General features: G+C 39.3%; 1 non-coding gene across 1 annotated transcript; it reads left to right on the forward strand.

Moving 5' to 3' along the window:
• Positions 1-30159: 30159 nt before the first annotated feature.
• LOC130978244 (small nucleolar RNA R71) lies at positions 30160-30263 on the forward strand. Its single transcript, XR_009085898.1, has one exon. It is a non-coding gene; the product is annotated as a small nucleolar RNA R71 (small nucleolar RNA).
• The last annotated feature ends 113916 nt before the right edge of the window (positions 30264-144179 follow it).

The raw sequence follows: 144179 nt of genomic DNA on the forward strand, positions 1-144179 counted from the left end.
CTAGGGTAAGATGGTGCAAGCAAGCATTGAAAGTATCACCAAACACAGAGAAGTCATCCATGAAGACTTCAATAAATTTTTCTACCATATCTGAGAAGATTGATAGCATGCATCTCTGAAAGGTAGTTGCGGCATTACATAACCCGAATGGCATTTTTCTATATGCAAAGACTCCAAAGGGGCAAGTGAAGGAAGTCTTCTTTTGATCTATGGGGTCAACTACTATTTGATTGTAGCCGGAATATCCATCCAGGAAGCAGTAATAGGCATGGCCAGCCAACCTCTCAAGCATTTGGTCTATGAAGGGGAGAGGGAAGTGATCCTTCCTTGTGGCATCATTCAACCTTCTATAATCGATGCACATCCTCCATCCTGTCACATTTCGTGTGGGAATGAGATCATTCTTCTCATTAACAATGACAGTCATCCCACCTTTTTTTGGCACTACCTGCACTGGGCTAACCCATGAGCTGTCAGAAATTGGATAGATGATTCCAGCATTCCATAACTTCATTACTTCTTTCTGAATAACTCCTTTTATTGTGGGGTTTAGCCTTCTCTGAGGTTGTACTACTGGCCTAGAATTTTCCTCCAAAAGTATCTTGTGCATGCATATTGCTGGGCTTATGCCTTTCAAGTCATCAATGGTCCATCCCAGTGCATCCTTGTGAGCTTTCAATACAACAAGGAGTTTTTCTTCTTCTTCTTCACTCAAGGTAGAAATTATGATCACTGGGAAGCGCTCCTCTCCACCAAAGAATTCATATTTAAGATGTGAAGGAAGAGGCTTCAATTCTTATATTGGCTTCTCTTCTGTCTTACCTTCAGAGGAAATTTCAGGCACTTATTCCTCTAAGATATCTTGAGCTGTTTCTATTTTTTTTTCCATGTTCTTCTTGATCGTTGGTTTCAAACACTTCTTCCACCAGATCTTCTATCATTTCCACTTTCAAATGCTTTTCTTTCTCAGGGGGATATTGTATGGCTTTGAAAACATTGATGATCTTTTTGTTCATCATGCACCCTGAGGATCATTTCACCATTCTCTACATCAATAATAGCTCTTGCTGTGGCTATGAAAGGTCACCCCAAGATAATTGAGTTGTGTCCCTCTTCTTCCATGTCTAGAATGACAAAGGTAGCATGGAATATAAATTCTCCAATCTTCACCAATAAGTTTTCCACAACTCCATTAGGTATCTTGAATGATCTATCAACCATTTGAAGTGACATTCTGGTGGGTTTGACTTCCTCTATCACAAGCTTTTTCATTAGTGAGAGAGGCATCAAATTGATGTCGGCACCTAAGTCGCAGAGAGCTTTTTCCAAGGTCATATTGCCAATGGTCCATGATATGATGAAGCTCCCAAGATCTTTGAGCTTTGGTGGGAGACCTTATTGAATCACTACACTGTATTCTTGTGTCAAGATACGGTCTCTTTTTTATTCCAGCTTCTCTTCCTGTTAATGAGATCTTTGAGAAATTTTGGATATATACTAAGGCATCTGCTCCAATGCTTCAGCAAGTGGGATATTGATTTCCAGCTTCTTGAAAACCTCTAGAAACTTAGGAAATTGTTGGTATTTGAGCTCCCTTTGTAATCTTTAAGGAAATGGCAGAGGAGGAATGAAAGTTTTCACCTCCTCCTTCTTTTCTTGTGGATGCTCTTCCATAACTTATTTTCCCTTCTTTGAAGCTTGTGGCTCTTTCTCCTTTTTCTTGGATTCCTCTTGGTCCTTCTTGTCCTCTTCTGCTTGCTTCTTGTTGCCAATGTCATTCTCCAATGTCCTTCCACTCCTGAGTTGAATTGCTTTACACTCTTCCTTGGGGTTGGGAATGGTGTCACTCAGTAATGCATTGGTTGGTCTTTCAGCCATTGTTTACTTGGACAATTGCCTAATTTGCCTCTCCAGGTTCCTCACTGAAGCTTCATGGTTCTTGTTGGCTAATTCTTGGTGCTTGATCATTTTCTCCATCATCATCTCCAAATTGGAGATCCTTTGAGATTCTTGGGGTGGTTGTGGTTGAGTGTGGGATGTTGAGGGTGGATAAAAGTTGTTTTGGTTAGCTGAGGGGTTGTTGGGTGGATAGAAATTGGATGCAGGGTGGTTATCTTGTGGTTTTCTGTATGGATTTTGGTTAGTGTTTTGAAATGTTTGATGGTTTGTGTTTCTGGAGTTATTTTGGTTTGAGTTTCTCTACCAAGATTGCTGGTTTTGGTTATCTCCCCATCTTAAATTGGTGTGCTTCCTCCAAGATGAGTTGTAGGTGTCTCCATAGAAATCATTTGATCTAGCTCCTTGATTGTGCATGTATTGCATTTGTTCAGGCTGATGCTCCTCATAGCTATCTTCTTGTTGCCCCCACACCACTAGTGGTTGATTTGTGGTGCTCACTGCTGCAAGTTATAGCTCATCCATCCTTTTTGACATCATTTCAATTTGTTGTTGGAGTTGTTGGTGTATAATCTTGTTTTGAGCCAAGATTGTGTCAACTCCTTCAAGCTCAAATACTCCTCTCTTTGGAGCTGCTTACCTTTGAGAAAAGTAGAAGTACTCATTGTTGGCCACCATGTCTATTAGATCATGTGCCTCTTGAGCAGTCCTCATCATTTGTAGAGATCCTCCTGAAGACTAGTCCAATGCTTTCCTTGAACATAAAGACAGGCCCTCATAGAAAATTTACAGCTCAACCCATTCACTGAACATTCCCTCTGGACATCTCCTAATCAAAGCTTTATACCTCTCTCAAGCTTCATATAATGACTCCCTTCTAGCTTTTTGAAGGTTTGCACATCAGTTTTCAATTTGATAACTCTTTGGGGGGTAGAATTTGGCTAGGAATTTACTGACTAGATCGTCCTAATTGGTGATGCTCTCTTTTGAAAATGTCTCTAACCAGTGGGTGGCTTTGTCTCTTAGTGAAAATGGGAATAATAAAAGCTTATAGATGTCAGGGTGGTCTCCATTAGTTTTAATAGTGTCAAAAAGTCCTTAAAAACACAGAGAGATGTTGGTTTGGGTCTTCAGGAACACTTCCTCCATATTGACAATTATTTTGGACCAGGGTAATCAATTGAGGCTTGAGTTCGAAGTTATTAGCATGAACATTGGGGGTTAAGATACTGCTACCACAATACCTTGGGTTGGGGATGGTATAGGAGGCTAAAATTCTTCTCTAATGTTGGCCATTTTTGTTGATCACATCCTCAGGTGGATTAGGGATGTTACCCTCTATTTCTTGATCTTCTTCTTCTGATTTTTCTTGATCTTCTTCTGATGTTACCCTCTTGCTTCTCCTCTCAACCTCAAGAATATTCTATCTGGCTCAGAATCAAATGAAGTAGATTCACCTCGTCTTCCTCCTGGCATACAAATAAAATAACACAAAACACAAACAGAGCACTCTGTTGCTCGAGTGGGGATATGGTTAGAAAAAATGAAATCTCAAACAGTTAGTGTGCTTAGTAAAAACAAAAGAAAATGCTTAATCTAGATTATCACCTTACTTAATCATTGTCAATCTAAATCAAACCCCGGCAACACCGCTAAAAACTTTATAGGAGAAAATTAGATTCCCACACAAACTCACGGGCAAGAATACCGGGTCGCATCAAGTAGTAATAACTCACGAGAGTAAGGTTGATCCCACGAGGATTGATGGATCAAGCAACTTTAGTGAGGTGATTACTTTAGTCAAGCTAACAGTGGTGAATTGAGTGAAATTGAACTGATAGAAGGTAAATTGCAGGAAATGTAAAGAGCAGAATGTAAATTATAACAAATGTAAAGGATTGGGTGCTGGGAAATTAAAGGAAACAGAAATAACAGAGAACAAGATTCATCAAGAATTGGAGATATCATAATCCACAATGAATCAAATAGATCTCAACTTCTTTCTTAATCATATGAATAGATCTATGGCTGATTAAAATTGATTGGATCCCAATTTCTTGGCAATCCAGTCTCTCTAATCACAATCAATCTTGCCAATTCCTTGATCAAATTGTCATGAGAAGAGGTTAAGTGCATGTCTCTCATCCATAAGCCATACTAACTCTCAAGATCCCAATTCCTCCCGAATAGTGTTGATTAAGAGAGTAGTGAAGGATAGAGCTTTAGTTCTACTGAAGGTGATTCCCCTTCCGAAGGTCACACCCACATTCAATTGAGTTAAACCCCCACGTACTGCATGCGTGCGCGTCGATATGATCTTCAGCTTAATCCATGCTTGCTCGTGCCATGCGTGCGTACGCGTCATTTGTAGCGTCCATTGATTGAACACTACTTTCACGCCATGAAAGCTCTTCACGGGTGCGCGTGATAAACCCCGTTTTTAGGGTTTATCTTGTGTTGAATTTAGAGTATTTTTCTAACCTTTTCTCACATTTAGCCAATGAATTAGCATAGTTTTGTGATCTCTCCCGTATTTGTGCTTGAATGTAAAAACATGCTTTTTAAGCCTTAATTTGGTAATTTTAATTCATCCTTGATTCCATAAGATGCCTTGATGTGTTTGCTAGTAATCTCAGGTTAAAATACGCTAGGCATGGATCAAAGGAGCAAGGAAGGAAGCATGCAAGTGAAGAGAAGCATAAAAAGCCAAAGAATTGATCTTCGCCAAGGACGCGCACGCGCACAAGACGCTCGCGCGCACATTGCCAAATCGGCCAGGGACGCGTACGCATACTGTGAGCATCTGCACCGAAGGCCGCACGTGAGTTTTAAACAGAAAACATGCCCACCAATTTCTGAGAAGCTGTGGGGGCCAGTTATAACCAATTTTGGCGCTAAAGTGCTTTAAAGGACCAAGGATTGAAGGATGAGGCATCATATTCCATCACTTTTGTATTCTAGCTTAGTTTTAGTTCATTCATTCACATTAGGATTAGTTTAGAGATAGTTTATAGAGAGAAGCTCTCACTTCTCTCTAGAATTAGGATTAGGTTTAGGTTAATCTCTCCCCTTAGATCTAGGTTTAATTCATGCTTTGGTTTACTTTTCCTTTATCAATTCTTACTCCTCTCTTCGCCCTCTCTCTAATTTTGTACTTTAATTGTTGTAATTCTTCACTTTTTGTGGATATATTGTTGTTCTTTTGTTTTCTTTCAATAATGTAATTTGAGGTCATTCATGATAATTGTGATTTCCTTGATTGTTGTTGTTAATTCTTTGCATTCAATTGTTGTTAGAATTCATTCTTGTTATGATTTACTATACTTTTCTTTTGTACCTTCCAAGTGTTTGATGAAATGCTTGGGAGGATGTTAGAGTAGAATTTTATGTTCTTGGCTTGGGAAGGTAACTTAGGATTCTTTAAGTTACTAATATCCAAGTGATTGATAGTTGATAGCCATTGACTCTAGCCTTCATTAATTCTATTAGTGGAAACTAAGATTTATGGACTTGGATTGATATAACTCACTTGACTTTCCTTTGCTACTTGTTGGAGGATGACTTAGTGAGGTTGATCCTTGCAACTATCATAATTGTGGCTAGTGATAATGATAGAGGTCCTTGATCATCAACCTTTGCCAAGACCATTTTGTTAATAAAATTGTGTTTCCATTTACTTTTCATGTTTCTCATTCAAAACCCAAAAATAAACAAGTCCATAACCAATAACAAGAACACTACCCTGCAAGTCCTTTCAGAGATGACATGAGGTTTAAATACTTCGGTTTATAGATTTTAGGGGTTTGTACCTGTGACAAACAAATTTTTGTATGAAAATATTATTGTTGGTTTAGAGACTATACTTTACAACGAGATTTCATTAGTAAAATTCTAAACCGTTAAAAATCTAATCATCAGCGCGTCCTGTGCGCATACACGTGGATGGTAAAATGTCACTTTTACGTTCCAGCGTCATGTACGCGTTCGCGCCAACCACTACTTTTGTCACATCGACGCGTGCGCGTCATGCACGCGTGCGCGTCAGTGATCGATTTCAAATCCCAACTCTGAAAGTATCGCAGGCGTTCATTCAAAGTGAACGTTGCATTCTTGGCTTGTGAATGCTAATCCCTCACCCACGGGTACGCGCCATGTGTGCGTACACGTGGATTGCCAACATTGTCATCCTGCGCGGAAATGCCTTATACGCGTGCGCGCCACTTGTGAACGCAGCATTCTTCAAATGAACGTAGCATTCTCCTGCACTTTGTTTCTTCCTCTCATTTTTTCACCTGTCATAAACCAAACATGCCATCATAGTCTCACCAAAAATCACAAAGTTTGGCATCAATCATAATAATCAAGTAAATTGTGCATAAATCTCATGATTTTGTATAAAGTTAACAATGTTTGGTTGAGTCAAGATAATCATGAAATTCCACTCCAATCACTTACTAATTATGCAAGAAACTGCATAAAACCTAATAAATGCAAGTAAAAATGCTAGTAAAACTAGCATAAGATGACTTGTCATCAGATCACAGCTGTAATTTCAAGTTCAGGTTGATATTCAAGCATAAATAATACAGAGTGCATAAACAAATTCATCTTAGTCCTCATCTATAACTAACATAAAACTGCACAAGTATAAATAACTATGCATAATGGGAAGAAAATTCAAAACCTATGCTGATCAAACACATAGATTGAATCAAAAATCCATTCAAGCATTACATCAAGCATGTTTTGTGCATCAGTGAAAAATAGCATTCACAGTCCAACCATATCATCGTTCAGAGTTCATAAGCAGCATTCAGAGTTCAGAGAAATCCAAAACAGACAACTAACAATCAACATTCAGTCTAGAAAACAGGAAATCAACTAACCTAAGACCCCTTAATCACTAGGCAAAATAAAAAATAGAATTAAAAAGTAAGTACAATAAAGCAGTAGGAAATGGAACAGGGGCAGAGAATAGGGAAAGAAGTGGAACCTGTAATGCAGAGGGAAAATGAAAGAGACGGAGAGGCGGAGTGGTTATCGCACGGCCGTGGCGGCATAGAAGCTCGTCGCCGCTGGTGGCTAGTCGATGGAGTGGAGGCGCGACTGGGGTTGGCTAGTGCGGGCAGGTGTATCGTAGAGATAGAGCAGAAATGGTGGAAGAAGGAGAAGAAAGAGAATAGAGAGAGAATGGGAAGAGAGAGAAGGGGAGACGGCGGTGTGGTCGCTAGCGGTGCAGCGTCGATGGACATGGTGGTTGTTGGTGATAGGGTTTAATGGCTGGGGTTGGGTTCAGAGAAGGAGGAAAAGAAGAAAGGGTTACTGACTGGGGAAACTGAAGCACGAGTCCCCTTTTCAAATTAACGTTCGAAAAGTGACTCGTGCGTACGCACAAAGTTGTATGCAGACGCACAGAAGAGAAAATCGTGGGTGTGTGAGCGCACAACAGCGTGCGGGCACTGCGAATAGAAGGGTTATCCGTTGTGTGCGCGCAAAGTGGGAAAAAGGGGTTGCATTAACACGCACAAGTGGTGTGTGCGCTGCGACCAGAAGGGTTGCCACAAGTGGTGCGTGCGCTCAGTGCTATGCACACGCAGAGATGGCATTTTTTTGTTTTTTTAGAACAGGGTGAAGTGTGCATACGTAAGCAAGGTGTGCGGACGCACAGAGCTAAAAGAAGGCAGTGTTCACACGCACAAGCTGTGCGCGTGCTGCGAACAGAGGAAGTGTTTAGGGTTGTGCGTGCGCACCTTGCTGTGCGGATGCACATGAAATGAAAAATAGGAGAACTGTGCAGGTGCACAAGGCTGTATGTGCGTATGCACAGGTCTCTGTTTCTGCAACAAAAATTATGCCTCTAAGGCATCAAACTTGATATCCAAAACAGGTATTCAAGCCACAAAACACTATAAAACACCAAAAACACATTATTCCACTAAAATTACCTAACAAACATCAACATAAAAATAACCAACCAAGCAAAACAACCAATTATTCATGAAACAAAAGCTAAAGGAGAGAAAGTTAGACAGATATTACCATGGTGGGGTGTCTCTGATAAACCACTATTTCATGGTTTATCTTGAAAAGACCTCATGATGTTTGCATTGGTACATTAAATACTTTTCATTGGTTAGATGAAGAACAAAGTTTAGAAAGTATGACTAGAGAAGAGTAGAGTGATTAACCCTAGACCTCAATTGAGTGGTTTTTATCAACTCTTTACCCACTTATTCATACTATTTGCATGGTTTTACTTTTTTCTTCCGGATTTTGTGCTATGATTGAAAATATGCTTCTTTGGGCTTTAAATTTGCTATGTTTAATCCTCTCTTATTACCATTCGATGCCTTGATATGTGCGTTAACTGATTTCAGGGATTACAGGGCATGAATGGCTTAGAGGATGGAAAGAAAGCATGCAAAAGTGGAAGGAATACAAGAAATTAAAGGAATTGCTGAGCTGTCCAACCTGACCTCTTCGCACTCAAACGGTCATAACTTGAGCTACAAAGGTCCAAATGATGCGGTTCCAGTTGCGTTAAAAAGCTAATATCCGGAGTTTCGAAATGATATATAATTCTCTATAGTGGCCGTACAGAAAAATGATGCACACACATGAATCACGCGGACACATCAATCTGCAGAAAAATTAGCAACTGCACGTGGCGAAATTCGCCCCCAACAATTTCTGGGCTAATTCTGACCCTATTTTTGGGCTATAAAACACAGATTAGAGGCTATAAAGTGGGAGAATATATCCATTCATACATACAACATTCATTATTCACAATTTTAATTTTAGATGTAGTTTTTCTAGAGAGAGAGGCTCTCTCCTCTCTCTTAGGTTTTAAGATTAGGATTTTCTCTTCTTCTCAATTCCAGGTTCAATGTTCTTTTAATTTAGTTTCTCTTTTATTTGTTTATGAACTCCATGTTAGATTTGATTTCTTTATTTAATGCAATTTAAGGTATTTCATATTTATGATTTTAATTTAGCTTTTTACATTCTTAGCTTGTGTTGAGTAATTGGAGACTCTTGAGTTAACAAACTCCATGTTGATTGAAAATTGGAATTCTTTGCAGATTGATTTGAATTCCCCTAACTCTAGTCTTTTCTTAGGAATTGACTAGGACTTGAGGAATCAAATTGATTTATCCACTAAACATAACTTCATAGTTAGAGGTTGACCAAGTGGGAGCAAAAGCCAATTCTCATCACAATTGATAAGGATAACTAAGATAGGATGTCCAGTTCTTATACCTTGCCAAGAGATTTTCTAATTAATAAATTATTTTTCTCATCATTTAAATTACTTGTTCCTTATTTCAAAATCCCAAAAATATACCGTTTTCCAATAACCAATAATAAATCATACTTCCCTGCAATTCCTTGAGATACGACCCGAGGATTAAATACTTCGGTTATAAATTTTATTGGATTTTGTTACTTGTGACAAGCAAACTTTTCTATGAAAGGATTCTCTGTTGGTTTAGAAAATATACTTACAACGTGATTATTTTTGTGAAATTCTTTACCGATAGAAATCCGTTCGTCAAAATGGCGCCGTTGCCGGGGAATTGAATCGTGTGCCTTATTATTGGTTATTGTAAATATTTTTCTTGTTTGTTTTCTTTGCTTTGATCTAAAAATTCTGAGTTTGGTGTCATTTTATTGTTTTTCTCTTTCCTCATTAATTTCAAAAATATCTTTTCTCTTTATTTTAATTGCTTTTTCGAAAATTACAAAAAAAATTCAGATTTTTATTTTAAAATTTTTATCTTATCTTATCTTAGTTTTAAAATTTCAAAATTAAAATCTTTTTCAAAAATCATATCTTTTTCAAAATCTTATCTTATTTCAAAATCAAATTTCAAATTTAAATATTTAAAATTCCAAAATTCAAAATTCAATTTTCAAAATTTAAATTGAAAATTTTAAAAATCAAACCTTTTCAAAATTTAAACCTTTTTCAAATCTTTATCTTATATTGTGGTCAGTGTTTCTAGTTTTAGGAGTTTGTTTTCATTAATTTTTATTAGTTTTAGTTTTTAGTTGCTATTATGAATTCTCAACCCTGTGGTTTCAAGTTTTGTTCCAATGTTGTTATAAGGAATGGAAACTATAATGAAAATAGGGATCAAGGTTGGAAGAATCAAAGATGGGAAGAGCCACAAGAATTTGATAAACCCTCTTGGCAACAACCCACTCCAATGCGCTATAGCCAACAACCACTCTATGATGCATACCAAGAAAATAGTTATGGTAGACCCTTTCGTGACAACCCACCTCCACCAAATTACTATGGTGAAGAGTCATTCCGAGGTGCATACCAAGATGATAGATACGGTGGACCCCCTTATAGTTACCAACAAGCCCCATCCTATGCTTATGAACCACCTCCACAACATATCTTTGGACCACCAAACTCACAAGCCCCTTACCACCAAACACCCCATATGACCCTGACCCACATCCATCACACCAACCACCACATGAACCACACCCAGAACCACCACCTCAATATACACCATGTCTATATCCATCGACCCGAGAATCACAGGAGCATCTCAAAGAAACGGTGGAAAATTTTCATGCAACCCTTCACCAACTGGAGTAAGCAATCAATCAATTACCTTCCCGACGTTCAGACACACAAGGAACCCCAATGGCTTCATGTGGAGAATCTACTGAAGAACACAGCATGAAGGAGAAGCTAGAAACTCAGGTGGACAGTGAGCAGCATGACTTTATATTGGAACAATTAGAGGAAGCCGTAATCGTTGAAGAGGAAGAAGTGGTCGAGGACTTAGGAGATGCAGAACATCCATGGGAACCTCAAGTCATAGAACCCCCGTCTAAGGAGTTTGAATTTGATGTTGAGGAGGGTGTACAACCTCCAAGGCATATCATGGTTGAAGACTTTGAAGGGGATGATCAAGAGATGGATTCAATCATTGATGAATTCTTATCTACAATTGAATCTTCTCCCATTGGACTTGACATGGAGATTAAAAAAGAAGAAGCACAACCTCCCATGCCCTTGGTGAACAATGAAGAAGAGATCGAATTGGAAGAAAGCTACCAAGAAGAAGAGGTTGATATTGAAGAAGCTTGCAAAGAGGTTGAAGTTGTCAAAGAGGAGTCCAAAAGAATGGAGCTGGAGATCACCTTGCCAAGGTTATTGGAGACCTCTCCCCCAAAGCCATCACCATCCATCCCTTCATTCAAGTGGGTAAATCTCTCATCTCTAAGCTTAATTAGCCCACTTGAATATGCTTTGCTTGAGACGGATGGGCAACTTAGAGCTCTTTGTGGCTATAAGAGCAAGCGGGAGATGGTTAGTGGTAAGAGTTATCATGTAAGGTTCAATATGGTTGCATGCTCCAAATTGAAGTTTAAGGTTTAGTGTAAAGCTCAATTAAATGGGTTTAGGAAGTTGTTTGGATGCCTTAGTGAGAATTCGGATTTCCTGCCACCCGGATGGAATCATGATGATCAATAAGAAGATGGGTACAAAAGCAAGGTTTGGGAATTCAGTCCAGCAATCAACACTCTTAGGGCCTTATCACTTGCTTCAACTTGCTTGAAGGCTCTTTACGCCTAATTTGGGATCCCGGAGCCTACTGGAATTACAAACTCTGGTGGGGATTCCTGGATGAGTTCAAGCACAAGCCTCCATGAAAAGGAGCTCGCCAAATGTCCAACTTAAGGACTTTAACTAAAAGTACTAGTTGGGAGACAACCCACCATGGTATGATCATTCTTTTTCAGTCTTAATTTTATTTTGTTTTGTTTTATTCTTAGTTTTATTTTATTCTATTTTTCTTAGTGTTCATTCATAATGTCTGCATCAGTATCTGCATTTTGCATTCTGCATACTGCAAATAAATAAATAAATAAATAAATGGCAGAAAGTTACGTGGGAGTCATGCAGAAAGTGTGCCAATCGCACAAGCATCACCACGCGCACGCGTGACGCGCACGCGTGACCTTGGAAAATCGACGTAAAGAGGTGTCAGGCTGAAAGTTGTGATGGCCTGGTGCGGGAACCATCCCTAAGGCACAAATTCACCCACGTGTACGCGTCCCTGACGCGTGCGCGCCATTTTCAAAATACTGACCACTCCACGAACGCGTCAATGACGCGCATGCGTCACATGTTATTTTGGCACACACTCCAAGACAAACAGAGAATTGTGCGAGTGCCATGTTGCCCTCACGCTAGTAGCACAAACACGGTCAGGCGTACGCGTGACCGATGCTTACGCGTCACCTTCCCAATTACGCGATTCACACGTACGCGTGGAGCACGCGTGCGCGTCGACAGAGCTTCATCACCAGATCCACGCCACCCACTTTTCTTATCTTTTCTTTTCTAATCCTAATTTCTTTCTTCCTTTCATCTTCATTGTTACTTCTCATCATTATTCTCTTTCATTCTATTTTTCTTTATTACATTTGCATACTTTCATTTATTGCATTTTCATCCTGTGCATGTTTTATTTTCTTTTCTAAATTTATTATTTTACCATTGGTGTTCTGATGAGGGGACATTTTATACGATTTTTGGGGGTAATTTCATGTAGATTTTAGTATATTTTAGCTAGCTTTTAGTAGATTTTTATTAGTTTGTAGGCAAAATCGTATTTTTGGACTTTACTATGAGTTTGTGTGTTTTTCTGTGATTTCAGGTTTTTTCTGGCTAAAATTGAGGGAGCTAAGCAAAAATCTGATTCAGGCAGAAAAAGGACTGCTGATGCTATTGGATTCTGACCTCCCTGCACTCGGAATGGATTTTTTGGAGCTACAGAAGTTCAATTGACAAGAACTTAATTGGGTTGGAAAGTAGACATCCAGGGCTTTCCAGCAATATATAATAGTTCATACTTTACACGAAGATAAATGATGTAAATTGGCGTTTAACGCCAGTTCCATGTTGCATTCTGGCGTTGAACGCCAGAAATAGGTTGCAAGTTGGAGTTAAATGCCAGAAACAGGTTACAACCTGACGTTTAACTCCAGAAATAGCCCAGGCACGTGAGAAGCTTATGTCTCAGCCCCAGCACACACCAAGTGGGCCCCAGAAGTGGATTTATGCACTATCCATCTTAGTTTACAAATTTTCTGTAAACCTAGTTTACTAGTTTAGTATTTAAAAAACTTTTAGAGACATATTTTTTATCTTATGACATTTTAGATCTGAACTTTATACTTTTTGACGGCATGAGTCTCTAAAATCCATTGTTGGGGGTGAGGAGCTCTGCAGCGTCTCGATGAATTAATGCAATTATTTCTGTTTTCCCTTCAAACATGCTTGTTTCTATCTAAGATGTTCATTCGCACTTCAATATGAAGAAGGTGATGATCCGTGACACTCATCACCATTCTCAACCCATGGATGTGTGCCTGACAACCACCTCTGTTCTACATTAGACTAAATGAGTATCTCTTAGATTCCTTAATCAGAATCTTTGTGGTATAAGCTAGAATCCATTGGCAGCATCCTTGAGAATCCGGAAGGTCTAAACCTTGTCTGTGGTATTCTGAGTAGGATTCAGGGATTGGATGACTGCGACGAGCTTCAAACTTGCGAGTGTTGGGCGTAGTGACAGACGCAAAAGGATCAATGGATCCTATTCCGACATGATTGAGAACCGACAGATGATTAGCTGTGCTGTGACAGAGCATTTGGACCATTTTCACTGAGAGGATGGGAAGTAGCCATTGACAACGATGACGCCCTACATACAGCTTGCCATGGAAGGAGCCTTGCATGTATGAAAGTGAGAAAGCATTATGTTGCAGGAACTCAGAAGATAAAGCATCTCCAAAACTACAACATATTCTCCAACATATTATTTAATCCATGCTCTCTTATTTATTTGCAAGTCAATTGATAACTATAATTGGTATCCTGACTACGATTAATAAGATAACCATAGCTTGCTTCAAGCCAACAATCTCCGTGGGATTCGACCCTTACTCACGTAAGGTATTACTCGGACGACCCAGTGCACTTGCTGGTTAGTTGTGCGGATTGCAAAAAATGTGATTGCAATTTTGTGCACCAAGTTTTTGGCACCGTTGCCGGGGATGATTTGAGTTTGAACAACTGACGGTGAATCTTGTTGCTTAGATTAGGAAAAATTAGTCTTTTTGGTTTAGAGTCACTAGAATTGCATCTTTTATTATCCCTTTAAAAAAATTTGTTTTTCAAAAATATTATTTTTCTTTATTAATTTTTAGTTTTTCTGTGAGTTTACTGTCCTGTTTTAAGTTTGGTGTCAACTGCATGTTTTTAAAAATTTATGCATTTTTCAAAAATTCATGCATGTGTTCTTCATGATCTTCAAATTGTTCTTGTCAATTTTTATTGTTTGATCTTTGGTTTGTCTTGTTTTGTGTCTTTTCTTGTTTTTCTTGTGCTTTTTCAAATTTTTAGTTTTCAAAAAATTTTTATTTATCACGTTAAATTTATAGCTTAGTTCGCTAGAGCATTGGTTTATGTTCTTGGGTGGTCCATCAATGATCTTAAGGGCATTAGCCCAGCCAGATGCATGCACAAGATCCTATTGGAGGGTAACGCTAAGCCAGTGGTTCAACCATAGAGGCGGCTATATCCAGCCATGAAGGAGATGGTGCAGAAAGAGGTCACTAAATTACTAGAGACTGGGATTTATTTATCCTATTTCTGATAGCCCCTGGGTAAGCCCTGTCCAAGTCATCCCTAAGAAGGGTGGCATGACAGTGGTTCATAATGAAAAAAATGAACTGGTTCCTACAAGAACAATTATAGGGTGGCGTATGTGTATTGATTATAGAAGGCTCAATACAGCTACCAAAAAGGATCATTTTCCTTTACCATTCATAGACCAGATGCTAGAAAGACTAGCAGGTCATGAATACTACTGCTTCCTGGATGGATATTCATGTTATAATCAAATTGCATTAGATCCCCAGGATCAAGAGAAAATAGCATTCACATATCCATCCGGAGTATTTGCATACAGAAGGATACCATTTTGGTCTGTGCAATGCACCTGCAACCTTTCAAAGGTGCATGCTATCTATTTTCTCTGATATGGTGGAAAATTTCTGGAAGTCTTCATGGATGACTTTTCAGTATTTGGAGACTCATTCATCTCCTGTCTTGACCATCTAGAACTTGTTCTAAAGAGGTGCCACGAGACTAACCTGGTTTTAAACAGGAAAAAATGTCACTTTATGGTGACTGAAGGAATTGTCCTTGGGCACAAAATTTTGAACAAGGGAATAGAGGTGGATCAAGCTAAGGTAGAGTTAATTGAAAAATTACCACCACCTGCCAATGTTAAGGCAATCAGAAGCTTTCTGGGGCATGCAGGATTCTATAGGAGGTTTATAAAAGGTTTTTCAAAAATCCCCAAATCTCTGAGTAATCTGCTAGCTGCTGACACGCCATTTATCTTTGATAAGGAGTGTCTCCAGGCATTTGAGACTCTGAAAGCTAAGCTGGTCACAGCACCAGTCATCTCTGCACCAAACTGGACATTACCATTTGAACTGATGTGTGATGCCAGTGACCATGCCATTGGTGCAGTGTTGGGACAAAGGCATGACAAGCTTCTGCACGTCATTTACTATGCCAGCCGTGTTTTAAATGACGCACAGAAGAACTACACAACCACAGAAAAAGAGTTACTTGCAGTGGTCTACGCCATTGACAATTTCAGATCTTATTTAGTAGGGTCAAAAGTGATTGTGTACACTGACCATGCTGCTCTTAAATATCTACTCACAAAGCAGGATTCGAAACCCAGACTCATCAGATGGGTGTTGCTTCTGCAAGAGTTTGATATAGAAATAAGAGACAGAAAAGGGACAGAGAACTAAGTGGCAGATCACCTGTCTCGAATAGAACCAGTAGAAGGGACGTCCATCCCTCTTACTGAGATCTCTGAAACCTTGCCGGATGAGCAACTTTTTGCCATTCAGGAAGCGCCATGGTTTGCAGACATTGCAAACTACAAGGCTGTGAGATTCAAACCCAAAGAGTATAGTAGGCAACAATCAAAGAAATTGATCACAGATGCAAAGTACTATCTTTGGGATGAACCATATCTCTTCAAGAGATGTGCAAACGGAGTAATCTGTAGATGTGTGCCTAAAGAAGAAGCATAGAAGATCCTATGGCATTGCCATGGATCACAGTATGGAGGATATTTTGGAAGTGAGTGAACAGCCACAAGAGTCCTCCAAAGTGGCTTCTACTGGCCTACTCTCTATAAAGACTCCCCAGTGTTTGTACTTAATTGTGACAGTTGCCAAAGATCTGGCAATCTGCCTCACAGTTATGCCATGCCTCAACAAGGGATCTTGGCAATTGATTTGTTTGATGTATGGGGTATTGACTTCATGGGGCCTTTCCCACCATCATACTCAAACACTTATATTCTAGTGGCAGTGGATTATGTATCCAAATGGGTGGAAGCTATTGCAACACCCACTAACGATACTAAGACAGTGCTAAAATTCCTCCAAAAACACATCTTCAGCAGATTTGGTATTCCTAGAGTACTAATCAGTGATGGGGGCACTTATTTCTGCAATAAACAGCTTTACTCTGCTTTGGTTCGATATGGAGTTAGCTACAGGGTAGCTACTCCATATCATCCACAGACAAATGGGCAAGCTGAAGTCTCTAATAGAGAACTTAAAAGAATCCTGGAACGGACTGTGATTAACTGTAGAAGGGATTGGGCAAGAAGCTTGGATGATGCTTTGTGGGCATACAGAACAGCATTCAAGACTCCTATAGGAACTTCTCCATACCAACTTGTGTATGGAAAAGCCTGTCACTTGCCAGTGGAACTGGAACATAAGGCCTATTGGGCAACCAGATTCCAAAACCTTGATGCCAAGTTAGCTGGAGAAAAACGATTGCTCCAGTTAAATGAGCTAGAGTAATTCAGACTCAACGCTTTCGAAAATGCAAAAATTTACAAAGAGAAAGCAAAAAGATGGCATGATAAGAAGTTGTCATCCAGAGTCTTTAAGCCAGGGCAGAAAGTTTTGCTGTTTAATTCTAGGTTCAGATTATTCTCCGGGAAATTAAAATCCCGGTGGAGAGGTCCATATGTGATTACAAGTGTGTCATCATATGGATACGTGGAGCTTTAGGATAATGATTCTAAAAACAGTTCATTGTTAATGGACAGAGAGTCACACATTATCTTGAAAGCAATTTTGAGCAAGAATGCTCAAAATTGAGACTTGATTAAAGCTCAGTAATAGTCCAGCTAAAGACAATAAAGAAGCGCTTGTTGGGAGGCAACCCAGCCATTAACAAAGCTTAATTATTAATTAATTAATTTTTACAGGTTTATGTTAATTATCTTCAAAGGTAAAATAGCAATTGCCTGAGTTCACAGAGTTACAGAAGGATTCAGAGGATAAAACAGCAAAAAAAAAAGCTCACTGGTGCAAAAAAGCCAGTAAGAGCTGTTTTGGGCATTGAACGCCCAAAAGATGCATTTACTGGGCGTTCAACACCAGTAGAGATAGCCATCTGGGCGTTAAACGCCTGAAAGAAGCACCTTCTGGGTGTTGAACGCCAGATTTACAGTGTCTTGGGCATTCAGAAAAACGTCGAGTGACAAAGGAATTCCTGGCGTTTAACGCCAGCCAGAAGCAACAGCTGGGCGTTAAACGCCCAGGAGAAGCTACAAATGGGCGTTAAACGCCTAAAACATGCGCGTTTGGGCGTTTAACGCTAGGATTATGGGGAGGAGGGGAATTCATTTTCAACTCAAATTTCTTTCATTTTTCATGTTTTAATTCATGATTTCTTGCATAAACATGTTACAAATTCTCAACTTTCAACTTCAAAATGCAAAAAAATTCTTAATCCTAAAAATATTTCTTCATTCTTCTTCAATCTCTTTTCAAATCTTTTTCAAAACTCATCTATCTTTTTTAATTCTTGTAAAATCTTTTTAATTTTTTCTCAAATCTTTTTAAATTCTCATCGTATCTTTTGAATTTTGGAAATTTCCTCTCCTTCTATTCCTCTCCTTTCCTTTCTTTTGCTTGAGGACAAGCAAACCTCTAAGTTTGGTGTGTTTTTCCGTGATCACTGAGCTAAAACTCATCAAAATCATGGCACCTAAGGGAAAACAAACCACTTCAAGAGGCAAGAAAGAGAATATTCCAAAACCACTTTGGAATCAAGAGAAGTTCTTAACCAAAGAACATGTAGACCATTACCACAAAATAATGGGTCTGAGATCAGTGATCCCAGAAGTTAAATTCGATCTGAAAGAAGACAAATATCCGGGAGATACAGAAGCTGAAGTGCCAGAAGCTGTCTCTTGAAGGACCAAACACCCCACAGGTTGAAGGAGCACCCATCATCTTCCAAACTAAAGGTTGTTGAGTTCTAATCTTAGCCTTAACTCTGTGATAATTATTCTTATTAGGAATTTACCTTAGAAGTTATATATGAGTAGTAGTAATTAGTATATCTATTTTGATTTTATCTCCAATTAAGCTATAATTTATTTTACTCATTATCATCAAACATGAATAAAATAGTAGATTTTTAGAATAAAGAGGCAATGTTTTTTTTCCGAGTTCTTAATAAGGAAAATTCTAATTATTTATATGTGGTGGCAATACTTTTTGTCTTCTGAATGAAAGCTTGAACAGTGCATATTTTTGATATTGAATTTTATGAATGTTAAAATTGTTGGCTCCTGAAAGAATGATGAAAAAGAGAAATATTATTGCTGATCTGAAAAATCATAAAATTGATTCTTGAAGCAAGAAAAAGCAGTGAAAAAAAAAAGCAAAAGAGGTAGAAAAAGCCAATAGCCCTTTAAACCAAAAGGCAAGGGTGAAAAGTATCCAAGGCTTTGAGCATCAATGGATAGGAGGGCCCAAGGAAATAAATCCAGGCCTAAGCAGCTAAATCAAGTTGTCCCTAACCATGTGCTTGTGGCATATAGGTCTAAGTGAAAAGCTTGAGACTGAGTGGTTAAAGTCATAATCCAAAGTAAAAGAGTGTTCTTAAGAACTTTGGACACCTCTAATTGGGGACTCTAGCAAAGCTAAGTCACAATCTGAAAAGGTTCACCCAGTTATGTGTCTGTGGCATTTATGTATCCGGTGGTAATACTGGAAAACAAAGTGCTTAGGGCCACGGCCAAGACTCATAAAGTAACTGTATTCAAGAATCAACATACTAAACTAGGAGAATCAATAATACTATCTGAACTCTGAGTTCCTATGGATGCCAATCATTCTGAATTTCAAAGGATAAATTGAGATGCCAAACTGTTCACAAGCAAAAAGCTACTAGTCCCGCTCATCTAATTGGAAACTGAGCTTCACTTAAAACACTGAGATATTATTGCTTCTTAATTTCTTTTTATCCTATTTTATTTATCTAGTTGCTTGGGGACAAGCAAAAGTTTAAGTTTGGTGTTGTGATGAGCGGATATTTTATACGCTTTTTGGGGGTAATTTCATGTAGATTTAGTATGTTTTAGTTAGCTTTTAGTAGATTTCTATTAGTTTTTAGGCAAAAATTATATTTCTGGACTTTACTATGAGTTTGTGTCTTTTTCTATGATTTCATGTATTTTCTGGCTGAAATTGAGGGAGCTAAGCAAAAATCTGATTTAGGCTGAAAAAGGACTGATGTTGTTGGATTCTGACCTCCCTGCACTCGGAATAGATTTTTTGGAGCTAGAGAAGTCCCATTGGCGTGCTCTTAATTTGGTTGGAAAGTAGACATCCAGGGCTTTCCAGCAATACATAATACTCCATACTTTGCTTGAAGATAAACGACGTAAACTGGCGTTTAATGCCAGTTCCATGTTGCATTCTGGCGTTGAACGCCAGAAACAGGTTGCAAGTTGGAGTTAAACGCCAGAAATAGGTTACAACCTGACGTTTAACTCCAGAAACATCCCAGACATGTGAGAAGCTTAAGTCTTAGCCCCAGCGCACACCAAGTGGGCCCCAGAAGTGGATTTTTGCACTATCCATGTTAGCTTACCCATTTTCTATAAACCTAGTTTACTAGTTTAGTATTTAAACAACTTTTAGAGACTTATTTTATATCTCATGACATTTTAGATCTGAACTTTATACTTTTTGACGGCATGAGTCTCTAAACTCCATTGTTGGGGGTGAGGAGCTCTGCATCGTCTCGATGTATTAATGCAATTATTTCTGTTTTCCCTTCAAACATGCTTGTTTCTATCTAAGATGTTCTTTCACACTTCAATATGAAGAAGGTGATGATCTGTGACACTCATCACCATTCTCAACCCATGGACGTGTGTCTGACAATCACCTCTGTTCTACATTAGACTACATGAGTATCTCTTAGATTCCTTAATCAGATTCTTCGTGGTATAAGCTAGAATCCATTGGTAGCATCCTTGAGAATCTGGAAGGTCTAAACATTGTCTGTGGTATTCTGAGTATGATTCAGGGATTGGATGACTGTGATGAGCTTCAAACTCGCGAGTGTTGGGCGTAGTGACAGACGCAAAAGGATCAATGCATCCTATTCCGACATGATCGAGAACCGACAGATGATTAGCCATGCTGTGACAGAGCATTTGGACCATTTTCACTGAGAGGATGGAAGTAGCCATTGACAACAGTGATGCCCTACATACAGCTTGCCATGGAAGGAGCCTTGCATGTATAAAAGTGAGAAAGCATTATGTTGCAGGAACTTAGAAGACAAAGCATCTCCAAAACTCCAATATATTCTCCATTACTGCATAATAAGTATTATTTAATCCATGCTCTCTTGTTTATTTGCAAGTCAATTGATAACTATAATTGGTATCCTGACTAAGATTAATAAGATAGCCATAGCTTGCTTCAAGCCAACAATCTCCGTGGGATTCGACCCTTACTCACGTAAGGTATTACTTGGACGACCATGTGCACTTGCTGATTAGTTGTTCGGATTGCAAAAAGTGTGATTGCAATTTCGTGCACCATGTTCAAATGTTCTTATTCAACTATTGTTTCTTTTCCGGTATTATTTTGGTGCTTAGTGACTTGTTCTACACTATTAGGTAATATTACTTAAATCAATGCCAATCTTTTATGATACTTGTATTCCTTTTGCATTGATATGAACATATACTATCTTTCATGACCCACTCTCCCCCATTGTTGTAAATTTTTGCACTATTGATATGCCATTTGCTTCTACTATTTCCTCACTTGCATGTTGTAGCTACCATGTAGTTGAGAGCCTACTTATTATTTGGCATTAGCCCACTTAGATTTTATTTGTTTTTATATTTTTATTTGTGGGTTATTCTCCTTCCTTTTTCTCTTCTTTCAGGCTGGCCACCAAGGAAGGGAAATGGAAAACTTTTAATTGGGGCAAACAACAAGTCCATCTGCATAATTCACTAAAGAAAGAGCATCAGTTGGAGCCACCTATCCACTTGTACATCTTAGCATGCACCAAGGACGGTGCAATCTTTAAATGTGGGGAGGTCGATACCGACTTCTGTGGGTTTGTTATTTTATTCTCAACTCCAATATTTTATTTTATTTGTTAGTTCATTGTTGCATTTGTGATGCATGAAAACTTGTTTCTTAACAAATTTCTATTCGGCAAGTATACCGAATTGTCGTCAAGTAAAATTCACAATAGAGTGAGGTCGAATCCCACAAGGATTGATTGGTCAAGCAACTTTAGTTAGAAGAATATGCTAGTTGAGCTAAACAGAATTTAGATTGAGAACTTGCAGAAATTTAAATGACTGGAAAGTAAATAAGAAAAATTAAAGTGCAGAATCTTAAATGAGGATTTGGGGTAATGAGCATGAAAATAAATGGCAGAAAGTAAAGAGAGCGGGTAAGATCAGAAATGGGGTAATCATTGGGTTCAGGAGATGTTGCATTCTCCGGATCAAGTTCATTCTAATCTCTTCCTCAATCAATGCATTCATTGATCTCCTTGGCAATCTTAAATGATTGGATCCAAATTCCTTGACAATCCAATCTCTCTAAGTTTGAACAACTGCCCAATTCCTTGATTTAATTGCTCATGGGAAGAGATGAAGTGTGGTCACTGATTATACCACATGCATTTCCAAATCAAAGTGTTGGGAGGATTACATGTCACTATATCCGCCCAAACCCCAATTTGGTCCAACATGAGAAAGCATTTCTAGCATGATCTCCTCATCCCTTTTTCGAAGCCTTAAAGGAGATCCAATTATGGAGAGTTTCTTTTCCAAGACAACTAACCAATTGAATTAAGATCGAAAGCTTTCTAGTAAGATCAAGAGAAAAGAAAGAAGAAGAAGAATGAAAACTATAATTGATCCATGAAATTACAACAGAGCTCCCTAACCCAATGAAAGTGGTTTAGTTGTTCATAGCTCTAGAAATGAAAAATGGCAGAAAGGAAGAATCCATGCTAAAAGTGAAGAAAAGTAAATCTATAGAGAGTAGTTCCCAAAACTGCCAAGCTTCCCTATAGTTCAAAACTACTCCTATATATACTACTCCTCTTCATCTTCTAGTGAGTTCTTCAAGTTTTGGATGTGGGTTCTGGATCTTGAGTTGAAGCAGTTCTCAACTTTAGTGGGCCCAGGTTGCAGAGAAATATGAATTAGGCTTGGGTATTTAGTGAGATTAACGTTGAGTGCCATTGTGGGTTCGAGAACGTTAGTGGCATTCACTTTTTCCACTAACGTTCCACCCTTATGTACCCACGTTAACTCCAACGTTAGTGGTCTTAACGTGACCACTAACGTTGCCTTCTCAATTTTTGGCCAACGTTATTGGGACTCACTTTTTCCAATAACGTTGGCTTATACCCCTTCGCGAACGTTATTGGGAATCACTTTTCCCATTAACGTTGCTTAGTGCCTTTTGCTCCTACGTTAGAGTTCACGTTAGTGTAGCTAACGTGACTCTTAACGTGGGTGTGTCTCACCTTCGAGAGCGTTAGTGACACTCACCTTTATCACTAAGTTAACGTGGCTCTTAACGTAGTAGTGATGCCATCTTCCAACGTTAGTGACAAAAGTGAGTGTCACTAACGTTGGCTCTTTGATCTCAACTCCACGTTAACTTTCACGTTAAATCGCTAGTTGGTCCAACGTTAGTGACAAAAGTGAGTGTCACTAACGTTGGCTTTTGTTTTCCTCTTCCAGGTTAGAGTTCACATTAACTAAGTTTATGTGACTCTTAACGTGGATCATTGCCAAGTTCTCCAACGTTAGTGGTGTTCACTTTTACCACTAACGTTGGAGGAAAACGTTATTGGTGTTCACGTTTTCTCTTAACGTTAGAGTTCCCTTTTGCTTCTACGTTAACTACCACGTTAACTTAGTTAACGTGGCAAGTAACGTGAGCTATGGATGGCTTCGCAGGCGTTATTGGTGATCACTTTTCTCATTAACATTGTAAGCTTTTTACCATTCCACGTTAGTGTTCACATTAACTAGGTTAACGTGAATACTAACATAGTTCTTCCTTTGCTTCCTTTGCCCTGAAATCAAGCAATTAAAGTGCATCAAAGCTCTAGCCAAAGTCATGAGATTATGCATCATCAATTTATCATGAAATTCTAGCAAAATTCGGATGAAATCAAGCAACGTTCACACTAGTTGCTTGAATCAAGGTATGAGTGTATTTTCATCCAAAACTTGTCTTATTCACTAAGAAAATGCATGAAACTACCCTAAAATAGTAAAGAAAAGGTCAGTGAAACTGGCCTAGATGCCCTGGCATCACAACACCAAACTTAAAGCTTGCTTGTCCCTAAGCAAGTACTGAAGCATAAGAAGAATGAAATGAAAGAGCAAGAACATAAAATAGAAGTAGAATTCCTGGTTTATGGGGTTTCATGCATAGCAACTTAGGTTCCTCCCCTTTAGGTTTCAAGCCTTTATCAACTCCTTGGTCACTTTCTTGATTGCATCCTTTGAGACTTCTTTCTTATTGATCCTCCCTTCTTTTTTTTTCAAAGTTTATTTTTCTTTTTGCTAAGTGCTTTGTAAGAGGGCGACTCTTTATGATAAGCTTTCAGCCAACACTCCCAAACCAACTGGTTTAAGGTGCTAGGTGTTAAGACACCCCTAAGGACTTACTTCCTCAAGTCTCTTTCCCTCATACATACACACCACAAGCACATGGTTTGTTATTTTTCCTTTCTTGAGACCTTAGTGTCTAGCACCTCTTTGGGTTACTAAGTGTTCTATAGCAAAGGTTACTCTAGATAGTGGACTTTCAGCTGATAATTCCGGATTAGTTAATCCAAGTTACCAAGTGATAAGGCACCCCTAAGAGCTTATTCATCCAAGTATATCCCTTGTACATAAACACCACAAACACATGCCTCAATTTTGAAACCCCTGGTGCCTAGCATTGTTTCTTATTGTGTTTATTTATTTTTCACTTTTATTGCTCTTCCTCTTTTCTTATTGGGATCTTATTGTTTAGTTAGTCTCAAAGGGTGTGTCTCAAACATATGACTCAGGATAGATAGTTGCTTTCTTTCCTTATTTGGTGAACCAACTTAGCTTACTAATCATCCTACCACAAACATTCAGAATGTACTTCATAACATAACTCCACTCTTGTTCTTTTCATAACATTTTCTTTTTGATTAACTTAAAGAGACAAGCATACAAGTAAGAAAGATGAAAGTGAACACTCAAGACATTAAGCTAGCACATTTAACCTAAGCAATGAAATTTAAATGCAGAATTGAAAGTCCTAAACTACTCATGGAAGCATGTTCTATTTCATACATTAATTTCCTTATTTAAAGCTTTGAAAAAGGTAAACTAAGAAGGAACTTCACCACCTTTAATAATCATGTTCCTTTGTCTTGGGATCCTCCTTGACTGCTTGAATCTCCATTCCCCTTACGCTTTCCTATCAGCTTTTTCCAGAAACTAGCATCCTCCATCTTCTTCTTTAATGCTTCCTTTTGCTGTTTCACCTTTCCCTCTTCTTGCTCTGTTAAGTTCTTGCGAACTGCCTCATAACTTGGGATGTCAGGGTGCAGGTTATGCATATGCTCAGTTATATAGTTTAACCTTGCCTGAGTGTTGATGCTGAATTCTTTTCGATGCAGTTGCCTTCCTTCATTGAGCACACTGAATTCATTGAATGCTTTCATCTGAGCCATCTGGCGTTGATTGAGTTCGTGGAGGCGTTTATCTTGGCTTTCTTGCCTTTCAGACACTTGATTGATGGCTTGAGTCAGCTGAGAGTAGTGCTCTTGTTGTTGCTCCATTAGCTGTTTTTGCCATTCCCCTTGTTGATTCATCCAATTTGTTAGCATTTCCTCTTGATGATCCATTATCTGAGATTAAAACTGTAACTGTTTTTCTTATCCTTCCATGTGTATTCTTGATAAATCGTCAATGGCTCCTCGAATGTGACCCAAATTGATGTTGGTTGGGTCATGATACTCTTCTTGATGATGTTCTGTTGGTTGGGGTTCTTCTTGGAGAGGTGATAAACCCCATTTTGACGGTTTATCTTGTATTGATTTTAAGGGATTTTATCACCTTTTACCCACATTTATTCAATGAAATAGCATGGTTTTGTGATTGTCTCCTCATTTGACTTTCCTTTACTACTAGTTAGAGGATGATTTAATGAGATTAATCCTTGCCAATTCTCATATTGTGGTTAGTGATTAGGATAGAGATCCTTGACCACCAACCCTTGCCAAGACCCTTTTAGGCCTTAGTTTACTTTCTTGCCATTTATCTTTCATGCTTCATATCAAAACCCCAAAATAACTCACAACCAATAACAAGACACTTTATTGTAAATCCTAGGGAGAACGACCCGAGGTTTAAATACTTCGGTTTATAGATTTTAGGGGTTTGTACTTGTGACAAACAAATTTTTGCATGAAAGGATTATTGATTGGTTTAGAAACTATACTTGCAACGAGAATTCATTTGTGAAATTCTATACCGTCAAAAACCCAATCATCAAGAGGTTCCCTTCCTGATGTCCTCTTCCTTAGATGGGGTCTTTTCTGCTGTTGAGTTGGTGTCAGAAGCATTATGCGTTGAAGTGTAAGTGACCTCCCAAGACCTACCCATATTGGATTACTGTCCTGGAAGACTACCTTGGCTTTCGTGCATAATCTGAAAATGGTGCTGGGATACCAAAGTCTAGCACCTGAATCACTCTTCTCTACTGATTCTTGAATTCCCTCAGCTATGATTTTGTGCACATTGATGCCGCCAACCTTTATTAAGCAATGTACCATAGTGGCTCTAGCGATGTTGACCTCAGAATTATTTGCAGTTGGGAGGATGGATCGTCTCACGAGCTCAAACCATCCTTTGGCTTCCGGGGTGAGGTCCCCTCTTTTGATGAACAGGGGCCTCCCATCCGAATACCTTTCCCAGTCAGACCCCAAAAGACATATGTCGCCCATAATTTCTTCTACTTCATGATCTTTGGGGCCATTATTTATTCTTTCTTGATAGCCGAGCTCAACAAAACGTGGTGATTTCAGTTGGAGAACACTTGTTATGGCATCTGGGCTGAAATCGACCTCTGTTCCTCTTACGTAACTCTTGAAGGTGGGGTTTGGTGGACGAAATTGTGATCATCAACAATGGCTCCAAAGACTTGGTGTTCTTAAACATGAATTACACTTTGTCACAACTCCGCACAACTAACCAGCAAGTGTACTGGGTCGTCCAAGTAATACCTTACGTGAGTAAGGGTCGATCCCACAGAGATTGTTGGTATGAAGCAAGCTGTGGTCATCTTGTAAATCCCAGTCAGGCAGATTTAAATGGATTAAGAGATTATTGGTTTAAATAATGATAATAAAATAAATAGAAAATAAAGATAAAGTTACTCATATAATTCAATGGTGGGAATTTCAGATAGGTGTATGGAGGTGCTGTGTTCCTTCTGAATCTTTGCTTTTCTACTTCTTCCTTCCAGTTTTTTATCACTCCTTTCTATGGCAAGCTGTATGTAGGGCATCACCGTTGTCAATGGCTACATCTCATCCTCTCAGTGAAAATGGTCCAAATGCTCTGTCACAGCACGGCTAATCATCTGTTGGTTCTCAATCAGGTTGGAATAGAATCCCGTGATTCTTTTGCATCTGTCACTAACGCCCAGCCTTCAGGAGTTTGAAGCTCGTCACAGTCATTGAATCCCGAAATCCTACTCGGAATACCATAGACAAGGTTAGACTTTCCGGATTCCCATTAATGCCGCCATCAATTCTAGCTTATACCACGAAGATTCTGATTAAGGAATCCAAAAGATATGCGCCCGGTCTAAGGTAGAACGAAAGTGGTTATCAATCACGCGTTCATAGGTGAGAATAATGATGAGTGTCACGGATCATCACATTCATCATGTTGAAGTGCAACGAATATCTTAGAATAAGAATAAGTCGAATTAAATAGAAAATAGTAGTACTTGCATGATCCCTAATGATTTTGGTGCTCTTATCCTTAGTTGCTTCCAATAATTGTGTGGAGAAAAATGTATCTCCTGAGGTATCTCAGGGAATTTTTGATGAGGGAATTCCTCATGCTCTCTTGATGTGCATTCAAATGCTCTATTACTGAGCTATGGACCCTTGAGATGAATCTCTCCATCTCCCATGACTCAGAAGTGGAAGCAATTGTCTTCCCTTTTTCTTCTTCTTTTTTTTTTTTGAGGTTTCTCTGGCCTTAGGTGCCATCAATGGTTATGGAAAAGTAAAAAGCTATGCTTTTACCACACCAAACTTAGAATGTTACTCGCCCTCGAGCAAAAGAAGAAAGAATAGAAGAAGAAGAAGAAGATATGGAGGAAAAGGAGAGAGGTGTGTATTCGGCTATGTAGGGTTGGTTTGGGTGGGAAAGAGATGATGGGTGTGAGTGGTGAAAAGGTAATGGGGAAGAGAGATTGAGGTAATTGGTGAAGAAGAGAGGATGAATGTTGAAAAGAGGGGAGAATATGGTAGGTGGGGATCCTGTGGGGTCCACAGATCTTGAGATGATCCTGTGGTGTCCACAGATCCTGAGGTGTCAAGGATTTACATCCCTGCACCAATTAGGCATGAAAAATGCCTTTGCATGCAATTCTGGCGTTTAAACGCCGAGGTGATGCATGTTCTGGGCGTTCAACGCCCATGTGCAGCATGTTTCTGGCGTTGAACGCCAGTTCCATGCTTGTTTCTGGCGTTCAGCGCCAACTCTCCTCAGGGTGCATTCCTGGCATTTGAACGCCAGGATGTTGCTTGTTTCTGGCGTTCAGCGCTAAATCCATGCTCTGTTATGGCGTTGAACGCCAGCCAGATGCTCCTTACTGGCGTTTAAACGCCAGTAAGTCCTTCCTCCAGGGTGTATTTTTCTTCTGCTATTTTTTATTCTGTTTTTAATTTTAATATTTTTTTCGTGACTCCACATGATCATGAACCTAATAAAACATAAAAGAACAATGAAAATAAAATAAAATTAGATAAATAAAAATTGGGTTGCCTCCCAACTAGCGCTTCTTTAATGTCACTAGCTTGAGAATGGCTCTCATGGAGCCTCACAGATGTTTAGAGCATGATAAGGGCCTCCCAACACCAAACTTAGAGTTTGAATGTGGGGGATTCTCAACACCAAACTTAGAGTTTGGTTGTGGCCTCCCAACACCAAACTTAGAGTTTGATTGTGGGGGCTTTTTTTGACTCTGTATTGAGAGAAGCTTACTGTGCCTCTTTTCCATGTTTACAGAAGAACACCCTTGGATCTTAAATACAAGGTAGTCCCCATTCAATTGAAGGACTAGCTCTCCTCTGTCAACATCAATCACAGCTCCTGCTGTGGCTAGGAAAGGTCTTCCAAGGATGATGCATTCATCCTCCTCTTTCCTAGTGTCTAAGATTATGAAATCACCAGGGATGTAAAGGCCTTCAACCTTCCTAACACGTCTTCTACCAATCCATAAGCTTGTCTTACTGACTTGTCTGCCATTTGTAATGAGAATATGGCAGGCTGTACCTCAATGATCCCTAGTTTCTCCATTACAGAGAGTGGCATAATATTTATGCTTGACCCCAGGTCACATAGAGCCTTGTTAAAGGTCATGGTGCCTATGGTACAGGGTATTAGGAATTTGCTAAGATCTTGTTTCTTTTGAGGTAATGTTTGCTGAACCCATGTATCTAGTTCACTAATGAGCAAGGGAGGTTCACCTTCCCAAGTCTCATTACCAAACAACTTGGCGTTCAGCTTCATGATAGCTCCTAAATATTGAGCAACTTGCTCTCCAGTTACATCTTCATCCTCTTCAGAGGAAGAATAGTCTTCAGAGCTCATGAATGGCAAAAGGAGGTTTAATGGAATCTCTATGGTCTCTATATGAGTCTCAGATTCCTTTAGGTCCTCAATAGGAGACTGCTTCTTGCTCAGAGGATGTCCCAGGAGGTCTTCCTCACTAGGATTTTCGTCCTTTCCTCCTTCTCTGCATTCGGCCATATTGACTATATCAATGGCCTTGCACTCTCTCTTTGGATTCTCTTCTATATTGCTTGGGAGAGTACTAAGAGGAGTTTCAGTTAGTTTCTTACTCAGCTGACCCACTTGTGCCTCCAAATTTCTGATGGAGGACCTTGTTTGACTCATGAAACTTAAAGTGGCCTTAGACAGATCAGAGACTATATTTGTTAAATTAGAGGAGCTCTGCTCAGAATTCTCTATCTGTTGCTGAGAAGATGATGGAAAAGGCTTGCTATTGCTAAACCTGTTTCTTCCACCATTATTAAAGCCTTATTGAGGCTATTGTTGATCCCTCTATGAGAAATTTGGATGATTTCTCCATGATGAATTATAGGTGTTTCCATAAGGTTTACCCATGTAATTTACCTCTGCCATTGCAGGGTTCTCAGGATCATAAGCTTCTTCTTCAGAACATGCCTCTTTAGTACTGTTGGATGCATTTTGCCATCCATTCAGACTTTGAAAAATCATGTTGACTTGCTGAGTCAACACTTTGTTCTGAGCCAATATGGCATTCAGAGCATCAATTTCAAGAACTCCCTTCCTCTGAGGCGTCCCATTATTCACAGAATTCCTCTCAGAAGTGTACATGAATTGGTTATTTGCAACCATGTCAATAAGTTCTTGAGCTTCTGCAGACGTTTTCTTTAGGTGAATGGATCCACCTGCAGAATGGTCCAATGACCTTTTGGAAAACTCAGATAGACCATAATAGAATATATCTAATATGGTCCATTCTGAAAACATGTTAGAAGGACACTTTTTAGTCATCTGCTTGTATCTTTCCCAAGCTTCATAGAGGGATTCACCATCTTTTTGCTTGAAGGTCTGAACATCCACTCTAAGCTTGCTCAACTTTTGAGGAGGAAAGAATTTATCCAAGAAGGCCTTGACCAGCTTATCCCAGGAGTCCAGGCTATCTTTAGGTTGTGAGTCCAACCATGTTCTAGCTCTGTCTCTTACAGCAAAAGGGAAAAGTATGAGCCTGTAGACTTCAGGATCTACTCCATTTGTCTTGACAGTCTCACAAATCTATAAGAACTCAGTTAAAAATTGATAAGGATCTTCAGATGGAAGTCCATGAAACTTGCAGTTCTGTTGCATCAAAGCAACTAATTGAGGTTTCAGCTCAAAATTGTTTGCTCCAATGGCAGGAATTGATATGCTTCTTCCATCAAACTTGGACGTTGGTTTAGTGAAATCACCAAGCATCCTCCTTGCATTATTGTTGTTGGGTTCGGCTGCGATCTCCTTCTCTTGTTCGAAAATTTCAGAAAGGTTGCCTCTGGATTGTTGTAATTTAGCTTCTCTTAGTTTCCTCTTCAGAGTCCTTTCTGGTTCTGGATCAACTTCAACAAAGATGCCTTTTTCCTTATTCCTGCTCATATGAAAGAGAAGAGAAAAAGAAAAAGGAAGAGGAATCCTCTATATCTGGACAAAGAGGATCCCTATTATTAGTAGAAGAAGAAAGGAATAAGAGTGGAGAATCCAATCACAAGGGTGAGGATAGAGGCAGTGATTGAAGATGAAGAGAGGTGAAGAGAAGTGTTAGTAAATAAATAAATAAATAGAAGAAGAGAAGAGAGAGAGAATTCGAAAATAATTTTGAAAAAGTAGTTAATGATTTTCGAAAATTAAAGATGAGATAGAATTAAAATTAAAATTTTAAAACAATTAGTTAATTAATTAAAAAGAATTTTGAAAAAGAGGTGAGATATTTTCGAAAATTAGAGAGGGAGAAGTAGTTAGGTGGTTTTGAAAAAGATAAGAAACAAACAAAAAGTCAAATAGTTAGTTGAAAAAGATATTAATCAAATTTGAAAAGATAAGAAGATAAGAAGTTAGATAAGATATTTTGAAATAAAATTTTTGAAAAAGATAAAATTTTGAAAAAGATATGATAAAAATATAAGATAAGAAGATATGATAAAAAGATAGGATTGAAAAAGATTTAATTTTTAAAATTAAAATTAATTACTTAACTAACAAGAAACTAAAAGATAAGATTCTAGAATTTAAAGATTGAACCTTTCTTAACAAGAAAGTAACAAACTTCAAATTTTTGAATCAATCATATTAATTGTTAGCATAATTTTGAAAATTAAGATAAAATTAAGAAAAAGATTTTTTTGAAAAATATTTTTAAATTTTCAAAAATCATAAGATAAAAATGAAAAAGATTTGATTTTTGAAAAAGTTTTGAAAAGATAGGATTTTTAAAATTGAAAATTTGACTTGACTTGTAAGAAACAACTAATTTTAAAAATTTTTGACTAAGTCAACTCAAATTTTTGAAAATTATGAGAAAATTAAGGAAAAGATATTTTTTATTTTTGAATTTTTAATTATGAGAGAGAAAAACAAAAATATGACCCAAAACATAAAAATTCTGGATCAAAACACAAGATGTATGCAAGAACACTATGAATGTCAAGATGAACACCAAGAACACTTTGAAGATCATGATGAACATCAAGAACATATTTTTGAAAAATTTTTGATGCAAAGAAAACATGCAAGACACCAAACTTAGAATTCTTTAATGCATGGACACTATGAATGCAAAAATGCATATGAAAAACAACATACAAAACAAAACAAGAAAACATCAAGATCAAACAAGAAGACTTGTCAAGAACAACTTGAAGATCATGAAGAACACCATGAATGCATAAATTTTCGAAAAATGCAAGAAAAATGTTTTTAAAGCATGCCATTGACACCAAACTTAAAAATTGAGTCAAGACTCAAACAAGAAACACAAAATATTTTTGGTTTTTATGATTTTATGATTTTTTTTTGTATTTTTATTATTTTTTTCGAAAATTATATTTTTGAAAAACGAAAATAAAGAAAAAAAATTTTTGAAAGATTTTTTGAAAACTTTTTTGAAAGGAAAGTAAAAAGAAAATTACCTAATATGAGCAACAAGATGAACCGTCAGTTGTCCATACTCGAACAATCCCCAGCAACGGCGCCAAAAACTTGGTGTTGTTGCCGGATCAGAAAAACTTGGCGCTGTGGTTGCACGTAATTGTAATTCAAACAATCCCCGGCAACGGCGCCAAAAACTTGGTAGACGAAATTATGATCATCAACAGTGGCTCCAAAGACTTGGTGCTCTTAATCATGAATTACACTTTGTCACAACTCCGCACAACTAACCAGCAAGTGTACTGGGTCGTCCAAGTAATACCTTACGTGAGTAAGGGTCGATCCCACAGAGGTTGTTGGTATGAAGTAAGCTATGGTCATCTTGTAAATCCCAGTCAGGCGGATTTAAATGGATTAAGAGATTATTGGTTTAAATAATGATAAAAAAATAAATAGAAAATAAAGATAAAGTTACTTATGTAATTCAATGGTGGGAATTTCAGATAGGTGTATGGAGGTGCTGTGTTCCTTCTGAATCTTTGCTTTTCTACTTCTTCCTTCCAATTTTTTATCACTCCTTTCTATGGCAAGCTGTATGTAGGGCATCACCGTTGTCAATGGCTACATCCCATCCTCTCAGTGAAAATGGTCCAAATGCTCTGTCACAGCACGGTTAATCATCTGTCGATTCTCAATCAGGTTGGAATAGAATCCCGTGATTCTTTTGCGTCTGTCACTAACGCCCAACCTTCAGGAGTTTGAAGCTCGTCACTGTCATTCAATCCCGGAATCCTACTTGGAATACCACAGACAAGGTTAGACTTTCTGGATTCCCATGAATGCCGCCATCAATTCTAGCTTATACCACGAAGATTCTAATTAAGGAATCCAAGAGATATGCACCCGGTCTAAGGTACAATGGAAGTGGTTGTCAGTCACGCGTTCATAGGTGAGAATGATGATGAGTGTTACGGATCATCATATTCATCATGTTGAAGTGCAACGAATATCTTAGAATAAGAATAAGTCGAATTGAATAGAAAATAGTAGTACTTGCATTGAAACTTGAGGTACAGCAGAGCTCCACACCCTTAATCTATTGTGTGTAGAAACTCCACCGTTGAAAATACATAAGTGATGAAGGTTCAGGCATGGCTGAATGGCCAGCCCCCAAACGTGATCAATAGTCTCCTCAGATGAATAATAAAATAAAACTAAGACCAAAGATCCTTAATACACTAGTAAAAAGTTCTATTTATACTAAACTAGCTACTAGGGTTTACAGAAGTAAGTAATTGATGCATAAATCCACTTTCGGGGCCCACTTGGTGTGTGCTTGGGCTGAGCTTGATCTATCCACGAGCTAAGGCTTATCTTGGAGTTGAATGCCAAGTTGTAACGTGTTTTGGGCATTCAACTTTGGTTCGTTACGTGTTTCTGGCGTTTGACTCCAGAATGCAGCATGGAACTGGCGTTGAGCGCCAGTTTACGTCGTCTAATTACAAATAAAGTATGCACTATTAAATATTGCTGGAAAGCTCTAGATGTCTAATTTCCAACGCCGTTGAGAGCGTGCCATTTGGAGTTCTGTAGCTCCTAAAAATCCATTTTCAGTGCAGGGAGGTCAGATTCCAACAGCATCAGCAGTCCTTTGTTAGCCTTCTTATCAGAGTTTTGCTCAGGTCCCTCAATTTCAGCCAGAAAATACCTGAAATCATAGAAAAATACACAAACTCCTAGTAAAATCCAGAAATGTGAATTTATCATAAAAACTAATGAAAACATCCCTAAAAGTAACTAGATCATACTAAAAACTACCTAAAAGTAATGGCAAAAAGCATATAAATTATCCGCTCATCAGGGTTCATAGTCTTATCTTCTCTAAGCACATTTGCATAAAATTCCTTGATGAGGTTTGCATTAATTCTTGTCTCTGGATTGGTGAGCCTTTTCCAACCTCTTTGCTCAATCCTCTCCCGAATTTGTGGACATTCATCTTCGTTGAACTGGAATGTTGACTCAGGCAGTATCTTTTTGTCCTTTATTCGTTCAAACTCGAGCTCATGGAAGGCTGTTTTGAATCACCCGGTGTCAAAGGAAGGATGCTCCATGGGTTCCTTTCCTCTTCGTCTTTTGAAACTTGATGATGCCATGCAGGATAGTTGATATATTGGTCAATCTCAAGATGGCTAGGAAGGTATATATGAAGCCCTTGGTGGAGGATGATTTGTGTATGCCCGAAAGAAGGGAGTGGGAAGGGTGAGAATTTGAAGTGTGTACGGAGAGGTTGTGTGAATGGGTTTATATAGAAAGATGGCAATTGATTGAAGGGTGTGGATTGATGGTGTTGTTTGATAGTGGACGGTTGGGGTTTTAGGATTGAATGAGCACAAGGATCACCTCCTTTATGGGGGTCTTGGTTCGGTCTTCAAAATTTTCCACTCCCAATGTTGCATGGCAATACTTCCAAGGACATTCCCCACGAAGACAAGTGTGAAATTCCCTTGGTGTAGTGGCCAAATCTCCCTTCCTCAATTGTCCTATCAAGTACCATCAATGTCCTTTTTGATTCCCTATACACGAAGAAAAATTGCAAATGGTTAATTGAAATTTTTGGTGGGAAAATTTAAAGTGTGAGCTAGCTAACAAAAAATATATATATTTTTTTTTTAAATGACTAAATGTTTTCCATGAATGTAAATCAATCATCAACTCAACCCCCCTTTTGCATGCAACGTGGTACACCAAACTTGTTTGTGATCATATGATACAACAAGTTTGGGGGAAAGGAATTTTATCTCATAAAGTATGTTCAGGCCTACTTGGTGTGCCTTGAACACCAAATTTATTATGTACTATACGCTACATGTAAAGGAGTTTTATATTTGTTGTCAAAGTTGAATTAAAAATCCATGAAATCTGCCTTATTACTATTATTAGAAATTTAAGAGAGAGGGTATAGAACATGGGTTGCCTCCCATGGAGCGCTTCTTTAGCGTCATTAGCTTGACGTTTGGCCCTTGTCAAGGTGGCTGATACTGCTTGAAGTCTTCTCCTCTTACAGTGAACCTATGTCCATTGGCTTTGTTGATAAGTTCCATATGCTCTAAGGACAAGATTTTGTTGATAGTGTACACAGGAGGCAGCTGAGATGGAATAGTGGGGAGGTGAGGTGGTAGAGATAGAAAGTATGTAGAAATCACTTCATCACCTGGCGAGAAATTTTCTGTAGGAATTTTCTTATTTCTCCATCCCCTTGGAACTTTCTTCTTTGTATCTCTTGATGCTCGCTTGCTTTCTATAGATTCTTTCTCTAAGGGATCCTTGTTGTTGACTCTGCATGACTCTGGCGGTTCCGGTTCCCTTTGGATCACCCTTGAATGTGGTTCTTCCTGAATATGTGGCTTTCCAACCCATGGGATTTCCAGTTGTGTTGTTTGTGCTTCACTGCTTGTTTCTTGCATCAGTGCTTCATTCTGCTCTTCTCTTGATTCTTTGTTTTCTTGACTTGCTTCTTGTGGGAGGTTGAAAACATTGAAAGTAAGTTGCTCATCATGTATTCTCAGTACTAGCTCTCCTCGCTTTACATCTATGAGTGCTCTGGCTGTGGCTAGGAATGGTCTTCCCAGAATGATGGGATAAATAGGATTCTCATCCATTTCCAGAACAACGAAATCTGTCGGAAGATAGTAGCTCCCAACCTTCACCAGCACATTTTCAACCACTCCAATTTTTATTTTTTAGTTTTGTCAGCCAATCTGATAATTACATCAGTAGGAGTTAGTTCATTGATTTGGAGCTTCTTCATGAGGGAGAGAGGCATTAAGTTGATGCCTGCTCCCAAGTCACAAAGCCCTTTGTCAATCATTCTTTCTCCTATGGTACAAGGAATGTGGAAACTCCCTAGATCCTCCTTCTTTGTGGGTGGCCCTGGTTGAATGAGAGCACTGCAATCCCTGTTCATCTTTATTGTTTGTCCACCCTTCAATGGACTTTTTCTGGCTAGTAGCTCCTTTATATACTTGATGTAGAAAGGCATTTGCTGGAGGGCTTTAATGAATGGTATATTTACATCAAGAGATGCAAACATATCAAGGATGTAACATCCCTTCCAGCAAAATACCTTGCTTAAGTCAGGGTATTTCTACTAGAAAGAACGTTACGTGACCTTTTCTAATATTAACTACTTAATTAATGAGCCTTTGTATCGATTTCGCGTTTCATTTTTAAGAAAATGCCAGAAAATTTTGTTTTTATTAATTAAAGACATGTATCAAGGATAAACATTGCAAATAGTAATAACAATCACAGAGGTATTATTATTAGTAATTCTTATATATAGGAAGTCATATAAACCCAAATACAATACCTACCCCTCTGATAAAATAAAACTTCAAAGGAAAAGAGCGAGGGGACTCTATGAAAGCAATTAAAACCATAAAGGAAGACTACTAATTGCTTGCAGCTTCAAATTGCGTCTTCAAACCTGTGTCACTGAAAGGGTGGAAAATTTGGGGGTGAGAACCAAACCACATGTTCTCGGTAGAGGTCGAGAATGCCGTGAAAGTAAAGAATAAAACGCAAATAGTTAATTTCATTCAGAGACATCTAAAAGAAAATTAACCTTCTTTAAAAGTATTAGTTAATTATTCAAAATGCCAGACCCATATTTTCTTTATAAAACTCTTAAAAGTTTCCTAGACTGTATGAATGACTAATTTGTTCCAAGCATAGGTTCATTAAGTCTATGCTGAACCAGCTTAATCTTTCATAATTTACTAAACCTCAAACACAAACCAATCACGGCCTCAGGCCTAAGCAATTCAATCAACATCCAATTCACCACAATCCAGTCAATCAGTTACAACCACAAGTAATGAGGTTCAAACACAATCAAGAGCAATTACATCAAGTATAGCAATTAGCAGTTAAACAGAATTATTCACTTAGGCAAACCAATTACAATATACACACCCAAACAATGTCACATAGATGCATATGATGAATGTCTAGTCCTAGTGCAGGCCATGAGCTCATGTGTCGGTTAGCACCTGCATTCCCGACATTTATCCGGTCACGAGTTCACGATTTCCCGAATACGATTTTCCATTCAAATAAATGCGCATATAATTATTAGCTGCTCTATTGAGACAGCCTCTGCTTTCTACTCGCAGGAAATATACTCTTGGGAACGAAAAATTGTTGTAGGTATCCTAGTTTCCCTACAGAAGCTCTTGTGAACGGAAAATTGCTGTAGGTATCCTAGTTTCCCTACAGAAGCTCTTGGGTTGCTTTAAGCAGTGAATAAGCAAACAATATCTCTTGGGTTGCCTCAAGCAACAAAAAAGCAAATAATATCTCTTGGGTTGCTTCAAGCAACAGATAATCATACAATAAGTACTTTACTCTTTCCTTTTTCTTTCATAATTGCAAATACGCAAGCGGGACAAGACCCACGCCCTTGCCAACAATCTCATATGCCAGATAATCTTTTCTTAAAAGAATCATTGAAGTTATTATCATTAAATAAACCTTAAATATTGATTTTGATTAAGTCCTTATACTTTTATAAAAATTCGGACATAATCTCCTTTGAAAATAGGACTTAGCCACCCTTACGGGTCCCAACCAAACAATTTACCAAACTCTTTTCAACCTTTCCAATATCAATTCAATTCAGAAATAAGCAAATTCCAATATTGAATCAGCCATATAACGCTAAGGTTCATCTTTAATTTTATGAACTCATAACTCTCACTCAAGCATTCTCAACACCTTATCTTCTTTTCTGTTTTTAATATAGCAAGTGAACTCGGAATTGTGCAAACTTTATGTCCAGGCGTTCCTCTTGAGATAAGCTTTCTAACAAACCAAATATCATAATTTTCTGGTTTCTCTAGCCCTAGGAATAAAGGAAAAACCAAGACTGCTCTGCAGTGCGTAAAACCAGAAAAACAGCAGCAGCATGTGACATTCAAAATTCAATATAAAATCCAAGTTAAATCCAATGACTTTGAAAATTAATACAGTTCAACTTCACTCATCCAAGTTTCTTTTCCAATTGGTTTCAGGTCAATATCATTTTTAATGAAGAAGTTATATAACCTAGAAGTTGACTAATTTTCTGCAGAATTCTGTTTTAAAAGTTAATGAACTTATCTTCTTCCAAGTCCCATAACTTACTCATTAAAACATGGATAGCCCTGAAATTTAAGTCACATATGCTAAACATACTTAGTTTTCACTCCCAATTGGTTGCATCTCAATATCATTCCAGATTCAAAAATTATAAAGCCTCAAAGTTACTGACTTAGAAAACAAAGCCTGACTTTTATTGCATAATACATCTTTCTTTGAAAATCCAAATCTTTAAAACCACAACTCTAACAATTCTAAATTTTTATAAAATCAAAGTGTTAAACCCAAAGTTTCATTTAAAATTGGTTCCATTTCAAAATGCAAACTCGAGAATTTCTAATAGAGGAAACAAGTTGCTGCTGTGTTAAACGCTTAGCAGAAAAAACCAGATTTGACATCCATAATTCAAAAATTCACCATAAACCATAAACTTAGTGAAAAAGTCTCAAATTCAGCAGTCCAGTTCCCTATATTCCCAAGCTCAATCCGGACTTGGTCCCACGCAATTCCGATAATTGCAGAAATAGTTATAGTTTTTCAAAGTTTCCGGCTTCCTTTAAAAATAATGCAGAAAATCAAGTTTTACATTTTAACTTTGAAAAAATCATAACTAGTTCTATAATTAATTCAAACTTCTCAAAATTGAGTCTCAACAACAACTTTTATTATACTTTACTCAGCCTTTACTCTTATACCATTTCGATTATCGTTGAATAACTATTTCACTTCCAAAGTCACTTTTTAATTTCAAAAATCAGATTTTCAGCAATCTATTTAGTATTCAAAATCCAACCCTTCAAAACCCCTCAAACAATTCCAACTCAACCACCAACCAAGTTCATTAACATTACAATATACCAAATAACAACTCAATGGCAACAAATCCAACATAACCCATTAAAATTCAGGAATCCTCAACAATTAGTCATCAAACAATTCCCAATCCACATAATCAATCAATATCACTAATCAACAATTCCAAATCACAATTTCAGCCACAATTCAATATTCACATAGTCAATCAACTACTCACAGGTATTAAATCTATTTGCAGTTATTCAATAAACCTTGTAGGCATTCTTAAATTGAAATCGTTTTAAACCCCCTACCTCGATGTCGCAATCGCATACTTTAACGTAACAACTCCCTTCCCTTTTAGTTTCATGGCAACAGCAGTGACTCTCACGCAACTGGAACGGCAGAAGCAGTAACCAGAATAGCAGCATTGTTAATCATCACGGCAGTGATCGGGGTTGTAACCAAGCAAAGGATTCAAATTGGGTGGAAATTAAGAGCAATCACAGCCCTGGAAATTTCAAGACAGGGCACATACCAGAATCAACTCAAAACAAGTATAGCAGTGACAATAAAATGTGTTATTAGACAATGATCAAGGAAAAGATCAATCCAGAATTAAAGTAGCATCAGACTCACCAATAGCAACTCTAACAGATTCATAATAGCATCAACGCCGGTATTCCAAATAATAGCAGTAGAGAAACAGGTGCAGCAAAGGGGCATGAACGACGGGGTCGACTAGGATCCAGATTGACGATGGAGACAACAATACAAAACAGGAACATACACTATTGTATTCAGAATGAAAATATAGTAGAGAAATAAAATCGGGAAGTAGAGCACGAGCAAGAGTGTTACAGTTTCAAGAATGGAATTGGGAACGCAGGGGAAGCTGCTGTCGGGTATTTCAGTGGCGCCTCCCTTCAAGCTCAATGATGATTGAACTGTGACGGCGAGCTCCCTTCAACGGCAGCGCTAACGGCGGTGCGCGGCGTTGGCAGTGACGACTCCAACACGGTGACAAAGGCAGAGCTTCTTCTCGGTCAGCGGCTTGCAGCTCACAGTTTCCTCCCAACGTCGTTCTTCCTCTCCTCTTCGTGGTTCTGCTTCCGACGGTGGTGACACGTGTGACGGGCTCCACGGCTGCGCGGTGCAACCTCCTCCCTCTCCGTCGCGAGTTCGTCCCTCTCTCTTTCTCCTGACGCTCTTGATGACGACGGGCTCCAAGGTGGCAGCAGGAAACTCGAAGGCGTTCGTTCTCCACAGCGACAGCAGTGAGACGCCGGTGATGGCGGGATGGACGGTGGCTGGACGACAATGTGGTGTAGTCCCCTCTCTTCCTCTCAGCTCCCTCAAACGCTCTCCTATCCTCTGTGTGTGTGTGTGTCTGCGTTTTGGGAGAAAGGGGGTAAGGGGTTAGGGTTTGTGAATTGGGGAAATTAGTGTATCTGAATGAATTTTGGGATTTTGGGATTTAAGGTTAGAAATTAAGATTTTATAAAAGAATATGGATAGATATGAATAGATATTTTGATAAAATTGAAGAGTAGAGTAATTTTAAAATTAAATATACTCTATTAAAAATATATAAGAACATTATTTATCAACATATTGCTAAGTTCAATCAATTATTTCTAATTTTACATTATAAAATAAGCATATTAATCACATTTTTATTAAATATAGTTTAAACTCAATACTAATTATTCAAATTAAATGATATAACCTTTTATTATTTTTCTATCACCGAAACTTTAATTTCAATTTATAAAATATCTAATTATAATAAAATTACTTAAACTTTAAGTATTTATAAAAATTCATTTAATCATTCCTAATAAATAAATCTCCTAGAGCTCAAAGTAATAAAATAAACCATAATTTATTCATAATAGAAATTACTTAAATTAAATTATATAATACTTCCATCACTAAATTTTATTTCCAAAGCATATGAAATAACCAATTATAAAAATTACATAAGAATATTAATTAACTTAAACTCCAAATATTAATAAAACTAATTTAATTATTCTTAATTGACTAATTTATAAAATAAGATATCAAATTAATAAAATAAATCGTAATCCTTTCAGAATAAAAGTTACTTGAATTAAATTATACAATCCTTTCTAATTTTTCAATTACTAAAATTATACAAAATATTCTATTATAGAAAATTACTTAAGAATCTTATTTGATTTAAAACGAAATTATCTCTGAATCTATTTAATTATCTCTAATAAAATAATTTCTAAAATTATAAAGTTTAAACTCAATAAGGTAAAATCACAATTTATTTATATTTAGATTTTTCAAAAATGCAGGATGTTACAAAGGAACCTTGAATACATTCTCCCTGCTACACCACCTTTAAGCCTGTGGGGAAAAGGTGCATATGGGTTCAATACCTCCTTCTTCTTTAGCTCTTCCTTGGATGTAGGTTGAGTTGTATAGCTTCCTTCCTCCTGGCTTTCCTTTTGATTATTTTGGAGGTGTTCTACTCCATTCATACTCCCCTCATCACTTGTCGTTATCATTTTGCATTCTTCCCATCTCACTTTCTTTGTTTCTCCTATTGGATTCTTCTATGTATCACTAGGGAATCCATCAGTGGGTTTGGGAATTTTTTGAGATAGATGCCCTACTTGGGACTCCAATCTCTTGATGTTTTCTCATTGGTTCTTGATATTGGCTCGCACTTCTTCCTTAAACACTTTGTTGTCTTGGACTTCTCTGCATAAGTTTTCAAGTAGAGCCTCAATCTTTGAGAGCCTATCATCTGTTATTGACGATGGGTTGAGATTAGGTGGTTGAGAAGGGTGGTTAGATGGATGTTGGTAGGATCTCTGTGAGGTGTGTTGATGAGTTGCATTGTTATTGGAGTTGAGGTTGTGGCGTCTCTGATCTTGCCCTTGGTCTTGTTGGTTTCCCATCCAAAGTTGAGGTGATTTCTCCATCCAGAGTTGTAAGTTTTGGAGTATGGATCATGGACTTGTCTAGGTGAGTTTCCAACATAGTTGGCTTGCTCCGAGTCACCTTCTTCTCCTATGTTTACTCCTTCTTGAGCTGACGATGAGGTGATGGCTGCTACAACTTGGTTCTCCTCCACCTTTTTGGTAAGATCTGCTAGCTGCTTGGTGATCATCTTATTTTGAGCTAACAATGCATCCATGTGGTTCAGCTCCATTACTCCCCTGGTGTTACTTCTTTTGGAGGCATAGAAGTAGTCATTTTCAGCGACTGTTTCAATGACATCTATGGCTTCCTCAATGGTTTTCTTCTTGTTTAGAGAGCCTCCTGTTGAATGTTCCACAGCCTTCTTTGACTTATAGGAAAGACCTTCATAGAAGATGTGAAGTTGAACCCATTCATTGAACATCTCTGGTGGGCATCTTCTTGTTAGGTCTTTGAACCTCTCCCATGCTTTTAAAGAGTTTCACCATCTTGTTGCCTGAAAGTTTGCACCTCAACTCTCAGCCTGTTGATCCTTTGAGGAGGGTAAAATCTTGCCAAAAACTTATTCACCACCTCTTCCCAATTTGTTAAGCTCTCCTTTGGGAAGGATTCAAGCCATTTGGATGCCTTGTCCTTGAGTGAAAAAGGGAACAAGAGCAGCCTATAGACGTCCGGATGGACTCCATTGGACTTCACAGTGTCACAAATTCTCAGGAAGGTGGTTAGATATTGATTAGGGTCTTCCTTAGCACTTCCTCCAAATGAACAATTGTTCTGAACAAGAGTGATGAGCTGGGGTTTTAGTTCAAAATTATTGGCATGTATGGTGGGCTTCTGAATGCTACTTCCACAGTTTCCTGGATTAGGATTGATATAGGAGCCTAGAACTCTCCTTTCTTGCCTAGCACGGTTTGCATGGCCTTATCTAGCATGGTTGTGAGCTTCTTCTTCATGATTGTTCTCCAAATTCTCTTCCATGTTGGGTTCAAAATACTTTTCCTTTTCTTCCTCAGCACCAATAATTCTTTTTCCTCTTGCTTCCCTTCTTCGTCTCCAAAGGGTCCTTTCAGGTTTTGAATTGAAGGATGTTGAAACTCGTTCTCTTCTCCCTATCATACAATAGACAAATTGCACAATGGGAGATAAAATGAAGAAACTATTCTTGTTAGAGTAATTGTTAGTGTGAGTGATGCAATTATTCAAACAGTTAGTGGGTTAGTGAGCAGAATTGTAATCAACAAAGAAAGAAAGAACAAAAAATAAAGAGGGTGAAGGGGGTAAGGAAGAAATTAAAACAAACTAAAGAAAATTGACTGAATCAAATAAACAAAAAGAAAAATGCTCAATCTAGTGATCTTCAAACTTAATCATTGTTGATTCAAAATTAATACCCGGCAACGGCGCCATAAACTTGATGCATGAAAACTTGTCTCTCAACAAATTTCCCTTCGGCAAGTATACCGAATTGTCGTCAAGTAAAACTCACAATAGAGTGAGGTCGAATCCCATAAGGATTGATTGGTCAAGCAACTTTAGTTAGAAGAATATGCTAGTTGAGCTAAACAGAATTTAGATTGAGAACTTGCAAAAATTTAAATGACTGGAAAGTAAATAACAGAAATTAAAGTGCAGAATCTTAAATGGGGATTTGGGGTAATGAGCATGAAAATAAATGGCAGAAAGTAAAGAGAATGGGTAAGATCATAAATGGGGTAATCATTGGGTTCAGGAGATGTTGCATTCTCCGGATCAAGTTCATTCTCATCTCTTCCTCAATTAATGCATTCATTGATCTCCTTGGCAATCTTAAGTGATTGGATCCCAATTCCTTGGCAATCCAATCTCTCTAAGCTTGAACAATTGTCCAATTCCTTAATTTAATTGCTCATGGGAAGAGATGAAGTGTGGTCACTGATTATACCACATGCATTTCCAAATCAAAGTGTTGGGAGGATTACATGTCACTATATCCGCCCAAACCCCAATTTGGTCCAACATGAGAAAGCATTTCTAGCATGATCTCCTCATCCCTTTTCCAAGGCTCAAAGGAGATCCAATTATGGAGAGTTTCTTTTCCAAGACAACTAACCAATTGAATTAAGATCGAAAGCTTTCTTGTAAGATCAAGAGAAAAGAAAGAAGAAGAATAATGAAAACTATAATTGATCCATCAAATTACAACAGAGCTCCCTAACCCAATGAAAGGGGTTTAGTTGTTCATAGCTCTAGAAATGAAAACTGGCAGAAAAGAAGAATCCATGCTAAAAGTGCAGAAAAGTAAATCTATAGAGAGTAGTTCCCAAAAGTGCCAAGCTTCCCTATAGTTCAAAACTACTCCTATATATACTACTCCTCTTGATCTTCTAGTGAGTTCTTCAAGTCTTGGATGTGGGCTCTGGATCTTGAGTTGAAGCAGTTATCATCTTTAGTGGGCCCAGCTTGCAGAGAAATATGAATTAGGCTTGGGTATTTAGTGAGATTAACGTTGAGTGCCATTGTGGGTTCGAGAACGTTAGTGGCATTAACTTTTTCACTAACGTTCCACCCTTATGTACCCACGTTAACTCCAATGTTAGTGGTCTTAACGTGACCACTAACGTTGCCTTCTCAATTTTTGGCCAATGTTATTGGGACTCAATTTTCCCAATAACAGTGGCTTATACCCCTTCGCGAACGTTATTGGGAATCACTTTTCCCATTAACGTTGCTTTGTGCCTTTTGTTCCTACGTTAGAGTTCACGTTAGTGTAGCTAACGTGACTCTTAACGTGGGTGTGTCTCACCTTCGAGAGCGTTAGTGACACTCACCTTTGTCACTAACGCTCCAAATTCCCAAATTATCTATGTTAGAACACACGTTAACTAAGTTAACGTGGCTATTAACGTAAAAAACTTGATACGAAAAAAAAATGAGATTTCACGTACAACCGGCAAGTATACCGGGTCGCATCAAGCAATACAACTCACTAAGAGTGAGGTCGATCCCACGGAGATTGGTAGATTAAGCAACTTTAGTTAAATGGTAAGTTTAGTCAAGCAGACATGATTTTGATTTTATGAGCATTGTGACTTTTGAACATAATTGCAGGAATTTAAATGGCAAGGAATTCAAAGAACGGGAATATAGAAATAAAATAAAAGTAAATAACTGAAACTTAAAATGCAAGAAACTTAAATGACATCAAAGATAAATTGCAAGGAATTAAAGGTTGCAGAAATTTAAAGAGCATAAGAGCAAGAGCAAGAAATAAAGAGACAGAATGTAGATGACAAGAAAAGTAAATTGCAAGAATGTAAAAGAGAAATGGGGTGATGGGTGTTCAAACAACTAAGAGCAAAAGAAATAAGAATTAATGGTGGAGAGGATCATTAGGGATCAGAGATGCAAGTTTTCATGAATTGATGTTAGTCAAATCCTTCTAAATCATGGGTATAGATCCATGGCAAGTGGGTAGTTGAATCCCAATCTCTTGGTGATTCAATTTCTCTCAACATAACCAATTGCCACTCTCGTGATCTAGTTGTTCATGAGAAGAGATAAAGCTCAATTCTAATCCAGCCACACAACTCCCATAATCTCAACCAAGGAAAGTTACACATCTCACATACCAACCAAGGTGTATTGATTAAGGAAATCATGAAAGGATGAACTCTAAACTGAATTATGTGGCTCATTCCTCAAATTCACCACACAATTCACACAGATTAACCCCTCTCTCGATGGTGGTTGAATCTTTGAAGAACAAGAGTTCCTCTTTGGATTAACCACTTGAATTGAGGAGAAAAAGAGGAGTTCATCAATGCATTCAAACAAGCAGAGCTCTTCCCCCTAATGAAAGTGGGGTTTAGTGAATCATAGCTCCAATTTCAACAATAATTGCCATCAACAAAAACTAAACTAAGTGTAAAGAAAAGAAGAAGAAGAATAAGGAAATGCTTAAACTTAAAACTGAAGAAGAGAAGTTCCAAGAAAAACCCAAAATAGCTCTCCGGGTATCCTCCCGGAAGTGCTAGAGAGTTCTCCAAGTAAAAGTGCTAAAAGTATAAAATTCTAAGTGTCCAAAAAGTCCCTCTAAAGTACAAACTCAATCTCTATTTACATTAGTCCCAAAACTCCTTCAAAGATCTTTAATTGGGGTAGTAATATGGGCTTCCTCTTTGTTGAATTCTTGGCTCAATGGAAGAAGTGTTGCTAGACTTGGAAGGAGGAGTTCATTCATCATGCTTCTGGCCCAATGGCTTGGCGTTTTTTTTTTTTGCCAATAACGCTAGCCTTAATGCACGTTGGCAACGTGCATTATATTTTCCTGGGAGTGAACTTTCAGACTTGGGCGTTGCTAGCCCAAGTTGTTGCTAACAACTTGCTTTTCTCTTTCTTGACTCTACTCTCATGCTAAATGTAGCCCAGAATTTGAGTGTCAATCCTCTACTTCAATATGGACTATTATACATCATTGGAAAGCTCTTGATGTCTACTTTCCAATGCCACTAGAATCACCTCATTTGGACTTTCCTAGCTCAAGTTATGCTTCCTCAAAGAAGGTAAGGTCAAGCTGCCAAGTTGTTGCCAAAAACGCACCTATCCTCCCACGTTGGCAACGTGCCTAGCCTCCCAAGGCAGAGACATGAGGCTGGCGTTGTCACCAAACACGCCCCCTTGTTAGCACGTTGGCAACGTGCTCGTGCTCCCTCCAGGGCTAATCTCTAGCCTTCAATTTTGCTTGTCACGTTGCCTTAGAAAACGCCTTTAGAAGCTGGCGTTGGCAACGTGCTCGAGTGCTTCTTCATGTGAGCATCCTTGCCTAACTTTGCTTGCTGAGTTGCCCCCAAACACGCCTTTGGAAGCTGGCGTTGGCAACGTGCTCGAGCCTTCCTCAAGGCTCTATGCTTGTTGCTTGGCGTTGTCCTTGAATAACGCCTACGGTTCCTGGCGTTGGTGGTGGACGAAATTGTGATCCATGTTCTTTTGTACTTGTATGAAATCATTATTATGGCATCAGTTGTTTTCACAGTTTCGTTCAACTAACCAGCAAGTGTACTGGGTCGTCCAAGTAATAAACCTTACGTGAGTAAGGGTCGATCCCACAGAGATTGTTGGTATGAAGCAAGCTATGGTCACCTTGTAAATCTCAGTTAGGCAGATTAAACCAATTGATTATGGATTTTCTAAAATAGAAATAAGAAAATAGAAATAATAAAAGGGATAGAATACTTATGCAGATTCATTGGTGGGAATTTCAGATAAGCGAATGGAGATACTGTAAGGCTCAAGGACGCCTGCTCTCCTACTGCTTCAACTCAATCCTTCTTACTCCTTTCCATGGCAAGCTGTATGTAGGGCATCACCGTTGTCAGTGGCTACATCCCATCCTCTCAGTGAAAATGGTCCTCTGCGGCTGTCACTCGCATGGCTAATCATCTGTCGGTTCTCAATCAGGTTGGAATAGAATCCATTGATTCTTTTGCGCTTGTCATCGCGCCCAGCCTTCAGGAGTTTGAAGCTCGTCACAGTCATTCAATCCCAGAATCCTACTCGGAATACCATAGACAAGGTTTAGACTTTCCGGATCCTCATGAATGCCGCCATCTATCTAACTTATACCACGAAGATTCTGTTGGGGAATCTAAGAGATACACATTCAAGCTCTGTTGCATGTAGAACGGAAGTGGTTGTCAATCACGCGCGTTCGTAAGTGAGAATGATAATGAGGGTTATTTAATCATCACATTCATCATGTTCTTGGGTGCGAATGAATATATTGGAATAAGAATAAGATAGAACTGAATAAAAGAAAATAGAATTGCATTAATACTTGAGGTACAGCAGAGCTCCACACCCTTAATCTATGGTGTGCAGAAACTCCACCGTTGAAAATACATAAGTGAAAGGTTCAGGCATGGCCGAATGGCCAGCCCCCTAAAACGTGATCAATAGCCTCCATGGTCTAAGAACTATGCGTTCCAAGATGTCTAATACATTAGTTAAATGTTCTATTTATAATAAACTAGCTCCTAGGGTTTACATGAGTAAGTAATTGATGCATAAATCCACTTCCGGGGCCCAGTTGGTGTATGTTTGGGCTGAACTTGATCAATCCACGAGTTAAGGCTTCTCTTGGAGTTGAACTCTGAGTTATGACGTGTTTTGGGCGTTCAACTCCGGATCATGACGTTTTTCTGGCGTTTAACTCCAGACAGCAGCATGTACTTGGCGTTCAACGCCAAGTTACGTCGTCAATTTCCGAATAAAGTATAAACTATTATATATTGCTGGAAAGCCCTGGATGTCTACTTTCCAACGCCGTTGAGAGCGCGCCATTTGGAGTTCTGTAGCTCCAGAAAATCCATTTCGAGTGCAGGGAGGTCAGAATCCAACAGCATCAGCAGTCCTTTTGTCAGCCTTTTTCAGAGTTTTGCTCAAATCCCTCAATTTCAGTCAGAATTTACCTGAAATCACAGAAAAACACACAAACTCATAGTAAAGTCCAGAAATGTGAATTTAACATAAAAACTAAGGAAAACATCCCTAAAAGTAGCTTAAACTTACTAAAAACTACCTAAAAACAATGCCAAAAAGCGTATAAATTATCCGCTCATCAGTTGGCAACGTGGTTGGGATCCAAGACTTGGTGCCTAGCCAAGCATTCCTTCCTGGCGTTGCCTTAAAACACACCAATGAAATTGGCGTTGGCAACGTACTCCTATTTGTTGGCCCAGAATCTTGTCCCTGGCGTTGTTGATGAACACGCCAGTTCATTTCCAAGTTAGCAACGCTCTCGTGTGCCCATACTCCTAGCTTGCATGCGTTGCCAAGGAACACGCCCATGCTCATGCTCTCCCAGCTCAACAACGTGCTCGAGCTTTCCTATGGTGCCAAAGTTGCTTGCTACGTTGCCAAGGAACACGCCTTCATAACTTGGCGTTGGCAACGTGCACCTCCCTTTCCTGGGCCAAGTTTTCCATTCAGCGTTGTTTGCCTGCATTGTCCTCAAACACGCCCCTCATCTCTAGGCTGGCAACGTGCTCGAGGCTCTGAACTAGCTCCCCAAGATTGCTTGGCGTTGCCTTGAATAACGCCTACGGTTCCTGGCGTTGGCAACGTGCTTCACACCCTTCCTACCAAACCTTGCTTGTGTGGCGTTGCCTAGGGACACGCCTATGGTTCCTGGCATTGGCAACGTTGGCTTGAGTTGTTGTCAAACACGCCAATGAAGAGTGGCGTTGGCAACGTGCTCGATGGACGGAGATCCAAGACTTGGTGCCTAGCCAAGCTTTCCTCCCTGGCGTTGCCTCTAAACACTCCAATGAAGTAGCACGTTGGCAACGTGCTCAAGCTCCTCCCTGGCCCAAGTTCCTCTAGCTCAGCGTTGCCTTAAACAACGCCTATACTTCCCACGTTGGCAACGCCCAATTGTGCTCTCCAGGGCAGCCTTGGCGTTGCCTTCAACAACTCACCTTTTCTCCAAGTTGGCAACGCCAACAACTTCTCTTCTTCTTGCCCAGTTTGCTTCATTCTTGCTTCCCTGCTTTCTTGTTTCATCACCTATCATCAACAAGGGAAATAGCTTCAAAGTCTTACCAATTCATGCAATAAATTTCATGAGATTCATTCATACTCATTCACGTATGTATTCCTTAAATCATTTGCATGAATTTGGCTAAAATCAACATGTTCCTTGGTATTCTCATGCATGAAGACAAAACTCATAAAAAGACTTGTTTATTTAGAGAAAATGAATGAAACAAAGCTAAAACCAACTAAACTAACTAGCTAATATAGTAAATATGCAATTGCATCACAACACCAAACTTAAAGTGTTGCTTGTCCTCAAGCGAAATATAAAAGACTTTGTCACAAGAATCTAAGATGTAAGATTTGAATGTTTTACCAGAGAGTAATTTTTTTCATTGAGCATGTCATCCTCACTTGTGTAGTCATTAATTTATTGTAATTGAACATGGCTATTCAACTTTTTCAATTAAAATGCTTGCTTCAATACTAAATTGGTTAACTTCTCTAGACTTTTTCTATACCGTAGCACATGACCCTTGAACCATTCTTTACTTGATGCTTTTTTTTTTATATTCCTTCTTATTTCAAATGAGCTCGAAATCTTGTCTTAAGGCGGCTCTTTAGCATAAGCTTTCAATCAACAATCCCAAACTAGTTGGTTCAAGTTGTTAAGTGTTGAGACACTCTTAAAGATTTACTAACTCAAACCTCTCTCCTTAACACATTCAATCACAGGCATATAACATTGAAATTTTATTTGGATAGTGGTGTCCAGCACCTCTTTGGGTTGCTAAATGTTCTGTTATAGAGCTACTCTTGATTGTGAGTTTTCAGTCGATAATCCCGAGTTAGTTAACTCAAGTTATCGGGTGATGAAGCACCCCTCGGATTTACTAACCCAAGTATGTCTCCTAACATCAATCACCATAGACACATATCCAAATTTTGTCATTGATGCCTAGCCTTCCATTCTTTGTCTTCTGTTTTCTTTATTGTCAAGGTTATTTGTGCTTTTACTTATAAAGTCTTGTGACCCTTAACCGACTAGTCTTGTATAAGCAAGCATTCTTTTGAATTTCTTGAGCCTTGATTCTTTCACAATAAATGTATAAATGCTAGCACTTTTCTTATGGGACAACATGATTCTTTTTAAGCTAGAATTCTCTCTGTTCTTGCTCAAACTACATCTTTTATTCCATTGACAAGTAAAAGTATTTAAGACAAGCAACTATTCCAAACCTGTGAGTGGTGATGCATGGAATGGGCAACATAAAAGAAAATGCTTCAAAAAGAAAATGCAAAAGAAAATGCATCCTAGAAGGTATACCATATTTCAGACATACATCTTCTTTATTTATTAAAGCATAAAGAAAAACAAAGGAACTTCACCACCTTTAGTCTTCATGTCCCTTTTTCTTTGCTTGATTCTCCTTGCTTTCCTTTGCCCTTTGAATCTTCTTTCTTTTTCTTTCTCAGCTCTCCTTGTTGTTTCGTTGTTGAATCCCCCTCTTCTCTTTGCCATACTCCTGAGCTTATCATTGTTTCCTTTAGCCTCTGAGCATTAAATCTCACCCTTGCAAGTTCCTGCTCTTCAAATATCTTGCGAGCTTCATTAAAACTTTTAATTTGTGGGTTGAGTAATGGGGGTGCTCCACAAAGGTAACTGAGCTTTTCTTGGGTGCATATATCATAGTTAAGTCTGTCCTTATGCCTGGCTTCCCTGAATATTCTGCTTTCATTGAACTCTTTGTGAAATGTATCATGTCTAGCATCCAACCTATGGAGAAGCTCCCTTTGCTGAGCTTGCTCTTTTCTTAGTTGAGCTTGTTCTTGTATTACTTTCTCCATGGCTCTTTCATATTCAGCAGTTGAATTGTTGATGGCTTCATGCATCTTGGCATATTGTTCTTGTTGTAGTTCCATCATGTGTGTTTGGTATTCATTTTGTTGGTTCATCCATTGAACTTGAATCCCTCTTTGTTGATCCATCAATTGCCAAAGGTCCCTTTGTTGCTGAGCTTGTTCTTCTTGGCTTCTTTGAATTTGTGAATATTGCCCAGAGATTCCTTCCAAAGCGGCTTGGAGTTGATTCATGTTTAAGGTCTGGGGTTCTTCCATTTCTTGAGGCTCCTCCTCTTGTCTTACTTCTTTCCTTTTCTTCCTTCTTGCTAAAGGTTGCCTTTCCAATTGGGTTGTGGTGACAAATTCCAACCTTTCTCGGGTGAGAGGTTTTCCAATAGAGACCACATCAGTTTCTTCAAATTCTTCCAGAGGCACTCTAGTTTCTTCGCATAAACGCAGAATAGTACTAGGATATCCTAGCCAGCTGTCCTGTTTGACCTTTTGAGCTATGTCAATGATGTTCTTGGCTATAATTTCTCCAACATTGATTTCCCCTCCTTTCATTATGCAGTGGATCATTATTGCTCTATTCACTGTCACCTCAGAATTATTTGAAGTGGAGATCAATGATCTCCTCACTATGTCATGCCATCCTTTTGCTTGAGGTATGAGATCACCTCTCCGAAGTTTGAGTGGTTGTCCATGTGAATCCAACACCCAATCCGTGCCTACTCTGCATAAGTCACTTACCACATCCATATATCTTGGGTCATTTTCAACCCTTTCTTCATAGCTAGCTTGTTTGAACCGTTTTGGCTTGACCTTTAGCACCCTGTTGATGGTGTCCGGACTAAAATCAACAGTCACACCTCTTACATAACTCATGTATGGTTCTTCATCATCAAATTCTCTTATCACATTAGTGTAGAACTCATGGATGAGAAGCATGCTCACTTCTTGAGGTTGGTTACAGAGAAGCTCCCATCCCCTTTTCCTGATTATTTTTTGTATCTCAGAGTATTCCACTTTCCTTAGCTTGAAAGGTAACTCCGGAACAACATCTTTGCTTGACATCCAACTAAAGATGCGCTCATTGCGTTTGGATTTGAATCTTCTTTGATCAAAGGTGTTTTGTCCTTCATCTTCTATGGGTTGCTTGTCCCTCCTGTCCTTTGATGATGAGGCCATTGAGATTCACTTGCAAGGGTTGAATCTCCCACACCAAACTTAGGTGAATGCTTGTCCTAAAGCATAAAGAAAATAATTGTGAATGGGAGAAGTATATGACAACAAGGTGAATTAAACAAGCTAGAGAATGATGGTGAGGGGGGTGGAGTGTTTCGGTTACGTGGAGAGATGTAGTGCTTCATGAGTTTTGTTGGGTAAGGATGAGGTTCAAGGCTAGAATTTGTGAAACACGGAATGAGTTGGAGGTTGAGTGTTAGTTCGGGTGATGAAATGGGGTAATGGAGGGGTAGAAGGATGAGTGAGGATAAAGTGAGGTTTGATGAATATGGTTGAAGTATTTAAAGTGATGTTTAGTGGGGGGGGGGAAACGGTTTTTGGTGATTTCCGTGGTGGGATGCATGGTCCTAGTGGTTCGGTCATAGCATGGGGAGCATGCTTTCTTGTGCCCAATGCATGTTGAGTTGTTTTTTTCCAATGCACAAAGTTCAAGACTCATGTGACTTTCTCTTCCTTGTGTATCCGTGACCTCCCTCCAAGATTCCCCATCACTTCTTTCTTTCTTTCCTGCAACAAAATTCCAAAATCTTGAGATTCTTAAAGTGACATTACTAGCTAACAACTTATGATGATATTTCTATGTAAAGTTGACTAAAAAATTAAAATTTATGAATTGATTCCCTACTCTACTTTTTCTAGCATTATTGATGTATGTAAAGACACCAAACTTAGTTTGTGACTAAGTGTTCTATGGAATTAACTCCAAAGATGGCCACACCAAACTTAGTATCTTACCTACATTGTATGCTATTTCAATCTCTTTTTCTCGGGTTTTTTTTTTTTTTGAAGAATAAACTCTCTTATTGACTACTAAAGCAAATAAAAGAGAACTCATGTGCATGGGTTGCCTCCCATGAAGCGCTTGTTTATTGTCCTTAGCTTGACAATGCAACTTCCTTGCTCATGTTAGCATTTGCACACTTTCTTCCTTGCTCCAGGGACCACCAAAATAATGCTTCACCCTATGTCCATTAGTTGTGAAGGTTTGTTTTGAGGCTTCATCAAGTAATTCGACATAGCCATGAGGTGATACTTTGATGATGGTGTATGGGCCAGTCCATCTAGACCTCAGCTTCCCAGGGAAAATCTTCAATCTTGAGTTGAATAACAACACCCTTTGGCCTGGTTCGAATGTTCTTTGAGAGATCCTCTTATCATGCCATCTCTTTGCTCTCTCTTTGTATATTCTGGCATTTTCATATGCCTCCAATCAGAACTCCTCCAGTTCATTGAGTTGTAGCAACCTCTTCTCTCCTGCTGCTTGAGCATCTAAATTCAGAAGTTTGGTGGCCCCCAAAAGGCCTTATGTTCAAGCTCCACAGGGAGGTGGCATGCCTTTCCATACACCAGCTGAAATGGAGATTTTCCTATGGGTGTCTTGAAGGCTGTCCTGTATGCCCAAAGTGCATCATCCAGCTTCCTAACCCAATCCTTTCTTGTTGTTCCCACAGTTTTCTCCAAAATCCTTTTTAGCTCTCTGTTGGCAAGTTCAGCTTGCCCATTGGTTTGTGGGTGATATGGGGTAGCTACTTTGTGAGTAACACCATATTTGTGGAGTAAAGAATTTAGTTGCTTGTTGCAGAAGTGGCTTCCCCCATCACTTATAAGTCCTTTGGGTACTCCAAATCTAGTGAAGATGTTCTTCTTGAGGAATTGCAAGACCACGTTGGTATCACATGTGGTGGTGGCTATTGCTTCTACCCATTTGGAGACATACTCTACTGCTACCAAAATGTATTTGAATGTATAAGATGGAGGAAAAGGTCCCATGAAGTCTATTCCCCACAGATCAAAGAGTTCCACTTCCAAAATGAACTTTTGAGGCATCTCATTTTTCTTTGACAAACCCCCTGTTCTTTGACATTCATTGCATTGGCTCACAAACTCTCTAGCATCCTTGAAGATTGAAGGCCAGTAGAAACCACTTTGAAGGACCTTTGCAGCCGTTCTTTCAGCCCCAAAATGACCACCATAACTAGAGTTGTGACAATGCCATAGTATGTCCTTCATCTCACCCTCTGACACACATCTTCTTATCATTCCATCTGGGCATCTTTTGAACAAGAATGGTTCATCCCAGAAGAAGAACTTAGCCTCATGTAGCAGCTTCTTAACTTGTTGTTTTGTGTACTCTTGTGGAATGATTCTCCCCGCCTTGTAGTTGGCCATATCTGCAAACCAAGGGACATGTTGAATTTGCAAGAGATGCTCATCTGGAAATTCTTCATTTATTGATGGAAGGTTGTCCTGGCATACATCTTGTGGTAGCCTTGATAAGTGGTCAGCAACTTGATTTTCATTGCCCTTTCTGTCTTTTATCTCAATGTCAAACTCTTGTAGGAGTAGCACCCATCTGATTAGCCTTGGTTTGGCATCCTGTTTTGACATAAGATACTTAAGAGCAGCATGGTCAGTATACACTAAGACTTTAGATCCAATCAAATATTGTCTAAACTTATCAAAAGCATATACCACAGCAAGTAGCTCTTTCTCTGTTGTGGTGTAGTTTTTTTGAGCTTCATTCAATACCTTACTTGCATAGTAAATAACATGAAGCTTCTTTTCCTTCCTCTGCCCCAACACAGCACCAATTGCAAGGTTACTTGCATCACACATGAGTTCAAAAGGTAGTCCCCAACTTGGGGGTGTGATGATTGGTGCTGTGGTGAGCTTAGCTTTTAGAGTTTCAAAAGCCTGTTTACACTCATCATCAAAGAGAAAAGGATTGTCTACCACCAGCAAATTGCTTAGTGGCTTTGCTATTTTGGAAAAATCTTTGATGAATCTCCTATAGAATCTAGCATGCCCTAAGAAACTTCTAACGGCTTTCACACTAGTCGGCAAAGGAAGTTTTTCTATAATTTCTACTTTTGCCTTGTCAACTTCTATACCCTTTCTTGAAATTTTGTGACCAAGAACGATGCCTTCGGGTACCATGAAATGGCATTTCTCCCAATTCAAAACTAAATTGGTTTCTTGGCACCTTTTCAAGACTAGGGTAAGATGGTGCAAGCAAGTATTGAAAGAATCACCAAAAACAGAGAATTCATCCATAAATACTTCAATAAATTTTTCTACCATGTCTGAGAAGATTGATAGCATGCATCTTTGAAAAGTAGTTGGGGCATTACACAGTCCAAATGGCATTCTCCTGTATGCAAAGACTCCAAAGGGACAAGTAAAGGAAGTCTTCTCTTGATCCATGGGGTCAACCACTATCTGGTTATACCCAGAATATCCATCAAGAAAACAGTAATAGGCATGGCCAGCCAACCTTTCAAGCATCTGGTCAATGAAAGGGAGAGGAAAGTGATCCTTTCGTGTGGCATCATTCAGCCTCCTATAGTCTATGCACATCCTCCACCCTGTCACAGTTCGTGTTGGAATAAGCTCATTCTTCTCATTAACAATGACAGTCATCCCCCCTTTCTTAGGTACTACTTGCACTGGACTGACCCACGGGCTGTCAGATATAGGGTAGATGATCCCAGCTTTACACAACTTCAGGACTTCCTTTTGAACAACCTCCTTCATTGTGGGATTCAATCTTCTTTGGGGTTGTACCACTGGTTTGGAATTCTCCTCTAAAAGTATCTTGTGCATGCATACGGCAGGGCTTATGCCTTTCAAGTCATCAATGGTCCATCCCAACGCCTCTTTGTGAGCTTTCAATACTACAATGAGCTTTTCTTCTTCCTCTGCACTCAATGTAGAATTTATGATCACTGCGAAGCTGTCCTTTTCACCAAGAAATGCATATTTAAGATGAGGGGGTAGTGGTTTCAACTCTTGTTGTGGTACCTCTTCTTTCATAGCTTCACTTGGTTCCTCTGATGCTTCCAATTTGTTCTCTTCTTGTCCTTTAACGTTCTGGACTTCCTCCTGTTTCACTTGATGGTTTGTGTCAAGTACCTCTTCAACCAACGAATCCACTACATCAATCCTCATGCAACTTTCTTTCTCAACGGGGTGTTGCATTGCTTTGAAAACATTTATGGTCATTTGCTCATCATGCACTCTAAAAATCATTTCCCCCTTTTCCACATCAATGATTGTTCTAGCTGTAGCCAAAAAGGGTCTACCAAGAATGACTGAATTGTTTCCCTCTTCATCCATGTCTAGGACCACAAAATCAGCTGGAAATATGAAGTTTCCCACCTTCACCAAGAGGTTCTCAACTACTCCATTTGGTATTTTGATGGATCTGTCAACAAGTTGAAGTGACATCCTTGTGGGTTTAAGCTCTTCAATCATCATTTTCTTCATCATGGTAAGGGGCATTAGGTTAATGCTTGCTCCCAGGTCACAAAGTGATTTGTCAATGGCCATGCTCCCAATCGTGCAGGGTATGAGGAAGCTGCCAGGATCTTTGAGTTTTGGGGGTAGCCCTTTTTGAATGATGGCACTACACTCTTGAGTGAGAATCACCGTTTCTTTTTCTTGCCAACTTCTCTTCTTTGTGATCAATTCCTTAAGAAACTTTGCATACAATGGCATCTGTTCCAGAGCTTCTGCTAATGGGATGTTGATTTCAAGTTTCTTAAAGATTTCTAAGAACCTTGGGGATTGTTGGTCCTTTGCTCCTTTATGTATCCTAGTTGGGTACGGAAGCTTGGGTACATAAGCTTTTATTCCTTCATTTTTGGTTTCTTGTTGTAGATTTACATTCTCCTTGCTATCATGGTTGCTTCCTTGATTGGATGGTTTGCCTTGTGGTTTGACAGCCTCTTTGCCTTTGTTAGATGTTGGAGCCTTTTCTTCATCCTGCCTTTCCGCTTGTATTTCCACTGTGTCTCGCTCTTTGGGTTTTATTGCTTCTTTATTCGAACTTTCACCAACTACCTTGCCACTCCTTAACTGCAGAGCTTTACATTCTTCCCTTGGGTTGGGTATTGTGTCACTTGGGAGAATATTGGTTGGTCACTTGGCTTGTTTGGCTAATTGTCCCACTTGTCTCTCAATATTCTTCATGGTGACCTCATCTTCCTTTTGTCCCTTAGCTAAGGCTTGAGTGGTTTGAGCAAGTGCTTGCAAGGTTGCTTCAAGATTTGAGATTCTGGTCTCATGATGGTCAGTTGGGGGTATGATGGGGGTTGATTGTTGTTGGAAGTTGTTGGGCGGATTAGTGTGGTAATTTTGTGGGTTAGATGTTGGTGCAGGAAAGTTATTTTGGTGAGTTTGTGAATTATGATGGGGTGGTTGATATATGTTTTGTGTTTTTCTATATTGGTTAGTGTTGTTGGCATGGTGATTTTGGTTATTTGTGTTACGGGTGTGATTGTGGTTGTTATTCTTTTGCCAATGGTTTTCACCCCACTTTAAATTGGGATAATTTTTCCAAGATGGGTTGTATGTATCGCCATGAAATTCATCCTGAGAATTTAAAGTATTCTGCATGTACTGAACTTGTTCTTGTGGTTGTTCAACAGTGGTCCCTTCACCTTGGTTCCATTCAAGTAATGATTGATTTGTTGTGTTCACTGATGCAAGTTGCAAACCATCCATTCTCTTTGTTATCATTTCCATTTGTTGTTGGATTTGTTGGTGCATTAATTTATTTTGTGCCAAGATAGCATCAACACCTTCAAGCTCCATTACACCTTTCTTTGGGGTCGGGTTATGTTGCCTCTCTGATGAGTAATAATACTGATTATTTGCAACAATCTCAATGAGGTCTTGAGCCTCCTCGGCAGTTTTCATCATGTTGAGTGATCCTCCTGATGAGTAGTCTAGTCCCTTCCTTGCTTCTAAGCTTAAGCCTTCATAGAAGTTTTGGAGTTTGACCCAATCACTAAACATGTCAGGTGGACATCTTCTCATTAGTGCCTTATATCTTTCCCATGCTTCATACAATGATTCTCCCTCCATTTGCCTGAAAGTTTGAACCTCTGTCTTCAACTTGATGATTCTTTGAGGAGGGTAGAACTTTGCTAAAAATCTGCCCATCACATCATTCCAATTGTTGAGGCTTTCCTTGGGAAATGATTCTAGCCATTGAGTGGCTTTGTCCCTCAAAGAAAATGGGAATAGCAGTAACTTGTAGACATCTGGATGCACTCCATTTGTCTTCACTGTATTGCATATCCTCAGAAAAACAGATAGATGTTGATTTGGGTCTTCAAGAGGTCCCCCTCCATAAGAGCAGTTGTTCTGTACCAAAGTGATAAGCTAAGGTTTCAACTCAAAGTTATGGGCATGAACATTTGGTGTAGCAATACTGCTCCCACAATGTCTTGGATCAGGGATAGTATACGAAGATAACACCCTTCTAGGTGGTCCATCGTTGTTGTTGACCCCTCCAGGAGGATTTTGCATCTCATCCTCCATGACTTGATCTTCTCCCTCTGACTCCTCTTCACCAACTATTCCCTTTCCTCTTTCTGCTCTCCTTACCCTTCGGAGGGTTCTCTCGTCCTCAATATTAAGTCTATTAGCTCCTGACATACGCAAACAAAACCAAAATCACAAGTGAAACACTTTAAAACTAGAGTGGAATTGGAGTTAGTGAAACAAAGTATCAAACAGTTAGTGGGCTTAACAAAAACACTAAAAAAAAAATTGCTTAATCTAAACCACCATTCACTTAATCATTGTCAATCTTTTCCAATCCCCGGCAACGGCGCCAAAAACTTGATACGAAAAAAAATGAGATTTCACGTACAACCGGCAAGTATACCGGGTCGCATCAAGCAATACAACTCACTAAGAGTGAGGTCGATCCCACGGAGATTGGTAGATTAAGCAACTTTAGTTAAATGATAAGTTTAGTCAAGCAGACATGATTTTGATTTTATGAGCATTGTGACTTTTGAACATAATTGCAGGAATTTAAATGGCAAGGAATTCAAAGAACGGGAATATAGAAATAAAATGAAAGTAAATAACTGAAACGTAAAATGCAAGAAACTTAAATGACATCAAAGATAAATTGCAAGGAATTAAAGGTTGCAGAAATTTAAAGAGCATAAGAGCAAGAGCAAGAAATAAAGAGACAAAATGTAGATGACAAGAAAAGTAAATTGCAAGAATGTAAAAGAGAAATGGGGTGATGGGTGTTCAAACAACTAAGAGCAAAAGAAATAAGAATTAATGGTGGAGAGGATCATTAGGGATCAGAGATGCAAGTTTTCATGAATTGATGTTAGTCAAATCCTTCTCAATCATGGGTATAGATCCATGGCAAGTGGGTAGTTGAATCCCAATCTCTTGGTGATTCAATTTCTCTCAACATAACCAATTGCCACTCTCGTGATCTAGTTGTTCATGAGAAGAGATGAAGCTCAATTCTAATCCAGCCACACAACTCCCATAATCTCAACCAAGGAAAGTTACATCTCACATACCAACCAAGGTGTATTGATTAAGGAAATCATGAAAGGATGAACTCTAAACTGAATTATGTGGCTCATTGGTGGACGAAATTGTGATCACTTGTTATTTTGTTTATAAAGGATGTATACTCTTATGGCACTGTTTATTTTCTTCACAACTCCGTTCAACTAACCAGCAAGTGTACTGGGTCGTCCAAGTAATACCTTACGTGAGTAAGGGTCGAATCCACAGAGATTGTTGGTATGAAGCAAGCTATGGTCACCTTGTAGATCTCAGTCAGGCGAATTTAAACATGATATTTTATTGGATTAAATAATAATTAAAAAGGAATAATAACAGGGATAGAAATACTTATGTAGATTCATTGGTAGGAATTCCAGATAAGCGGAATGGAGATGCTGTAGAGCTCTCGGACGCCTGCTCTCCTATTCCTTCTACTCAATCCTTCTTACTCCTTTCCATGGCAAGCTTTGTATAGGGGTTCACCATCAGCTGTGGCTACTTTCAATCCTCACGGGGAAATATCCTATGCGGCTGTCACTCGCACAGCTAACCAGTCTGGAGGCATCACCCATGGTTGATAGCTACATCCCATCCTCGCAGTGAAAGCTAATGCTCACGCACTCTGTCACAGTACGGCCAATCACCGGTTGGTTCCCTCCCCTACTGGAATAGAATCCATTGATTCTTTTGCGTTGTCACTACGCCCAGCAGGTTACAAGTTTGAAGCACGTCACAGTCATTCATTACCGGAATCCTACTCGGACACCACAGACAAGGTAGACTTTCCGGATTCCCAGGATCCTACTCGGAACACCACAGACAAGGTTGGACTTTCCGGATCCTCATAAATGCCACCATCTATCTAGCTTATACCACGAAGATTCTGTTGGGGAATCTAAGAGATACACATTCAAGCTTCTTTGCATGTAGAACGGAAGTGGTTGTCAATCACGCGCGCTCATAAGTGAGAATAATAATGAGGGTTATCTAACTCATCACATTCATCATGTTCTTGAGTACGAATGAATATCTTGGAATAAGAATAAAAGAGGAATTGAATAAAAGAAAGTAGAACTTCATTAATCTTTGAGGTACAGCAGAGCTCCACACCCTTAATCTATGGTGTGCAGAAACTCCACCGTTGAAAATACATAAGCATAAGGTTCAGGCATGGCCGAATGGCCAGCCCCCTAAAACGTGATCAATGATCTCCTAAGATGAAGAATAAAACAAAACTGAGACCAAAGATGAGACCAAAGATGTCTAATACAATAGATAAGTGTCCTATATATACTAGACTAGCTACTAGGGTTTACATGAGTAAGTAATTGATGCATAAATCCACTTCCGGGGCCCACTTGGTGTGTGTTTGGGCTGAGCTTGATCAATCCACGTGTAGAGGCATTTCTTGGCGTCAAACTTCAGGTTATGACGTGTTTTGGGCGTTTAACTCCGGATCATGACGTTTTCTGGCGTTTTACTCCAGACAGCAGCATGAACTTGGCGTTTAACGCCAAGTTACGTCGTCATTCTTCGAATAAAGTATGGACTATTATATATTGCTGGAAAGCCCTGGATGTCTACTTTCCAACGCCGTTGAGAGCGCGCCATTTGGAGTTCTGTAGCTCCAGAAAATCCATTTCGAGTGCAGGGAGGTCAGAATCCAACAGCATCAGCAGTCCTTTTGTCAGCCTTTTTCAGAGTTTTGCTCAAATCCCTTAATTTCAGTCAGAATTTACCTGAAATCACAGAAAAACACACAAACTCATAGTAAAGTCCAGAAATGTGAATTTAACATAAAAACTACTGAAAACATCCCTAAAAGTAGCTTAAACTTACTAAAAACTATATAAAAACAATGCCAAAAAGCGTATAAATTATCCGCTCATCACAACACCAAACTTAAATTGTTGCTTGTCCCCAAGCAACTGAAAATCAAATAGGATAAAAAGAAGAGAATATACTATAAGGTCCAAAATATCAATGAATATTAATTTAATTACATGAGCGGGACTTGTAGCTTTTTGCTTCTGAACAGTTTTGGCACCTCACTTTTTCCTTTGTAGTTTAGAGGTATTGGCGTCTCTGGGGGAACTTAGAATTTGGGATAGTGTTATTGACTTACTTAGTTAAGCATGTTGATTCTTGAACACAGCTACTTATGAGTCTTGGCTGTGGCCCTAAGCACTTTGTCTTCCAGTATTACCACCGGATACACAAATGCCACAGACACATAACTGGGTGAACCTTTTCAGATTGTGACTTAGCTTTGCTAAAGTCCCCAGTTAGTGGTGTCCAGAGCTCTTAAGCACACTCTTTAGCTTTAGATCACGACTTTAACCACTTAGTCTCGAGCTTTTCACTTGGACCTTCATGACACAAGCACATGGTTAGGGACAGCTTGATTTAGCCGCTTAGGCCTGGATTTAATTTCCTTGGGCCCTCCTATCCATTGATGCTCAAAGCCTTGGATCCTTTGCTTTTTATTTTTCGCCAATTTTTTTTTTTTTGCTGCTTTTTCTTGCTTCAAGAATCAATTTCATGATTTTTTTCAGATCATCAATAACATTTCTCTTTGTTCATCATTCTTTCAAGAACCAACAATTTTAAACACTCATAAACAACAAGATCAAAAGACATATGCACTGTTCATTCATTCATTCAGAAAACAAAAGCATTGTCACCACATCAATATAATTAAACTAAATTCAATAATAATTTCGAAAATTATGTACTTCTTGTTCTTTTGAATTAAAACATTTTTCTTTTAAGAGAGGTGAAGGACTAATGGATTTTATTCATAGCTTTAAGGCATGGTTACATACTAATGATCATGAAATGAAGACACAAAACATAGATAAACATAATAATTAAAAACCGAAAACAGAAAGAAATAAAGAACAAGGAATGAATCCACCTTTAGTGGCGTCTTCTTCTTGAAGGACCAATGATGTTCTTCAACTCTTCTATGTCCCTTCCTTGCCTTTGTTGCTCCTCCCTCATTGCTCTTTGATCTTCTCTTATTTCTTGGAGAATGATGGAGTGCTCATGATGTTCCACCCTTAGTTGTTCAATATTATGGCTCAAATCTTCTAAGGAGGTGTTGAGTTGCTCCCAATAGTTGTTGGGAGGGAAGTGCATTCCTTGAGGCATTTGTTGATGATGCACTTCCTCATGTTCTTCTTGGAGGCCGTGAGGAGCTTCCCTTGTTTGCTCCATCCTCTTCTTTGTGATGGGTTTGTCTTCTTCAATGGAGACATCTCCATCTATGATAACTCCGGCTGAGTAACATAAATGGCATATAAGGTGGGGGAAGGCTAGCCGTGCCATGTATGAAGGCTTGTCAGCTATTTTGTAGAGTTCATTGGAAATGACTTCATGAACTTCCACCTCCTCTCCAATCATGATGCTATGAACCATGATGGCCCGATCCACAGTAACTTCAGATCGGTTGCTTGTAGGGATGATGGATCTTTGAATGAACTCCAACCATCCTCTAGCTACAGGCTTGAGGTCCAGTCTTCTTAGTTGGACTGGCTTGCCTTTGGAGTCTACTCTCCATTGGGCGCCTTCCACACATATGTCCATAAGGACTTGGTCCAACCTTTGATTGAAGTTGACCCTTCTAGTGTAGGAGCGTTCATCACCTTGCATCATGGGTAGGTGAAATGCCAACCTCACATTTTCCGGACTAAAATCCAAGTATTTCCTCCTAACCATTGTGAGATAGTTCTTTGGGCTTGGGTTCATACTTTGGTCATGGTTCCTAGTGATCCATGCATTAGCATAGAACTCTTGAACCATCAATAATCCGACTTGTTGCATGGGGTTGGCTAAGACTTCCCAACCTCTTCTTTGGATTTCATGTCGGATTTCCGGATACTCATTCTTTTTGAGCTTGAAAGGGACCTCAGGGATCACCTTCTTCTTTGCCACAACATCATAGAAGTGGTCTTGATGGCTTTTGGAGATAAATCTCTCCTTCTCCCATGACTCGGATGTGGAAGCTTTTGCCTTCCCTTTTCCTTTTCTTGAAGGAACTCCGGTCTTGGGTGCCATTGATGGTGAATGAAAAATAAAAAGCTTAGGCTTTTTACCACACCAAACTTAAAATTTGCTCGCCCTCGAGCAAAAAGAAAAGAAGAGTAGAAGAAGAAGAAGAAAATATGGTAGAGAGGGAGAAGAGAGGGTTCGGCTATGTAGGAGAATGTGGGGTTGTGTTGTGTGAAAATGTAAAAGAAAAGAAGGGTATTTATAGGGGGAGGGGAGGGTATAGGTTCGGCCAATTTGGGTGGGAATGGGTGGGAAAGTGAATTTGAATTTTTATGGAGGTAGGTGGGGTTTATGGGGAAGAGGGGGTTGATGTGAATGGTGAATGGGGTGATTGGGAAGAGGAATGGAGGTGATTGATGAAGAAGATGTTGGGAATTGTGACATGGGGAATCACATCACAAAAACTAGGATTAGAAGGTAAGGTGTGAATATGTTAGGTGGGGATCCTGTGGGGTCCACAGATCCTGAGGTGAGGATCCTGTGGGGTCCACAGATCCTGAGGTGAAAACAAATACCATTCCTTCACCATATAGGCATGTAACATGCCTTCATGCACCATTCTGGCGTTCAAACGCCCATTGGTGCATGTTCTGGGCGTTAAACGCCCATGTGATGCTTGTTTCTGGCGTTGAACGCCAGTTTCAAGCTTGTTTCTGGCGTTCAGCGCCAGATTGTCCTCTGTGTGCGCATCCTGGCGTTAAACGCCAGGATGTAGCTTGTTTTGGGCGTTCAGCGCCAGAAAGATGCTCTGTTCTGGCGTTGAACGCCAGCCAGATGCACCTTCTGGGCGTTGAACGCCAGCCCGTGCGTCCTCCAGGGTGAAAAAATTTTTCTTCTGTTTTTGACTCTGTTTTTAATTTTTTTGATTTTTTCGTGACTCCTCATGATCATGTACCTAATTAAACATAAAAATAACAAAGAAACAAAATAAAATAAAATTAGATAAATAAAATTGGGTTGCCTCCCAACAAGCGCTTCTTTAATGTCAATAGCTTGACAGTGGCTCTCATGGAGCCACATGGTGATCAGGTCAACTTAAGTGTGGTATTCCTAACACCAAACTTAGAGTTTGGATATGGGGTTTGAACACCAAACTTAGAGTTTGGTTGTGGCCTCACAACACCAAACTTAGAGTTTGACTGTGTGGGCTCTTCTTGACTCTGAACTGAGAGAAGCTCTTCATGCTTACTCTCTTTTGTCACAGAGGGATGGCCATGTGCCTTAAACACAAGGTAGTCCCCATTCAATTGAAGGACTAACTCACCTCTGTTGACATCTATCACAGCTCCTGCTGTGGCTAGGAAAGGTCTTCCTAGGATGATGCATTCATCATCTTCCTTCCTAGTGTCTAGGATTATGAAATCAGTGGGGATGTAAAGGCCTTCAACCCTTACTAGCACGTCCTCCACTACTCCATAAGCTTGTCTTATGGACTTATCTGCCAATTGTAATGAGAACAAGGCAGGTTGTACCTCAATGATTCCCAGCTTCTCCATTACAGAGAGTGGCATAAGGTTTATTCCTGACCCAAGATCACATAGAGCTTTTTCAAAGCTCATGGTGCCAATGGTGCAAGGTATTAAGAATTTGCCAGGATCTTGTTTCTTTTGAGGTAGAGTCCTCTGAATCCAAGTATCTAGTTCACTAATGAGCAGGGGAGGTTCACTTTCCCAAGTCTCATTACCAAACAGCTTGGCATTCAGCTTCATGATAGCTCCTAAATATAGAGCAGCTTGCTCTCCAGTCACATCTTCATTCTCTTCAGAGGATGAATGTTCTTCAGAGCTCATGAATGGCAGAAGGAGATTTAAAGGAATCTCTATGGTCTCTAGATGAGCCTCAGATTCTTCAGGATCCTTAATAGGAAACTCCCTCTTGCTTGAGGAACGTCCCAGGAGGTCTTCCTCACTAGGATTTTCGTCCTCCTCCTCCTTGGTGCATTCGGCCACTTTGATTAAATCAATGGCCTTGCACTCTCCTTTTGGATTTTCTTCTGTATTACTTGGGAGAGTACTGGGAGGAGTGTCAATGACTTTCTTACTCAGCTGGCCCACTTGTGCCTCCAAATTTCTAATGGAGGATCTTGTTTCATTCATGAAACTAAAAGTGGCCTTTGACAGATCAGAGACTATATTGGCTAAATTAGAATTATTTTGTTCAGAGTTCTCTGTCTGTTGCTGAGAAGATGATGGATATGGCTTACTATTATTCAGCCTATTACGTCCACCATTGTTAAAACCTTGTTGAGGTTTTTGTTGATCCTTCCAGGAGAAATTTGGATGATTTCTCCATGATGAGTTATAGGTGTTTCCATAAGGTTCACCTAAGTAATTAACCTCTGCCATGGCAGGGTTCTCAGGATCATAAGCTTCTTCAGAAGCTGCCTCTCTAGTATTGTTGGATGCATGTTGCAATCCATTCAGATTTTGAGAGATCATGTTGACCTGTTGAGTCAACATTTTGTTCTGAGCCAATATGGCATTCAGAGCATCAATTTCAAGAACTCCTTTCTTCTGAGGTACCCCATTATTCACGGAATTCCTCTCAGAGGTGTACATAAACTGGTTGTTTGCAACCATGTCAATGAGTTCTTGAGCCTCTTCAGGCGTTTTCTTCAGGTGAATAGATCCACCTGCAGAATGGTCTAGTGACATTTTCGAAAATTCAGAGAGACCATAATAGAATATATCTAATATGGTCCATTCTGAAAACATGTCAGATGGACATCTCTTGGTCAGCTGCTTGTATCTTTCCCAAGCTTCATAGAGGGATTCACCATCTTTTTGTTTGAAGGTTTGAACATCCACTCTCAGCTTGCTCAGCTTTTGAGGAGGAAAGAACTTACCTAAGAATGCAGTGACAAGCTTATCCCATGAGTCCAGGCTATCCTTGGGTTGTGAATCCAACCATACTCTAGCTCTGTCTCTTACAGCAAAAGGGAAAAGCAAGAGTCTGTAGACTTCAGGATTAACTCCATTTGTCTTTACAGTGTCACAGATTTGCAAGAACTCAGTTAAAAACTGGTAAGGATCTTCAGATGGAAGTCCATAAAACTTGCAGTTTTGTTGCATTAAAGCAACTAGTTGAGGCTTAAGCTCAAAGTTATTGGCTCCAATGGCAGGAATGGAGATGCTTCTTCCATCAAACTTGGATGTTGGCTTTGTGAAGTCACCAAGCATTCTCCTTGCATTATTATTATTATTTTCGGCCATCACCTCTTGTTCTAATGTTTCTGAAAGGTTGTTTCTGGATTGTTGTAATTTAGCTTCTTTTAATTTTCTCTTCAGAGTCCTTTCAGGTTCTGGATCAATTTCAACAAGAGTGCCTTTATCCCTGTTCCTGCTCATATGAAAGAGAAGAAAACAAGAAAAGAAAAAGGAATCCTCTATGTCACAGTATAGAGATTCCCTTATGTTAGTAGAAAAAGAAAGGTGGTAGAAGAATGAAGAATGGATTCGGATTTATGGATGAAGAGAGGTGAAGAGAAGTGTTAGTAATTAAATAATTAAATAGAAGAAGAAAAGAGAAGAAAGAATTCGAAAATAATTTTTGAAAAAGGGGTTAGTGTTTTCGAAAAATAAAAATAAATTGTAATTAAAATTAAAACATGAAACAATTAATTAATTAAAAAGAATTTTTGAAAAAGAGAGAGATATTTTCGAAAATAGAAGAGGGAAAAGTAGTTAGGTAGTTTTGAAAAAGATAAGAAACAAACAAAAAGTTAGTTAGTTGATTGAAAAATATTTGAAATCAAAATTTTAAAAAAGATAGGAGGATAAGAAGTTAGATAAGATATTTTGAAATCAAATTTTGGAAAAGATAAAGTTTTTGAAAAAGATAGGATAAAAAGATAAAAAGATTTTTAAGAAAAAGATATTTTGAAAAAGATTTAATTTTTAAAAAGACTTAACTAACAAGAAACTACAAGATAAGATTCTAGAATTTAAAGATTGAACCTTTCTTAACAAGAAAGTAACAAACTTCAAATTTTTGAACCAATCACATTAATTGTTAGTTTGATTTTCGAAAATTTGATAAAAAGATAAGAAAAAGATTTTGAAAATATTTTAAAAAAGATTTTTGAAATTTTCGAAAATAATTAAAAAAATGAAAAAGATATGATTTTTGAAAAAGATTTTGAAAAGATAAGATTTTTAAAATTGAAATTTTGACTTGACTTGTAAGAAACAACTAATTTTAAAAATTTTTGACCAAGTCAACCCAAAATTTCGAAATTTTGGAGGGAAATAAGGAAAAGATATTTTTGATTTTTAAATTTTTAAGGAAAAACACAAAAATGACCCAAAACATGAAAATTTTGGATCAAGACACAAGATGCATGCAAGAATGCTATGAATGTCAAGATGAACACCAAGAACACTATGAAGATCATGATGAACATCAAGAACATAATTTTGGAAAATTTTTAATGCAAAGAAAACATGCAAGACACCAAACTTAGAAATTTTTAATGCATGGAAAATATGAATGCAAAAATGCACAAGAAAAACAAGAAAAGACACAAAACATGAAATCATCAAGATCAAACAAGAAGACTTGTCAAGAACAACTTGAAGATCATGAAGAACACTATGAATGCATGGAGTTTTCGAAAAAATGCAAGAAAAATTCTAAAAGCATGCAATTGACACCAAACTTAAAAATTAACTCAAGACTCAAACAAGAAACACAAAATATTTTTGATTTTTATGATTTTCTAATTTTTTTTTGTATTTTTATTATTATTTTTCGAAAATAATGTGAAGAAAAACGAAAATTGAAAGAAAAAATTTTGAAAAAGATTTTTGAAAAGAAAATTACCTAATCTGAGCAACAAGATGAACCGTCAGTTGTCCATACTCGAACAATCCCCGGCAACGGCGCCAAAAACTTGGTGGACGAAATTGTGATCACTTGTTATTTTGATTATAAAGGATGTATACTCTTATGGCACTGTTTATTTTCTTCACAACTCCGTTCAACTAGCCAGCAAGTGTACTGGGTCGTCCAAGTAATACCTTACGTGAGTAAGGGTCGAATCCACAGAGATTGTTGGTATGAAGCAAGCTATGGTCACCTTGTAGATCTCAGTCAGGCGAATTTAAACATGATATTTTATTGGATTAAATAATAATTAAAAAGGAATAATAACAGGGATAGAAATACTTATGTAGATTCATTGGTAGGAATTCCAGATAAGCGGAATGGAGATGCTGTAGAGCTCTCGGACGCCTGCTCTCCTATTCCTTCTACTCAATCCTTCTTACTCCTTTCCATGGCAAGCTTTGTATAGGGGTTCACCATCAGCTGTGGCTACTTTCAATCCTCACGGGGAAATATCCTATGCGGCTGTCACTCGCACAGCTAACCAGTCTGGAGGCATCACCCATGGTTGATAGCTACATCCCATCCTCGCAGTGAAAGCTAATGCTCACGCACTCTGTCACAGTACGGCCAATCACCGGTTGGTTCCCTCCCCTACTGGAATAGAATCCATTGATTCTTTTGCGTTGTCACTACGCCCAGCAGGTTACAAGTTTGAAGCACGTCACAGTCATTCATTACCGGAATCCTACTCGGACACCACAGACAAGGTAGACTTTCCGGATTCCCAGGATCCTACTCGGAACACCACAGACAAGGTTGGACTTTCCGGATCCTCATAAATGCCGCCATCTATCTAGCTTATACCACGAAGATTCTGTTGGGGAATCTAAGAGATACACATTCAAGCTTCTTTGCATGTAGAACGGAAGTGGTTGTCAATCACGCGCGCTCATAAGTGAGAATAATAATGAGGGTTATCTAACTCATCACATTCATCATGTTCTTGAGTACGAATGAATATCTTGGAATAAGAATAAAAGAGGAATTGAATAAAAGAAAGTAGAACTTCATTAATCTTTGAGGTACAGCAGAGCTCCACACCCTTAATCTATGGTGTGCAGAAACTCCACCGTTGAAAATACATAAGCATAAGGTTCAGGCATGGCCGAATGGCCAGCCCCCTAAAACGTGATCAATGATCTCCTAAGATGAAGAATAAAACAAAACTGAGACCAAAGATGAGACCAAAGATGTCTAATACAATAGATAAGTGTCCTATATATACTAGACTAGCTACTAGGGTTTACATGAGTAAGTAATTGATGCATAAATCCACTTCCGGGGCCCACTTGGTGTGTGTTTGGGCTGAGCTTGATCAATCCACGTGTAGAGGCATTTCTTGGCGTCAAACTTCAGGTTATGACGTGTTTTGGGCGTTTAACTCCGGATCATGACGTTTTTCTGGCGTTTTACTCCAGACAGCAGCATGAACTTGGCGTTTAACGCCAAGTTACGTCGTCATTCTTCGAATAAAGTATGGACTATTATATATTGCTGGAAAGCCCTGGATGTCTACTTTCCAACGCCGTTGAGAGCGCGCCATTTGGAGTTCTGTAGCTCCAGAAAATCCATTTCAAGTGCAGGGAGGTCAGAATCCAACAGCATCAGCAGTCCTTTTGTCAGCCTTTTTCAGAGTTTTGCTCAAATCCCTTAATTTCAGTCAGAATTTACCTGAAATCACAGAAAAACACACAAACTCATAGTAAAGTCCAGAAATGTGAATTTAACATAAAAACTAATGAAAACATCCCTAAAAGTAGCTTAAACTTAGTAAAAACTATATAAAAACAATGCCAAAAAGCGTATAAATTATCCGCTCATCACTCATTCCTCAAATTCACCACACAATTCACACAGATTAACCCCTCTCTCGATGGTGGTTGAATCTTTGAAGAACAAGAGTTTCCTCTTTGGATTAACCACTTGAATTGAGGAGGAAAAGAGGAGTTCATCAATGCATTCAAACAAGCACAGCTCTTCCCCCTAATGAAAGTGGGGTTTAGTGAATCATAGCTCCAATTTCAACAATAATTGCCATCAACAAAAACTAAACTAAGTGTAAAGAAAAGAAGAAGAAGAATAAGGAAATGCTTAAACTTAAAACTGAAGAAGAGAAGTCCAAGAAAAACCCAAAATAGCTCTCCGGGTATCCTCCCGGAAGTGCTAGAGAGTTCTCCAAGTAAAAGTGCTAAAAGTATAAAATTCTAAGTGTCCAAAAAGTCCCTCTAAAGTACAAACTCAATCTCTATTTATATTAGTCCCAAAACTCCTTCAAAGATCTTTAATTGGGTTAGTAATATGGGCTTCCTCTTTGTTGAATTCTTGGCTCAATGGAAGAAGTGTTGCTAGACTTGGAAGGAGGAGTTCATTCATCATGCTTCTGGCCCAATGGCTTGGCGTTTTTTTTTTTGCCAATAACGCTAGCCTTAATGCACGTTGGCAACGTGCATCATATTTTCCTGGGTGTGAACTTTCAGACTTGGGCGTTGCTAGCCCAAGTTGTTGCTAACAACTTGCTTTTCTCTTTCTTGACTCTACTCTCATGCTAAATGTAGCCCAGAATTTGAGTCTCAATCCTCTGCTTCAATATGGACTATTATACATCATTGGAAAGCTCTTGATGTCTACTTTCCAATGCCACTGGAATCACCTCATTTGGACTTTCCTAGCTCAAGTTATGCTTCCTCAAAGAAGGTAAGGTCAAGCTGCCAAGTTATTGCCAAAAACACACCTATCCTCCCACGTTGGCAACGTGCCTAGCCTCCCAAAGCAGAGACATGAGGCTGGCGTTGTCACCAAACACGCCCCCTTGTTAGCATGTTGGCAACGTGCTCGTGCTCCCTCCAGGGCTAATCTCTAGCCTTCAATTTTGCTTGTCACGTTGCCTTAGAAAACGCCTTTAGAAGCTGGCGTTGGCAACGTGCTCGAGTGCTTCTTCATGTGAGCTTCCTTGCCTAACTTTGCTTGCTGCGTTGCCCCCAAACACGCCTTTGGAAGCTGGCGTTGGGAACGTGCTCGAGCCTTCCTCAAGGCTCTATGCTTGTTGCTTGGCGTTGTCCTTGAATAACGCCTACGGTTCCTGGCGTTGGCAACGTGGTTGGGATCCAAGACTTGGTGCCTAGCCAAGCATTCCTTCCTGGCGTTGCCTTAAAACACGCCAATGAAATTGGCGTTGGCAACGTACTCCTATTTTTTGGCCCAGAATCTTGTCCCTGGCGTTGTTGATGAACACGCCAGTTCATTTCCAAGTTAGCAACGCTCTCGTGTGCCCATACTCCTAGCTTGCATGCGTTGCCAAGGAACACGCCCATGCTCATGCTCTCCCAGCTCAACAATGTGCTCGAGCTTTCCTATGGTGCCAAAGTTGCTTGCTACGTTGCCAAGGAACACGCCTTCATAACTTGGCGTTGGCAACGTGCACCTCCCTTTCCTGGGCAAGTTTTCCATTCAGCGTTGTTTGCCTGCGTTGTCCTCAAACACGCCCCTCATCTCTAGGCTGGCAACGTGCTCGAGGCTCTGAACTAGCTCCCCAAGATTGCTTGGCGTTGCCTTGAATAACGCCTACGGTTCCTGGCATTGGCAACGTGCTTCACACCCTTCCTACCAAACCTTGCTTGTATGGCGTTGCCTAGGGACACGCCTATGGTTCCTGGCGTTGGCAACGTTGGCTTGAGTTGTTGTCAAACACGCCAATGAAGAGTGGCGTTGGCAACGTGCTCGATGGACGGAGATCCAAGACTTGGTCCCTAGCCAAGCTTTCCTCCCTGGCGTTGCCTCTAAACACTCCAATGAAGTAGCACGTTGGCAACGTGCTCAAGCTCCTCCCTGGCCCAAGTTCCTCTAGCTCAGCGTTGCCTTAAACAACGCCTATACTTCCCACGTTAGCAATGCCCAAGTGTGCTCTCCAGGGCAGCCTTGGCGTTGCCTTCAACAACTCACCTTTTCTCCAAGTTGGCAACGCCAACAACTTCTCTTCTTCTTGCCCAGTTTGCTTCATTCTTGCTTCCCTGCTTTCTTGTTTCATCACCTATCATCAACAAGGGAAATAGCTTCAAAGTCTTACCAATTCATGCAATAAATTTCATGAGATTCATTCATACTCATTCACGTATGTATTCCTTAAATCATTTGCATGAATTTGGCTAAAATCAACATGTTCCTTGGTATTCTCATGCATGAAGACAAAACTCATAAAAAGACTTGTTTATTTAGAGAAAATGAATGAAACAAAGCTAAAACCAACTAAACTAACTAGCTAATATAGTAAATATGCAATTGCATCAGTAGTGATGCCATCTTCCAACGTTAGTGACAAAAGTGAGTGTCACTAACTTTGGCTCTTTGATCTCAACTCCACGTTAACTTTCACGTTAAATGTCTTAACGTGAAAGTTAACGTAGGCAATGTTAGTTGGTCCAACGTTAGTGACAAAAGTGAGTGTCACTAACTTTGGCTTTTGTTTTCCTCTTCCACGTTAGAGTTCATGTTAACTAAGTTAACGTGACTCTTAACGTGGATCATTGCCAAGTTCTCTAACGTTAGTGGTGTTCACTTTTACCACTAACATTGGAGGAAAACGTTATTGGTGTTCACGTTTTCTCTTAACGTTGGAGTTCCCTTTTGCTTCTACGTTAACTACCACGTTAACTTAGTTAATGTGGCAAGTAACGTGAGCTATGGATGGCTTCGCAGGCGTTATTGGTGATCACTTTTCTCATTAACGTTGTAAGCTTTTTACCATTTCACGTTAGTGTTCACGTTAACTAGGTTAACGTGAATACTAACGTGGTTCTTCCTTGCTTCCTTTTCCCTGAAATCAAGCAATTAAAGTGCATTAAAGCTCTAGCCAAAGTCATGAGATTATGCATCATCAATTTATCATGAAATTCTAGCAAAATTCTCATGAAATCATGCAACGTTCACACTAGTTCCTTGAATCAAGGTGTGAGTGTATTTTCATCCAAAACTTGTCTTATTCACTAAGAAAATGCATGAAACTACCCTAAAACAGTAAAGAAAAGTTCAGTGAAACTGGCCTAGATGCCCTGGCATCAATTTGCATGTTTCATTGCATGTTTGTTTGATTTTTCTGCATTTAGCTACCTCTATTTTATAATATTTCACTAATTTAATTTGAAAATTTTTTGTTTTAACCTTGTTTGAAGACTATAAATTCGAACATGAATTATAGCTAAGAACACACAACCTGTGAGATTTGAGCTTAATTGCATGGTTACATTGTTTAACCATAATATTTTATTCTTGTGTGTTTCCTTCTCTATGATTGTAATCTATATTTTGTTCTAGTCTATATGTCCAATGTTTAATGTGTTACATGCTTGCATATGATTGAGGCCATCATTTGTTTTTGCTCACTTATCCCAAATAGCCTACCCTTCCATTTACCTTTGTTAGCCACTTTGAGCCTTTTTAATCCCCATTTGTTCTATATTTTACCACATCACTAGCCTTAAGCGGAAAAACAAGTAATCACCCTAATTGAATCTTTGGTTAGCTTAAAGATATAAATTGTGTATCAACTAAGTGTGGGAAAACCGTGGCAACATGGGTTAATAAGGGAATGTGTTATGTTTTTACTTTGATAAAATATTGGGAATTTGGGTACCTGCTTATGTGAGACCAAAAAAATTAAAAATCTATATGCATTGATAAGTTATGTTTATTTTTCTATTTAAAAAAAATAAATAAATAAAGAAAAATAAAAAAATAAAAAATAAAAAAAAGAGAAAAAAAGAAAAAAATCCAAAAAAATATTCAATAAATAAGTAAATAAATAAAGGGACAAAATTACCCTAATGCTAAGTTAAGTTAAGAAAAAGATCAATGCGTATGTGATAAAAAATTAAAAGAAAGGTTAATGCATGAGTATGAGATGAAAAAATGGGAATTTTGGGTAGCTAAACATGATTTTAGAGTTATATAGAGTATGTGTATGTTAGGTGAGAGCTTAGACTAGTCAAAGATTCAATTCATAGCTCACTTAGCCATATATATATATATATATATATATATATATATATATATATATATATATATATCCTCACCTTTACCTTAGCCCCATTACAACCTTGAAAAGACCTCATGATGTTTGCATTGGTACATTAAATACTTGTTGATTGGTTAGATGAAGAACAAAGTTTAGAAAGTATGACTAAAGAAGAGTAGAGTGATTAACCCTAGACCTCAATTGAGTGCTTTTTATCAACCTTTTACCCACTTATTCATACTATTTGCATGGTTTTACTTTTTCCTTCCGGATTTTGTGCTATGATTGAAAACATGCTTCTTTGGGCTTTAAATTTGCTATGTTTATTCCTCTCTTATTACCATTAGATGCCTTGATATGTGTGTTAAGTGATTTCAGGGATTACAAGGCAGGAATGGCTTAGAGGATGGAAAGGAAGCATGCAAAAGTGAAAGGAATACAAGAAACTGAAGGAATTGCTGAGCTGTCCAGCCTGACCTCTTCGCACTCAAATGGTCATAACTTGAGCTACAGAGGTTCAAATGTTGCATTGAAAAGCTAACATCTGGGGCTTCGAAATGATATATAATTTGCTATAGTGGTCGTACAGCAAAATGACGCGCACGCGTGAATTACACGGACACGTCGTTCTGCAGAAAAATCAGCGACCTGCACGTGGCAAAATTCGCCCCCAGCAATTTCTGGGCTGTTTCTGACCTAGTTTTTGGCGCAGAAAACACAGATTAGAGGCTATAAAGTGGGGGAATACATCCATTCATACATACAACATTCATTATTCACAATTTTAGTTTTAGATGTAGTTTTTCTAGAGAGAGAGTATATCTCCTCTCTCTTAGGTTTTAGGATTAGGATTTCTTCTTCTTCTCAATTCCAGGTTCAATGTTCTTTTAACTTAGTTTCTCTTTTATTTGTTTATGAACTCCATGTTAGATTTGATTTCTTTATTTAATACAATTTGAAGTATTTCATATTTATGATTTTAATTTAGCTTTTTACATTCTTTGCTTGTGTTGAGTAATTGGAGACACTTGAGTTATCAAACTCCTTGTTGATTGAAAATTGGAATTCTTTGCTAATTGATTTGAATTCCCCTAACTCTAGTCTTTTCTTAGGAATTGACCAGGACCTGAGGAATCAAATTGATTTATCCACTTAACATACCTTCATAGTTAGAGGTTGACCATGTGGGAGCAAAAGCCAATTCTCATTACAATTTATAAGGATAACTAGGATAGGACGTCCAGTTCTTATACCTTGCCAAGAGATTTTCTAATTAATAAATTATTTTTCTTATCATTTAAATTACTTGTTCCTTATTTCAAAAACCCAAAAATATACCTTTTTCCAATAACCAATAATAAATCATACTTCCCTGCAATTCCTTGAGATACGACCCGAGGTTTAAATACTTCGGTTATAAATTTTATTGGGTTTTGTTACTTGTGACAACCAAACTTTTGTACGAATGGATTCTCTGTTGGTTTAGAAACTATACTTACAACGCAATTATTTTTGTGAAATTCTTTACCGATAGAAATCCGTTCATCAGTCTCCCGCCTAGCACTTTGGTTTAAAGTCCTCAAGTTGGACTTTTGAGGAGATCGTTGTTAAGGTGGCTTCTGTTTCAACTCCTGCTTGAAACTCCAACCAGTTTTGCTATTGATTTGACCTCCGAGGTCCCAAATAAATTTCATCAAACTCTTGAGAGACTTCTAGTTGGCAACTAGGATCCATGAGTGTTGGTTCATGAAACTTGTAACACCCTACCATACAGAGTCTTATGCTTAAGTCATAATTCAGAGATGGCAAGGTATTACGACCTCTAAAATAAAAATTTAGTACGTATAGTAGTATGAATAATTGATTATAACTAGGAGCCTTTGTAGAAAAAGGGGTAAACAAAAATCGCAACTCGAAAGCGCAACACTCCGATCGATAACGTAACGAACAAGGATAAACCAACGCGAGATTATATATATATACAAAGGAGTGTCAAAAATAGGAATATCAAGACTCAAGATCCGGCTGCGAAGATAACCGGTCCGAGCATAGCAATATATATACATATGATAAAATAAGGGAAACTCCAAAGGAAACCCAAAGGGACACAAATACAAAAACCTATTCTCCAAAATCTCCCATAAGAGGAGTTATCACAGTTTGTATTATTTAATGGAGATAAAAGTATCTAAGCAAAACATATAAACTAAACAGAGTCCCCAAGAACAAGGAATCTTCGCGAATCTAGAAGTCTCCAGCATGCTTCAGCGGGAAACCTCACGTCCTGCATCTGAAAACCACAAAATCCGCATGGGTGAGAACCAGAGGTCCCCAGCATGGTAACTGCTTCCACATATATAATACATAATAATAGAGGAAAGCCAAAGGCAATCCTAGAACTTCCTCCAAATAATATCAAAGCTTATAAACAAGCTAAACCATATAAGGGCATCTGACTAAAGATTCTTCAGTCTAACTAATACTTCCCTTTCCAATTCCTTCAAACCTCCCAACCACCAACAGGAGTATATTATAGCAAACACAGTTATATCAGACAAAGAATATACAAATAGGAGCAGTTAAGACATTTAGACAATTAGCAAGTAATATGCAGTCAAATAGGCAATCTCAAACAATTCACATAGTATGCATATGATGAATGCCTATCCCTAGTGGCTGATGATATCATCTTGTCGGTTATAGAGCCAACCCGACAAGTCCTGGTCGCTAACCATTGGACTGTCCCTCTGTCGCGCATCCCCAACTCGAGTTATACTCATCATAAACTTGATCATAATCATGATCCATATCCATCACCCTCACTGGTGAATATTTACGGGGGCGAGCTCATCCGGGTCTTTCACAGTGCCCGGCCACACTTACGACATAGGGTCACTAGAGTATCAAGTCTCAACCTGGAGCACGTGGTGGCTAGCCACTGCTACTTGATGGTGTTTTTGTGGAAAAACGAATTTCCAACACACAAATCCAACCGGCAAGTGTACCGGGTCGCATCAAGTAATAATAACTCACATGAGTGAGGTCGATCCCACAGGGATTGATGGATCAAGCAATTTTAGTGGGTGATTAGTTTAGTCAAGCTAACATTGAGTGAATTGTGTGAGATTGATCAACAGAAAGTAAATTGCAAGGAATTTAAAAGATGCAGAAAATAAAATTGCAGGAAACTTAAAGAACAAGAAAGTAAAATAACTGAAAATTAAATTGCAAGAAAAATAAATTGTATGAAAAGTAAAGGGGTTGGGGTGCTGGAAATTAAAATTCAACAAGAAAATGTAAAGAGCAATCAAGCAGAGAACTAGAATATGAAATGGGATGCAGCAGATTTAAAACAGAAGAGTAAAAATGCTTGAAGAATTGAAAACAGAAAGCGATGCTTAATTTGCAGCAATTTAAAAGACTGTTGAAGATCTCAGGGAATCAATGAGACTAGAAAACAAGTCTAGATCTCACTCCCTTCCTTGATCCAACAGCAAATAGATTGAAGCAGAAAGAAAAATAAAAGCAGTAAGAGAACTTTGATTCAAAATGTAATTCACTAAAATTATGCAGCAAGACAAACAAAGAGAAATCTCAGAGGGAGAATGAAACAGAATTCCTTCACTTCTCAATCCAAGATTCAAGACAGAAAAAAAATAAAGGAAAGAGCTCCCCTACAAAGATGGAATTGATGCCTTTATATAGGCTTTACAAAATGAAAAATGAAAACAAATTACAAAAATGAAAATCCTAATTTACTTGATCCATGTGCCTTTGAGTCATGTTGAGTGGGCTTTGCTTGCTTTGGATTTGAGGAGAAATGGGTTTGGTTGGCCTTGATTCAATTTGGTGAGGAATTGAATTAAATTGAATTTTGGTTGATTTTTGGCCCATAACACTCCCAGGAGGCTGCCCTGCCCTTGTGGAGGGCAGGGCAGAAAATTGGTGCATGGTGCGTGCTTTTGGTGCGGCCTTGTTGAGGATTGGTGCGCCAAAGTTGTGTTGGTGCGCGCGCTTGGTGCTTGAGAGGCTGCCCTGCCCGCGCCAAGGGCAGGGCAGAAAAGTTGACGCGCCAGATTTGAGTTGGTGCGCGCGCTTGGTGCTGCCAGGGGAGGAAATTGGTGCGCCAAATTTGTTGCTTGGTGCGCCAAGTTCTTGTGCCATCCAAATGCTGCCCTGCCCGCGCCAAGGGCAGGGCAATGTTCCTTCCTTCACGTCCCAAGTTCGAATCACGGAGGAGGCAAACACGCTACATCATTTTCCTTGGCTTCTTTTTGCTTATTTTTGGCCCTTAAAGATGCCTCTCGTTCCTGCCCCAATTGTGCGCCAAATATGGATTTCTATATATCGTTGGAAAGCTCTGAATGTCAGCTTTCCAACGCAACTGGAAGCACATCAATTGGACTTCTGTAGCTCAAGTTATAGCCCTTTGAAGGAGGCATGGTCATGCTGTTAGCGCCCAGATTTTAACTTAGCCAAAATTTGCTTCATCCTCACTTTGCTTCATTATGATTCTGCCCTGCCCTTGGCAAGGGCAGGATCGTGTGCGTGCTGGCTGCTTCCTCTTTGATTTTGTCATGGGCCACGCTTTTAAAAGCGTGGCCTAAAGCTCCAAAGTGCACCCCAACTTCAAAGTGTGTCCCAAAGCTCTTTTTTTCTCCTTTTTTTGTGCTTCTTTGCTTCTTTTTCTTCTTATTTCCTACAAGATTTATAAAATTAAAATATCAAGAAAATATATCATTTAACTACAAAAAGCATTCAATATTTAAGCACAAATCATCAATTTCTTGTATGAAAAAGCATAGAAAATGGGTATATGATGACATGTCATCACTACTACCCAGGGAAACTCGTATCTCAGATAGTGGAAGTGCAAATCACAATTATCAATAATTCAGCATAAACATGCATGAATCCTCATCCATGGATCAACATTCATATCAGCCATCCGGCTCACGGTTCAGTCCAGAACCAGCCAATATTCATAGCATACACAGCTATTCCAGCTCACGGTTAAATCCATAACCAGCCAATATTCATAGCATACACAGCTATTCCGGCTCACGGTTAAATCCATAACCAGCCATTTCATTAACAATTACAGCCTTTCGGCCCATGGCATAACAAGCACTTCCACCACCGTCCTCCGCATCTCACATAATCATCTTGATCCTCATTGATCATTCATTTTTCCCTTGCTTCACTCGCAAGTTACCTCATTCACTAGCCCCTTTTTAATAGCTAGGCATGTCATAATGATTTAAGACATAAATGGTGAGATCGGAGGCTTAGAAGTATGAGATTTGGCTTTTAAAACTCAAAAATCAACTTTGGGATGAAAATAGGGCCACGCGTACGCGCACTTCACGCGCACGCGTGGATGGCCTTAAAAACTCATCGACGCGCAAGCGTCATGCACGCTAACGCGTGGATTCGAAATTTGTCAATCGACACGCACGCGTCAACCACGCGTACGCGCGGGTGTTCTTGTGCCCCAGGCACAACACTGGCACAGTTCTGGCATAACTCTCTGGAAAATGGCTGGGCATTGGGTGCAGCACAATCGGCGAACCCGCGCACACCACGCCCACGCGTGGATGGCGTTTCTTGAAAGATCGGCGCGTACGCGCCAGCTGCGCCCACGCGCAAGGGGTCATTCTGCTAAAAATTTTCTAAGTTAAAAGCTGCAGAATTTACAGATTTAAACCCTAATCTTCCGACGGACATAACTTCCTCATTTTAAATCATTTATCACCCGTTCTTCGAACGGCATGGACATCCCGGATCCAATTTCATTTCTAAGCAGATTTGGTACAAAACGGAGATCCGTAGTCCAAGTTATGTCCCGTCAAAGTATGCCCAAAAACCATATTTTCATACAAAACCACAATATGCCATTTTCAAAACAAACCATTTTCAACTCTTTCCAAAATCAATCAAAACATGCCAATTTCATCCCTTTTCTTTGAAATCAATTCAGAATGTATCAAATTCACATCAAGCCTCCTCAACTCACACATTGACACTTTACCACAATATACAATATCACTATCTCATCATTTTAGCCCACTTCACCCAAGTGGCTTAAACTCAAACATATTGGCATATCATATACTATTCCTCATGCCAATTCTCAACAACACCAATTCCAATAAATCATTATTATACACAATTAACATCATACTCACCATCAACATGGTTCAACCCACAATTCAACCATAACCAATCATCAAGTATATATCACAACATGCATATTTCTCATACATCATACCACCAAGGCATCAATAATCATCATCACATATATGACCACATCATATATCTCAATCATTCAACAACATCAACAATTCAATGCCTATCTTAGGGCCTCTAGCCTAAGTATTTCCTACCACATTACATATTAGATACGGGAAACCGAAACCATACCTTAGCCGAATTTCCCAAGCTCCACCGGAGCACTTCCAAATCACTTATCCACAAGCTCTCAAGGCATCAACACCTCCAAGAACAGATTTTTCACCACCAAAGCCCTTTTTAATCTTTTCAAAATCACCAATCAAGCTCCAAAATCCACAAATACACAACCTAAGCCACAACCATCATACCCATACACAACATCTCAAAACCCAAACATCATAAAACAACAAAATACACTAGGGTTGAGAATCTTACCACACCCAAGGTCCAAGGAGACAAGATTAACCTTCTCCTTCAAGAGAGTTGGGTCCTATAACATCAAAGAACCCAAAATCTCAACATTTCACCCATGAAACTCGAAAATAAGGGCTGGAATTTCGAACAGCAACACGTGGCTTACCTCAAGATTAATTATATGGGTTTTGTAGAGCTCTCCGCGGTGAACGCGTGGCCGCAAACGGAGCGGCAATCGGAGCTCTAGATCAAAAGTTATGGTGGTTTGAAGATCAAGTGAGAGAAAGAACTTGAGAGAGAGTGTTCTTCCTCCCCTCTCTTCAATTCAGCGTGTTTGAGTGTGTTGTGAGGAGAGAGAGTGCTGAAAACTAGGGTTTTGGTTAAGTTATGTTGGGCCAAGGGCCCACTTTGGGTCCAATTGGCCCGGTTTGGCCCGTTCGGTCCAATCTTGGTCCGAATTCTATAAAATTAGTATCGAAATTCTCGTCTCAATCTCCTCTATCACATTAAGCCATAAAAATCACATTTTAGGCTTTCTAGAATAAATTCTCATTTATGGGTTAATTAGCCGTTAATTAACCGGGTCTTACAAAACTAATGCCCGGATCCCATATTCGAGTCTCTTGTTCATCTTCTTTTTTATCTTCATTGTTGCACTTAGATGAACATTGTCTTGAATCACTATTGACACACTTGTATACTCCCCCGAATCCACAAAATTAACTTTTGCACCGTAATTGAGCTCCAAATGTTGAATTGGCTTCCTTGATGAACTTCCAACATTTTTTCTAATTAACATTCTTCTCTCCACCATCCACTACTCCAAGAAGGGTGTGAAGTTGACAATCCGTCTCTAAGAGGTCGTATTGATGTGGGCCTAGAAAGCTTGTTGGAGAAATCTTCACCCACTCAATCTGTTCTTGCACGATTACCTTTACTTCTTGGTAGCTATAGTTTTCCTCAACCTCCTTTAAATCTTCCTCATCATCACTTAAGTCAAAGATTGGAGGTTGTGTGAAGTCCACATCCACGTCTCCTTCAAATTCAAGCAAGGGGGTTCATGAAAGTTACTGAAGGGATTAACCATGTTGGACAAAAAATCTCGAGTGATGGAATCCTCTTTATCAATTCCGACCAATTCTTCAGGAGACTCTTCTTGTACTTCATGGTGTAACAAGGTATCTTCTTCTTGATTTTTCAATTCCTCGTTCGCTCCACACTTTGCACTTGGGCTCGGTTCTTCACATTCAACCATAAAAGCTTTTCGAGTGTGGTTTGAGCGCAACGAAGCTAACCGGTTAAGAGTTTTCGCCTAGGTAGACATGACTTGCTCTTGCTTCTTCCGAAACTCTTGTTATTCTTGAATGTGCATGAAAAGCACTTCTTTTGTGGCTTGATCCAAACATGAAGATGAAAATTTGGGTGATGAAGGTTGACAATCAAGCTCATGAGGAAAAGGATCTTGGTTTTGTATGTAGTGAGGTGATGGTGTATAGAATTGGTGATTGGAAAGGTAAGTGTTTGGGTTCCATGGGGGTAAATTGTGGTAATGGTGTGGAAAAGTCATGAAGAAAGTATAAATAAAACCTAGTAATGAAAACAAATAAACAACCAAAAAGTGCTATTTACACTATGGACATATTTACAACAACCTAGGATATAACACCAATTGCATTCCCCGGCAATGGCGCCAAATTTGATGTAGACGAGAATTTATCGTCGATTCGGAATTTCTCAAAATAGGGATCAATTCGTTGCAAGTATAGCCAAATCAACAACTAACTCTCATAATCAAATGTTAAATTCAATTCAAATTAACCGAGAGTAATGAAACCTCGGGTCATTTTCCCTAGGAATGCAATTGAAGTGTTATAAGCTTTCGGTTGTGGGGAAAAGGAGGGTTTTGTAATCAAATAACAAAAGATTAAACGATCTTAAGAAATAAAAGAACTAAGGAATGATTAAAATTATAAATAATGCAAGTAAAAGGGAAACAAGATCAAAACTTATAAATGCATAAAAAGAGCCTTGACTTGGGAATGAGAATCCAAGGAATCCCATCATTGCCATAACCACAACTATGGTAATAATCATGAGTTAATCTCACTTAGCTAACCCCAAATATTGATGAGTAAGTCAAACAAGCATAATTGACCTTAATCTATAAGTCCCAACCAACTTACCAAGCTAACTAATAAAAGGCTAGCTTTAATGGAAACAAGAGTCAACTAACTCCTCAAGAATTACCACTAAATGTCAGACATTATGACTCTAGTATCCTAAGAACTCAAACCACGAGCCAAGGTATGAAAATCTACTCAAAATTACCAAGTGGCATTTTCACAAACACTTGATGGGCACAAAACCAAAACATGAGAATTTGCAAAGAAAAGTTAGAAAACTATAACCAACAATCAACAAAACCAACATAAACAACCAATCAAACATAAAGAAAGCATGAAACAGTAAATTCATCAATCAAAACTTCAAGAAAGTCAAAATTGAAAATTTGAACAAAGTAACTTGAACTAAAAGGATATGAAAGTAAACGTACTTTAATTAAGGAAGAAATTGAGAGTACTTACAATTAAAGAAGCAAAATCCAAAATCAAAGCTTGCTATAAAATGCTACAATGGAAATTTATAAACCCTAATAAAAACTATAAGAGAGCAATGCTACACTACTCCTACTCCTACTCCTAATTTTGTTCTAAAAACTATCTAAGTGAGCTCTCTTGATATGTGTTGAATTGCCCTTTATATAGCACTCCAAAACAGCATTCCAGCTTTCCAAAATAGGCCAAGAGGCCTTAGAAATCGTGAAGCACATGTTTCATTAATGAAATCACGTGGAGGAACCTGTGCATACGTGGTACACAAAATCGTGATACATAACTTCGTGCAGCTGACCAGCAAGTGCACTCGGTCGTCCAACTAATACCTTACGTGAGTAAGGGTCGATCCCACGGAGATTGTCGGCTTGAAATGAGCTATGGTCATCTTGTAAATCTCAGTCAGGCAGATTCAAATGGATATGGGGTTTTGATAACTAAAAAACGAAAATAAACAGAAAATAGGATAGAAATACTTATGCAATTCATTGGTGGGAATTTCAGATAAACGTATGAAGATGCTTTGTTCCCTCTAAACCTCTGCTTTCCTATTGCCTTCATCTAATCATTCATACTCCTTTCCATGGCAAGCTGTATGTAGGTGTATCACCGTTGTCAATGGTTACAATCCATCCTCTCAGTGAAAATGGTCCCCTACGGTTGCCCGCATAGCTAATTCTCTGTCGGTTCTCGATTATGTCGGAATAAGATCCATTGATCCTTTTGCACACTATCACTGCACCCAACACTCGCAATTTTTAAGCTCATCACAGTCATCCCATTCCAGATCCTACTTGAAATACCACAGACAAGGTTTAGACTTTCTGGATCTCAAGAATGCTGCCCATGTAATTCTAGCTTTTACCACGAAGACTCTGATTGCATAGAATGGAAGCTCTATTGTCAGGAGAGGTAACCATGCATTGTGAACCAGGAGGCCAACAGATACATACTCAAGCTTTCGCAGATAGAACGGAGGTGGTTTTCAGGCACGTGTTCATAGGGGAGAATAATGATGAGTGCACGGATCATCACATCCACCAGGTTGAAGTATGAGTGAATATCTTAGAACAAGAATAAGCTTGATTTGAATAGAAAATAGTAGTAATTGCATTGATTCATGAGGAACATCAGAGCTCCACACCTTAATCTATGGTGTGTAGAAACTCCACCGTTAAAAATACATAAGAACAAGGTCTAGCGATGGCCGAATGGCCATGCCTCCCAAATAACATGAAACAATAGAAAGGGTTCAAAGACCTGATCCCAAGATCAAAGATGATAAAAAAGAATGAAAATACAATAGTAAAAGGTCCTATTTATAGAGAACTATTAACTTGGGGTCTACAGAAATAAGTAAATAGTGCAGAAATCCACTTCCCGGGCCCCCATGGTGTGTGCTTGGGCTGAGCATTGAAGCTTTCACGTGAATAGGCTTCTCTTGGAGTTAAACGCTAGCTTTGGTGCCAATTTGGGCGTTTAACTCCAGCTTTTATGCCAGTTTGGGTGTTTTGACGCCATAATTTTTATACTGACATAGAACGCCAGTTTGGGCCATCATGTCTCACGAAAAGTATGAACTATTATACATTGCTGGAAAGCCCAAGATGTCTACTTTCCAACGCAATTGAGAGCGCTCCAATTGGACTTTTGTATCTCTAGAAAATCAATTTTGAGTGCAGGGAGGTCAGAATCCAATAGCATCTGCGGTCCTTTTTCAGCCTCTGAATCAGATTTTTGATCAGGTCCCTCAATTTCAGCCAGAAAATACTTGAAATCACAGAAAAATACATAAACTCATAGTAAAGTCCAAAAATGTGAATTTTTCATAAAACTAATAAAAATATACTAAAAACTGACTAAATCATACTAAAAACTACCTAAAAACAATGCCAAAAAGCGTATAAATTATCCGCTCATCACAACACCAAACTTAAATTGATCTGTCGGCCATGACTAGTGACATCCTGGTGGGTTTGAGTTCTTCTATAGCAAGCTTCTTCATCATGGACAAGGGCATTAAGTTGATACTAGCTCCAAGATCACAGAGAGCTTTGTCCAAGGCTAGTTTGCCTATGGTGCAAGATACTATAAAACTCCCTGGATCTTTAAGCTTTGGTGGAATTCCTTTTTGGAGCACGGCGCTACATTCCTCACTGAGCATCACCATCTTCTTCTCGTTCCAGTCTCTGTTCTTATTGATGAGCTCCTTTAAGAACTTGGCATATAGAGGCATTTGCTCCAATGCCTCAGCCAAAGGTATGTTGATTTTCAGCTTCTTGAAAGTCTCAAGGAATTTGTGAAAATGTTTATCCTTTGCTTCTTTTTGGAATCTCTGTGGATAAGGTAGTGGAGGTGTGGTGCACGAAATTGTGATCACTACAACTTCGCACAACTAACCAGCAAGTGCACTGGGTCGTCCAAGTAATAAACCTTACGCGAGTAAGGGTCGATCCCACGGAGATTGTTGGTATGAAGCAAGCTATGGTCACCTTGTAAATCTTAGTCAGGCAGACTCAAATGGGTATAGATGATGAATAAAACATAAAGATAAAGATAGAGATACTTATGTATATCATTGGTGAGAGCTTCATATAAGCGAATGAAGATGCCTTCCCTTCCGTCTCTCTGCTTTCCTACTGTCTTCATCCAATCCTTCTTACTCCTTTCCATGGCAAGCTTATGCAAGGGTTTCACCGTTGTCAGTGGCTACCTCCCATCCTCTCAGTGAAAATGTTCCTATGCTCTGTCACAGCATATGGCTAATCAGCTGTCGGTTCTCGGTCAGGCCGGAATAGAATCCAGTGATTCTTTTGCGTCTGTCACTAACGCCCCGCCTGCTAGGAGTTTGAAGCACGTCACAGTCATTCAATCATTGAATCCTACTCAGAATACCACAGACAAGGTTAGACCTTCCGGATTCTCTTGAATGCCGCCATCAGTTCTCGCCTATACCACGAAGACTCTGATCTCACGGAATGGCTGGCTCGTTTGTCAGGCGAGCACTCGGTTGTCAGGCGATCAACCATGCATCGTGAATCAGGAATCCAAGAGATAAACACTAGAGCCTTGTTGCTTGTAGAACAGAGTGGTTGTCAGTCACTTCGTTCATAAGTGAGAATGATGATGAGTGTCACGGATCATCACATTCATCAAGTTGAAGAACAAGTGATATCTTGGACAAAGAACAAGCGGAATTGAATAGAAGAACAATAGTAATTGCATTAATACTCGAGGTACAGCAGAGCTCCACACCTTAATCTATGGTGTGTAGAAACTCCACCGTTGAAAATACATAAGAACAAGGTCTAGGCATGGCCGAATGGCCAGCCTCCCAAAGTGATCAAAAGATCTAAAGAAAAAGGTTCCAAAGATCCGATCCTTTTTACAATAGTAAAAGGTCCTACTTATAGAAAACTAGTAGCCTAAAGTGTACAAAGATGAGTAAATGACATAAAAATCCACTTCCGGGCCCACTTGGTGTGTGCTTGGGCTGAGCAATGAAGCATTTTCGTGTAGAGACTCTCCTTGGAGTTAAACGCCAGCTTTTGTGCCAGTTTGGGCGTTTAACTCCCATTTTGGTGCCAGTTCCGGCGTTTAACGCTGGAATTTCTGAGGGTGACTTTGAACGCCGGTTTGGGCCATCAAATCTTGGGCAAAGTATGGACTATCATATATTGCTGGAAAGCTCAGGATGTCTGCTTTCCAACGCCGTTGAGAGCGCGCCAATTGGACTTCTGTAGCCCCAGAAAATCCACTTTGAGCGCAGGGAGGTCAGAATCCAACAGCATCTGCAGTCCTTTTCAGTCTCTGAATCAGATTTTTGCTCAGGTCCCTCAATTTCAGCCAGAAAATACCTGAAATCACAGAAAAACACACAAACTCATAGTAAAGTCCAGAAAAGTGAATTTTAACTAAAAACTAATAAAAATATACTAAGAACTCAACTAAAACTACCAAAAACATACTAAAAACAATGCCAAAAAGCGTACAAATTATCCGCTCATCACAACACCAAACTTAAATTGTTGCTTGTCCTCAAGCAACTGAAAATCAAATAAGATAAAAAGAAGAGAATATACTATAGACTCCAAATTATCAATGAAACTTATCTCCAATTAGATGAGCGGGACTAGTAGCTTTTTGCCTCTGAACAGTTTTGGCATCTCACTTTATCCTTTGAAATTCAGAATGATTGGCTTCTTTAGGAACTTAGAATCTAGATAGTGTTATTGATTCTCTTAGTTAAGTATGATGATTCTTGAACACAGCTACTTTATGAGTCTTGGCCGTGGCCCAAAGCACTTTGTCTTCCAGTATTACCACCGGATACATACATGCCACAGACACATAATTGGGTGAACCTTTTCAGATTGTGACTCAGTTTTGCTAGAGTCCCCAATTAGAGGTGTCCAGGGTTCTTAAGCACACTCTTTTTGCCTTGGATCACAATTTTATTTCTTTCTTTTTCTTTCTCTCTTTTTTTTTCGTTTTTCTCCTTCTCTTTTTTTTTGTATTCACTGCTTTTTCTTGCTTCAAGAATCATTTTTATGATTTTTCAGATCCTCAGTAACATGTCTCCTTTTTCATCATTCTTTCAAGAGCCAACATTCATGAACCACAAATTCAAAAGACATATGCACTGTTCAAGCATACATTCAGAAAACAAAAAGTATTGCCACCACATCAAACTAATTAAGCTAGTTTTAAAGATGAATTCGAAATCCTGTACTTCTTGTTCTTTTGTGATTAAAACATTTTTCATTTAAGAAAGGTGATGGATTCATAGGACATTCATAACTTTAAGGCATAGACACTAAGACACTAATGATCATAAGACACAAACATGGACAAACATAAAGCATAAATTTCGAAAAACAAGAAAATAAAGAACAAGGAGATTAAAGAACGGGTCCACCTTAGTGATGGCGGCTTGTTCTTCCTCTTGAAGGTCTAATGGAGTGCTTGAGCTCCTCAATGTCTCTTCTTTGTCTTTGTTGCTCCTCTCTCATGATTCTTTGATCTTCTCTAATTTCATGGAGGAGAATGGAGTGTTCTTGGTGCTCCACCCTTAGTTGTCCCATGTTGGAACTCAATTCTCCTAGGGAGGTGTTTAGTTGCTCCCAATAGTCTTGTGGAGGAAAGTGCATCCCTTGAGGTATCTCAGGGATCTCATGATGAGAGGGGTCTCTTGTTTGCTCCATCCTTTTCTTAGTGATGGGCTTGTCCTCATCAATGGGGATGTCTCCCTCTATGTCAACTCCCACTGAATAACAGAGGTGACAAATGAGGTGAGGAAAGGCTAACCTTGCTAAGGTAGAGGACTTGTCCGCCACCCTATAGAGTTCTTGGGCTATAACCTCATGAACTTCCACTTCTTCTCCAATCATGATGCTATGAATCATGATGGCCCGGTCTAGAGTAACTTCGGACCGGTTGCTAGTGGGAATGATTGAGCGTTGGATAAACTCCAACCATCCTCTAGCCACGGGCTTGAGGTCATGCCTTCTCAATTGAACCGGCTTCCCTCTTGAATCTCTCTTCCATTGGGCGCCCTCTTCACAAATGTCAGTGAGGACTTGGTCCAACCTTTGATCAAAGTTGACCCTTCTTGTGTAAGGATGTTCATCTCCTTGCATCATAGGCAAGTTGAATGCCAACCTTACATTTTCCGGACTAAAATCCAAGTATTTCCCCCGAACCATTGTAAGCCAATTCTTTGGATCCGGGTTCACACTTTGATCATGGTTCTTGGTGATCCATGCATTGGCATAGAACTCTTGAACCATCAAGATTCCAACTTGTTGAATGGGGTTGGTAAGAACTTCCCAACCTCTTCTTCGGATCTCATGTCGGATCTCCGGATATTCACTCTTTTTGAGTGAAAAAGGGACCTCGGGGATCACCTTCTTCAAGGCCAAAACTTCATAGAAGTGGTCTTGATGCACCCTTGAGATGAATCTCTCCATCTCCCATGACTCGGAGGTGGAAGCTTTTGCCTTCCCTTTCCTCTTTCTAGAGGTTTCTCCGGCCTTAGATGCCATAAATGGTTATGGAAAAACAAAAAGCAATGTTTTTACCACACCAAACTTAAAAGGTTTGCTTTTCCTCGAGCAAAAGAAGAAAGAAGAAAGTAGAAGAAGAAGAAATAGAGGAGATGGAGGTGGCTTTGTGTTTCGGCTAAGGGGGAAGAAGTAGTGTTTAGGTTGTGCGAAAATGAGGGGGTGAAGATGGGTTTATATAGGGGTGGAGAGAGGGGTAGGGTTCGGTTATGTATGGGTGGGTCTGGGAGGGAAAGTGGTTTGAATTTGAATGGTAAGGTAGGTGGGGTTTTATGAAGGATGGATGTGAGTGGTGAAGAGAATAGTGGGATTTGATAAGTGAGGGGTTTTGGGGAAGAGGTATTGAGATGATTAGTAAGTGGGTGAAGAAGAGAGAGAGTGGTGGGGTAGGTGGGGATCCTGTGGGGTCCACAGATCCTGAGGTGTCAAGGAAAATTCATCCCTGTACCAACTGGTGAGCAAAAATGCTCTTTCTGCTAATCCTGGCGTTAAACGCCGAGCTGGTGCCCATTTCTAGCGTTTAACGCCAGCTTGGTGCCCATTCCTGGCGTTAAACGCCAGTCTGGTGCCCCTTTCTGGAGTTAAACGCCCAGAATGGTGCCAGACTAGGCATTAAATGCCCATTTGCTGCCCTTACTGGCGTTTAAATGCCAGCAAGTTTTCCTCCAGGGTGTGCTGTTTTTCTTTCTGTTTTTCATGATGTTTTTGCTTTTTCAATTGATTTTGTGACTTCCCATGATCATCAACCTATAAAAAATATAAAATAACAAAGGGAAATAGATAAATATAACATTGGGTTGCCTCCCAAGAAGCGCTTCTTTAATGTCAGTAGCTTGACAGTGGGCTCTCATGGAGCCTCACAGATGTTCAGAGCAATGTTGGAACCTCCCAACACCAAACTTAGAGTTTGAATGTGGGGGTTCAACACCAAACTTAGAAGTTGGTTGTGGCCTCCCAACACCAAACTTAGAGTTTGACTGTGGGAGCTCCGTTTTACTCTGTTTTGAGAGAAGCTCTTCATGCTTCCTCTCCATGGTTAAAGAGGGATATCCTTGAGTTCTAAACCCAAAGGATTCTTCATTCACTTGAATGATCAATTCTACTCTGTCAACATCAATCACAGCCTTTGCTGTGGCTAGGAAGGGTCTGCCAAGGATGATGGATTCATCCATGCACTTCCTAGTCTCTAGGACTATTAAATCAGCAGGGATGTAATGGTCTTCAACCTTCACCAAAACATCCTCTACAAGTCCATAAGCTTATTTTCTTGAATTGTCTGCCATCTCTAGTGAGATTCTTGCAGCTTGCACCTCAAAGATCCCTAGCTTCTCCATTACAGAGAGAGGCATGAGGTTTATGCTTGACCCTAGGTCACAGAGAGCCTTCTCAAAGGTCATGGTGCCTATGGTACAAGGTATTGGAAACTTCACAGGATCCTGTCTCTTTTGAGGTAATCTCTGCCTAGTCAAGTCATCCAGTTCTTTGGTGAGCAAAGGAGGTTCGTTCTCCCAAGTCTCATTACCAAATAACTTGTCATTTAGCTTCATGATTGCTCCAAGGTACTTGGCAACTTGCTCTTCAGTGACATCTTCATCCTCTTCAGAGGAAGAATACTCATCAGAGCTCATGAATGGCAGAAGTAAATCCAATGGAATCTCTATGGTCTCATTATGAGCCTCAGATTCCCATGGTTCCTCATTAGGGAACTCATTGGAGGCCAGTGGACGTCCATTGAGGTCTTCCTCTGTGGCGATCACTGCCTCTTCCTCCTCTCCAAGTTCGGCCATGTGGGTCATGTTAATGGCCTTGCATTCTCCTTTTGGATTCCCTTCTGTATTGCTTGGAAGAGTATTAGGAGGGAGTTCAGTAATTTTCTTGCTCAGCTATCCCACTTGTGCCTCCAAATTCCTAATGGAGGACCTTATTTCAGTCATGAAACTTTGAGTGGTTTTGATTAGATCAGAGACCATGGTTGCTAAGTCAGAGTGGCTCTGCTTAGAATTCTCTGTCTGTTGCTGAGAAGATGATGGAAAAAGCTTGCCATTGGTAAACCTGTTTCTCCCACCATTATTGTTGTTGAAACCTTGTTGAGGTCTCTGTTGATCTTTCCATGAGAAATTTGGATGATTTCTAAATGAAGGATTATAGGTGTTTCCATAGGGTTCTCCCATGTAATTCACCTCTTCCATTGAAGAGTTCTCAGGATCATAAGCTTCTTCTTCAGATGAAGCATCCTAAGTACTGCTTGGTGCAGCTTGCATTCCAGACAGACTTTGAGAAATCATATTGACTTGCTGAGTCAATATTTTGTTCTGAGCCAATATGGCATTCAGAGTATCAATCTCAAGAACTCCTTTCTTCTGATTCGTCCCATTGTTTACAGGATTCCTTTCAGAAGTGTACATGAATTGGTTATTTGCAACCGTTTCAATGAGTTCTTGAGCTTCTGTAGGTGTCTTTTTCAGATGAAGAGATCCTCCAGCAGAGCTATCCATTGTCATATTGGACAGTTCAGATATACCATCATAGAAGATACCTATGACGCTCCATTCAGAAAGCATGTCAGAAAGACACTTTCTGATTAATTGTTTGTATCTTTCCCAAGCTTCATAGAGGGTGTTCATACCCTGGGTCAAAGCTGTCCGACCCGGGATGTTTAGCAAGCCGACCGACCTCTTCAGGCCAAATGCCCGACCTCTTCAGGCCAAATGCCCGACCTCTTCAGGCCAAATGCCCGACCTCTTCTCAAAGAGCTCGGCCAAATATCCGACCTCTTCTCAAAGAGCTCGGCCAAATATCCGACCTCTTCTTAAAGAGCTCGGCCAATATCCGACCTCTTCTCAAAGAGCTCGGCCAACTCGCCAAAGGAGCCCAAAGCAGGCCCAAAACGAAGGAACATAGCCCAATCTAAAGGCGGCTAAAGCCCAGAAAGATAAAGGCGGTTCCCTTGAAGATAAGATGACCTCACTTAAAGATAAGATAAGATAACTAACTTATCCTATCCACAGGAGGCCACATCTCACCATTATAAATACACTGGAGCACCCAGGTATAACTCATACTCTGATTCCACATAAAACCTGTTTAATACCCATGCTAACTTAAGCATCGGAGTCTCTTGCAGGTACCCCCCACCCTCCGGTGACGAAGGATCAGCAGTGCAACCAGTCCAACAAGTCGGACGCAACAGCTCCGACCAGTACAGAAGATCTCGTCCGAGATCGACCTACAGTTTCAGGTAACCCTCGGAACATTGGCGCCGTTGCCGGGGAACCTGGAAGTCATCCCATCACCATGGCGGACAACCATGACAACGACCACGATTCAGATCTAGAAGATAGAATGCCGCACAAGAATGCGGACACTACACCAAAAGATACTCCGCAACCTAACAAAAACAACGATTCACCAACTGTGGGATCCATGAAGGCACTTCAAGATCGCTTAAAGCAACTCGAAAAAGAGGCGGAGCATCAACAAGAAGCTGAGAGGATCTAGAAAGAGAGGTAAGGCGACATCGAGAGCTAGAGAACAAGCTCCTAAAGCTTGAGGCTGATCTCAAAGCCAAGCACGCCCCAAGTCTATTAGGAATCAAGCAAGGAGATCGGAAAAGTCTCCACAGCTACATGGAAAGATTCAACAAAGCATGCCTTGACATACAAAGTCTTCCAACAGAAGCGGCCATCATAGAACTCATCAATGGCCTAAGAGAAGGACCTTTCAGCCACTCAATATCCAAGAAGCACCCAACATCCCTGAACGAGATACAGGAACGGGCAGAGAAATACATCAACATGGAGGAAAACTCTCGACTAGGAGAGACCTCAAAAACCGAATTCTCCTAACCCACCACGGGAAAAGGATAAAGAGTCCAAGAAAAGAGAAGATCAATCGGAGAAGATCCCACCACCTCGCCCAATCAAAAGCAAAAAGGAGAAAGAGGTCGGACGAGTTGAAGGTCCACCTCACACTGAAGATGTCGGGCGAGTTTAAGCTCCACCTCACACCAAAGAGGTCGGACAAGTTGAAGGTCCACCTCACACCGAAGATGTCGGGCGAATTGAAGCTCCACCTCACACCAAAGAGGTCGGACAAGTTGAAGGTCCACCTCACACCGAAGATGTCGGGCGAATTGAAGGTCCACCTCACACCAAAGAGGTCGGACAAGTTGAAGGTCCACCTCACAACCAAGAGATCGGACGAGTTGAAGGTCCACCTCATACCAAAGAGGTCGAACGAGTTTAAGCTCCACCTCACACCGAAGAGGTCGGACAAGTTGAAGGTCCACCTCACACTGAAGATGTCGGGCGAGTTTAAGCTCCACCTCACACCAAAGAGGTCGGACAAGTTGAAGGTCCACCTCACACCGAAGATGTCGGGCGAATTGAAGCTCCACCTCACACCAAAGAGGTCGGACAAGTTGAAGGTCCACCTCACACCAAAGAGGTCGGACAAGTTGAAGGTCCACCTCACAACCAAGAGATCGGACGAGTTGAAGGTCCACCTCATACCAAAGAGGTCGAACGAGTTTAAGCTCCACCTCACACCAAAGAGGTCGGACAAGTTGAAGGTCCACCTCACACCGAAGATGTCGGGCGAATTGAAGGTCCACCTCACACCAAAGAGGTCGGACAAGTTGAAGGTCCACCTCACAACCAAGAGGTCGGACGAGTTGAAGGTCCACCACATACCAAAGAGGTCGAACGAGTTAAACATCTACCTCACACCAAAGAGGTCGGACGAGTTGAACGTCCACCTCACACCAAGGAGGTCGGACGAGTTGAAAAGGACAACGGAGTACGAACAAGCCTTCCGAGATTTCAAAATTCTTGGGGCAACCACCCATCCTTTCCAGACCACGGGAAAGTGAAGAACTCATTACACCTCGCAGTGGGAAGTCAGGCAATAGCCTCAGCACTAGTCAGAGAAGATGAAAGTGGGCAACAACCCGTCTACTTCATCAGCAAAGCTCTACAAGGGACCGAACTAAACCATCAACAGATAGAAAAAGTTTGCCTACACCCTCATACTCACCTCTCGATGACTCCACCCATACTCTCAAGCTCACACTATCAGAGTTCGGACCAACCAGCCCGTAAAAGGCATCCTACAGAAAACAAACTTAGCCGGAAGAATCCTACAGAGGATAGCTCAGATAATTTGGGGGACCCTGGACAAAACCAGAGAACATCTCGGGCAATTCGGGGGACCCTGGACAAAAATAGAAAACAGCTCGGACAAATTCAGGGATATGAGGTCTGACACATACCTCGGGAGCAAAACACCCGAGCTGATGCACTTTCAAAACCAGCCAGCACCAACAGCTCGGACAATTCAGGGATATGAGGTCCAAACACATACCTCGGGAGCAGAACGCCCGAGCTGATGCATTTTTTAGCCAACACCAAAACCAGGGGGCAATAACAGAAGCCTCATCCAGGCTACATTACAAAGACCACAACAAAGTCAATCTTGAAGGCGGTATAAGGGATGTACTCAGGGTCATCCAGCCAAATCAGGAATGCCGTCCGGGATCTTAATATATATCTCAAAGACATAGGTCAACTATGGGGTTACTACCAAACAACTCGGGCAAATAAGGAAACAACTCGGACAAAAACAGCAAAACATCAAGTGACAGACGTGGCAGTAAAAGGGAAACCCCAGGATTCACACAAAAGTCCAGGGGCACCCTTTGAGGCAACAACAGAGTAAAAACCCAAATACAAAGTCAAAGCTTTACATCAAAAAGTATGCCAACTTCCACATCGCCCCACCAGAGGAGCTCATTAGTGCAACATCACCTTGGCCATTCGCAAAGAGGGGACTCGATCTCCTCGGACTATTTCCCCAAGGATCGGGACAAGTCAAGTTCCTCATTGTAGAGGTGGATTACTTCACAAAATGGATTGAGGCAGAGCCCCTAGTTAATGCCACTGTTCAAAGAAGAAATTCTTGTACAGAAACATTATTAAAAGCACCAATTCACATCCGTAGAACACCCACAGGATAGTGGACAAGCAGAAGCTGCCAAACAAAGTCATACTAGCTGGGTTAAAACGACACAAAAGGAGCTTGGGCTGAAGAGCTCCCACAAATCCAAAATGATATCGGAACAACTCGACTTAGAGAAGGAAAGCTAGCATCCAACAGGAAAGGACCATACCAAGTTGTTTAGAAGAACTGGGGAAAGGTTGCTACAGACTGTCCGAACTCGAAGGGCAAGAGCTACCAAGGTCATGGCATGCCTGCAAACTAAAAAGGGCGCCAGGCCGAGATCCAAAAAGATTGCCCGACCTAGAAAGGTAAGTACTAACATATACACACTCTTATCTTTATATTATTGTTCAAAAGATTGCAGATTCCCTAAAAAAGTTTCCTACCAAGACGCCCGACTACGGCAGGTCGGCAAGGTGAAACACCAAAATCATCGCCCGATCACGACAAAGTCGGCAAGATGAAAACCAAACTCATCGTCCGATTACAAAGCGACAAGTCGGCAAGGTGAAAACCAACTTCACCGCCCGACCACGATGAAAACCGAATTCATCATTCGACTACGGCAGGTCGGCAAGGTGAAACACCAAAATCATCGCCCGATCACGACAAAGTCGGCAAGATGAAAACCAAACTCATCGTCCGATTACAAAGCGACAAGTCGGCAAGGTGAAAACCAACTTCACCGCCCGACCACGATGAAAACCGAATTCATCATTCGATTTCGACAAGGTCGGCGAGGTGAAACACCAAAATCATCGCCCGATCACGACAAAATCGGCAAAGATGAACCTACAATAATAAAGTTATAGAAGTAATCCCTGAAAGAGACCTAACAAAGGTCCAAGAAAGAGGGTTACGAAATAACTTAGAAGAGATCGACATAAAGAAGTCGGTCTCCTACAACGGACAAGTTATAAAAGTAATCCCTGAAAGAGATCTGACAAAGGTCCAAGAAAGAGGATTACGAAATAACTTAGAAGAGATCGACATGACGAAGTCGGTCTCCTACAATAATAAAGTTATAGAAGTAATCCCTGAAAGAGATCTGACAAAGGTCCAAGAAAGAGGATTACGAAATAACTTAGAAGAGATCGACATGACGAAGTCGGTCTCCTACAATAATAAAGTTATAGAAGTAATCCCTGAAAGAGATCTGACAAAGGTCCAAGAAAGAGGATTACGAAATAACTTAGAAGAGATCAACATGACGAAGTCGGTCTCCTACAATAATAAAGTTATAGAAGTAATCCCTGAAAGAGATCTGACAAAGGTCCAAGAAAGAGGATTACGAAATAACTTAGAAGAGATCGACATGACGAAGTCGGTCTCCTACAATAATAAAGTTATAGAAGTAATCCCTGAAAGAGACCTGACAAAGGTCCAAGAAAGAGGGTTACGAAATAACTTAGAAGAGATCGACATAAAGAAGTCGGTCTCCTACAACGGACAAGTTATAAAAGTAATCCCTGAAAGAGATCTGACAAAGGTCCAAGAAAGAGGATTACAAAAATAACTTGGAGAAGGGACTGACATAAAGAAGTCGTCCCATAAACAAAAAGTTATAAAAAGTAATCCCTGAAAGAGACCTAACAGAGGTCCAATAAAGAGGATTACTAGAAATAACTTAGAAGCGACCGACATGAAGAAGTCGGCCCAAAGCTACAGCTTGGAACAACAAAAAATGTGTGCTAAAAAATACGAAGTCTTGGAAAAAGACACTTCTTAAAAGGCAAAAGCACAAATCAAAGACGGAGCTAAAAAGTCATCCAAAACAAACCATAAAGAGGTTCCCCATCGGAACACTACCTAAAAAAGTTGTTGGATTATGACTAAAAAGCCCGAACAGCAAAGACAAACAAGTCGAAAGAAGGCTGAAGAGTCCCCTCAACAAAGTAAAAAGGGGCAATATCAGACTCGCACAAAGAGAAACTATTCAAAGACCGACCAAAGTCAGGACGCTTGAGCACGACTTCCCCAAAGAGATCGAAACTCTGAAAGCACGGTCTCACGGAAAAGTCCGAACTCAAGCAGGGGCAAAGTAATACAGGTCGACGTCAGTAAAGAAGAGGTGCAAGCATGATCTCAAAAAAGAACAAAGCCATAAAGGTTCGAAAACAACCTAAGGCTCAAATGTGCTCAGCCAAAAAGGATACAACTCCACTCAAAGAAGGCACAATCTCAAACAGGGCTACGAACGTCATCCGAGACTATCTACATAAAGAACACTAAAAAAGTCATTGGAGAAATCACTAAAAGTCCGGATATCAAGCCGCAAGGACAACTTCGCCAAAGCAGAGGGTTGTCGACACAAACTTAAAGCAAGGCGTGATCCAGAAAGCAAAGGTAGAAAACCCACGCTACCACTCAAAAGAGGTTGGACTGTGAAGAACCAAACCTCTAGAAAATCTACAAAGATTGCAAAGCAATGAAGAAACAAGCCAGACAGATGCTTGAGCACGACTTCCAAAGAGATTGAAGCTCTGAAAAAGCATGATCTCATGGAAAGGATCGAACTCAAGCAGGGGCACTGTTCATACCCTGGGTCAAAGCTGTCCGACCCGGGATGTTTAGCAAGCCGACCGACCTCTTCAGGCCAAATGCCCGACCTCTTCAGGCCAAATGCCCGACCTCTTCAGGCCAAATGCCCGACCTCTTCTCAAAGAGCTCGGCCAAATATCCGACCTCTTCTCAAAGAGCTCGGCCAAATATCCGACCTCTTCTTAAAGAGCTCGGCCAATATCCGACCTCTTCTCAAAGAGCTCGGCCAACTCGCCAAAGGAGCCCAAAGCAGGCCCAAAACGAAGGAACATAGCCCAATCTAAAGGCGGCTAAAGCCCAGAAAGATAAAGGCGGTTCCCTTGAAGATAAGATGACCTCACTTAAAGATAAGATAAGATAACTAACTTATCCTATCCACAGGAGGCCACATCTCACCATTATAAATACACTGGAGCACCCAGGTATAACTCATACTCTGATTCCACATAAAACCTGTTTAATACCCATGCTAACTTAAGCATCGGAGTCTCTTGCAGGTACCCCCCACCCTCCGGTGACGAAGGATCAGCAGTGCAACCAGTCCAACAAGTCGGACGCAACAGCTCCGACCAGTACAGAAGATCTCGTCCGAGATCGACCTACAGTTTCAGGTAACCCTCGGAACAGAGGGATTCACCTTCCTTCTATCTGAAGGTTTGGACTTCCACTCTAAGCTTACTCAATTTTGGAGATGGAAAGAACTTTGCCAATAAGGCATTGACTAGCTTTTCCCAAGAGTTCAGGCTTTCTTTAGGTTGTGAGTCCAACCATATCCTAGCTCTGTCTCTTACAGCAAAAGGGAATAGCATAAGTCTGTAGACCTCAGAGTCAACCCCATTGGTCTTGACAGTGTCACAGATTTGCAAGAATTCAGCTAAAAACTGATGAGGATCTTCCAATGGAAGTCTATGGAACTTGCAATTCTGTTGCATTAGAGAAACTAATTGAGGCTTAAGCTCAAAGTTGTTTGCTCCAATGGCAGGGATAGAGATGCTTCTCCCATAGAAGTCGGGAGTAGGTGCAGTAAAGTCACCCAGCACCTTCCTTGCATTATTGGCATTGTTGTTATTTTTGGCTGCCATGGGTTCTTCTTCTTTGAAGATTTCTGTTAGGTCCTCGACAGAGAGTTGTGCCTTAGCTTCTCTTAGCTTTCACTTCAAGGTCCTTTCAGGTTCAGGGTCAGCCTCAACAAGAATGCTTTTGTCTTTGCTCCTGCTCATATAAAAGAGAAGAGAACAAGAAAATATGGAATTCTCTATGTCACAGTATAGAGATTCCTTGAGGTGTCAGAGGAATAGAAAAATAGAAGGAAGAGGTAGAAGAATTCGAACTTATCAAGAAAGATGGAGTTTGAATTGTGCATTGAGGAGGAGTGTTAGTCCATAAATAGAAGGATGTGAGAATAGGGGAAGAAATTTTCTAAAATAAATTAAAAATATTTTAAAAACATTTTGAAAAATACTAATTGATTTTCGAAAACTAAGAGTGGAAAAGAAATCAAGTGATTTTTGAAAAAGATTTTGAAATTAGAAATCAAAAAGATATGATTGAAAACTATTTTGAAAAAGATGTGATTAAGAAGATATGATTGAAAAGTTATGGTTTTAAAAAGATGTGATTGAGAAGATATGATTTGAAAAATAATTTAAAAAGATTTGATTTTGAAAATTAATGACTTGGCTAACAAGGAAAGATATGATTCAAACATTAAACATTTCTCAACAGAAAAGGCAACATACTTGTAATGTTGAATTAAATCATTAATTGTTAGCAAGTATCTTTGAAAAAGAAAGAAATTGATTTTGAAAATATATGATTGAAAAGATATGATTTGAAAAAGATTTGATTTTGAAAAATTTTGAAAACTTGAAAAAAAAATTGAATTAAAAACAAATTCTTCCCTCTTGTGCCATCCTGGCGTTAAACGCCCAGAATGGTATCCATTCAGGCGTTTAACGCCCAAAACACTACCCTTTTGGGCGTTAAACGCCCAGCCAGGCACCCTGGCTGGCGTTTAAACGCCAGTTTTCCTTCCTCACTGGGCATTTTGAACGCCCAGCCTTTTTCTGTGTAATTCCTCTACTGCATGTTCTAAATCTTCAATTCTCTGTATTGTTGACTTGAAAAGACACAAATAAAAATATTTTTGAATTTTTAATGATGAGGAATAATCAAAATGCAACTAAAATCAAATAGCAATGCATGCAAGACACCAAACATAGAAGTTTGTATATGAGACACAACAAAACACTCAAGACAAGAGAATTTAAAGATTAGAGCAAGGAAATCATCAAGAACAACTTGAAGATCAATGAAGAAAAGAAAAGAAACATGCAATTGATACCAAACTTAAAATAAGACACTAGACTCAACAAGAAACATACAATATTTTTGGTTTTTTTTTTTATTTTGTAATTTTTTTGGTTTTTTCGAAAATTGAAAGAAAATAAGGATATCAAAATTCTTAATGAGAATTCCAAGAATCATGCAATGTTAGTCTAAAGCTTTAGTCTAAAGAAATTAGACATGGCTAGCCAAGCTTCAGCAGGACATTGCATTCAAGAGCTAAATCGATGAGAATCAATTAGCTTTGGTGATGATGAAAACATCACCTTGAAACTCTAGAATTCATTCTTAAAAATTCTGAAGAAAAATACCTAATCTAAGCAACAAGATGAACCGTCAGTTGTCCAAACTCAAACAATACCCGGCAACGGCGCCAAAAACTTGGTGCACGAAATTGTGATCATCAATGGCGCCATCAACATGGTACGCTCAATTGCAATCTCAACTCTTTATCACAACTTTGCACAACTAACCAGTAAGTGCACTGGGTCGTCCAAGTAATAAACCTTACGCGAGTAAGGGTCGATCCCACGGAGATTGTTGGTATGAAGCAAGCTATGGTCATCTTGTAAATCTCAGTCAGGCGGATTCAAATGGTTATGGATGATTAATAAAACATAAAATAAGGATAGAGATACTTATGTAATTCATTGGTGAGAACTTCAGATAAGCGTATGGAGATGCTTTGTCCCTTCCGTCTTTCTGCTTTCCTACTGTCTTCATCCAATCCTTCTTACTCCTTGATGACAAGTCATCATATACCTATTTTTCTATGCTTTTTCATACAAGAAATTGATAAATTGTGCTTAAATATTGTATGCTTTTATACTTAATTGGTATATTTTCTTGATCTTTTAATTTTATAAATCTTGTAGGAAATAAGAAGAAAAAGAAGCATAAAAGCACAAAAAAAGGAGAAAAAAAGAGCTTTGGGACACACTTTGAAGTTGGAGCACACTTTGGAGCCTTAGGCCAAGCTTTTAAAAGCGTGGCCCATGACCAAATCAAAGAAGAAAGCAACCAGCACGCACACTGCCCTGCCCTTGCCAAGAGCAGGGCAATATCGTGATGCAAAGTGAGGTTGGAAGCAAAATTTCGCTAAGTTAAAATCTGGGCGTTCACAGCATGACCATGCCTACTTCAAAGGGCTATAACGTGAGCTACAGACGTCCAATTGATGTGCTTCCAGTTGCGTTGGAAAGCTGACATTCAGAGCTTTCCAACGATATATAGCAATCCATATTTGGCGCACAATTGAGGCATGAGTGAAAGGCATCTTTAAGGGCCAAAAATAAGCGAAAAAAAACCAAAGTGCTTCCACCAAGGTTCGAAGCTGGAACCTCACTCCAAAGCAAGTAGCGCTCATTTTTCTGCTCTGCCCTCTTGGGGAGGAGGGCAATGTCGTGCTCTCTTCATGAAGAATCAAGGAAAATTGCTCCCCCAAATGCTTTCACCAAGGTTCGAACACAAGACCTCCAAGGAAGCTAAGCCTTACTTTGGTGCCAAGAAAATCAAGGAAAAGAGGTAGCATGTGTGTCACCCGAGTTTCGAACACGGGGCTTCAATTTCGAAACATTGCCCTGCCCTCCGCAAGGGCAGGGCAGCATTTTGTTGTGGCACGGCCAGCGCACCATTCTGGCGCACCAAGGGGAGTCTCGGCAGCACCAACAGCACGCACGGGCATCATTCTGGCGCACCACAAATTTCTGCCCTGCCCTCCACAAGGGCAGGGCAGCATTCTGCAGCACCATCACGCACGCACCATTTTCTACCCTGTCCTCCACAATGGCAGGGCAGCCTCCTGGGAGCAACATGGGCCAAAATTCAACCAAAATTTCATTTAAATTCAATTCCTCTCCAAATTGAATCAAGGCCAACCAAACCCATTTCTCCTCAAATCCAAAGCAAGCAAAGCCCACATCATCACTCAAAGGCACATGGATCAATTAAATTAGGATTTTCATTTTTGTAATTTGTTTTAATTTCAATTTCATTTTATTTTGTAAAGCCTATATAAGGCATCATTTCCATCTTTGTAAAAGGGGGAGCTCCATTAGAAAAAGGCTAGCTCCACTAGGGAGCATTAGGATTTGAGATCTCTCTCTTAGTTTTCCTTTCTGTTCTAAATCTTGGATTGAGATTGGAGAAATTCTGTTTCAATTTCTATCTGAGATCTCTCTGTTTTTATTTTGCTGCATAATTCAAGGAATTGTGATTTGAATCAAGGCTCTCTTTGCTGCTTCCATTTTTCTTTCTTCTTCAATCTATTTGCTGTTGGATCAAAGAAGGGAGTGAGATCTAGACTTGTTTTCTAGTCTCTTTGATTCCTTGAGATCTTCAATTTTATTTTGCAATTGAGTTGAGTTCTTGGCTGCTCTTCTGTTTTTACTGTTCCATTGGCTTTCAATTTACTTTCAAGCAATTTAATTCTTCTGCACTTGTTCTTTATTTTACATTTCTGTTCATGATCCCAAATTACTTTCCTGCAAGTTAATCTCCCTGCAATTGTTCTACGCTTTGCTTTACTGCTCTCTTTAATTTCCAGCACCCAACCCCCTTTACTTTTCATGCAATTTACATTTCTTGCAATTTAAGTTTCAGTTATTTTACTTTCTTGTTATTTAAGTTACTTGCAATTTTACTTTCTGCAACTTTAAATTTCCTGTCATTTACAATTCTGTTGGCTACATTTCATCCAATATCCCTTCAATGTTAGCTTGACTAAACTAATCACCCACTAAAGTTGCTTGATCCATCAATCCCTGTGGGATCGACCTCACTCTAAGTGAGTTATTACTACTTGATGCGACCCGGTATACTTGCCGGTTGGATTTGTGTGTTAGAAATTCATTTTTCCACAAAAACACCATCAAGTTTTTGGCGCCGTTGCCGGGGATTGATTAGATCAACAATGATTAAGTGGGTGAGAAGTCTAGATCAAGCATTTTTTTTGTTTTTGTTCTCTGTTTTAAATTGATAGCAAGGTGTTTGAGCTATTGCCTCACTAAGAAATTCTTCCTCTGTGACATGAATTTCAAATTTCATTGATGTTTACAAAATACAAATGGAGTTCAACTCATCTTATGGTCAAACAAAATTTTATGGGATATCACCCACCATCACCAATCTCTAATGGTGGTTGGGAATATCACCAAGAAAATACAAATTCTAAGCACTCCAATCCATGGAGATTTGCTTCACAGACACAAGATGAGTAAGAAAACCATATGGGATATTTCCCTCCACCACAAAATGATGCAAGTCATAATTCCAATGGTGGCTGGGAAAAGAATTCTAATGCTCCATATGATATTCATCCAAAGAAATCATCACTTGACCATGCTTCAACAAAAAGCACCTTTCAAAACTTACCACTCACACAAACTTCCAATAGCCAAAGAATCTCAAAGCTTGAGTCCATGCTCAAAAGATTTGCGGAGGAGAAAGAGAAGTACCAGAAAGAACAAGAGAACTCCCTCAAAAATATGGAAGTGCAGTTAGGCCAATTGTCGAAAGCATGGAAGGAAAAAATGGAAAAACAAAAACAAAAGGTCCCTGTGTCAAGTGAAATTGCAATGAAGGATGAGGGACATGAGCCAAGGATTTTATATTCACAAACGCTACTTGAGGTGACAAAGGAACATGAACATTCACAACCCTCACAAACTTCCCTTGAATCTGTGATCGAAAAATATGAAGAGGAGATGAAGAAATCTTAGGAAGAACAACAAACCTCCGCCATAAAAGAACTATTAAGTCAAATGTTGGGTGCAAAGAAAGGAGTGGAGGAGCAAGAAAGTGAGGAAGTCATTCCAGAAAATTTAAACTCAAGTGAAGCAGAGAAGTACATAGAAGAAAAGCTCATGGAACCACCAATTCAAAAAGCTCTGGATGAATACGAAACTCCAATAATCACACAGCAACCAAGTCTTGAATCCAAAAGAGTGAAGGCAACTAGCAAGAACACCAATTCTGTCCCTACTCCAGCAAGCAAGATCAATCAAGCCATTTGCAAAAGGAAGCTTGCTGAGAAGAGGCCAAGAGAAGGGACAATAGCTGAAACTTTTCCCCCCTTGAGGTCATACCTCCTAACAAACTGGAAGAAGAGGAAGAAAGTAAAGAACAACATGTCAAGCTAATGACACTAAAAGAGCACTTGTTGGGAGGTAACCCAACCGTAGGTATAATTTCTCTTCTCTGCTTTGTTTTCTTTCTTTGCTTTGTTTAAATTCAATAAATTGGCACATGGTTACATTCTAAGTTTGGTGTTGCCCTGCAACAAATTATTTTCAACTCTTTTGGATGATTGCATCAATTCTACATGAAAGTGTCACACTAAGATTCTAAGTTTGGTGTGCCACTTATTTTTCTATGCAACTCATCCAGCAATATCACTTGTCTGCATAATCATATTGCCTTTGCATTGTTATTTTTCTTTTGTTTTGATAGTTCGTTTGCATTCTCTTTGTTTTAGTCACTTTTTTATTTTTTTGTTTTCTTTTATTAATTGTTTTTGTTAATACATCACCAAGAGATCCTTATTCATGACAAATCTTGGCTTGGTGATTGTATTCAACAAATAACAGTTTCTTTTGTTTAGCTTTAGTTCAAATAAATTGACATATGGTTGCATTCTAAGTTTGGCGTTGCTATGCAACAAAATTTGGTTCTAATTCTTACAAGATACTTGCATTAATTCCAAGTGAAAGTGTCACACTAAGTTTGGTGTGCCACTTATCTTTTATGCAATGTATTGTGCACACCTTCTTATCTATGCAATCAAAATGTCTCTGTCTCTTGTGCCTTGATTGTTATATTTAATTTTGCTTGCTTAAAACACATGTGCTACTAACATATCATTGTGTAAGACATTCATGATCCATCTTAGCCCCATAGCCATTGTTCTAATTGTTGCTTGAGGATGAGCAAGCATTCTGAGTTGGTATGGGAAGGAGAAGAATGGGAGGAAAACGACAACAATAGTGAAGATGAACTACAAGGTTGTAGAGTTCCTTTTCTTCTCATTTGTTTCCAGCACTTAAATTTCAGGATTGTCTTTATTTTCTCTGTTTACATGTGTGTATGAATAAAGCATAGCGTGAATCTTGATTTAAAACATGATGCTGTGACATTATAACTACCAACTTGAATCCTGTGAGTTCAAAAGCAGTAAATCATCATGATCATAAACAAACAAGGAATTAAAGAAGAATTTAGCATGTGCATACAAGTATTGGAAACCTAGTATGATTGATTGTTGCTCAATTGCATTGGATTTTATTTAATTGAAGTTTTTCATCTAGTACATTTTGTGAAATCTTTTGAAATCATGAAAACCTTGAAGAAGCAAATACAATTAAAGCAAGAAAAGAAAAAGGGAAAGAATGAGAAAGCCGAAGGCTTTGAGTACCAATGGCAATTTATTTGCTAAGTGCTTGTGGTGTTTATGTATCAAGCCAAATGCTTGAAAACAAAACACTTAGAAGTCAAGGCTAGGCTCAAGTGCAAAAGCACTCCCTCAAAGCTCAAGATTCTGAGCATCAATGATTAGAGAGTCAAAAAAAAATGATGAGCTTAATGAAGTCCTCTAATTAAATGCTTGTGATGCTTATGTATCAAGTGGTAATACTTGAAAACAAAGCATTTAGAAGTCGTAGCTTTGTTATTAACTCATGGGGCAAAGCACCCAAAAGGAGAAGCTAAAAAAAAAAGAAGAAGAAAAAAAAAATTCAAAAGCTTGTTTCAAGGAAGAATCATAAGAAAAAGATTTCATAAAATGAGCTAGATAGAAGCATCAATCATTTACATCTCTTTTGTGATTGTAGCATGCATAGAAAACTAGCTTGCCTTGAACATTGAGTTGCTATTCTTCTTACCTTGGGTTGTCAATCTTTATTGCATGATTCTTTTTTTGCTTGGGGACAAGCAAAGTTTAAGTTTGGTGTTGTGATGACAAGATATCATATACCTATTTTTCTATGCTTTTCCATACAAGAAATTGATAAATTGTGCTTAAATATTGAATGCTTTTATACTTAATTGGTATATTTCCTTGATCTTTTAATTTTATAAATCTTGTAGGAAATAAGAAGAAAAAGAAGCAAAAAAGCACAGAAAAAGGAGAAAAAAAGAGCTTTGGGACACACTTTGAAGTTGGAGCACACTTTGGAGCCTTAGGCCACGCTTTTAAAAGCGTGGCCCATGACCAAATCAAAGAAGAAAGCAACCAGCACGCACACTGCCCTGCCCTTGCCAAGAGCAGGGCAATATCGTGATGCAAAGTGAGGTTGGAAGCAAAATTTCACTAAGTTAAAATCTGGGCGTTCACAGCATGACCATGCCTACTTTAAAGGGCTATAACTTAAGCTACAGATGTCCAATTGATGTGCTTCTAGTTGCGTTGGAAAGATGACATTCAGAGCTTTCCAACGATATATAGCAATCCATATTTGGCGCACAATTGAGGCATGAGTGAAAGGCATCTTTAAGGGCAAAAAATAAGCGAAAAAAAACCAAAGTGCTTCCACCAAGGTTCGAAGCTGGAACTCACTCCAAAGCAAGTAGCGCTCATTTTTCTGCTCTGCCCTCTTGGAGAGCAGGGCAATGTCGTGCTCTCTTCATGAAGAATCAAGGAAAATTGCTCCCCCAAATGCTTTCACCAAGGTTCGAACACAAGACCTCCAAGGAAGCTAAGCCATACTTTGGTGCCAAGAAAATCAAGGAAAAGAGGTAGCGTGTGTGTCACCCGAGTTTCGATCACGGGGCTTCAATTTGGAAACATTGCCCTGCCCTCCGCAAGGGCAGGGCAGCATTTTGTTGTGGCACGGCCAGCGCACCATTCTGGCGCACCAAGGGGAGTCTCGGCAGCACCAACAGCACGCACGGGCATCATTCTGGCGCACCATAAATTTCTGCCCTGCCCTCCACAAGGGCAGGGCAGCATTCTGCAGCACCATCACGCACGCACCAACGCACCAAGGGATGCACGCACCATTTTCTGCCCTGCCCTCCACAATGGCAGGGCAGCCTCCTGGGAGCAACATGGGCCAAAATTCAACCAAAATTTCATTTAAATTCAATTCCTCTCCAAAATGAATCAAGGCCAACCAAACCCATTTCTCCTCAAATCCAAAGCAAGCAAAGCCCACATCATCACTCAAAGGCACATGGATCAATTAAATTAGGATTTTCATTTTTGTAATTTGTTTTATTTTCAATTTTATTTTATTTTGTAAAGCCTATATAAGGCATCATTTCCATCTTTGTAAAAGGGGGAGCTCCATTAGAAAAAGGCTAGCTCCACTAGGGAGCATTAGGATTTGAGATCTCTCTCTTAGTTTTCCTTCCTGTTCTAAATCTTGGATTGAGATTGGAGAAATTTTGTTTGAATTTCTATCTGAGATCTCTCTGTTTTTATTTTGCTGCATAATTCAAGGAATTGTGATTTGAATCAAGGCTCTCTTTGCTGCTTCCATTTTTCTTTCTTCTTCAATCTATTTGCTGTTGGATCAAGGAAGGGAGTGAGATCTAGACTTGTTTTCTAGTCTCTTTGATTCCTTGAGATCTTCAATTTTATTTTGCAATTGAGTTGAGTTCTTGGCTGCTCTTCTGTTTTTTCTGTTCCATTGGCTTTCAATTTACTTTCAAGCAATTTAATTCTTCTGCACTTGTTCTTTATTTTACATTTCTGTTCATGATCCCAAATTACTTTCCTGCAAGTTAATCTCCCTGCAATTGTTCTACGCTTTGCTTTACTGCTCTCTTTAATTTCCAGCACCCAACCCCCTTTACTTTTCATGCAATTTACATTTCTTGCAATTTAAGTTTCAGTTATTTTACTTTCTTGTTATTTAAGTTACTTGCAATTTTACTTTCTGCAACTTTAAATTTCCTGTCATTTACAATTCTGTTGGCTACATTTCATCCAATATCCCTTCAATGTTAGCTTGACTAAACTAATCACCCACTAAAGTTGCTTGATCCATCAATCCCTGTGGGATCGACCTCACTCTAAGTGAGTTATTACTACTTGATGCGACCCGGTATACTTGCCCGTTGGATTTTTGTGTTAGAAATTCATTTTTCCACAAAAATACCATCACTCCTTTCCATGGCAAGCTGTATGTTGGGCATCACCGTTGTCAGTGGCTACAGTCCCGTCCTCTCAGTGAAAAAGTTCAACGCGCTCTGTCACAGCACGGCTAATCATCCGTCGGTTCTCAATCAGGTTGGAATAGAATCCAGTGATTCTTTTGCGTCTGTCACTAACGCCCAGCCTTCAGGAGTTTGAAGCTCGTCACAGTCATTCAATCCTTGAATCCTACTCAGAATACCACAGACAAGGTTTAGACCTTCCGGATTCTCTTGAATGCCGCCATCAATTCTAGCTTATACCACGAAGATTCCGATTAAGGAATTCAAAAGATATCCACTCAATATAAGGTAGAACGGAGGTGGTTGTCAGGCACACATTCATAAGTGAGAATGATGAGGAGTGTCACGGATCATCACATTCATCAAGTTGAGGAACAAGTGATATCATAGAACAAGAATAAGCCGAATTGAATAGAGGAACAATAGTAATTGCATTGATACTCGAGGTACAGCAGAGCTCCACACCTTAATCTATGGTGTGTAGAAACTCCACCGTTGAAAATACATAAGAACAAGGTCTAGGCATGGCTGTGAGGCCAGCCCCCAAAATGTGATCAAAAGATTCAAAGATCTAAAGATGAAAATACAATAGCAAAAGGTCCTATTTGTAGAGAACTAGTTGCCTAGGGTTTACAGAAATGAGTAAATGACATAAAAATCCGCTTCCGGGCCCACTTGGTGTGTGCTTGGGCTGAGCATTGAAGCTTTCATGTGTAAAACGCCAGCTTTTGTGCCAGTTTGGGCGTTTAACTCCCATTCTTGTGCCAGTTCCGGCGTTTAACGCCGGGCAGTTTTGAGCTGATTTGGAACGCCGGTTTGGGCCATCAAATCTCGGGCAAAGTATGGACTATTATACATAGCTGGAAAGCCCAGGATGTCTAATTTCGAACGCAGTTGAGAGCGCGCCAATTGGGCTTTTGTAGCTCCAGAAAATCCATTTCGAGTGCAGGGAGGTCAGAATCCAACAGCATCTGCAGTCCTTTTTAGCCTCTGAATCAGATTTTTGCTCAGATCCCTCAATTTCAGCCAGAAAATACCTGAAATCACAGAAAAATACACAAACTCATAGTAAAGTCTAGAAAAGTGAATGTTAACTAAAATCTAATAAAAATATAATAAAAACTAACTAAAACAGACTAAAAACATACTAAAAACAATGCCAAAAAGCGTATAAATTATTCGCTCATCAACAAGCACATCACTAAGAAGAGGATGGAGCAAACAAGAGATCCCACTCATGGACATGAGGAAATTCCTCATCATGAAATCCCTGAGATGCCTCAAGGGATGCACTTTTCTCCACAAAACTGTTGGGAGCAAATCAACACCTCCCTAGGTGAATTGAGTTCCAACATGGGACAACTAAAGGTGGAGCACCAAGAACATTCCATCCTCCTCCATGAAATTAGAGAAGATCAAAGAATCATGAGAGAGGAGCAACAAAGGCAAGGAAGAGACATTGACGAGCTCAAGCACTCCATAAGATCTTCAAGAGGAAGAACAAGCCGCCATCACTAAGGTGGACCCGTTCTTTAATCTCCTTGTTCTTTATTTTTCTGTTTTTCAAAAAATATGCTTTATGTTTTATTTCTGTTTGTGTCTTATGATCATTAGTGTCTTAGTGTCTATGACTTAAAGTTATGAACGTCCTATGAATCCATCACCTTTCTTAAATGAAAAATGTTCTTAATTGAAAAAGAGAAGAATTGCATAAATTTAGAATTTTATAACAGATTAATTATTTTGATGTGGTGGCAATACTTTTGATTTCTGAATGTATGCTTGAACAGTGCATATGTCTTTTGAATTTGTTGTTCATGAATGTTAAAATTGTTGGCTCTTGAAAGAATGATGAAAAGGAGACATGTTACTGAGGATCTAAAAAATTCATAAAAATGATTCTTGAAACAGGGAAAAGCAGTGAATTCAAAAAAAAAAAGAGAGAGAGCAAGCAGAAAAAGCCAATAACCCTTTAAACCAAAAGGCAAGGATAATAAAAAAGATCCAAGGCTTTGAGCATCAGTGGATAGGAGGGCCTACAGGAATAACATCCTAGCCTAAGCGGCTAAACCAAGCTGTCCCTAACCATGTGCTTGTGGCGTTAAGGTGTCAAGTGAAAACTTAAGACTGAGCGGTTAAAGTTGTGATCCAAAGCAAAAAGAGTGTGCTTAAGAACCCTGGACACCTCTAATTGGGGACTCTAGCAAAGCTGAGTCACAATCTGAAAAGGTTCACCCAGTTATGTGTCTGTGGCATGGATGTATCCGGTGGTAATACAGGAAAACAGAGTGCTGTGGGCCACGGCCAAGACTCATAAAGTAGCTGTGTTCAAGAATCATCATACCTAACTAGGAGAATCAATAACACTATCCAGATTCTGAGTTCCTATAGAAGCCAATCATTCTCAACTTCAAAGGATAAAGTGAGATGCCAAAACTGTTCAGAGGCAAAAAGCTAAAAGCCCCGCTCATCTAATTAATACTGATCTTCATAGGTGTTTTTGAAATTCATTGTATATTCTCTTCTTTTTATCCTATTTTATTTTCAGTTGCTTGAGGACAAGCACAATTTAAGTTTGGTGTTGTGATGAGCGGATAATTTATACGCTTTTTGGCATTGTTTTTAGTATGTTTTAGTTAGTTTTTATTATATTTTTATTAGTTTTTTTTTAAAATTTAATTTTCTGGACTTTACTATGAGTTTGTGTGTTTTTCTGTGATTTCAGGTATTTTCTGGCTGAAATTGAGGGACCTGAGCAAAAATCTGATTCAGAGGCTGAAAAGGGCTGCAGATACTGTTGGATTCTGACCTCCCTGCACTCAAAGTGGATTTTCTGGAGCTATAGAAGCCCAATTGGCGCGCTCTCAATAGTCCATACTTTGTCTGAGATTTGATGGCCCAAATAGGTGTTCCAAGTCAGCTTCAAAATTCCCGGCGTTAAACGCCAGAACTGGCACAAAAGTGGGAGTTAAACGCCCAAACTGGTACAAAAGCTGGCGTTTAACTCCAAGAAAAGTCTCTACACATGGAAGCTTCAATGCTCATCCCAAGCACGCACCAAGTGGGCCCGGAAGTGCGTGCCAATTGTATCCCTGTAGCTCCAAAAAATCCATTCCGAGTGCACGGAGGTTAGAATCCAACACCATCAGCAGTCCTTTTTCAGCCTGAATCAGATTTTTGCTCAGCTCCCTCAATTTCAGCCAGAAAATACTTGAAATCACAGAAAATACACAAACTCATAGTAAAGTCCAGAAATATGAATTTTGCCTAAAAACTAATAAAAATATACTAAAAACTAACTAAAACATACTAAAAACTACATGAAATTACCCCCCAAAAAAGCGTATAAAATATCCGCTCATCAACGACCCAAGGTTTGAATACTTCGGTTTATAAATTTATTGGGTTTTTTTACTTGTGCCAACCAAACGTTTGTACGAAAGGATTTTCTGTTGGTTTAGAAGCTATACTTACAATGCGATTATATTTTTATATTTCTTTACCGATAGGAAATCCGATCGTCAAAATGGCGCTGTTGCCGGGGAATTGCAAACGTGTGCCTTATTATTGGTTATTGTAAATATTTTTTTAAAAATGTGTTCATCTTATCTTATGTTAGTTTTAAATTTCAAAATTCAAATTTATTTTTTAAAAAAAAATCATATCTTTTTCAAAATCTTATCTTACCCTTTTTCAAAATCTTATCTTATCCTTTTTCAAAACATTATCTTATCTTTTTTTTTTCAAAAATCATATCTTTTTCAAAATATTTTCTTTTTTGTTAGTTTTTGTTTTTATTTTCTCCTACTACAATTATGTTGCAAGAAGAGGAGATTATGGTGACAACATGCATCAAGGTTGGAACAATCAAAGATGGGAGGAGCCACAAGGATTTAATCAACTCTCATGGCAACAACCACCTCCAATGGACTATCAACAACCGTTCTGTAATGCATATCAAGGCAAAGGTTATGGTGAGCGTTCTTTTGATTACCAACAACCACCACCATATGCCTATGAACCCCCTCCTCAACATGACTTTAGACCACCATACTCACAAGCCCTTTACCACCACTCACCTCCATGTGACCCTAATCCTCATCCACTATACCAACCACCATATGAACCATACCCAGAACCACCACCTCAATATTCACCATCTCCATATCTTTATCAAGAAGAATTACCTTCCCACCATGAACCCTTTCTCCAAAATAATGCTCCCTTCTATCCACCCCAAACCTCCATGGAAAGCACACTTACCTCTCTCATTAGTTTAACCTCTAAACTCTAAAATCTTATATCCCGCATGGACCAACCCTCCACCTCCAATGTTCAACCCTCAAGCTCCAGTGCACTTCCATCTCAACCACAGAATGATCTCTCAATCCCATCACCACCACCCATGGAAGAGCACCTACATCCATCAATCCAAGAGCAACATGATCCCACTAATGCTATTAACATGAAACAAGAGAGAATGGATCATCTTCACGAATTCATATTTCATAAGGAGCTAGGGGATACACTAAAGGTGAAGGTAGAAGAGACCTTTACAGATGGAGGAGTAGTTGAAGGGAGTTATCATAGAAAAGAAGCCATCAAGGAGGAGTACGATTTCATAGTTAAACAACTGGATGAAGCAATAAATCGATTACCTTCCCAACGTTCGGACATTCAAGGAACCCCCATGGCTTCATGTGGAGAATCTACTGAAGAACGTGGCATGATGGAGAAGTTAAAAACTTCGGTGGACAGTGGGCAACAAGATTTTGTATTAGAACAATTGGAAGAAGCTACACCTGCCATAAAAGAGGAAGAAGTGGTTGAAGACTTAGGAGATGTTGACCCTCCATGGGAAAGTCAAGTTATAGAGCCTCTTTCAAAGACGTTTGAAACTAATGTTGAGGAGGGTGTACAACCTCCAATGCATCTCATAATTGAAGACTTTGAAAGGGATGATCAAGAGATGGAATCGATCATTGATGAATTCTTATCTACATTTGAATCCTTTTCCATTGGACTTGATGTGGAGATAAAAGAAGAACAAGCACAACCTCCCATGCCCTTGGTGAACAATGAAGAAGAGATTGAATTGGAAGAAATCCACCAAGAGGAAGAGGCTGATATTGAAGAAGATTGCAAAGAGGTGGAAGTTGTCAAAGAAGAGCACAAGGGAGTGGAGCTTGCAAGATCATTAGAAACACCTCTCCCAAAGCCATTACCATCCAACACAACGTTCAAGTGGGTAAAATTCTTATCCTTAACCCTTACTTTCCCACTTGAATATGGGCTTCTAGAGACGGATGGTCAACTTAGAGCTCTTTGTGGCATTATGAGCAAGAAGAAGATGGTTAGTGGTTGGAGTTGTCCAGCAAGGTTCAACATGGTTGTATGCTCCAAGTTGAAATGCAAGGTTTGGTGTGAAGCTCAATTGAATGGGTCTTGGAAGTTGTTTGGAAACTGTAGTGAGAATTTCAATTGCATGCCACCCGGATGGAATCATGATGATCTACACAAAGACGGGTGCAAAAGCAAGGTTTGGGACCCCGGAATTTATTCCAATAATCAACACTCGTGGGGCCTTGTCACTTGCTTTAACTTGCTTGAAGGCTTTCGGCGCCTAGTTTGGGATCCCAGAGGCTATTGGTAGTACAAACATTGGTGAGGATTCCTAGATCAGTACAAGCATAAGCCACCATAACAGGAAACTCACCAAATGTCCAACTTAAGGACTTTAACTAAAAGTGCTAGGTGGGAGACAACCCACCATGGTATGATCATTCCTTTTTCAATTATAATTTTATTTAGTTTTGTTTGTTTTTGAGTTTTATTTTCTCTTATTGAACCTAGAATTGTTCATAACATCTGCACCAGCATCTGCATACTATATTCTGCATTTTGCATAAAAAAGGGGTGAACGACGCGCAGCGTCTACGACGCGCACGCGCCGTTTGTATAGCAAAACTGAACAGAGAGTTGCGCGAGAGACGCGCGTGAGTGGTGCGTGGCGCACAAGCCACACCACACGTACGCGTGCCACACGCGTACGCACCCCGTGCAAAAAGTCCAACCCACGCGTAAGCGTCACCGACGCGTCTGCATGGGTGTGTAAATCAGCGTTATTGGGGTTTCGCACAGAAAGTTGTGCGGGAGTGCGGATGGCCTCGTGCATTTTGCATGATCCCTAATCACACGTACGCGTGAGGGACACTCTCGCGTCCCTCCCCTATACGCTCACCCAAACGTCCGCGTGTGTGACGCGTTCACGCCGTTAGCGCCATGCGCCATGCACGCAGCGCGCCGCCTAATCAGTTTTCCTTTCTTCTCTTTTCAAATCCTATTTCTTTCTCCTATTCCTCCCTCTTCTCTTTTTCATTCTTCTTCATGCATTTTTATGTTGGTGTTGTAACTTTATTTAGGTCTTCCACTATTGCCTGTGGATTATTATGGAGTTGTTTGACAATTCATATTAATTGTTTTCGGAATGCTTGCATGTTCAAATTTCATTCTCTCCCTATCATATTAAACATGCATACTAAGTGTTTGTCAAAAAGCCCGTATGGCATTATGCATTCTTCATTATTCTATCCTTCTACTCTAATGCCTGTTTTTCACAAAACCCTTTTCACATTTTATTAATTAATTATAATTGTCAATACAAACGTGATTGTCGGTTTGTTACAAGTAATAATACATTTTTAATTTTTTATGCTTGATCTATGCTACTCATGCCTTTGCCGGCATGCTAATAAACATCTTGCATCCAATACGTACCATGCCCTGCTATATTTCCACTGATGAACTGATCACATGGAATCGCGACCATGTCTCTCGTTCACTATTTTCCTTACCTGGGCATTGATTATTACTTGCACTGTCCTCTTCCTTGGACTTACACGCTACTACTCTTTTCCCTTTCAGGATGGCCACCAAAAAGGGTAAAGAGAAAGACTCTACAACGAGCACCAGCTGAGGAACCACAACACCCGCCCACCTACACATCTTTGCATGCACTGAGGACCGTGGGTTAGTACCTTCTTCTCAACACCAACGTCTTATCTGATTTATTAGTTCATTGTTGCATTGCATAATAGATTGCATGTGTAGTTGATTGTTTGCATTTAAATACAACTTAGTTGAAAAATAATAAGTGGTGCACGAAATTGTGATCATCAACAATAGTGCCAAAAATTTGGTAGCGCTCTCAAACGTGAATCACACTTAGTCACAACTCCGCACAACTAATCAGCAAGTGCACTGGGTCATCCAAGTAATACCTTATGTGAGTAAGGGTCGATCCCATGGAGATTGTTGGTATGAAGCAAGCTATGGTCATCTTGTAAATCTCAGTTAGGCGGATAATAAATGTTATGTAGTTTTCGAATAATAAATAAAGCAGAAAATAAAGATAGAGTTACTCATGTAATTCAATGGTGGGAATTTCAGATAAGTGTCTGGAGATGCTTGTCCCTGTTGGATCTCTGCTTTTCTACTGCCTTCCTTCAATCCTTCTTATTCCTTTCCATGGCAAGCTGTATGTAGGGCATCACCGTTGTCAATGGCTACATCCCATCCTCTCAGTGAAAAAGGTCCAAATGCTCTGTCACGGCACGGCTAATCATCTGTCGGTTCTCGATCATGTTGGAATAGAATCCCTTGATTCTTTTGCATTTGTCATCACGCCCAACAGTCGCGAGTTTGAAGCTCGTCACAGTCATTCAATCCCTGAATCCTACTTGGAATACCACAGACAAGGTTTATACTTTTCGGATTCTCATGAATGCCGTAATTTAGCTTATACCACGAAGATTTTGATTAAGGAATCCAAGAGATATGCGCCCGGTCTAAGGTAGAATGGAAGTGGTTGTCAGTCACGCGTTCATAGGTGAGAATGATGATTAGTGTCACGGATCATCACATTCATCATGTTAAAGTGTAACGAATATCTTAGAATAAGAACAAACTGAATTGAATAGAAAATAGTAGTAATTGCATTGAAACTTGAGATACAGCAGAGCTCCACACCCGTAATCTATGGTTTGTAGAAACTCCACCGTTAAAAATACATAAGTGATTAAGGTCTAGGCATGGCCGAATGGCCAGCCCCCAAACGTGATCAAAAGACCGAATGGTCAAAAGACCTGACAATCAAAGACACTGAATACAATAGTAAAAAGTCCTATTTATACTAGACTAGCTACTAAGGTTTACAGATGTAAGTAATTGATGCAGAAATCCACTTCCGGGGCCCACTTGGTGTGTGCTTGGGCTGAGCTTGACCTTTACACGTGCAGAGGCTTCTTTTGGAGTTGAACGCCAAGTTGTAATGTGTTTTTGGCGTTCAACTCTGATTCGTGACGTGTTTCTGGCGTTTGACTCCAGAATACAGCATGGAACTGGCGTTGAGCGCCACTTTACGTCATCTAATCATGAATAAAGTATAGACTATTATCTATTGATGGAAAGCCCTAGATGTCTACTTTACAACGCAATTAAGAGTGTGCCAATTGGACATCTGTAGCTCCAAAAAATTCATATCGAGTGCAGGGAGGTCAGAATCCAACAGCATCAGCAGTCCTTTTTCAGCCTGAATCATATTTTTGCTCAGATTCCTCAATTTCAGCCAAAAAATACCTGAAATCACAGAAAAATACATAAACTCATTGTAAAGTCCAGAAATATGAATTTTTCATGAAAACTAATAAAAACATACTAAAAAGTAGCAAGAACCTACTAAAAACTACATAAAAACAATGCCAAAAAGCGTATAAATTATCCGCTCATCACAACACCAAACTTAAATTGTTGCTTGTCCCCAAGCAACTGAAAATAAAATAGGATAAAAAGAAGAGAATATACTATAAATTCCAAAATATCAATGAAGCTTAGTTCTAATTAGATGAGCGGGACTAGTAGCTTTTTGCTTCTGAACAGTTTTGGCATCTCACTTTATCCTTTGAAGTTTAGAATGATTGGCATCTATAGGAACTCAGAATTCAGATAGTGTTATTGATTCTCCTAGTTTAGTATGTTGATTCTTGAACACAGCTACTTTATGAGTCTTGGCTATGGCCCTAAGCACTTTATTTTCCAGTATTACCACCGGATACATAAATGCCACAGACACATAACTGGGTGAACCTTTTCAGATTGTGACTTAGCTTTGCTAAAGTCCCCAATTAGAGGTGTCCAGAGTTCTTAAGCACACTCTTTTGCTTTGGATCACGACTTTACCCACTCAGTCTCAAGCTTTTCACTTGAACCTGCATGCCACAAGCACATGGTTAGAGACAACTTGATTTAGCCGCTTAGGCTTGGATTTATTTCCTTGGGCCCTCCTATCCATTGATGCTCAAAGCCTTGGATCCTTTTTACCCTTGCCATTTGGTTTTAAGGGCTATTGGCTTTTTTTGCTTGCTTTTTCTTTTTCTTTTATATTTTTGTTCGCCATTTTTTTCGCAAGATTTTGTTATTCATTGCTTTTTCTTGCTTCAAGAATCAATTTTATGATTTTTCATATTATCAATAACATTTCTCTTGTTCATCATTCTTTCAAGAGCCAACAATTTTAACATTCATAAAATTCAATATAAAAAATATGCACTTTTCAAGCATTCATTCGAAAAACAAAAAGTATTGTCACCACATCAATATAATTAAACTAATTTCAAGGATGAATTCGAAACTCATGTACTTCTTATTCTTTTGTTTTTGGATAAAATTGGGTTGCCTCCCAGCAAGCGCTTATTTACTGTCTTTAGCTGGACTATTTCTGAGCTTTTAATCTAGTCTGCAATGTCTGAAAACCACGGAGCTTCCTGAATAGCAAACAATTGCTCATCCGGAAAGGTTTCAGAGATCTCAGTAGGAGGGAGGGACGCTCATACTGTTGGTTCTATCCAGGACAGGTGATCAGCTACTTGATTTTCTGTCCCTTTTCTGTCTCTTATTTCTATATCAAACTCTTGTAAAAGCAACACCCATCTTATGAGCCTGGGTTTTGAACCCACGCCAACCCTTTCATCTAGCTTTTGAAATGTCAACCTTGATGAGCCTTGATTTACAACTCCAACCACTAAACAACCTTCTCTTACGCTTAATTCCACAAAGCCTCCTAAGTTGGCCATTCGTTTCGAGAATACCATACTCAAGTGGGACATTAAAGATAATAAAGATAAGTTTTACCCACTCAAATAAAGAAGTAGATGACAACCTAGGTAGAGAAGTCTCCAAGGATCTTGACAAAGTGTATTCAACTCCCGTCCATCCTTTTCGAAGGACTTCCACCTTTTGAAAAGATTCTTCACTTTCAAGCTCTTCCTCATTGAGTTCATCCAACTCTTCCCCGTCACTCAAATCATAAATATGAGGTTGAGAGAAATCTACCTCAATGTTGGTCCTAATTTCATCGGGAAAAGGCTCTTCTAACTCAAGGGGTTCACTTGTGGGTGCAAATTCATCACTTGGAGGACTTGATTCATGATCATCATCACCAAGGGAACTTGCTTCTTGTTCTATCCCATCCAATTCTTAATCTACGACTCTGGAATCCCATGGAGGTTTAGCATATCCTAAGTCTTTGATGAGCGGATAATTTATACGCTTTTTGACATTATTTTAAGGTAGTTTTTAGTATGTTTTAGTTAGTTTTTATTAGATTTTTAGTAGTTTTTAAGCAAAATTCACATTTCTGGACTTTACTATGAGTTTGTGTGTTCTTATATGATTTTAGGTATTTTCTGGCTGAAATTGAGGGACCTAAGCAAAAATCTGACTTAGAGGCTGACAAAAGACTGTAGATGCTTTTGGATTCTGACCTCCCTGCACTCGAAATGGAATTTTTGGAGCTACAGGAGTCCAAATAGTGTGCTCTCAATTGCATTGAAAAGTAGACATCCAGGGCTTTCCCAAAATATATAATAGTTCATACTTTGCTCGAGTTTAGATGACACAAACTGGCGTTCAACGCCAGCTTTCTGCCCTATTTTGGCGTTAAACGCCAGAAACAAGTTGCAAGCAACAGTCAAATGCCAGAAACAAGTTACAAACTGGCGTTTAACTCCAAGGAAGGCCTCTACACTTGGAAGCTTCAATACTCAGCCCAAGCACATACCAAGTGGGCCCCAGAAGTGGATTTTTGAATTATTTACTTATTTTTGTAACCTTTGTAACTAGTCTAGCATAAATAGAACTTTTTACTATTGTACTCACATCTTGGTATCTATCTTTGGATCATTTTTAGTCCTTAGACATTGGGGGCTGGCCTCACTGCCATGCCTGGACTATCATCACTTATGTATTTTCAACGATGGAGTTTCTACACACCATAGATTAAGGTGTGGAGCTCTGCTATTTCTCGAGTATTAATGCAAAGTACTATTGTTTTTCTATTCAATTCAGGCTTATTCTTATTCTAAGATATTCATTCGAACACAAGAACATGATGAATGTGATGATTATGTAACACTCATCACCATTCTCACTTATGAACACGTGATTGACAACCACTTCCATTCTACATGAAAACAAGCTTGAAGGTATATCTCTTGGGTTTCTAATCAATGATTCACATCGACTACCCTCTGACAATGGGGCATCTGAATACGAGATTAGAATCTTCGTGGTATAGGCTAGAATCCATTGGCAGCATTCTTGAGATCCAGAAAGTCTAAACCTTGTTTGTGGTATTCTGAGTAGGATCTAGGATGGGATGACTGTGACGAGCTTCAAACTTGCGACTGTAGGGCGTAGTGACAGACGCAAAAGGATAGTAAATCCTATTCCTACACGATCAAGAACCAACAGCTAATTAGCCATACGATATCTGTCCATGGTATTTTTCATCTGAGACGAGAAATCTGATAGTTGATTAGCCGTACAAAAACCGTAGAGGACCATTTTCACTGAGAGGACGGGAAATAGCCATTGACAACGGTGACAGCCAACATATAGCATGCCATGGAAAGGAGTATAAAGGATTGGATGAAGTCAATAGGAAAGCAGAGATTCAGAAGGAACAACGCAACTCCATACGCTTATCTGAAATTCCCACCAATGAATTACATAAGTATCTCTATCTTTTATTTTATGCTTATTTATCTTTTAATTATCAAAACTATATAACCATTTGAATCTGTCTGACTGAGATCTACAAGATGTCCATAGCTTGCTTCAAGCCGACAATCTCCGTGGGATCGACTCTTACTCACGTAAGGTTTATTACTTGGACGACCCAGTGCACTTGCTGGTTAGTTGTGCGAAGTTGTGAAAAAGAGTTGAGATTACAATTATGCGTACCAAGTTGTTGGTGCCATTGAGATCACAATTTTTTGCACCAAGTTTTTGGCGCCGTTGCCGGGGATTTTTCGAGTTTGGACAACTGACGGTTCATCTTGTTGCTTAGATTAGGTAATTTTCTTCTTGTTTCAACCTTTATTTTATTTTCAAAAAGTTTTCAAAAATCTTTCAAAAAAAATTTCTTATTCTTTTTTGTTTTTCCAAAATAATTTTCAAAAAAACAAAAAAAATTTATAAAATCATAAAATCAAAAAAAAAAAATTTTTGTGTTTCTTGTTTGAGTCTAGAGTTTTGAGTTTGGTGTCAATTGCATGTTTTAACTTTTCTAAAAATTTTCGAAAACTCATGCATAGTGTTCTTCATGATATTCAAGTTGTTCTTAATGAGTCTCCTTGTTTGATCTTCATATTTTCTTGTTTTGTGTCTTTTGTTGTTTTTCATATGCATTTTTGAATTCATAGTGTCTAAATATGAAAAATCTTTAAGTTTGGTGTCTTGATGTTCATCTTGATCTTCAAAGTGTTCTTGGTGTTCATCTTGACATTCATAGTGTTCTTGCATGCATCATTTGTTTTAATCCAAAATTTTTATGTGTTGAGTCATTTTGTGGTTTTTCTCTTTCCTCATTAAATTCAAAAAAATAAAAAATACCTTTTCCTTTTTAAAATTAGTTGTTTCTTGTTAGTCAAGTCATGATTTCAATTTCAAAATATTTTTCAAAATAAAATCTTTTTCATTTTTTTCCTTTGTTTTTCGAAAATTTTTAGAAATCTTTTTTTCAAAACTTTTTAAAATCTTTTTTCTATTTTTACCTCATATTTTTCAAAATTAATACTAACAATTAATATTTTGATTCAAAAATTTCAAGTTTGTTACTTTCTTGTTAAGAAAGATTCAAACTTTAAATTTTAAAATCATATCTTTCGATTTCTTATGAGTCTAGTCATTAATTCTGATTTTAAAAATTAAATCTTTTTTCAATCATATCTTTTCAATCATATCTTTTCAAACATATCTTTTTCAAATCATATCTTTTTCAAAATCAATTTCAAAATCTTTTCTAACTTCTTATCTTTCCAAAAATTGATTTTCAAATCTTTTTCAATTAACTACTTAACTTTTTGTTTGATTTTAAAATTCTTATCTTTTTCAAAACTACCTAACTGATCTTCTCTCTCAAATTTTCGAAAATCACCTTCTTCTTTTTCAAAAATATTTTTATTTAACTAATTGTTTTAACTTTTAATTTTATTTCTTCTCTTAATTTTTGAATTCTAACTAAATTTTAAAATAAAAACAAAAATATTTTCCTTTTCCTTTTAATTATTTTCGAAAACTCTCTCTCTCTTTCTATTTATTTTATTTATCTATTAACACTTCTCTTCTACTCATAATTCGAACCCTCTCTTTCTCTCTGTGTTCGAATTTTTCTTCTTCTATTATTTTCTTCTTCTACTCATCTAAAGGAATCTCTATACTGTGACATAGAGGATTCCTCTTCCTTTTTTGTTCTCTTCTTTTTCACATGAGCAGGAGCAAGGATAAGAACATTCTTATTGAAGCTGATCTGGAACCTGAAAGGACTCTGAAGAAGAAGCTAAGAGAAGCTAAAACACAACACACTGACATTGATGGAAGTAGAGATGGCCGAACCCAATAACAATGGTGGAAGTGCAAGGAAGATGCTTGGTGACTTCACTGCACCAAATTCCAACTTCCATGGATGAAGCATCTCAATCCCTGCCATTGGAGCAAACAATTTTGAGCAAAAGCCTCAATTAGTTTCTCTGATGCAACAGAATTGCAAGTTTCATGGACTTCCATCAGAAGATCCTTTTCAGTTCTTAACTGAATTCTTGTAGATCTATGATACTGTTAAGACCAATGGAGTTAATCCCGAGGTCTACAAGCTTATGTTTTTCCCTTTTTCTATAAGAGACAGAGCTAGAACATGGTTGGACTCTCAACCTAGAGATAGCCTGAACTCTTGGGATAAGCTGGTCACGGCTTTCTTAGCCAAGTTCTTTCCTCCTCAAAAGCTGAGCAAGCTTAGAGTGGATGTTCAAACCTTTAGGCAGAAAGAAGGTGAATCCCTCTATGAAGCTTGGGAAAAATACAAGCAACTGACCAAAAAGTGTCATTTTGACATGCTCTCATAATGGACCATCCTGGATATATTCTATGATGGTCTGTCTGAATTATCTAAGATGTCATTGGACCATTCTGCGGTTGGATCTATTCACCTGAAGAAAACGCCTGTAGAAGCTCAGGAACTCATTGAAATGGTTGTAAATAACCAGTTCATGTACACCTCTGAAAGGAATCCTTTGAGTAATGAGACGCCTCAGAATAAGGGAGTTCTTGAAATTGATGCTTTGAATGCCATATTGTCTCAGAACAAAATGTTTACTCAACAAGTCAATATGATTTCTCAGAGTCTGAATAGATTGTAAAATGCATCCAACAGTACTAAAGAAGCATCTTCTGAAGAAGAAGCTTATGATCTTGAGAACCCTGCAATGGCAGAAGTGAATTACATGGGTGAAGCCTATGGAAACACCTATAATCTCTCATGAAGAAATGATCCAAATTTCTCATGGAAGGATCAACAAAAGCCTCAATAAAGCTTTAATAATGGCGGAAGAAACAGGTTTAACAATAGCAAGCCTTTTTCATCATCCTCTCAGCAACAGACAGAGAATTCTTAAGAGAACCCCTCTAGCTTAGCAAACATAGTCTCTGATCTATCTAAGGCCACTCTATGTTTCATGAATGAAACAAGGTCCTCCATTAGAAAATTAGAGGCACAAGTGGGCCAGCTGAGTAAAAGAGTCACTAAACTCCTCCTAGTACTCTCCCAAGCAATACAGAAGAGAATCCAAAAAGAGAGTGCAAGGCCATAACCTTACATGGTGTGGCTGAACCTAGAGAGGAGGAGGAAGACGTGAATCCCAGTGAGGAAGACCTCATGGGACGTCCTCTGGACAAAAAGGAGTTCCCATTTGAGGAACCTAAGGAATCTGAGGCTCATCTAGAGACCATAGAGATTTCATTGAACCTACTTCTGCCATTCATGAGCTCTGATGACTATTCCTCCTCTGAAGAGGATGAAGATATTACTGAATAGCAAGTTGCTAAGTACCTTGGAGCAATCATGAAGCTAAATGCCAAGTTATTCGGTAATGAGACTTGGGTGGATGAACCCCCCTTGCTCACCAATGAACTGAATGACTTGGTTAGGCAGACATTACCTCAAAAGAAACAGGATCCTGGTAAATTCTTAATTCCTTTTACCATAGGCACCATGACCTTTGAGAAGGCTCTGTGTGACCTGCGGTCAGGCATAAACTTAATGCCACTATCTGTAATGGAGAAACTGGAATCTTTGAGGTATAGGCTGCCAAATTCTCATTAGAGATGGCAGACAAATCCATGAAAAAGGCTTATGGACAGGTAGAGGACGTGCTAGTAAAGTTCAAAGGCCTTTACATCCCTGCTGATTTCATAATCCTAGACACTGGGAAGGATGAGGATGAATCCATCATCCTTGGAAGACCCTTCTTATCCACAACAAAACCTATGATTGATGTGGACAGAAGAGAGTTGATCCTTTAATTAAATGAGGACTACCTTGTGGTTAAAACTCAAGGATCTCCCTCTGTAACCATGGAGAGGAAACAAGAAAAGCTTCTCTCAATGCAGAGTTAAACAAAGTCCCCACAGTCAAACTCTAAGTTTGGTGTTGGGAGGCTACAACCAAACTCTAAGTTTGGTGTTGAACCCCCACATTCAAACTCTAAGTTTGGTGTTGGGAGGCCCCAACAATGCTCTGAACATCTGTGAAGCTCCATGAAAGCTCACTGTCAAGCTATTGACATTAAAGAAACACTTATTGGGAGGCAACCCAATTTTATTTTTCTATGTTATTTTCTTTTTTTAGGTTGATGATCATGTTGAGTCACAAAAACAACTGCAAAAATTAAAGAAAAATAAAAAATAGCATTAAAAACAGCACATCTTGGAGGAGAAACATACTGGTGTTTAAACGCCAATAAGGGTAGCAGAATGGGCGCTAAAGGCTAGAAAGAAGCACCAGACTAGCGTTAAACGCCAGAAAGAAGCGAAAAACTGGCGTTAAACGCCAGAAACAGGTTGCAGCCTGGCACTTAACGCCAGGAAAGGAATAAAAGTTGGCGTTTAACACCAGAAACAAGCAGCAGTCTAGCATTAATTGCCAAGATTTCACAATAGGGGCGTTTTGCACACCTAAATAGAGCAGGGATGAGAAATCCTTGACACCTCAAGATCTGTGGACCCCACTGGATCCCCACCTACCCCTCTCTCTCCTACCCTTCCACAACACTCTTCCCCAAATACTCCTCACCAATCAACTCGTTCACTCTTCTCCATCACCTTTTCACCACTCACATCCATCCACTCTTCCCCAAACACCCCACCAACCTCACCTTCAAATTCAAAATTCATTTCCCTCCCAAACCCACCCAAGTCCGTTCGGCCACTCTCCCTCTCTTTCCCTATAAATACCCCTCTTCACTCCTTCATTTTCATACATCACAACCACTCTCCTACCCCCTTGGCCGAACCACACACCACCCTCCATCTCCTTCTTTTTCTTCTTCCTCCCCTTCTTTCTTTCTTTTCTTTTGCTCGAGGATGAGCAAACCTTTTAAGTATGGTGTGGTAAAAGCATTACTTTTTGTTTTTTTCATAACCATTTATGGCACTTAAGGCCGGAAAAACCTCTAGAAAGAGGAAAGGGAAGGCAAAAGCTTCCACTTTTGAGTCATGGGAGATGGAGAGATTCATCTCAAGGGTCTATAGCTCAATAGTAGAGCATTTGACTGCACATCAAAGAGCTATGAGGGAGGAGCAACAAAGGCAAGGAAGAGACATAGAGGAGCTCAGGCGTTCCATTGGATCCTCAAGAAGAAGAACAAGCCGTCATCACTAAGGTGGACCCGTTCTTTGATTTCATTGTTCTTATTTTTCTATTTTTCGAATTTGATGCTTTATGTGTTATCCATGTTTGTGTCTTTATTATGTGATTATTAGTGTCTAGTGTCTGTGCCTTAAAGCTATGAATAATTCCATGAATCCTTCACCTCTCTTAAATGAAAAAATGTGCCTAATTACAAAAGAACAAGAAGTACTTGGATTTCAAACTTTTTATTGAAATTAGTTTAATTATTTTGATGTGGTGGCAATACTTTTTGTTTTCTGAATGAATGCCTGAACAGTGCATATTTTTTATAGTGAAGTTTATGAATGTTAAAATTGTTGGCTCTTGAAAGAATGATGAACAAAGAGAAATGTTATTGATAATCTGAAAAATCATGAAATTGATTATTGAAGCAAGAAAAAACAGCGAAAAAAAGAAAGAAAGAAAGAAAAAGAAAAAGCAAGCAGAAAAAGCCAATAGCCCTTTAAACCAAAAGACAAGGGTAAAAAAGATCTAAGGCTTTGAGCATTAATGGATAGGAGGGCCTAAGGAAATAAAATCCAGGCCTAAGCGGCTAAATCAAGCTGTCCCTAACCATGTGCTTATGTCATAAAGGTCCAAGTAAAAAGCTTGAGACTGAGTGGTTAAAGTTGTGATCCAAAGCAAAAAGAATATGCTTAAGAACTCTAGACACCTCTAACTGGGGACTTTAGCAAAGCTAAGTCACAATCTGAAAAGGTTCACCCAGTTATGTGTCTGTAGCATTTATGTATCCGGTGGTAATACTGGAAAACAAAGTGCTTAAGGCCACGACCAAGACTCATAAAGTAGTTGTGTTCAATAATCAACATACTGAATTAGGAGAATAAATAACACTATCTAAAATTCTGAGTTCCTATAGATGCCAATCATTCTGAATTTCAAAGGATAAAGTGAGAAGCCAAAACTGTTCAGAAGCAAAAAGCTACTAGCCCCGCTCATCTAATTGGGACTAAGTTTCATTGATATTGTGGGATTCATTGTATATTCTCTTCTTTTTATCCTATTTTGTTTTCAGTTACTTGGGGACAAGCGACAATTTAAGTTTGGGGTTGTGATGAGCGGATAATTTATACGCTTTTTGGCATTGTTTTTAGGTAGTTTTTAGTATGTTTTAATTAGTTTTTATTAGATTTTTAGTAGTTTTTAAGCAAAATTCACATTTCTGGACTTTACTATGAGTTTGTGTGTTTTTCTGTGATTTCAGGTATTTTCTGGCTGAAATTGAGGGACCTAAGCAAAAATCTGATTCAGAGGCTGACAAAGGACTGTAGATGCTGTTGGATTCTAACTTTCCTGCACTCGAAATGGAATATTTGGAGCTACAAGAGTCAAAACGGCGCGCTTTTAATTGGGTTGGAAAGTAGACATCCAGGGCTTTCCAGAAATATATAATAGTTCATACTTTGCCCGAGTTTAGACGATGCAAACTGGCGTTCAACGCTAGCTTTCTGCCCTATTCTGGCGTTAAACGCCAGAAACAAGTTGCAAGTTAGAGTTAAACGCCAGAAACAAGTTACAAACAAGCGTCTAACTCCAAGGAAGGCCTCTACACGTGGAAGCTTCAATACTCAGCCCAAGCACATACCAAGTAGGCCCTGCAAGTGGATTTCTGCATTATTTACTTATTTCTGTAACCCTAGTAACTAGTCTAGTATAAATAGAACTTTTTACTATTATACTCACATCTTGGTATCCATCTTTGGATCATTTTTAGTCCTTAGACATTGGGGGCTGGCCTCACGGCCATGCCTGGACTGATGACAAGTCATCATATACCCATTTTTCAAGCTAATTTCACTTGTTTTGTTAGCATTTATGCACTTTCTTGCATCCTAAGTTAGTGATTTGGAGTGAAAATGCATAACTTCTTTAAATCAAGCAACCACCATGAATTTAATGTTAATCATTGAGGTTTGAGCTCATTTTAATTGAATTTTGATTGATTTATAAGCCTCTTGAATTTAGTGATACTTTGAGTGGTTGTTTTGGTTTATTGTAGGTGAAGAAAAGAAAAGAAAATGAAAAGCGTGGCCTAAGAAGTGTAGCCAAGAAAAGGAAAGCGTGGCTGAATCAAGAAAGAGCGTGCCGCATGCTAAGGGAGAAGCAACATTGCCCTCCACAAGGGCAGACTGCCCTCTAGGAGGGCAACACTAAGTAACCAAGCCAAGGAAGGCAACCCTGCCCTGCCCACTCTAAGGGCAGAGCACAAAATGGTGCCTTGAAGCCAAGAGAAGGAAAACTCTGCCCTGCCCTTGTGGAGGGCAGAATCGGGCTCCATGAGGAAAGAAAATCAAGAAAAAAGGTTACCCATGCATGCTACAAGGTTCGAACAAGGAACCATGAGGAAGCCAAGCTCTAAGGTTGGTTGCCGTGCCAAGAAACCAAGCAAAAAATTGAGAAGCGTGTGTCCGCCCAGGCTCGAACACGGGCGTGCAATATGGCAACTCTGCCCTGCCCTTGGCGCGGGCAGGGCAGCATTTGAAGTTGGCGCACCAAAATTCAAAAGCTGGCGCACCAAGTTTGTTCTTTGCGCACCAACCGCGCGCAACGCTCCTCAATCTGGCGCATCAAACTTCCTGCCCTGCCCTTGGCGCGGGCAGGGCAGCGTCCCACGCACCAACGTGTATCGCGCGCACGCGCGCTCCTCAATTCTGGCGCATCAACATTTTCTGCCCCGCCCTTGGCGCGGGCAGGGCAGCCTCTGGCGCACCAAACTCGTGCCAAACGCGCACAGACTCGCACCAAGGCCGCACCAAATCACACCACCATGCATCAATTTTCTGCCCTGCCCTCCACAAGGGCAGGGCAGCCTCCTGGGAGTGGTTTTTGGGCCAAAATTCAAATTAAAAATTGATTTGAATTCATTTCTTCACCAATCCAAAAGCCCATCCAAATCCCATTATCCAAGAATAGAAAGTGTATAAATAGGACTTAGTTTGATGTAATTAGGACTTTTAGCTACCTTTACTTTGAGCTTTGAATTTTTTGCTTTCATTTTTGAACTTTTGTCTTTGAGCTTTCTTGAGAGATTTGTCCGAGCACCAAGAGGATCAAGGGAGAATTGATTGATCTCCTTCCTCAATTCCCTTGGGCAATTCTACTCTTCTGTTTTCTGAGTATTGGGTGTGTGAAATTGGGGAAATTCTGTCCCAATTCCCATTCAAGCTCTTTGCATTTTGTTTTCTGCATAATTGAATTCAAATTCTGTTCTTCAATTGTTTCTTCTTAAATTTTCTGTCAATTGCTTAGTTAATTCAGATCTGGGAAGGAAATTGGGTTTTAGGATCTGCTACCTAAGCCCTTGGAATCCTGAGATCACGATTTTACTTTTGGTTCTTCTGTGAACCTCTGCTACATTTCATTTAAATTCTGTTTGAATGCTACTTGTTGCTGATTTACTTTCTGCTCAACCATTTACTGCAATTTACTTCTTCTTTGTTTAGATCTTACAATCCCATTCCTCAATTCCCCTTTACTTTCTAGCAATTTATCTTTCTTGTCATTTAAGTTACTGCAATTTAAGTTTCTTGCACTTTAAGTTTCAGTTATTTCCTTTCTTGCTCTTTAAGATTCTGCCCATTTACAATTCTGTTCTTCAATTTACTGCATTTCTCCCGTCCCCCTTTACATTTACTGTCATTTAATTTCTGTTAAACACAAATCACTCAACCAAAACTTGATTCGCTTGACTAAATCACCCACTAAACTAAAATTGCTCAATCCTTCAATCCCTGTGGGATCGACCTCACTCATGTGAGTTATTATTACTTGATGCGACCCGGTACACTTGTCGGTGAGTTTTGTGTTGGATCGTTTTCCACACATCAAGTTTTTGGCGCCGTTGCCGGGGATTGATTAGATCAACAATGATTAAGTGGGTGAGAAGTCTAGATCAAGCATTTTTTTTGTTTTTGTTCTCTGTTTTAAAGTGAAACCAAGGTGTTTGAGTTTTTGCCTCACTAAGAAATTCTCATCTCTGATATGAGTAATTTCAATTTTCCTTGGTGTTGTGTTTTCCAAAATTTAAATGGAGTTCAACTCATCTTATGATCGAACAAATTTTATGGGATATTACCCACCATCACCAATCTCTAATGGTGGTTGGGAATATCACCAAGAAGATACAAATTCTGAGCACTCCAATCCATGGAGATTTGCTTCAGAACCCCAAGATGAGCAAGAAAATTTTGAGGGATACCAACCACCACCACAAAATGATTCATATCATTATCCTCATGGTGGATGGGAGTATCAACAAGGAATGAAGGAGTATGAACAATCAAGTGAAATGAACTATTTCCCAGAGCCACAAAGTGACTCATACTATTATGGCACGTACACAAAAGATGGCTGGGAAGGGAAATGCAATGATTCACATTCTAATTATTTAAGAACATTATCACCTGATTGTGCTGCCAGAGCATACTTGGAAGAGTGTTCATCATTTGATTATGCCTCAACACAAAATTCCCTCCAAGATCCATACAACTCATCTCACCAACCACAAAATTACTCTCAACCTTTATCCTTTGAGCTAGTGGCTGAGGATCCCCTTCAAAAGTCCAGAGAATTATTGGAAAGACTAGAACAAATTATGGAAGAACAAAAACAACGCTGGACAGAACAAGAATTCCTCCTCAAGAAAACAGAAGGGCATTCAGGATCACCAAGTGTTAAGGATGAGGAACAATCTGTGAGTGAAGAAGAGGAAGAAGAGGTTCCTATATCAATTGAAATTTCAATGGAGGAAGAGCAAGATGAAGAGGCTACTGTATCAAGTGAAATTGCAAAGAAGGAAGAGGTGGTTGGAAATGAAACTGCACTTGAGATGAAAAGGGAACATGAACATTCACAACTCTCACAAACTTTCCTGACCCAACAACTCTCAACACTTGAATCCATGATTGAAAAATATGAAGAGGAGATGAAGAAAGCTTGGGAAAATCAACAAACCTCCTCCATGAAAGGACTATTAAGTCAAATGTTGGGTGCAAGGGAGGAAGTGGAGGAGCAAGAAAGTGAGGAAGTCAAGTCAAACTCAAGTAAAGCAGAAAATCACATGAAGGAAGTGGTCATGGAACCACCAATTCAAAAGGCTCTGGATGAAGATCAAACTCCAAAAATCACACAGCAACCATGTCATAACAACAAAGAAGTGAAGGCAACTAACAAGAGCACCAATTCTGTCCCTAAGTCAGCAAGCAAGCTCAACCAAGCCAATTTCAAAAGAAAGCTTGCTGAGAGGAAACCAAGAAAGGGGACAAAAGCTGAAACTTCTCCCCCCATGAAGTCATTCCTCTTAACTAATTGGAAGAAGAGGAAGAAAGTGAAGAACAACATGTCAAGCTAATGACACTAAAAGAGCACTTGTTGGGAGGTAACCCAACCGTAGGTATAATTTCTTCTCTGCTTTGTTTTCGTTTTTTTTTTCTTTGTTTAAATTCAATAAATGGGCATATGGTTACATTCTAAGTTTGGTGTTGCCTTGCAACAAATTGTTTTCAATCTTCATGGATGATTGCATCAATTTTACATGGAAGTGTCACACTAAGAATCTAAGTTTGGTGTGCCACTTAAATTTTTTTTATGCAAATCATCCAGTAACATCACTTGTTTACATAATCATGATGCCGCTGCAGTGTTACTGTTTTTAATTAGACAATTTTAGTTTTCTTGATTGTTTTAGTCATTTCCTTGTTTTTAATGCTTTCTTTTATTAACTGTGTTTGTTAATACATCACCCAAACATCCTTACTCATGACAGATTCTTCACTTGGTGATTGTATTCAACAAATAACAGTTTCTTTTGTTTAGTTTTAGTTCAAATAAATTCACATATGGTTGCATTCTAAGTTTGGTGTTGCTATGCAACAAAATTTGGTTCCAATATCTATTAGATACTTGCATCAATTCCAAGTGAAAGTGTCACACTAAGTTTGGTGTGCCACTTATTCTTTATGCAAAGTATTGTGCACACCTTCTTATGCTTGCAATCAAATGTCGCTGTCTCTTGTGCCTTGATTGTTATTTTTCATTTTTGCTTGCTTAAAACACATGTGCTACTAACATTTCATTGTGTAAGACATTCATGATCCATCTTAGCCCCATAGCCATTGTTCTAATTGTTGCTTGAGGATGAGCAAGCACTCTAAGTTGGCAAGGGAAAGGGAAGAATTGGAGAAAAAGGACAATAATAATGAAGATGAACTACAAGGTTGTAAAGTTCCTTTTCTTCTAATTTATTTCCAGCACTCTAAATTGCATGATTGTCTTTATATTCTCTTTAGGCATGTGTGGTATGACTAAGCATAGCTTGAATTTGTTTTGAAATATGTTGTTGTGACATTATGACTACCAACTTGAGTTTTGTGAATTCAAAAGCAAAAAAAAGCATCATGATCATAAACAAACAAGGAATTAAAGAAGAATTTAGCATGTGCATACAAGTATTGGAAAGCTAGTATGATTGATTGTTGCTCAATTGCATTGGATTTTATTTAATTGAAGTTTTTCATCAAGTGCATTTTGTGAAATCTTTTGAAATCATGAAAACCTTGAAGAAGCAAATACAATTAAAGCAAGAAAAGAAAAAGGGAAAGAATGAGAAAGCTAAAGGCTCTGAGTACCAATGGCAATTTATTTGCTAAGTGCTTGTGGTGTTTATGTATCAAGCCAAATGCTTGAAAACAAAACACTTAGAAGTCAAGGCTAGGCTCAAGTGCAAAAGCACTCCCTCAAAGCTCAAGGCTCTGAGCATCAATGATTAGAGAGTCAAGAAAAGAAAAGAAAAAAATATGCTTAATGAAGTCCTCTAATTAAATGCTTGTGGTGCTTATGTATCAAGTGGTAATACTTGAAAACAAAGCATTTAGAAGTCGCAGCTTTGTTATTAACTCATGGGGCAAAGCACCCAAAAGGAGAAAAAAAAAATCAAAAGCTTGTTTCAAGGAAGAACTATAAGAAAAAGATTTCATAAAAGAAGCTAGATAGAAACATCAATCATTTACATTTCTTTTGTAATTGTAGCATGCATAGAAAACTAGCTTGCCATGAACATTAACTTGCTACTCTTCTTACCTTGGATTGTCAATTTCTATTGCATGATTCTTTTCTTGCTTGGGGACAAGCAAGGTTTAAGTTTGGTGTTGTGATGACAAGTCATCATATACCCATTTTCTATGCTTTTTCATACAAGAAATTGATGATTTGTGCTTAAATATTGAATGCTTTTTGTACTTAAATGATATATTTTCTTGATATTTTAATTTTATAAATTTTGTAGGAAATAAGAAGAAAAAGAAGCAAAGAAGCACAAAAAAGGGAGAAAAAAAGAGCTTTGGGACACACTTTGAAGTTGGGGTACACTTTGGAGCCTTAGGCCACGCTTTTAAAAGCGTGGCTCATGACCAAATTAATGAAGATAAGCAATCAGCGCACATTGCCCTGCCCTTGCCAAGGGCAGGGCAGAATCGTGATTCAAAATTGAGATTGGAAGCAAGAATTTGGCTAGGTTAAAATCTGGGCGCTCACAGCATGACCATGCCTACTTCAAAGGGCTATAACTTGAGCTACAGATGTCCGATTGATATGCTTCCAGTTGCGTTGGAAAGCTGACATTCAGAGCTTTCCAACGATATATAGAAATCCATATTTGGCGTCCAATTGAGGCAGGAACGAAAGGCATCTTTAAGGGCCAAAAACAAGCGAAAATAAACCAAAGTGCCTCCACCAAGGCTCGAAGCTGGAACCTCACACCAACACAATGTGGCGCTCAATTTTCTGCCCTGCCCTCTTGGAGAGCAGGGCAATGTCGTGCTCTTCATGGAAAATCAAGAAAAAAATTGATCCTCAAGTGCTTTCACCAAGTTTCGAACCAAGCACCTAAGGGGAGTGAGGAGAGCATCATGGCACGATCAAGGAAGTGGTGCGCGCACAAGACACACCAAGGCAACATTGCCCTGCCCTCCACAAGGGCAGGGCAGCATTCTCACACACCAAGCTCTCACGCACAAGCACCTTGCGCACCAAGAAGCAAACTCCACGCACCAATGCCGCACCAATTCTCGCACCAATTCTCGCACCAAGCTTCATTTTTCTGCCCTGCCCTCCACAAGGGCAGGGCAGCCTCCTGGGAGCATATGGGCCAAAAATCAACCAAAATTCAATTTAATTCAATTCCTCTCCAAATTGAATCAAGGCCAACCAAACCCATTTCTCCTCAAATCCAAAGCAAGAAAAGCCCACATCATCACTCAAAGGCACATGGATCAATTAGATTAGGATTTTCATTTTAATTGTAATTTGTTTTAATTTTTCACTTTGTAAAGCCTATATAAAGGCATCAATTCCGTCTCACTGGGAGGGCTCTCTTAGTTTTTCATTCTAGCTTTGGATCTTGGGTGAAGAATTGAAGAAATTCTGTTTCAATCTCACCTTGAGATCTCTTGTTTACTTTTTCTGCATAATTGAAATTCACATACTGCTTCATCTTCTCTTTAATTCTGCAATTTATTTTTCTTCTTTCTTCTGCAAATTGTTCTCTGAATTGATCAAGGAAGGGCTTGAGATCTAGACTTGTTCTCTAGTCTCATTGATTCCCTGAGATCTTGTCTCTTTAAATTTCACAATTGAGCTGAGTTACATTCTGTGTTGCTTCTTCAAGCAATTTTCCATTTCTGTTTAAATCTACTTCACTTATTCCATCTTTTAATTCTCTGCTTGATTGCTCTTTACTTTTTCTTGTTGAAGTTTTAATTCCCAGCACCCAATCCCTTTTACTTTTCATGCAATTTAATTATTCTGCAATTATTTTAAGTGCTGCTTATTGCTTTCCTTTAAATTTCCTGCACCCAATACCCTTTACATTTCCTGCAATTTACATTTCTTGCAATTTAAGTTTCAGTTATTTTACTTTCTTGTTATTTAAGTTACTTGCAATTTTACTTTCTGCAACTTTAAATTTCCTATCATTTACAATTCTGTTGGCTACACTTCATCCAAATTCACTTCAATGTTAGCTTGACTAAACTAATCACCCACTAAAGTTGCTTGATCCATCAATCCCTATGGGATCGACCTCACTCTAAGTGAGTTATTACTACTTGATGCGACCCGGTATACTTGCCGGTTGGATTTGTGTGTTGGAAATTTGTTTTTCCACAAAAACACCATCATGGACCATCATCACTTATGTATTTTCAACGGTGGAGTTTCTACACACCATAGATTAAGGTGTGGAGCTCTGCTGTTCCTCGAGTATTAATGCAAAGTACTATTGGTTTTCTATTCAATTCAAGCTTATTCTTATTCTAAGATATTCATTCGCACACAAGAACATGATGAATGTGATGATTATGTGACTCTCATCACCATTCTCACTTATGAACGCGTGATTGACAACCACTTCCGTTCTACATGAAAATAAGCTTGAAGGTATATCTCTTGGGTTTCTAATCAATGATTCACATAGACTCCCCTCTGACAATGGGGCATCTGAATTCAAGATTAGAATCTTCGTGGTATAGGCTAGAATCTATTGGTAGCATTCTTGAGATCCGGAAAGTCTAAACCTTGTCTGTGGTATTCCGAGTAGGATCTGGGATGGGATGATTGTGACGAGCTTTAAACTTGCGACTGTAGGGTGTAGTGACAGATGCAAAAGGATAGTAAATCCTCTTCCTACACGATCGAGAACCAACAGCTGATTAGCCATACGATATCTGTCCATGGTATTTTTCATCCGAGACGAGAAATCCGACAGTTGATTAGCCGTACAGAAACCGTAGAGGACCATTTTCACTGAGAGGACGGGAAGTAGCCATTGACAACAGTGACACCAAACATACAGCTTGCCATAGAAAGGAGTATGAAGGATTTGATGAAGGCAATAGGAAAGCAGAGATTCAGAAGGAACAACGCATCTCCATACGCTTATCTGAAATTCCCACCAATGAATTACATAAGTATCTCTATCTTTATTTTATGCTTATGTATCTTTTAATTATCAAAACTCTATAACCATTTGAATCCTCCTGACTGAGATTTATAAGATGACCATAGCTTGCTTCAAGCCGACAATCTCCGTGGGATCGACCCTTACTCACGTAAGGTTTATTACTTGGACGACCCAGTGCACTTGCTGGTTAGTTGTGCGAAGTTGTGAAAAAGAGTTGAGATTACAATTGTGCGTACCAAGTTGTTGGTGCCATTGAGATCACAATTTCGTGCACCAGTCTTCAACCACTTCTTCCTCTTCAACAGTTACGGCTTCCTCCAATTATTCCAATACAAAGCTACATTCCTCATTTTCTACCGGAGTTTCTAATTTCTCCTTCATGCTACGCTCTTCTATTGATTCTCCACATGCAGCCATAGGGGTTCCTTGAGTGTCAAAGCACAGTAAAGCTAAATTTCCTACTACCTCGGTCAAGGTAGCTTTGAACTCTTATGTCGTCCGTTGCATCTCTCTTTGCTCTTGAAGAAGAACACCAAGAGTGTCATCCATTGGAGATTGGCGTGGGTATGGGGGTTCATTGCTTGGAAGGAAAAGTTCATGACAAGAGAGTGGTTCATAAATGCCACAGACACATGATTGGGTGAACCTTTTTAGATTATGACTCAGCTTTGCTAGAGACCCCAGTTAGAGGTGTCCAGAGTTCTTAAGCACACTCTTTTGCTTTGGATCACGACTTTAACCACTCAGTCTCAAGATTTTCACTTGGACCTTCATGACACAAGCACATGGTTAGGAACAACTTGATTTAGCCACTTAGGCCAGGATTTTATTCCCTTGGGCCCTCCTAGCCATTAATGCTCAAAGCCTTAGATCCTTTTTACCCTTGCTTTTTGGTTTAAAGGGCTACTGGCTTTTTCTGCTTGTGTTTTTTCTTTTTCTTTCTTTATTTCTTTATTTTTTTTGCAAGCCTTTTCCTTTTCACTGCTTTTTCTTGCTTCAAGAATCAATTTTATGATTTTTCAAATTATCAATAACATTCTCTTTGTTCATCATTCTTTCAAGAGCCAATAATTTTAACATTCATAAACTTCACTATAAAAAATATGCACTGTTCAAACATTCATTTAGAAAACAAAAAGTATTGCCACCACATCAAAATAATTAAACTAATTTCAAGATAGAATTCGAAATTCATGCACTTCTTGTTCTTTTGCAATTAGAAACAATTTTCATTTAAGAAAGGTGAAGGATTTTTTGGGATATTCATAGCTTTAAGGCATAGACACTAGACACTAATGATCATGTAATAAAGACACAAACATAGACAAACATAAAGCATAGGAAACCAAAAAATAGATGGATAAGAGCAAGAAAAATTAAAGAACGGGTCCACCTCAGTATGGCGGCTAGTTCTTCCTCTTGTAGATCCTATGGAGTGCTTGAGCTCCTCAATATCTCTTCCTTGCCTTTGTTGCTCCTCCCTAAGAGCTTTTTGGTCCTTTCTAATTTCATGGAGGATAATGGAGTACTTTTGGTGCTCCATCCTTAGTGCTTTTGCTGCTCCTATCCTTAGTTGCTCCCAATAGTAGTGTAGAGGAAAGTGTATCCCCTGAGGCATCTCAGGGATTTTTTTTATGAGGGACTTCCTCATGCTCTTGTTAAGGTCCATGAGTGGGCTCTGTTGTTTGATCCATCCTCTTTCTAGTGATGGGCTTCTAAGATAAATCTCTCCATCTCCCATGACTCGTAGTTGGAAGCAATTGCCTTCCCTTTTCTCTTTCTAGAGGTTTCTCCGGCCTTAGGTGCCATTAATGGTTATTGAAAACAAAAAACAATGTTTTTTCCAACACCAAACTTAAAAGGCTTGCTCGTCCTCGAGCAATGGAAGAAAGAAAGGAGTAGAAGAAGAAGAAAAGGAGGAGATGGAGGTGTGTGGTGAATGGGTTATAGGGAAGATGGGTGTGAAGAAGAGAGAGAGTGAGGTGGGGTAGGTGGGGATCCTGTGGGGTCCGCAGATTCTGAGGTGTCATGATTTCTCATCCCTGTACCTTTCTGGCATTCAAACGCCCTCTGAGTGCTAATCCTGGTGTTTAAACGCCAGGCTGATGCCCTTTTCTAGCATTTAAACGCCAGTCTGCTGTCCTTTTCTGGCGTTTAAATGCCCAGAAAGGTGCCAGACTGAGCGTTTAAACACCTAATTTTGTACCTTTACTGGCGTTTAAACGCCAGTTTGCCTGCCAGTTCTGGCATTTAAACGCCAGATTGCTGCCCATTTCTGGTGTTTAAACGCCCAGAGTAGTGCGAGGCTGGGCGTTAAACACCCATTTTGGTATCCTTACTGGCGTTTAAATGCCAGTAAGCTCGTCTTCCAAGGTGTGCTATTTTTTATGCTATTTTTTATTTTGCTTTAATTTTTGCAGTTGTTTTTGTGACTCCACATGATCATCATCCTAAAGAAAACATAAACTAACATAGATAAATAAATAAGATTGGGTTGCTGGTGCACGAAATTGCAATCACACTTTTGCAATCCCGCACAACTAACCAGCAAGTGCACTGGGTCGTCCAAGTAATACCTTGTGTGAGCAAGGGTCGATCCCACGGAGATTGTCGGCTTGAAGAAAGCTATGGTTATCTTGTAACTCTTAGTCAGGATATCAGAAATTATCAGGATTGATTGTGAAAAGCAAAAGAACATGAAATAGGTACTTGTTTTGCAGTAATGGAGAATAGGTTGAGGCTTTAGAGATGCTCCATCTTCTGAATCTCTGCTTTCCTACTGTCTCCTTCATCAAACACGCAAGCCTCCTTCCATGGCAAGCTGTATGTAGGGTTTCACCGTTGTCAGTGGCTACCTCCCATCCTCTCAGTGAAAATGTTCCTATGCTCTGTCACAGCATGGCTAATCATCTGTCGGTTCTCGGTCAGGCCGGAATAGAATCCAGTGATTCTTTTGCGTCTGTCACTAACGCCCCACCTGCTAGGAGTTTGAAGCACGTCACAGTCATTCAATCATTGAATCCTACTCAGAATACCACAGACAAGGTTTAGACCTTCCAGATTCTCTTGAATGCCGCCATCAGTTCTAGCTTATACCACGAAGATTCCGATTAAAGAATCCAAGAGATATCTACTTAATCTAAAATAGAATGGAGGTGGTTGTCAGGCACACGTTCATAGTTGAGAATGATGATGAGTGTCACAGATCATCACATTCATCCGGGTTAAGAGCAAGTGATATCTTAGAATGGAAGCAAGCATGATTGAATAAGAAACAGTAGTAATTGCATTAATCCATCAAGACTCAGCAGAGCTCCTCACCCCCAACCATGGGGTTTAGAGACTCATGCCGTAGAAGGTACACAAAGAAACGTGTAAAGTGTCATGAGGTACTGATACAATGTTCAAAAGATCCTATTAATAGTAAACTAGTAACCTAAGGTTTTACAGAAATGAGTAAATGACAGAAAAATCCACTTCCGGGCCCACTTGGTGTGTGCTTGGGCTGAGCATTGAAGCTTTCATGTGTAGAGACCTTTTCTGGAGTTAAACGCCAGCTTTCATGCCAGTTTGGGCGTTTAACTCCAAGTTTTATGCCAGTTCCAGCGTTAAACGCTGGAATTTCTGAGGCTGATTTGCCACGCCGGTTTGGGCCATCAAATCTTGGGCAAAGTATGGACTATCATATATTGCTGGAAAGCCCAGGATGTTTACTTTCCAATGCCGTTGAGAGCGCGCCAATTGGGCTTCTGTAGCTCCGAAAAATCCACTTCGAGTGCAGGGAGGTCAGAATCCAACAGCATCTGCAGTCCTTTTCAGTCTCTGAATCAGATTTTTGCTCAGGACCCTCAATTTCAGCTAGAAAATACCTGAAATCACAGAAAAACACACAAACTCATAGTAAAGTCCAGAAAAGTGAATTTTAACTAAAAACTACTAAAAATATACTAAAAACTAACTAAAAGATACTAAAAACATACTAAAAACAATGCCAAAAAAGGTACAAATTATCCGCTCATCAGTTGCCTCCCAATAAGCGCTTCTTTAATGTCAATAGCTTGACAGCGAGATTTAATATAGTCTCAGTTTTGAGCATTCTTGCTCAACATTTCCTTCAAGATAATATTTGACTCTCTGCCCATTAACAATGAACTTTTGTCAGAGTCAATATTTTGAAGCTCTATATATCCATATGGTGACACACTTGTAATCACATATGGTCCCTTCCACCGGCATTTCAGTTTCCCAAGGAACAATTTGAGCCTAGAGTTGAACAGCAGAACCTTCTGTCCTGGCTCCAAGACACTAGATAACAGCTTCTTGTCATGCCACCTTTTTTCTTTCTCCTTGTAAATTTTTGCATTTTCGAAAGCATTGAGTCCGAACTCCTCTAGTTCATTCAAATGGATTAATCTTTTCTCTCCAGCTACCTTGGCGTTAAGGTTTAGGAACCTAGTTGCCCAGTAGGCCTTGTGTTCCAATTCCACTGGCAAATGGCAGGCCTTGCCATACATAAGCTGGTATGGAGAGGTCTCTATTGGAGTCTTGAATGCTGTTCTGTATGCCCACAAGGCATTATCCAAGCTTTTTGCCCAATCCCTTTTACGGGTGTTTACAGTCTGTTCCAGGATTCATTTTAGTTCTCTATTTGAGACTTCAGCCTACCCACTTGTCTGTGGATGATACGGAGTCACCACCTTGTGGTTAATTCCATATCGGACCAAAGCAGAGTCAAGCTGTTTATTATAGAAATGAGTGTCTCCATTACTGGTTAGTATTCTAGGAACACCAAATCTACTGAAGATATGTTTCTGGACAAACTTCAGCACTGTCTTAGTATCATTAGTGGGTGTTGCAATTGCCTCTACCCACTTGGATATATAGTCTACTGCCACCAGAATGTAAATGATTGAGTATGATGGTGGGAAAGGTCCTATGAAGTCAATACCCCATACATCAAACAATTCAATCTCTAAGATCCGTTGTTGAGGTATGGCATAACCGTGAGGCAGATTACCAGCTCTCTGGCAACTATCACAGTTACGCACAAACTCTCGAGAGTCTTTATAGAGGGTAGGCTAGTAGAAGCTGGTGCACATAAATTGTGATCATCAACAATGGCACCAATAGACTTGGAGCTCTCAAACGTGAATCACATTTTGTCACAACTTCGCACAATTAACCAGCAAGTGCACTGGGTCATCCAAGTAATGCCTTACGTGAGTAAGGGTCAATCCCACGGAGATTATTGGTATGAAGCAAGCTATGGTCATCTTGTAAATCTCAGTTAGGCGGATTCAAACGGTTATAATGGTTTTCGAATATAAAGATAAATAAAGCATAAAATAAAGATAGAGATACTTATGTAATTCATTGGTGGGAATTTCAGATAAGCGTATGAAGATACTGTGTTCCTTCTGAATCTCTGCTTTCCTACTGCTTTCATTCAATCCTTCTTACTCGTTTCCATGGCAAGCTGTATAAAGGGCGTCACCGTTGTCAATGGCTACTTCCCATCCTCTCAATGAAAATGGTCTAAATGCTCTGTCACACCATGGCTAATCATCTGTCGGTTCTCGATCATGTAGAAATAGAATCCATTGATTCTTTTGCGTCTGTCACTACGCCTAACAATCGCGAGTTTGAAGCTCCACATTCATTTAATCCCTGAATCCTACTCAGAATACCACAGATAAGGTTTAGACTTTCTAGATTCTCAAGAATGCTGCCAATGGTTTCTAGCTTATACCACGAGGATTCTGATTAAGGAATCCAAGAGATATGCGCTCGATCTAAGGTAGAATAGAAGTGGTTGTCAGGCACGCGTTCATAGGTGAGAATGATGATGAGTGTCACGGATCATCACATTCATCATGTTGAAGTGCAACGGATATCTTAGAATAAGAATAAGCTGAATTGAATAGAAGAATAATAGTAATTGCATTAATACTTGAGGAACAGCAGAGCTCCACACCCTTAATCTATGGTGTGTAGAAACTCCACCGTTGAAAATACATAAGTGATGGTCCAGGCATGGCCGAGAGGCCAGCCCCCAAAACGTGATCAATAGTCTCCTAAGATGAACAATAGATTAAAACTGAGACCCCCCAATCTGAATACAACAGTAAAAAGTCCTACTAGACTAGCTACTAGGGTTTACAGATATAAGTCTAAGTGCAGAAATCCACTTCCGGGGCCCACTTTGGTATGTGCTTGGGCTGAGCTTGAGCTTTACACGTGCAGAGGCTTCTCTTGGAGTTAAACGCCAAGTTGTAACGTCTGTTTGGCGTTTAACTCTGGTTTGTGACGTGTTTCTGGCATTTTACTCCAGAATGCAGCATGGAACTGGCGTTGAACGCCAGTTTGCGTCGTCTAGCTCGAACAAAGTATGAACCATTATATATTGCTGGAAAGCTCTGGATGTCTACTTTCCAACGCCGTTGAGAGCGTGCCATTAGGAGTTCTGTAGCTCTAGAAAATTCATTTCGAGTGTAGGATGGTTAGAATCCAATAGCATCAGCAGTCCTTTGTCAGCCTGAATCAGATTTTTGCTCAGGTCCCTCAATTTCAGCCAGAAAATACTTGAAATTACAGAAAAATACACAAACTCATAATAAATTCAAGAAATGTGAATTTTGCATAAAAACTAATAAAAACATCCCTAAAAGTAGCTAGATCCTACTGAAAATTACCTAAAAACAATGCCAAAAAGCGTATAAATTATCCGCTCATCACAACACCAAACTTAAATTGTTGCTTGTCCCCAAGCAACTGAAAATCAATTAGGATAAAAAGAAGAGAATATATTATAAATCCCAAAATATCAATGAATATTAGTTCTAATTAGATGAGCAGGACTTGTAGCTTTTTGCTTCTGAATAGTTTTGGCATCTCACTTTATCCCTTGAAATTTAGAATGATTGGCATCTATAGGAACTCAGAGTTCAGATAGTATTATTGATTCTCCTAGTTTAGTATGTTGATTCTTGAACACAGCTACTTTTATGTGTCTTGGCCGTGGCCCTAAGCACTTTGTTTTCCAGTATTACCACCGGATACATAAATGCCACGGACACATGACTCGGTGAACCTTTTCAGATAGTGACTCAGCTTTGCTAAAGTCCACAGTTAGAGGTGTCCAGAGCTTTTAAGCACACTCTTTTTGCTTTGGATCACGACTTTAACCACTCAGTCTCAAGCTTTTCACTTGGACCTGCATGCTACAAGCACATGGTTAGGGACAGCTTGATTTAGCCGCTTAGGGCTGGATTTTATTTCCTTGGGCCCTCATATCCATTGATGCTCAAAGCCTTGGATCCTTTTTACCCTTGCCTTTTGGTTTTAAGGGCTATTGGCTTTTTCTGCTTGCTTTTTCTTTTTCTTTTATATTTTTTCGCCACTTTTTTTTTGCAAGCTTTGTTCTTCACTGCTTTTTCTTGCTTCAAGAATCAATTTTATGACTTTTCAGATCATCGATAACATTTTTCTTTTTCATCATT

This window comes from Arachis stenosperma, chromosome 4 (assembly GCF_014773155.1).
Source record: "Arachis stenosperma cultivar V10309 chromosome 4, arast.V10309.gnm1.PFL2, whole genome shotgun sequence".
Taxonomy (NCBI): domain Eukaryota; kingdom Viridiplantae; phylum Streptophyta; class Magnoliopsida; order Fabales; family Fabaceae; genus Arachis; species Arachis stenosperma.